The sequence below is a fragment of the Mustelus asterias genome, chromosome 24 (genome assembly GCF_964213995.1).
Source record: "Mustelus asterias chromosome 24, sMusAst1.hap1.1, whole genome shotgun sequence".
Taxonomy (NCBI): domain Eukaryota; kingdom Metazoa; phylum Chordata; class Chondrichthyes; order Carcharhiniformes; family Triakidae; genus Mustelus; species Mustelus asterias.
The window spans coordinates 11,952,207-12,096,385 of record NC_135824.1 but is presented as its reverse complement, the minus strand read 5'-3'; the positions used below and the strand labels follow the sequence as shown (position 1 = coordinate 12,096,385).

At 44.4% G+C, this 144,179-nt stretch overlaps 1 protein-coding gene across 1 annotated transcript; it reads right to left on the bottom strand.

The window, feature by feature from the left end:
• Positions 1-37,014: 37,014 nt before the first annotated feature.
• Positions 37,015-98,136, bottom strand: LOC144511515 (aggrecan core protein-like). The gene is made up of 20 exons (XM_078241900.1): positions 98,067-98,136; positions 96,794-97,180; positions 95,802-95,976; positions 93,145-93,272; positions 90,193-90,510; positions 87,745-88,455; positions 83,845-84,019; positions 81,283-81,410; positions 76,561-76,854; positions 73,542-73,777; positions 65,312-67,119; positions 64,594-65,180; positions 62,019-62,132; positions 54,845-54,958; positions 49,064-49,222; positions 47,245-47,327; positions 44,989-45,133; positions 43,872-44,054; positions 37,307-37,348; positions 37,015-37,118 (listed from the first exon to the last, which is right to left on the bottom strand). The coding sequence occupies exons 1-20, from the start codon at positions 98,134-98,136 to the stop codon at positions 37,015-37,017; spliced, it is 5,961 nt and encodes a 1,986-aa protein (XP_078098026.1).
• Positions 98,137-144,179: the final 46,043 nt, after the last annotated feature.

Here is a 144,179-nt window from a genome sequence, read left to right as displayed (position 1 = left end):
TTGGAAAATCTTTCTTAATTTGCATTAATTTGAAATTCTCCATACGCATCTATCTCTTTGATTTTCACCGTACATTTGCTTACATTCACTCCAGGGGGAATTCCATTCAATGGGAATGATAAATCCAGATTATACGAATTCACTTCCGGAAACCAACATTTCCTGCGATACTGTGAGACTCCATATTGTCACTTTTGCATTCAGAATCGCTCTTTCAAAGACTGACTCTTCCCTTCACCCCCTAGTTCCTTTAAGAGTCTGGAACAGTCCAAGCAGTGACCCCAGTCATGGCAACCAAGAATCTAAACAACTCTTTTAGAGGGAATAGCCTTAGGCGTGGGATATTGTGTTGCATTTTTGGGCACCAGTCTGGCACATGGTTGCCCAGCGCAGGGCAGTGAGTTTAAGATGTATCAAACGTGTCCAAGATATGATCTCTCAATGATGATCTATTATCCTATCTATATCATATGGCCCATATTGGGGAACTGAACTCAGTTCAAGCATTAATGCTTCACCAATTTCCAGAATAATTATAATCCAGTGTACAGTTCTGTAACATATCGGCATACCACCATGAAAAACTGCCACAGTCACAAGTAGATCCAGTCCTTGTGTGTCTAAGTTAAGCTAAACACAGAAAACAAATGACAACTTAAATCCACCATGTTATGGGTAATGTCTTTCCAAATTGTCTTTCTTGTGTACTTTGGATTCACAGTTGGTAAAACCAGGTGGGTTTATGATGCCAAAGCTACAAATCAATGGTAGGATGATATATGGATCGCTTCCAATGGAAAGTTCTCTTTATTAAGGTAGTTAGAGGCAGAGAGGGGCAATTTTCCCATTCTGCCCACCACGGGAATTGTAGCAGGCGAGGGACGGACGACGGAAAGGTCTGTTGACCTCGGGTGGACTTTTCTGGTTTTGGGGCGAGCGCGGCTGGAAAATAAAGGGTGGAAGTTTACATCACTGAGATTTTATGGTCCCACCGCAATTTATGGCCCTGCCCCCGCCCCGGTGGTACTGTAAAACTCCGCCCAGGGAACAAATTTAAATCTCTTCACCCCATTAGGGTTGCCAAGCCTCCAAGACTGGCCTGGAATCTCCAAGGATTGAAGATTCTCCAAGACATTGCTGTGTACAACCCTGGAGAATCATTGGCACGATAAAAAAGATTGCTTATTTCTTTGAAGATTTTGTTTTACCAGAAACATTGAAAGTGAGGAAAAAGGCTGTTTGGCTGCCAGTCAATCATCATCCAATTGGATAATGAGCCTTTCTGCTTTCCAGTTGGCGTAGGAAGGCAGTGTACCACAAGATGGATGTACTGGCAGATTAATGGCTGGAGCATGAGGGAAAGTCATGTAATGAAACCTCCAGGAATGTACATCATCACAGTTGGCAACCCCATATCCCATTAAGCTAACAAGGATCAGACTCAGATGGTCCCCTCTTCACCCAGCCCCATATCATCGCGCCCTCCACGGGGGAAAACAGTTATCTTCTCGTTCTGGCAGTCAACAAGGATGAGTAATCACGTATTCCATCATCAAACTACACACTTGTAGAGTGGTTAGCATTGCTGCCTCACAGCGCCAGGGCCCCGGGTTCAATTGGCCTTGGGTGACTATCTGTGCTTGTACATTCTCCCCGTGTCTGCATGGGTTTCCTCCAGGTGCTCTGGTTTCCTCCCAAGTCCAAAGATGTGCAGGTTTGGATGATTGGCCATGCTAAATTGCCCCTTCACGTCAGGGGGTTAGTTGGGTAAAAAAGTAGGATTATGGGGGCAAGGCCTGTGTGTGGAGGAGAGTATTTACCCCGATCACATGTACATTGATCCGTCCTGTCCAGTCCATCTCTAACCTTCAGTTGAGTCCACTTCAGGCTTATGATTCCTGGAACATTTTTCCGTCAGTTATTCCCTGCCGTAATTCTTTTACCTAGCGTCTGAAAAGAAAATATCTGATTTCACCTTTAGAGTGTGAGTACTTTGAACTACCGAGAACCAAATGGTTGCGTTTCACTTGTTTCCCTGGGAAGCAAAGGAAGGATTTTTAATGATTGGGATTGATGTTCAGCGCGTTTGCAGCAGATGCCTGCAGCAACATGCCAGATTAGGATGGGGTGAGGGGTTGGTTGGGGGGGGGGGGGGGGGGGGGGGGGGTGTGGTGGGAATGGGGGAATTATGAAATCTTTGCATTTTTCAAAGTTTTATGGATATTTTATAATGTTTTTATTGCTTTCAACTGGACATTATCATCATTTGTATCTGTTTCGAAACCTTAGCCCAACATGATGACATATTGCTGCCATCTCAGTTTCATATTGCTGTGGATTCTCACATTCACCCACTTTCCAGAGATGAACCAAAGTTGCCGTTTCCTCTTCTTCCCCTGTTCCTGGCCCAAAGTCGCCGAGACCAATGATTTTCCCGCTATCGGCAGAAAGTGGGGAGTTCTGCTTTCCCAGCACAAATTGGGAGGAGGCAGTTTTGCAAACATGTTTTTTCTATACCTACCATACCTTAATGAAGTTATGCACAGACTGGATGATGTACATATGTATAAAAAAATGGTTTGAAAATGCTTTCCATCCAAAAACATAAACCCTTCTTACGGTATTTATTCAATAGAGAATGTTTATCCCAAACCAAATATTCATTTACAAATTTTTTAAAAAATTCATTCGTGGGACATGGGTGTCACTGGCTGGCCAGCATTTATTGCCCATCCCAAGCTGTGGCTCTGGAGGCACATGTAGGCCAGGCCAGGTAAAGATGGCAGATTTCCTTTCCTAAAAGGACATTAATGAACAATTGAGAATGGTTTCATGGCTATCAGTAGATTCTTAATTCCAGATATTTTTTGTTGAATTTAAATACCACCATCTGTTTTGGTGGGATTTGAACCGAGGTCCCCAGAACATTAGCTGAGTTTCTGAATTAATTGGCAAGTGATAACACCACCAGGCCATCACCTCTTCCTATGGGCTGTGCTCAAATAGGGGCTATAATGGGCAGGAAAGGGCCTGTGTTTGAGAATGCACATTGGAGTGCCAGAGTGTTGCATATCTTGATGTGCTATTCTGATGACATGAGACTCAACATTTCTGCTGATTCGGGAAGTAAGTGAACAACCGGACATGCTAAACCAACAAGGGTTGGCCATTGAGTTGTATTTGATCAACCCTTTCCATGCCACAACATTCCACAGACAACCAGAGATAACACCTACAATCCTGACATGCTTCAAACCGTGTGGTGCTTGTGTCTTATCCTTCAACTTATGGGAAGAAAGTAGTTACTCTTTATTGGTGGTGGGTTTGAAAGTGAAATCAATTTGGACAGTCCCAACCCAGTCTTATGGTTGGGGTTTAGAATTGGAAGCTGCCAATCGTTAAACACAAATTGGCTCAAAATTGAATACTCAGCAAGGGGAGGCAGTGGCTTGGTGGTATTGTTATTAGACTAGAATCCAGTAGATTCTCTCGGAACCTGGGTTCGAATCTTCACCATTGCAGATGGTGAAATTTGAATTCGGTAAAAATCTGGAATTAAAAGTCCAATGATGACCATGAAACCATTGTTGTAAAAATCCATCTGGTTCACTAATGTCCTTCAGGGAAGGAAATCTGCTGTCCTTACTCTGTCTGGCCTACATGTGACTCCAGACCCACAGCAATGTGGTTGACTCTCAAATGCCCTCTAAAATGGAGGGCAATTAAGGCTGGGTCCAGCCTGCGACACCCACATCCCATAAAATGAATAACAAAAGAAATCTCATTCAGGAAAGTCACAAGAATAACTGATGTGGGAAACGGACTTTTTCACAATCGCGTTGCTGAAATTGCCTCGATGGTGAGGATTCCACAAATATTCCATTGTTATGACAGAGTCCTATGTCAAACACCTCATCCCTGCAATATCCAGGAGCTGAAATGGTTAAATATATATTTTATCAGGAGATTTTTACTGGTGCTGTGTTTATCTCCAATTTAGTTTTGCTCGGGAGCGGTAGAGCAATGGGCAGAGCATTAAGGTCCTCTGTAGCTTTAACATCAAGATGTGCATGAAGGTCACGTGTACTTACAGGTGACCATCTCTTGCCATCCTATGGTTTGCCTGGCAGAAGTGTTGTACTGGCATGTTGAATGAGTTGAGAACCAATAATCTGTACTGGGGTTCTGCCTGGTACTTAGTGGTTTAGACATTCAGGAATGACACCTAAACTGCTTCTTACGGGCTGCCAGATGCTCTTTCGACATTTGGTACTTTGACTTATATAGAGGTCCCACCTCTAATCTTTTCCAAACATGAAACTCATTGGAGAAGGTACATATAATCACATCAAATTTCTGTCAAAAGGTAGAATCTCAAGGTCACTCCAAAGAAAGTTGGATCTTTGAGTAGTGGGACATGATCTGCGTCCATTAATTCTCACACTCCTGATTTGAATGTGATGAGTTCCCTATACACTTTTGCCACGTTTGTGAGATACCTTGACTCCAAATAACATCCCTTTTTCCATATGGAGAGAAATAAGAAATAACAGTACTGATTGCCCACTCTGGCGATTATTCCAATGAGACCAACTGTGAACAGATCCAAGACGTGCGGAGCAGTAACTCTTACTGAGGCTCAGAGGAGGTGGTCAACAAAATGGCCAGTGAATGTATCATGAGTCCCCCTGGCATTGATTGGTGACCATACTGCTTCTCTTGAACGCAAGTCGCTCTGTGCAAACCAAATCAGCCTCAGACACAACTAAAGCACAGACGGAGCCAAAGCCATTGAGGTTTCTGGCTACTATCTTGTCTTGTAAGAAAGGCATGTTCTCGGTTTGAAGTCAGGAGGAGTAGCGGGGATCATCTGCCATTAAATGAATGGACACAAATTGAAATCTCAGTTTTCAATGCAGTAGCTGGTCAGAGATCTTTTGCATTGCGCCAATATTCTTTGCCACGATGTAAAAGAAATGCAACATGTTATTTAGTCAAAAATTTCAAAATAATTGGTCAATACCAGAAGACCTCCTTTATGATAATGTTACTTATTATTTAGATTCTTAGCTATTCATAGTCCTGACTCTTCTGTTACCTCACAATTAGTACATACTATTGCCCTAAGATGTCGCTTTTATATTGTATTAAATGACATTTTTACCATTTAGACTATGATTATGTATTGTGACTTGCTCATTACTGACATTCATTGCTCCGTTCTGATGAGAAAATCTGTTTAATTATGTAAACAAAATACACTTGGCAAAGCAACTTTGAGAGAGACAAACTTTGATATTGGAAAAGTATGTTTTTTTATATTGAATTTAACCTCTATTTACAATAAAATATTTTTAGACTGTATATATTTTCAAAAAATACAGGCACGGCCAATTTATAACACTGAGTTTCTGTAAGTATGTTCTGTTTAGTTGCTGCAGAATGCATGCCTTAATGGCCTAAATGTCAGACAAACTTGAATTTGTTTTAAGGTAACATTTTTATTCCCCTCCCTTGATGGGAAGACTTGTTTCCACCTTATCATTGATGTCTGATAGTTTGTGGAGAATTATCTTCCAGAAGAAGCATAAAGGTGTTTACATTGTTGGCTATATACCCATATTTTTTTCCACACATTGCTGACAATTGTACTTTGTAAAAATAAGTTCTTGTGGATGAATGTCTATATCAAAAATACTTTTCAAATAAATAAGTTGTAATGGTTCAAACATGGCCTGGATCTATTTACACAGTACAGATGAGATTGATTAAAAAAACAAGACCAGTTTACGTGGTGAGACAGGAATTTAGGAATAAGAGTTAAGAACTTGAGAAAGAGAATGAAATTAAAGTGAAACAACAGGTGGAATAACTTGTTCATGACAGTTGACCTCAATAACGTAGGCTACACAGGAATGGACCAAACATCATTGCAGTTATATTATTTAGGAATAACAGCGATCAAAAGGTTATTACATCAGAATGGTAAACTCTCTTAACAAAGCTTTTATAAACTATGGAACATATAAAGTACTATAAGCATCTACCACCACTAAACATGGGTTTATCTTCATATTTTGTACATATATTTTTTATATTTTGTGGGCAGCACAGTGGTTAGCACTGCTGCCTCACAGCACCAAGGACCCGGGCTCGATTCCCAGCTTGGGTCACTGTGTGGAGTTTGCACGTTCTCCCCATGTCTGCGTGGGTTTCCTCCAGGTGCTCCAGCTTCCTTCGACAGTCTGAAAGATGTGCGGATTAGATGGATTGACCTGAACAGGCGCCGGAGTGTGGCAACTAGGGGAATTTCACAGTAACTTCATTGCATTGTTAATGTGAGCCTTACTTGTGACTAATAAATAAACTAACTAATCTGTACAAGTTACTGAGGTTTCGTAAGGCCTGGATTTTTGGTGAGTCCGGATGACTCAGGAACTCTTTAAAAATGGTGGGTGAGTGCTGATTCCTGACTCCATTCTCGGTGTTTTAGATTTTCAGGGGCGCCTATTAAAGGTGCGGGTTGGTTCGGGTCAATAACCCGCACCCTGCATTCCCGACCTGGGATAGATATGTCTCAGTCCCCCACAAATTTCATGAAGATGGGCCAACATTTCAAAGAGGTATACTTCACAGGGCAGCATGGTGGCACGGTGGTTAGCACTACTCTCACACAGTACCAGGGACCCAGCTTCGATTCCTGGCTTGGGTCACTGTCAGTGCAGTGTTTGCACATTCTCCCCGTGTCTGTGTGGGTTTCCTCCGGGTGCTCTGCTTTCCTCCCCAAGTCCAAAAGACGTGCTGGTTAGGTGCATTGGCCATGCTAAATTCTCCCTCAGTGTATATTAATAGGTGCCGGAATGTGGCTACTAGGGGATTTTCACAGTAACTTCATTGCAGTGTTAATGTAAGCCTACTTGCGTCATTAATAAATAAACTTTAAACTTAAACACCTCAGAAGTGTTGTGAAGCATAGTCTGCGTGAGGGAACCTTTTGAAAGGCAAGTTCAAAAGGTCCTCCTCAGGTTCCCAATACCAATCTATGGCATTACATGCCCATTCACTCAGTGCACAGAAGCAATGAACTCTATAGTGATAGTAGGATGTGTTTAAAAAAAAGCTTTGAAAGAACAGTCATTCATTCATAAAAAAATAACTTTTACTACAGCCCAATAAAAGTGTCAATTATCCAGGCCGTTTAAAGTTTTAATTGCGGAAAGTGAAAGCACGTGAAACCAATTTATCTTGTATAAATAAACTTTGTGAAATTGACAGAAGAAATCATAGTCAGAGCTGTCAATCAAGCAATATTTTCTTGGGGATTAGGTGTTTTAACAGGTTAATGGATTTCTGGTGTTTCATCAAGCCTCATTATGTACTCTTGGCTGAGAGCCCAGACATCACTAAAACAAAATAGAAGAATAACATTTCTGCTGGTTCTAGGTGTTTTAATGTGAAAACATTTGGTTCCCCCTGAATGCAGACTATTTAGTTTAGTGGAGAGCGGCCCTCCACACTGACAAATACATACTTGTTAAAATGTGTGCCTAGTTTATCCCTGTTGACACCTCTGATACATCAGTACAGATTCCTTTTTTAAACCTTAGCTAAAGAATATTTATAAGCTTAAGGAGTTATGACACATGTAGTTAAGGAGTGTGGGGAGAACGATCTTAAATGTGAACTCGAATTGTATATTTGGACACTCCTCTCTAAACTGAGTTGTCCGTTTAAAATATCAGCATGGGCTCAATTTGATACTTAAAGTAAAATCTAATTTATTGCCCCATCTAATTTTCTTTATTTAATTCATTCATGAGGATGTGGGTCATAAGACCATAAAGCCATAAGACATAGGAGCAGAAGTAGGCCATTCGGCCCATCGAGTCTGCCCTTCCATTCAGTGAGATCATGAGTAATCTGATATGATAATCCTCAGTTCCACTTTCCCGCTTTACCCCATAACTCTCGATTCCCTAACTGATTAAAAAATCTGTCTGTCTCAGCCTTGAACATACTTAGCAACCCAGCCTCTACGGTAAAAAATTCCACATGTTCACTACCCTTAAGAGAAGAAATTCCTCCTCATCTTTGTGTCTTCAATGGGTGACATTTTGTTCACCCGCTGTAAGGATCTTCAGTTGCAAGAAATAAAAGAACTAACTTCAGAAAGTAAATCAAAGAAAGGGGTTTAATAAAGAAACTTCATTCCACCAACACTCAGCACACCCTGAGCCACACAAGTTTCCCATAAACCCCATCAGCTCTCTATATCTGGTCAGCTGGTCAGCTGACCATCACATCATTTTGCCATTGGCTACATTGTCTACAGGATCTGCTGATCAGCTGACCCTCACAGCATATTACCATTGGTTACATTACAACAGATTCCAGTGTTATCATTGCTTACATTAAAACGCATCTGACTCTGAGATTATGCCCCCTGATCCTAGTCTCCCCCACAAGGGGAATTAACCTCTTAGGATTCTCAGAGGGCTTGACAGGGTAGCTGCTTTGTCTCAATCATAGAAACCCTACAGTGCAGAAAGAAGCCATCTGGCCCATCGGGTCTGCACCGACCACAATCCCACCCAAGCCCTACCCCCATATCCCTACACATTTACCCACTAATCCCTCTAACCTGCGCATCTCAGGACACTAAGGGGCAATTTTTAGCATGGCCCTCTCATTCTTTGTGTTAGGTCACATCATTATTCTATTTATCCATCTATCTTTTGTTTGAAAATCAAAGGGCAGGATTTTTCAACCTCCCACAGAATGTTTTCTGCCTACGAAGAGGGCTCCTCATTGGCCACTGGCGGGATCCTTTGGTCCCACCAATTTCTACAGAGTTTTGCGTGGCTCCCCATCCTGCCACTGGGGGACCCGTTGCGGAGTGTCACCTTCGGCTGGACTGGAAGATGGGAAGGACTGGAAAATCCTACCCCCATAGTTTTTTAAACCAAAAGGTTTATGACTGGAACACATAGCGCAATCTGATTTGTAGGCAGATTTGAATAATTACCTCCACTACTGAAGGTGGGTGAAGATAATGTCCTCATCCCTGTCTGTTAGTCTTATAAAGAATAGATCTCAAAAGACTAAGGGACGGACTTCAACAAAACATGGTATACATGTAATTTATGGTCTAAGGAAGAACTGATTAGTTTTTGATGAAGATTCAAATCCAGATCCTGGAATTTTAAAGCATCCATTAACTTTGGGAGAGCGGGTAAATTTACATTTTTTATAGACCATTGTGGATTGTTTCGAATATTGCTTGTTTCAGAACGTTGTGGATCGTCTCAGTGATGGGATTTGTTGGAGCTGTCATTAGCTTGGGCAGAATTTTCAGAGCAGGTTGTTTTATTTGGATTGCCTTGAAGCCTCCATAGTGAGATGGATCAAGAACCTATCTATCTCTGTCTTAAAGACACTCAATGACCTGGCCTCCACAGCCTTCTGCGGCAGAGTTCCACAGATTCTCCACTCTCTTGCTGAAGAAATTCCTCCTCATCTCTGTTTTAAAGGATCGTCCCTTTAGTCTGAGGTTATGTTCTCTGGTTCTAGTTTTTCCTACTAGTGGAAACATCCTCTCCACGTCCACTCTAAAAATCTTTCTTTCTTCAGCTTTGTCGTTACAGAGACTCAACGAGGCATGGAAAATTCTCAAAGATGAGCAGTGTAATTTTAATAACATTGTGTTGACACAACGTGGTGGACGAATGCACTGTATTGAGTTGACTTTGCATTTAGAACACATACTCCAGATATATTTGATTTGATTTGATTTATTATTGTCACATGTATTGAGATTGGGCGGTACGGTAGCACAATGGTTAGCGCTGCTGCTTCACAGCTCCAGGGACCTGGATTCGATTCCCGGCTTGGGTCACTGTCTGTGTGGAGTTTGCACATTCTCCTTGTGTCTGAGTGGGTTTCCTCCGGGTGCTCCGGTTTCCTCCCACAGTCCAAAGATGCGCGGGTTAGGTTGATTGGCCATGCTAAAAATTGCCCTTTAGTGTCCTGAGATGCGTAGGTTAGAGGGATTAGCGGGTAAATGTGTAGGGATCTGGAGGTAGGGCCTGGGTGGGATTGTGGTCGGTGCAGACTCGATGGGCCAGATGGCCTCCTTCTGCACTGTAGGGTTTCTATGATTCTATACAGTGAAAAGTATTGTTTCTTGCGTGCTATACATACAAAGCGTACCGTTCATAGAAAAGGAAAAAAGAGATTGCAGAATATAGTGTTACAGTCATAGCTAGGGTGTAGAGAAAGATCAACTTAACAATTGAGGACTCTGGGTCTGTACTCGTTGGAGTTTAGAAGGATGAGGGGGGATCTTATTGAAACTTACAGGATACTGCGAGGCCTCGATAGAGTGGACGTGCAGAGGATGTTTCCACTAGTAGGAAAACCTAGAACCAGAGGGCACAACCTCAGGCTAAAGGGACGATCCTTTAAAACAGAGATGAAGAGGAATTTCTTCAGCCAGAGAGTGGTGAATCTGTGGAACTCTTTGCCGCAGAAGGCTGTGGAGGCCAGGTCATCGAATGTCTTTAAGATAGAGATAGATAGGTTCTTGATTGATAAGGGGATCAGGGGTTATGGGGAAAAGGCAGGAGAATGGGGGTGAGAAAAATATCAGCCATGATTGAAAGACGGAGCAGACTCAATGGGCCGAGTGGCCTAATTCTGCTCCTATGTCTTATGGTCTTATGGTCTAAGATAAGGTAGGTCCATTCAATAGTCTGATGGCAGCAGGGAAGAGGCTGTTTTTGAGTCGATTGATATGTGATCTCAGACTTTTGTATCTTTTTCCCAACAGAAGAAGGTGGAAGAGATTACATCTGAGGTATGTGGGGTCCATGATTATGCTGACTGTTTTTTCGAGGCAGCAGGAAGTGTAGACAGAGTCAATAGATGGGAGCTGGTTTGCGTGATGGGCTGGGCTTCGTTCACAACCCTTTGTAGTTTCTTGCGGTCTTGGTCAGAGCAGGAGCCATATCAAGTTGTGATATATCCAGAAAAGCTGCTTTCTATGGTGCATCTGTAAAAGTTGGTGAGAGTCGTAGTGGACATGCCAAATTTCCTTAGCCTCCTGAGAAAGTAGAGGCATTGGTGGGCTAACAACTATAGCATCAGCATGGGGGGACCAGGACAGGTTGTTGGTGATCTGGACACCTAGAAACTTGAAGCTCTTGACCATTTCCATTTCATCCCCGTTGACGTAGACAGAGTCACATCCTCCACTACCCTTCCTGAAGTCGATGACTATCTCCTTTGTTTTACTGACAATATATATATATAATCAATATAGAGAGACACTGTCCCTTTCCTTAATAACCATGAAGTACCATACTCTCCTAAAGGTAACGGGTGAACACTTGGTCACAATGTTAGCTGCCTGGCCTTCGAGCTCGCTATGAATAGTTTAATTTGGTGGACTTAGAGGCAGTGTTGAAGTGTTCCATTTTATTGACTCTTCTCAGACTAAGGCTTTGAGCGTCCACAAATATGAGAAAAATTAGAAGAGGCCATTCCGCCCATCTCTCTTGTACTGCTATTTCAATCTACATGGGGGATTGATGGTATTCATGTGATGCTCTGTTGATTGAGATAATGTGAAATGAGATAATGTAACCCCCACGACTTGCCTGGGCTTGCAAAATCTCACTAACTGTCTGATGCGCGTCAATTGAACTCGAGGCACGAAGCTTCGGTAACAGAAGGCTTTTATTGTCTAACAATGGAACTAATAGAACGTAAGTACACCATCCCAGACTGACGAGGTCTCGCCCGAGCAGGGGGTCTTATACCTCTCCCAGGAGGCGGAGCCCGACTGGGATGTGCCACAACAGTAACAACCACAGGTGTATTAATCCCACCCTAGCCCAACAACAACATTAGAACAATCCCACAGTGGGAACACCCTAGCCCAACAACAACATTAGAACAATCCCACAGTGGGAACCAACGATGGTTCACCACACTGTCCTGGCTGGAGACAATACACATCTCTTTAACCTGTGCTTAACCCTCTCTCCACTCACATTGTCTGTACCTTTAAGACTTGATTACCTGTAAAGACTCGCATTCCAACCATTATTTTGTAAATTGTGTTTGTGTCTTTATATGCCCTGTTTGTGAACTGAAATCCCACTCACCTGATGAACATAGAACATAGAAAAAATACAGCACAAACAGGCCCTTTGGCCCACAAGTTGCGCCGGTCATATCCCTACCTACCTAGGCTATATATAGGCTTACCTATAACCCTCAATCCTATTAAGTTCCATGTACTCATCCAGAAGTCACTTAAAAGACCCTATCGAGTTTGCCCTCACCACCACTGACAGCAGCCGATTCCACTCACCCACCACCCTCTGAGTGAAAGACTTACCCCTGACATCTCCTCTGTACCTACTCCCCAGCACCTTAAACCTGTGTCCTCTCGTAGCAGCTATTTCAGCCCTGGGAAAAAGCCTCTGAGAATCCACCCAATCTATACCTCTCAACATCTTGTACACCTCTATCAGGTCACCTCTCATCTTTCGTCTCTCCAAGGAGAAAAGACCGAGCTCCCTCAACCTATCCTCATAAGGCATGCCAATCAATCCAGGCAACATCCTTGTAAATCTTCTCTGAACCCTTTCAATCATTTCCACATCCCTCCCGTAATGAGGCGACCAGAACTGAGCACAGTACTCTAAGTGGGGTCTGACGAGGGTCTTATAAAGCTGCATCATTATCTCCCGACTCCTAAACTCAATCCCTCGATTGATGAAGGCCAGCACACCATACACCTTCTTAACCACCTCCTCTACCTGCAAGGCCGATTTAAGAGTCCTATGGACCCGGACCCCAAGGTCCTTTTGATCCTCTACACTGCTAAGAGTCTTACCCTTGATATTATACTCCTTCATCCCATTTGACCTGCCAAAATGGACCACTACACATTTATCCGGGTTGAAGTCCATCTGCCACTTCTCCGCCCAGTCTTGCATCCTATCTATGTCACGCTGCAGCTTCTGACATCCCTCCAAACTATCCACAACACCACCAACCAAGGGGGCAGCGCTCCGAAAGCTAGTGGCTTGTGCTACCAAATAAACCTGTTGGACTTTAACCTGGTGTTGTGAGACTGCTTACTGTGTTTACCCCAGTCCAACGCCGGCATCTCCACATCATAAACAAAAGAAGCAAGATATCTCTGTTCAGCCTTTCTTTTGATTCAATAATAAACATCTCAGTATTTCCCCATTAAGTATATGATGCAGTTGAGACCGCTGGAATGGAAGTTTCCCTCTTTCTGCTGACTTCGTGTTATATAGTTTCTTGGCCATTGTTTTTCTGGTATTTTTTTGAATGTTGATCAAGTTAACAATGCAAAAGGATGGAACATGTCTGTGCTATGTGACAAGTATGGTGAAAACACCCACATAAACAATGCACCTTAACTCCTATCCAAGGAAAAGCACTTCCTGATGGATTTATTTTGTTCTGTTTTGGCCATTCCAAGTGAGATTGTGCATTAAATGCTGAAGGAACAGTTTATGCTAATTGGCTTGTGCTCATTAGAAATGAGAGAGGCGTAACCTCACATTTATTTCACATAGAAAGTTGGACCTTATAGGAGGCCATTTGGCCCATCGAGCTTGCACTGACCACAATCCCACCCAGGCCCTATCTCCATAATCCCATGCATTTACCCTAGCTAGTCCCCCTGACACTAAGGGGCAATTAAGCATGGCCAATGTACCTAACCCACACATCTTTGGACTGTGAGAGGAAACCGGAGCACCCGGAGGAAACCCACGCAGACACGGGGAGAATGATATGGAGTTGCCGGCGTTGGACTGGGGTAGGCACAGTAAGTCATCTCACAACACCAGATTAAAGTCCAACAGGTTTATTTGGTAGTACGAGCTTTCAGAGCACCGAAAGCTCATGCTACCAAATAAACCTGTTGAACTTTAACCTGGTGATGTGAGACTACTTACGGGGAGAATGTGCAGACTCCGCACAGCCAGTGACCCAAGCCGGGAATCGAACACAGGTCCCTGGCACTGTGAGACAGCAGTGCTAACCACTGTGCCACCGTGAACTAATCTCTTTGATCGGTGAAATGTGAACTTCTGACTGAATTTAGTTTTCCCTTTATTATTGAGGTCAAATGACAAACAGTTGGCGACTCCAGTGGTTCAGGTTTGCTTTGTTCTGGAGAGCAGGTGGCTTCACTCATTCCAAGAGACAAGTTCCACTTTGAATGAACTTCCTACGTCTGGTCTTCGTGCTGGAGTCGGTCATCTTCTTTGTAAACATGGGGCACCTGGCCCTGTCCCTTGCTCTGCTCAGTGCAACTCAATTGCTGCCTGATAGATAATCTTTGCGGAGGGTCAGTTGTCCATACTGAATTCCACCCCTCCCTATCAGCATCACTTCCAGTCAATCACAATTTATTTGCTAGTTAACAGTACCCATGAAGAATGCTCCTATGTTAGAATAATGGGCAGCCTTGAGCTTCGAGACCAATGCCATCCCAATTATGCTATCATAAAACTTATCTTACGTTTACACCTCTGTAATTTAAAAAAAATGTCTTTGTGGGCAGTTTCTGTTTAACTGAGACATGGGTTGGGTCTTTGTGTGAACAGGTAATTGTGTGTCAAGAACCTGTTTGACATCTCCTGATGACTGCAATGGTAGTAAAGTTTGGCAGAGTTAAAAGGATGGTACGGTGGCACAGTGATTAGCATTGTTGCCTCACAGTGCCAGGGACCCGGGTTCAATTCTGGCCTTGGCTGGCTGTCTGTGTGAAGTTTGCACGTTTGCACAGATTAACCTAAAGCATCAGAGCTTCGAGGAGGAGAGAACTGGCTTTTTGGATGTGGCCTTTGCCAAGAAGGAATAAGTCGGAAGTATTTTTCAAATCTGTAAACTGCCTGACATGTTCAACGGGGCTGTAGCCATTGAATAACTGACAGGTCAATGCTGCTGAAAGTTTGATGAGTAACTGAATATGGAAGAAATGAAGGAAAAGGAATCTGACTCCCATTTTCTCTGACATTACCTAGAGATATTTGGTAAAAATTCACCTATTTTCATGTTTACTGGCATTGCTCTGACAAACAGTTGTACTTTATACACATGTAACTTAACAATCATTTTCTAAAGAAGAAATTTGCCTCTCCTCAAGTCCAAAGCTGCTTTGAACCAAGTTGTCCCAAATTACACAACCTTCTAATTTCTGATTTCAAATCAGATTAGTTACGAAAACCTTAAATTTGTGCAGTCAAGACAATGCTCAGCTGTTTTCAGATAATGATATCATGGATTGATCGTAGAAATAGAAAATTGACAAGCACTTAAGGAGGCTATTCAGCCCATCGTGACTGTGCTGGCCGTGAGAGGAGGAGCTATCCAGCCTAATCCGCTTTCCAGCTTTGGGTCCGTAGCCCATGGTTTGCGGCACATGCAAATTTTTTTTTATTTGGTTCATGGAAATCATAGAAATCCTACAGTACAGAAAGAGGCCATTTGGCCCATCGAGTCTGCACCGACCACAATCCCACCCAGGCCCTACCCCCATATCCCGACAAATTTTACCTACTAATCCCTCTAACCTACACATCTCAGGACACTAAGGGGCAATTTAAGCATGGCCAATCAACCTAACCCGCACATCTTTGGAGTGTGGGAGGAAACCGGAGCACCCGGAGGAAACCCACGCAGACATGAGGAGAATGTGCGAACTCCACACAGACAGTGACCTAAGCCGGGAATTGAACCCAGGTCCCTGGAGCTGTGAAGCAGCAGTGCTAACCACTGTGCTACCGTGCCGTTCTTTTGTAATACAGAATTTGAGCACTGCTGGGAGAAAGAGACATGCTCTCGAAACTTTCAATCTTGCACTCATCAGTGCACTTTGCAAGAGTATCAGATCTCGAATGCTTTATTCCTAGGGCAGCATGGTGGCACAATGGTTAGCACTACTACCTCACAGTGCCAGGGACCCGGGTTTGATTCCCAGCTTGGGTCACTGTCTGTGCGTTCTCCCCGTGTCTGCGTGGGTTTCCTCCGTCTGAAAGACGTGCTGGTTAGGTGGATTGGTCAATGCTACATTCTCCTTCAGTGTACCCAAACAGGCACCAGAGTGTGGTGGCTAGGGGATTTTCACAGTAACTTTATTGCAATGTTAATGTAAGCCTACTTGTGTCACTAATAAATACATTTTTTCCTTTGAGATTTGGTATTCTGGCATTTGACCTGATGAGTACGAGGCAAAAAGATTCGACAGCACGTCTCCTTTCTTCAGCAATAGTTTTTTAAGAGCCTTTATGGAACGGGTTCCAAGGGAACAGGCTGAGATTGGGGCTATAACATCATGAGTGGATCAGAGGTATCAAGGAGAGAGAGAAAAATACACATTGAAGTATGAAGCATGGAATTCCATCTCACTCTCTCAAACAATAGATGTAATGAGGGAGCATTAATTGTCAGAATTTAATGGGGTTTTCAATTTGGATTTTTAACAGTGTATATAGCTGGGTTTGATTGATAAGAACGGATAGTCCATATCCTGTGTGGTCAGCCATGAAATCAAACCAGTAAAGTTCTGAAAACTGGGTGCTTAGATTGCTTCACCACTCTGCAACTATTTATTAATCTGTTACTGTATAAATATGGAGAGAGAGATGTGAGGAGATGTTGTTTAGTTTAGGACTGGTAGAGTACAGGATGGAGAAGCAACATCCAAGATGAACATCTCCCGAAGCTGGGATGTTGGCAATGGGGTGTATTTATTTTAAAGTGCTTCTTTTTCCTCCATTGTTTTTCCCAATCTTTCCCTTCCTGTGTATAATTGTGAAAGATTTGTTATGTATGTTGGATTCCCAATGGGGAAGCAGTCACGGAAGTTAACCCCTCGTTTTCTGTTCGTTTGGACAAGCTGTTGACCCCACATTGGGGCACTGTTACCCAAACCTCTGACAGGGCCGAACATTTACCTGTACAGTCCCTCTGTGACGTGGCATTTTCAAGACTCAATCTACAAAAAGAGAGTTGTGAAAATTGGGTTGAGTAATTCTCCCAGGCTGATTATCTGTACTGGCTGCAGAATGTGGTAGGTAGAGATTGCATGCTCTTCCTGGATACTGCAAATGGTGAATGACCAACATTTTCATGGGGAAGCAGTGGCATAGGGGTATTATCACAGGGACTAGTAATCCAGACACCCAGGGTAATGCTCTGGGAACCTGGGTTCGAATCCCACCACGGCAGGTGGTGAAATTTGAATTCAATAAAAATCTGGAATTAAAAATCTAATGATGACTATTGCCATTGTCGTAAAAACCCATCCGGTTCACTGATGTCCTTTAGGGAAGGAAATCTGCTGTCCATACCTGGTCTGGCCTACATGTGATTCCAGGCTCTGTGGTTGACTCTTAAATGTCCTCAGAGATGGGCAATAAATGCTTCAGGGATGGGCAATAACTGCTGGCCCATTGCTGGGAATTAAAAAAAACACCTCTTTTCACATGCCAATGTTCCAGTTACATTACAGTGCAAATATCAATGTCAAAGTCAGAGCAGAACTAAATTCTTGACCTTTCTACAGTTATTCAATCTCGTAAAATTCCGCCCAATGCATCTGTATATTGATAATAATGCGAAAGTTCATTTGATGCCAGTTGATACAATGGGTGTCTGATAGCTTATCTATGGACATGGAACCCACTATTTTTTTAAACAATTAATGGTAGCATTACAATGGAAAAAGACATATTGCAAAACATCTTTGGTGAAATGAGCAGCCCAAAATGTCAACTGCAGCATTTACAAGTAGATTCCAGGATTCAGCGTATGAGTGTGATTACAAATTACAGATAAAGCATACATCATACAAGCAAACTATCGTGTGCTATACATAGACAGCATGATAAAGAAAGACTCACAATAAAGATGCTACAACTATGCATGCAATATTCAAGCCCATATGATTCCTATAACTGGCCTGAACTGAATACAATGCGGAAGCTTTTGTAAAACTGCTTCAACCACACAAAATAATTGAACACTGAATTTTCCAAACAAAAGAATGAATTTGAAATTAAATTTTTATATATTTTTTTAAATTTGAGCATTTTATCTACATATGTAACACAATAAAACCTATTATTTTGCCAACATTGAATTGGCTTATGATAACATTAGAACACGGAACAGATTTCAGAATAAAACCATACAATATTTTACAAAGAATCTAAATGTGCATGTGTTTATTCAGTTATAATAATTTTAAATCACATTGGTGCAGTAATTTCTTCCTATTACACTCTATCATATAATATACTCTGTGGTTTATCACCAAGTAAAGAGACCCTAAACCCCAGTAGCACATAATTCATCCTGCTCTCCATTTAAGTGCAGCAGAAGTGAGTGAACCTGAAGGCTCGAATGTGTATTGAACCACACAGACCCTAAATATCCCAATTCAGGATCGGGGCAGCATGGTGGCACAGTGGTTAGGGCTGCTGCCTCACAGCATCAGGGATCCAGGTTCAATTCTGGCCTTGGGTCACTGTGTGGAGTTTGCACTTTCTCTCCCTGTCTGTGTGGGTTTCCTCCGGGTGCTCCAGTTTACTCCCACAGTCCAACGATGTGTGGGTTAGATTGATTGGCCATGCTAAATTGCCCATTAGTGTCAGGGGGATTAGCAGGTTAAATATGTGGCATAGGGCAAGGGTGGGATTGTGGTACAGACATGATGGGCCGAATGGCCTCCTTCTGTACTGTCGGGATTTTATGATCTGTGTTTGGTTGGACCATCTCAGGCTGGACGATAGTTGAGGTGCGTCAATTGACCTGAATCATCTTGAGCTAGAAAATGAAAATAAAACACACCTTGTTTTCCCATTCCTGAGTACTATCCAACAATCTTAAGTGGAAAATGTTTGTTGGGTAGGGCTGGGATTGGGCTGCGATGTGTGCTGATTGAATTGTCTGATGACATTACTGCTCTCACTTCAAGATGGAGTAGCAGTGGTTTTCTGACGTAATACAACAATGAGGCATGTGTCTTCAGGAGGAGAAAGATATCACAAGGAAAGAAATACTGGGAAGGCTTCTTAGGAGGTCATTACTTATCAGATTGGTGACTCTGCTTTTGCTTCTCGGCCTTTTGACTAAGATCAAGCCCAAGATGGGGTTCAATGCTTTATCTTGTCAGCTTAGATCTTGTTTGTCTCCCTTGTGGGGACATGAATTGGATTCAATTAGATAGAACATAGAACAGTACAGCACAGAACAGGCCCTTCGGCCCACGATGTTGTGCCGAGCTTTATCTGAAACCAAGATCAAGCTATCCCACTCCCTATCATCCTGGTGTGCTCCATGTGCCTATCCAATAACCGCTTAAATGTTCCTAAAGTGTCTGACTCCACTATCACTGCAGGCAGTCCATTCCACACCCCAACCACTCTCTGCATAAAGAACCTACCTCTGATATCCTTCCTATATCTCCCACCATGAACCCTATAGTTATGCCCCCTTGTAATAGCTCCATCCACCCGAGGAAATAGTCTTTGAACATTCACTCTATCTATCCCCTTCATCATTTTATAAACCTCTATTAAGTCTCCCCTCAGCCTCCTCCGCTCCAGAGAGAACAGCCCTAGCTCCCTCAACCTTTCCTCATAAGACCGACCCTCCAAACCAGGCAGCATCCTGGTAAATTTTGAATTTGAGTTTTGGAACAAGCAAGGAATGGATTTGAGTTTGCCCATTCCACTCTGAGCATTTGTAACTTTAAGAATGGAGTAAAAAAAATCCTAACCAAAGGTGCACAAGAACTAAGAAGGAGACTTAAATTATTGGGATGGAGAGAAGAATGAGTTCACCTCTGCTGTTTAGTCCCCTTTATTAATATATGATCCATACAAAACACCATGACTATCGCAAGATTTTTACACTGCTCTGATAAATTCTATAGAAAAACCCGGCCATATACTCAGTCTGTTAAAAGACAAATTTATTTTCAGTGGAGAAGATGAACTGGGTCATAATCATGTAGAGGTACTAATGATGTATGTGGAACTAAAGTACTTGACATATTAGAAGATGCTTAAAAAACTTGTTAGAAGGTGCTGGCCAAATATCAGAAATGTTCTGTAAGAAGCAAGAGATTGGAAGAAATCTTTTTCTTTACCATTGTGTGTGGATGTAGGTCAGAATTGCGGAACACTTAATGGTGGTTTTTCTTTCCTAAAAGAATAACAGTTTCAGAAAAGAACTGATAAATATTTGGGAAGAGGATTGGAGGTTCTGGGAAAATTGAGATTGGAAACTCTGCTAGACTAGCTGCTGAGGCTTGCTTGGATGGTTAAATATGACTGAGAGATTTGGAGGTCAAATGATGAATGGTGGGTGGAGATGTGTGGATGGATGGGTGAATGAATCTTTTAAGTTTATTTATTAGTGTCACCGTTAGGCTTACATTAACACGGCAATGAAGTTACTGTGAAAATCCCCTAGTTGCCACACTCCGGCGCCTGTTCAGGTACACTGAGGGAGAATTTAGCATGGCCAATGCATCTAACCAGCACGTCTTTTGGACTGTGGGAGGAAACCGGAGCACCTGGAGGAAACCCACACAGACACGGGGAGAACGTGCAGACTCTGCACAGACAGTCACCCAAGCCAGGAATCGAACCCGAGTCCTTGGTGCTATGAGGCAGCAGTGCTAACCACTGTGCCACCCTTGATTATCTGTGGGGATCTGAGAGTGTTTACACAAAACTTTCCTTTTGGGGATTAATTCGGTGGTAAGCTACGTTGTACATGGGTTGTTGAAGTGTTTGATTATTCATCCTGTTCCTTTTCTCCATGTCTTATTGTGTTCTAATGTATTCTAATTGACAGAATCAATGTTATTATTCAATAGGGAAGAATGTCTCAGAATCAATTATTTATTTTTTGTTTGTGTTTCTTAATTTGGATCTATAAATTAGAACATCACTATTAAATTGCACAGGTCGACACATTCCCCAAACATTTTATTGAACTAAGCATCCTGATGTCTGATCTGTTTACATGCAACTGTTTTGTCCTCTTTATGCATAGCTCCTGTTACCCTTCCAACACCTTTCTGTAATAGAGTCCTATCCTGTTCTGAGGAAAGATCAACCACCATGTTAACCATGTTAACCACGTTAACTCTGTTTTTCTCTCCACCAATGCTGCCTCACTTGCTGAATATTCCTAGCATTTTCTGCTTTTATTTCAAAACCCATTTGCTGGTTCCTTCAGGGCAATTAAAAAATCCCCTCGCTTGCTGGTGGAGATGTTAGTTACAGTTATACTCTGAAGTCCAGTTTAAGACTTTGAAATGGGCTAAGACCCATAGAATCATAGAATTCCTTAAGTGCAGAAGGTGGCCGTTCGGCCCAGCAATTCTGCACTGACTCTCCAAAAGAGCATCTTACTCAGGTACATACCCCGCCACTCTAACCCTGTAACTCCACATATTTACCATGGTTAATCCACCTAATCTATACATCTTTGGACACTAAGGGGCAATTTAGCATGGCTAATCCACCTAACCTGCAATCTTTGGAGTGTGGGAGGAAACTGGAGCATTTGGAGAAATCCCACACTGACATGGGGAGAATGTGCAAACGCCACACAGACAGTCACCCAAGGCCAGAATCAAACCTTGGTCCTTGGCACTGTGAGACAACAATGCTAACTCCTGTGCCACTTTGGCACCTAGAAACCAATCAAAGGAAGTCAAAAGGAAAGTTGGAGCAGCCATTTTACTTGTCCAGGCTGAACAAGAGCTGCTGGATAATTCAACAACATTTTACATCTTCACTGTTGTTCAAATTTCTTTAGAACTATTTCCTATCTGCTGATTCCCACCAGAGTCCCAGTTCTCTGGGAAAAAGGAAAGTTTATTTATAAACTGCTCTGATTCCTGAAGAATTGTAATTTAAAGCAGTTTGGTTTTAAGACAGTTTAATCCTGCAGAATTATCAATGTGCTTTAGAGGCAAGTGCACAATAACTATGTGACCAGAAGGGAACATTTTGAATACCTTGGTGACAAATGGTCCATTTTTTCCCATTATATTGGGTGCCATTGTCAAATTTGCTTAGGCAGTGGGACAGTGATGTTTACCAGAGATGGGCGAGATATGGATTCAATTTAATTTCACTCATATTTTTGGAGGAAAACAATAAAAGAACAATAATAATAAACAGTAAATAAACAATGACAAAAACAATAAAAGAACAAAGGGCGGCACGGTGGCACAGTGGTTAGAACTGCTGCCTCACAGCGCCAGGGACCTGGGTTCGATTCCCACTTGGGTCACTGTCTGTGTGGAGTTTGCACGTTCTCCCAGTGTCTGCGTGGGTTTCCTCCGGGTGCTCCGGTTTCCTCCCACAGTCCAAAGATGTGTGGGTTAGGTTGATTGGCCATGCTAAATTGCCCCTTAGTGTCAGGGGGTTAGTAGGGCAAATAAGTAGGGTTATGAGGATAGGACCGGGGTGTGATTGTGCAGACTCGATGGGCCGAATGGCCTTCTTCTGCACTGTAGGGATTCTATGATTCTATGAAAGCCATGTAAGCATCTCCTTCAAGGAGAGAGTGGAGCACTGTGGTGTCTGGTTAAATTTGTAGAGCCATTGAGAAGGCCATGTGCTTTCTCAAATGCAGGGTGGCATCAGACTATGGAAAGACTATTGAAAGTTGGACACACAAAACAATGTTTTGTTTGATCCCAGGCGTGTTCCCTCAGATATGAAATTCCATCCTTCAGAAACAAGAAAGTCTTACCTGCGTTCTTAGGAAGATTTCAAAAAGACCATTCAAACGATGCTGGATTTACGACAACCACTAAGAGCAAAATAATTTTATTTGAATGCAATACAGTGCGGGTGTGGTCTATAATAAAAACTGGAGTGCTAACATCCACTCACACTGAGTAACAATGTGAATCAATACATGCATTGTATGAGAATTTACCTGGCTTCTCAAGACCATAAGAATATTGAAGAATATCCATGAACACTACCATTGATTACATACTGAAAGCTTCCAAACAACTATTACCCGAGATAAAAGCAAATTACTGCTGATGCTGGAATCTGAAACCAAAAGAGAAAATGCTGGAAAATCTCAGCAGGTCTGGCAGCATCTGTAAGGAGAGAAAAGAGCTGACGTTTCGAGTCCAGATGACCCTTTGTCAAAGTTCGAAGTAGATGGAATCTGATGACAGTTTGCCTCAAGATTTAAGTGTTTGAATTTCTAGTGACTAGACTAATGAAGGTGTTTCCAAAGAATGATTCTGGTCAATGAAGCTCGGGCAAGTCAATACTTTTTTTTATTCAATCGTGGGACACGGGCAGCACTGACTGGCCAGCATTTATTGCCCATCCCTCGTTGCCTGAGGGCAGCTGAGAGTCAACCACATTGCTGTGGCCCTGGAGTTACATGTAGGCCAGACCAGGTAAGGACGGCAGATTTCCTTCTCTAAAGGACATTCGTGAACCAGATGGGTTTTTTCGACAATCGTTTCATGGTCATCAGTAGATTCTTAATTCCAGATATTTGTTATTGAATTCAAATTCCATCATCTGCCGTGGCGGGATTTGAATCCAGACGCCCAGAGCTTTAGCTGAGTTTCTGGATTAATAGTCTAGCGACAATACCACTAGACCATTGCCTCCCCCTGACAAAGGGTCATCTGGACTCGAAACGTCAGCTCTTTTCTCTTCTCACAGCTATTACCCAAGGTTTTTTATTTTAAGCTGTGTGGTACCAGACTTTCCTTTATTTGCTGCACCCAGTTCTCTTACCCCAACAGCATTGTAGAACCACTGATGGCTTAATGATGCTTCAAGGATAAGTGAGTCAGTTTTGGTGATGAAAATGTGATGTGCCAGTCCAAAGTGCTTATTTCTGTGGAGCACAGCCTACTGACAGAGGTTGTCAACTATTCTCCAAACCAGAATGTATAAAGCAGGACATAGATGCACAGACATTGCTCTCCCAGAACCAACTGAAGTAATAAAAATAGAAAAGTGTCTTTGGTTGAGGAAGCTCCACTCCAATGAAAAGATACCAATGTCCAGGTTGGATTAGCGGTATAACCTTTAGGATGCCAGGTGGACAACTAGTAGTGCCAACACGGTAAGCACCAAATTTGGAACTGGAGCCTCTGGTTGGAATTCTATGATGTCGTAAACCCCACCCTGCTGCCAGTGAGAACAGAAAATTTTTGTGCAGCCACACCTCCACTCACTGCAGTGGGACTGGAGAATCCCAGCCACTGGCGAGGCTGGAGAATTTTGGCCTCTGTCTTTTCTCATTGCTTTATGAACAAACAATAAGTTACCATCAAAGATGTGACTGTGTGACTGAAGGCACACAGGACTGAGAGCATGCCGGCACTATAGTTAAGAAAGCCCACCAATGCCTTTACTTCCTCAGAAGACTAAGGAAATTTGGCATGTCAGCTACGACTCTCACCAACTTTTACAGATGCACCATAGAAAGCATTCTTTCTGGTTGTATCACAGCTTGGTCTGGCTCCTGCTCTGCCCAAGACCGCAAAAAACTGCAAAAGGTCATGAACAAAGCCCAGTCCATCACTCAAACCAGCCTCCCATCCACTGACATTCTCTACACTTCCTGCTGCCTCGGAAAAGCAGCCAGCACAATTATGGATCCCATGCACCCCGGACATACTCCCTTCCACCTTCTTCTGTCGGGAAAAAGATACAAAAGTCTGAGGACACGTACCACCGACTTAAGAACAGCTTCTTCCCTGCTGCCATCAAGATTTTGAATGGACCTATCTTGCATTAAGTTGATCTTTCTCTGCACCCTAACTATGACTGTAACACTACATTCTGCACTCTTTCCTTTCCTTCTTTATATACGGTACGCTTTGTCTGTATAGCGCGCAAGAAACAATACTTTTCACTGTATACTAATACATGTGACAATGATAAACCAAATCAAATGAGATCAAAATTAATACATTCAAGGGCTGATTAGCTCAGTTGGCTGGACGGCTGGCCCATGACACAGAGTGATGCCAACAGCGCAGGTTCAATTCCTGTCCAGCTGAGGTTATCTATGAAGGCTCCGCCTTCTCAACCTTGCCCCTCAACTGAGGTGTGAGATCCTCAGGTCAAATCACCACCGGTCAGCTCTCTCTCTCTCTCTCTCTCTCTCAAAAAGGGAGAAAACAGCCCATGGTCCTTTGGGTCTTTGGCAGCTTCCATATCATGCGATTAATTATTCTACAGTGAATTATTCTCTATCTCTCCATTTGAGAAGCCCATCGTCTGACATCTCTGTGAACCCATTGAATGACTCGTAATGCTTAATGATTACCATGATCTTACTTGAACAATCTATTTGTAGGCTGCCTTGACCTAAGCATGTTTTATAGAGATGGTGTTAAATAAGAAATATTGTTATGGATAGGTGAAGGGAATCTCTCATTGATCTTATTTCTCAAAGATCAGCCCAATCTATCTCCCAAGGATCCCATCTTAATCCTATTTACATGTCCTTCCCTGGTGACTAATTCCAGTAAGTATAAATCCGGATTTCCGGTTTATTTTCTTGGTGTCTGCATAGGTGTGAACAATGGAACTCTGGTATTCTGATTTCGTACTAGTGAGGAAATAACATTCGTAACAGTTTTTTTCCAAAACCCTAGACTCATAAAATTCAAACAGAACAATCTAATAGACAGGATATAAAACACAAAAGGTCACGGTTGTTTGGGAACCTTTGGATTATAGTTTGGACACATCTAGCATAATAAAAAAGGGAAGTAAAGTCAGATCGGGCTGGTTCAAGACACAATTCACAGTCATGAGCGTAGCCTGAACATATCACTCGCCAAGACTAAAGAGGGTATTAATATTGATTAGGCCAATCTACAAAATAGGCTAAGAAACCTATGGTGAGGATGGGGTATTTTACACTCCTCCCACTCCCCTAAGCCAAGCTGCCATATTTGCAGGTGTGAGGTACATAAAGTAGGCTGCGTGACTCGCCCGTTGTCTTCCTGCTCACCTCCAAGCTGCCCCAATAATAGGTGGGTGGGTGGATAAGGCAACTCCCAGCCCACCTTCTCTTGGGCCTATTCAAAGCCCTTTTTAAAAATTTGTTCATTGGATGTGGGTGTCACTGGCTAGGCCAGCACTTATTGCCCATCCCTGAGGGCATTTAAGAGTCAACCAAATTGCTGTGGGTCTGGAGTCACATGTAGGCCAGACCAGGTAAAGACGACAGATTTCCTTCCCTAAAGGACATTATTGAGCCAGATGGGTTTTTATGACAATCGACAATAGTTTCACGGTCATCATTAGGCTTTTAATTCCAAATTTTTTATTGAATTCAAATTTCGCCATCTGCCGTGGTGGGATTCAAACCCAGAGCATTACCCAGGGTCTCTGGATTACTAGTCCAGCAGCAATACCACTTCACCATTGCCTCCGCTGGCCAACTGGCCAACTAAGGGTCCATTTCCAATCTGGCTCTTGAAGACGGCAGGCTAAGGAGTCTAACCTGTTACTTCACCATCTTAGGTGAAAAGGTGGGAAGGTAAGGGACTACCTTCTTTGGGCCATGTGCCAGTTGGGTCACCCCAAGATGTCAGCCCCCATTTTGTGACATCCACCCTCCAGCTCCAAAACCTGAACCCCTACACTTACCCCACCCAGGGCCCTGATCTCTCCTGACCAAAACTCACAAACTCACCTTAGTCTGGTATCCATGTTGCCTTCCCTCTCAGGACTCCTTTCTAGTTCCTGTGTAAGTTCATAAATTCATACAATGTAGGAGTAGAATTAGGCCATTCGGTCCATTGAGTCTGCTCCACCATCCGATCATGGTTGATATGCTCCTCATCCTGCCTTCTCCCCATAACCCTTCAACCCATTACTAATTAAAAATCTATCTAACTTCTCCCTAAATTTACTCACTGTCCCAGCATCCACCGCCCTTTGGGGTAGCGAATTCCACAGATTCACAACCCTTTGGGAGAAGTAATTTCTTCTCAACTCTGTTTTAAATTTGCTACCCCTTATCCTAAGACTATGACCTCTCATCCTAGAATGTCCCACAAGCGAAAGCATCCGCTCCACGTCTACTTTATCCATATCTTTTATCATCTTATATACCTCAATTTGATCTCCCCTCATTCTTGTAAATTCCAGAGAGTATAGGCCTATACTGTTCAATCTCTCTTAAAGTGACCATTATTGAGGTTTGGCGCTGCTGGGTCTACTCAGTTGCTGTCAATTTGATTGGTCTGCAGCTCTCGAGGGCAGGAGTAAGGGGTGAAAGTCCCACAATCACCTCGTTAAGGTCACTCTCAGCATATTAACTCTGCACGTTAGTCTTCCCATTTCCTCACCAGCCCCCCCCCCCTTTAAAGTTCAACCCAAGGTGACTGAAACTCACAATATTTATCGGTACGCAGTATAACAAGAATGGGCCAGGACATTGATTAACAAATCATAAAGTATATAATTCACAAGAGATAGTGAGGAAATGATGTATTACCCCAGAGTTATTGAAGCAGAACTTTATTGTACAATTAGAAATGTTTCTAATTGAAGGATTATTATCCAGACACTGTCGTTAATGTTGTGTTGTCTTGCTCAAGTCATTCTCAAGTTATGCCAAAATATTGAATATATTCAAGAGGCGGCTGGATATAGCACTTGGGGCGAATGGGATCAAAGGTTATGGGGAGAAAGCAGGATTAGACTGTTGAGTTGGACGGTCAGCCATGATCATAATGAATGGCAGAGCAGGTGCGAAGGGCCAAATGGCCTCCTCCTGCTCCTGTCTTCTATGTTTCTATGTTTCTGAACAAAATGATATTAAGCAGTGGGGATTTGTTTTGGGACACACTAGTTTTTTAAACCAATTTCTTAAGGACAATTAGGGGTAGGCAATAAATGCTAGCCTAGCTACACCCCATTAATGAAAAAAATTAGTTTTCACCATGGTGGTCCAATGGAGATGCACCATTGGCAACTCTAAGGATCAGTCATGGTTCTTTTTCAAGGGGTTCAGATAACGTATGCTGTTAGCACACTCACCCTGAAGCATCTCAGAACCATAACCTAAGCTCTAAATTTCTGTATTTACCCGCTTGCCTGTGTAACTTTATAAAACAAAGAGAATGGCAGTACAAAGCAACTTTGAAATGTCAGAACACTTTTTTGTGTTGGAACAGATGAAACTGGAGCACCATCAACTGGATTTGCAAAGCTGTTTTGAGGTGCTTTTGTCCATATTTGCAATGTGTTGCCAAATGATATTTAGGAACCAAACAAGCCTATGCTCTTTTTCCCTCTATTCATTAAGCCAATGGATGTTAGTACCAACATCAAGCATGTCCACATTAGGTGTAGCCAGATACAAGATGAAGGTCCCTTGTTTGCCCAATAAGTGTCAATCTCAACTCCTTAAGAACACTTACCATGTTCATTCCCTTATGCCTCCTCGGAATGAGGCTGCCAATAATGTGGTGTGAGCTTGTTCCCCAAGAAGTGGATTGCAACTTTCCAAAATGATTTCATGAAACTACAGATTCATTGCAATGGTTTGCCGTTGAATCCTGTTTCCAGAAAACCCAACCTTAAGCTTTTTTAGAAAAACGAAACCTGCACTTGATGCCTGATCAACATCCTTAAGTTTCCACGTGGTTTCATTGAAAACGTAACTAATCTCAACAGTAGAAGGACAATTTTACATCAAATTTGTTTGTCTTTGTTGTAGAAGGGTAGCAAGAATAATCCAGGTAATTACAGGCCGGTGAGCCTTACATCAGTGGCAGGGAAATTATTGGAGAGGATTCTTCGAGACAGGATTTATTCTCACTTGGAAATAAGTGGACGTATTAGTGAGAGGCAACATGGTTTTGTGAAGGGGAGGTCGTGTCTCACTAACTTGATCGTGTTTTTTGAGGCATTTTATTCATACGTTAGGAACAAAAGGGTTGTTAGGGAAAAAATCGGACCTCTCAGGGACAAAAGTGGGGACTTATGCTTGGAGCCCAAAGAAGTAGGGGAGATCCTAAATGAATACTTTGCGTCGGTATTCACAAAGGAGAGGGATGTGTTGACTGGGAGTGTCTCGGAGGGGAGTGTTGAACCGTTGGAGAAAATCTCCATTACAAAGGAGGAAGTGTTAGGTTTGTTAGAGAATATAAAGACTGACAAATCCCCAGGGCCTGATGGAATCTATCCAAGGCTGCTCAGGGAGACGAGAGGTGAAATCGTTGGGCCTCTGACGCAAATCTTTGTCTCGTCACTGGACGCAGGTGAGGTCCCAGAGGATTGGAGGATAGCCAATGTGGTCCTGTTATTTAAGAAGGGTAGGAAGGATAACCCGGGTAATTATAGGCCGGTGAGCTTGACGTCCGTGGTGGGGAAGTTGTTGGAGAAGATTCTTAGAGATAGGATGTATGCGCATTTAGAAAGGAATAAACTCATTAACGATAGTCAGCATGGTTTTGTGAGAGGGAGGTCATGCCTCACTAACCTGGTGGTGTTTTTTGAAGAAGTGACCAAAATGGTTGACGAAGGAAGGGCCGTGGATGTTGTCTATATGGACTTTAGTAAAGCGTTTGACAAAGTCCCTCATGGTAGGCTAGTGAAAAAGGTTGGATCTCATGGGATAAAGGGGGAGGTGGCTAGATGGGTGGAGAACTGGCTTGGTCATAGAAGACAGAGGGTGGTAGTGGAAGGGTCTTTTTCCGGCTGGAGGCCTGTGACTAGTGGTGTACCGCAGGGCTCTGTATTGGGACCTCTGCTGTTTGTGATTTATATAAATGATCTGGAAGAAGGTGTAACTGGGGTGATCAGTAAGTTTGCGGACGACACAAAACTGGCAGGACTTGCAGATAGTGAGGAACATTGTCAGAGGCTACAGAAGGATATAGATAGGCTGGGAATTTGGGCAAGGAAATGGCAGATGGAGTTCAATCCTGATAAATGCGAAGTGATGCATTTTGGTGGGAATAATGTAGGGAGGAGCTACACGATAAATGGAAGAACCATAAAGGGTGTAGAGACGCAGAGGGACCTGGGTGTGCAAGTCCACAGATCTTTGAAGGTGACGTCACAGGTGGAGAAGGTGGTGAAGAAGGCATATGGCATGCTTGCCTTTATAGGACGGGGCATAGAGTATAAAAGTTGGGGTCTGATGTTGCAGATGTATAGAACGTTGGTTCGGCCGCATTTGGAATACTGCGTCCAGTTCTGGTCGCCACACTACCAGAAGGACGTGGAGGCTTTGGAGAGAGTACAGAGGAGGTTTACCAGGATGTTGCCTGGTATGGAGGGGCTTGGTTATGAGGAGAGATTGGGGAAACTGGGGCTGTTCTCCTTGGAAAGACGGAGGATGAGGGGAGACTTAATAGAGGTGTATAAAATTATGAAAGGCATAGATAGGGTGAACGGTGGGAAGCTTTTCCCCGGGTCGGTGGTGACGTTCACGAGGGGTCATAGGTTCAAGGTGAAGGGGGGGAGGTTTAACACAGATATCAGAAGGACATATTTTACACAGAGGGTCGTGGGGGCCTGGAATGTGTTGCCGGGCAAGGTGGTGGAGGCGGACACACTGGGAACGTTTAAGACTTATCTAGACAGCTATATGAACGGAGTGGGAATGGAGGGATACAAAAGAGTGGTCTAGTTTGGACCAGGGAGCGGCGCGGGCTAATTGTTCTTTGTTTCTCGTTTCAAGGCTTCATTCTATGATCATCTTGCTGGTGCCAGTACAGAGCGAGACTGCGGATAGTTGGGAACCTGTCTCGGGGGCAGGGAATTCAGATGGTGTTCGTAAAGCAGAAGTGGAAATGAATAGGGTTGGGAAGCATTTTCTGATCAGGGCCAGTGTGATCTCCTGGACTCGTTTTGATCGCCTCAGGGGGTCGGAGAGGAATTTCCCAGATTTTCTTTCCCCATATTGGCCCTGGGGTTTTCACTCTGGGTTTTCGCCTCTCCCTGGAGATCACATGGTCTGGAATGGGGGGGTGGGGGTGAGTTAATAGGTTGTGATGAACAAAGCATCGTAGCTGTGAGGGACAGCTCAGTGGATAGGATATTAGGATGTAGATAGGCTGGAAAATTGGGCGGGGATCCTGGATTCAGGATTCAATCCTGGACCGGGGAGCGGCGCGGGCTTGGAGGGCCGAAGGGCCTGTTCCTGTGCTGTATTGTTCTTTGTTGTTGTTCTTTGAAGTGACGAAGATGATTGATGAGGGTAGGGCAGTGGATGTTGATTACATGGACTTCAATAAGGCCTTTGACAAGGTCCCTCATGGCAGATTGGTGCAGAAGGTGAAGTCGCATGGGATCAGAGGTGGGCTGGCAAGGTAGATACAAAACTGGCTTGGTCAAAGAAGACAGAGGATAGCAGTAGAAGGGTGCGTTTCTGAATGGAGGGCTGTGACAAGTGGCATTCCTCAGGGAGCAGTGCTGCGACCTTTGCTGTTTGGAATATATATAAATGATTTGGAGGAAAATGTAAGGATTGATTAGTAAGTTTGCGAATGACACAAAGGTTGGTGGATTTGCAGATAGCGATGAGGACCATCAGAGGATACAGCAGGATATAGATCAGTTGGAGACTTGGGCAGAGAGGTGGCAGATGGAGTTTAATCCGGGCAAATATAAGGTAATGCATTTTGGAAGGTCTAATACAGATAGGAAATATACAATAAATGGCAGAACCCTTAAGAGTATTGATAGGCAGAGGGATGCGGGTGTATAGGTACACTGGTCACTGAAAGTGGCAATGCAGGTGGAGAAGGCAGTCAAGAAGGCATACGGCATGCTTGCCTTCAACGGCCGGGGCATTGAGTTTAAAAATTGGCAAGTCATGTTGACGCTTTATAGAACCTGAGTGAGGCCGCACTTGGAATATAGTGTTCAATTCTGGTCGCCACACTACCAGAAGGATGTGGAAGCTTTGGAGAAAGTACAGAAAAGATTTACCAGGATGTTGCCTGATATGGAGGGCATCAGCTATGAGGAGAAGTTGGAGACACTTGGTTTGTTTTCACTGGAACGATGGAGGTTGAGGGGTGACCTGATAGAAGTCTACAAGATTATGAGAGGCATGGACAGAGTGGATAGTCAGAAGCTTTTTCCCAGAATGGAAGAGTCAATTACTAGGGGGCACAGGTTTAAGGTGTGAGGGGCAAGGTTTAAAGGAGGTGTACGAGGCAGATTTTTTACACAGAGGGTGGTGGGTGCCTGGAACTTGCTGCCGGGGGAGGTAGTGGAAGCAGATAAGGGGCGTCTGGACAAATACATGAATAGGATGGGAATAGAGGGATATTATCCCCGGAAGGGTAGGGGGTTTTAGTTAAGTCGGGCAGCATGGTTGATGCAGGCTTGGAGGGCCGAAGGGCTTGTTCCTGCGCTGTAATTTTCTTTGTTCTTTAAATATGGTGAGAAAATTGGGCGGCACGGTGGCACAGTGGTTAGCGCTGCTGCCTCACAGCGCCAGGGACCCAGGTTCGATTCCCAGCTTGGGTCACCGTCTGTGCGGAGTCTGCACGTTCTCCCCGTGTCTACGTGGGTTTCTTCCAGGTGATCCGGTTTCCCCCTACAGTCCAAAGATGTGTGGGTTAGTCTGATTGGCTAAATAGCCCCTGAGTGTCAAGGGGTTAGTAGTGTAAATAAGTGGGGTTATGGGGATAGGGCCTGGGTGGGATTGTGATTAGTGCAGACTCGATGGAGCAAATGGCCTCTTTCTGTGCTGTGGGGATTCTATGAAAATGAAGAAGGGGTACAGAACAACTATTGTTTCACTGAATCGCAGAGGGGCCATATCTGCTCTTATTTCTTATGTTTTTTTAAAAAAGGACTTCTCCATCTCCTGCTGGTAAACACTTAGTTATTGAAGAATAGATTGGCACGGGGGCACAGTGATTAGCACTGCTGTCTCACAGCAACAGGGACCCGGGTTCAATTCCCGGCTTGAGTCACTGTCTGTGTGAAGTCTGCACGTTCTCTCCGTGTCCGTGTGGGTTTCCTCCGGGTGCTCCAGTTTCCTCCCACAGTCCGAAAGATGTGCTGGTTAGATGCATTGTCCATGCTAAATTCTCCCTCAGTGTACCCAAACAGGCACCGGGGTTTGGCGACTAGGGGATTTTCACGTTAACTTCATTGCAGTGTTAATGTAAGCCTACTTGTGAGACCAATAAACACATTTTAAATATTTAGTTATTGTGCAATCGCTGGTTAAAAAAAGGCAGTTTGTTTTGAATGACCAACAACCTGTGAAGATTTATTAATTTGATATTTATGTTCATATGCACAAAACGTGAAATTCAATGAGGATTTCCAAAGTGAAATATTTCAGAGAGATTCATAGTCACACATACTTAGTTCTTTTTGCACGAATCCCTGTTCGATGGCTCAGCTCCAAGACAGTCACACAGTTAGAAGCGGGGTCAGCAGTGCCACAAAGTTTAGGTTAACACATGGTGCAGGTAAATGGCACTCAGACCTTCCATCTCTGTGGCAGATTGAATTTATATACACGCTCACGCAACACTCCCCCCCACCCCCCCAGCCCTCCCCTATAGAAACCTTTTTCACTGTCCTGTGAAAATGCCACAGACAAAAGCTATTTGAATGTTGGGACACTCTCAACAACACATGCTCACAATACACACTCTCTCTCCTCAGTCAAGCTCCAAGAACGTTGTGAAGTCATTGGGTTAGTTGAGAGCAGGAATAACATGGGATACAGTTTATTGTATACAATTCAATTTATGCAGAAATAGATTGGTTTCCTCATATTATTACATAGCCGTGCTCAACTTAACACCTACATTTCTGGGCTTATGCATTTTTAAAAAAAAAACAAACATTACAAAATGGCAAAAACACAGAGTTTGGTACAAATCCTCTCAAGCAGGGTGTACAACCAAAATCCTCTTTCCGGCAAATACAATGCTCCAACTGTAAAGATTCTGAAGCGCTTAATCTTGGCTTGCTTAGAGTTCGCAGAAATAATTGATAATATTCTGCACTAACCCATTTCTCTCTCAGCATTTGTCGAAGAAAAGATCTAACTCATCATGAAAGCAACTTTTATGAATTTGTAATTGGAGCAATAAACCTTTAATAAATATCCATAAGATTGTTTGAGTACAGCTCCCTCCTTGCCACCAAACTGAAGGCGCTAAATGGACTGATGGAACCCGTTAGCACAATGTTAGATTAGGGTTTTATTCTATGGAAACAAAGTTAAAACATCCGACTAACTTACACTACCGGTGTTTGAGCAGGGGCTGGTAGTTGGTAACTTGAATGATTCCTATTTAAAAAAACATGCAAGTTCACATGCTTGACATGGAGTGCCAATAAGTGGGTTGGCCTAATACAAATGAAAGAACTGCCAAAGGGAAATTTCTCTCCATTTGGAGTACATTCTATTGCGCCTACTGACAGTGTAAACGATGGATCACATACATTGCAGGTTAGCATTGCTGGTGAGCCTTCGGCATCGTGATGTCAACCTCTGTAATCGCCAGAATGGACTCCAACTACATCTCTATGCTGTTCACCTGGGCTTTATTTTCCAGTGTTCGAGGTGATGTCAGAGATGGAGGCTGAACTGAGATTGAGGAGGAGTGTTACTCTGTATCGGGGGAAAGTAAAGTGTGGTAACCCCCATGACTTGCACGGGGAAATCACTGATTGACCTCCCTGTAGGACTCGTTGAATACGAGCTCCCTGGGGATTGGTAATTAACCAACCAATCAGAGCTCATATACCGAGCCCTGTATAAAGCAGGCCCCTGAGTGGGTCCATTATAACTTCTGTACCGGTTGTGTTCACCACAGGCTTGTGATTTTGTTTTACGTTATTTTGTGCAATAAAAGCACTGTTCCTGTACAGCCGACTATATAAAGTATATTTTAAAACTTCTAGGTAAAATTGGGGATGGAAGGGGAGTTGGAGAATGTATTTTTTTTTACAGAATGCAGGGTTAATGTAGATGCTTTAGTTTGCAAAAGAAAATAAAACTGCAGGGCAATAAATAGCTATCTCCCCATGATTGTGGTAATTCATTGATTTATCTTCATATCTTCCTCACCTTGTTTCTTGCTCTTCTCTCCTGAAGATGTTAACTCAATCAGGAATGAGCACCGACTGGCCTATGGTTCCTCGTTATCTATCTAATTTGAATCTGGCCTTGTCTGTACTGGTGAAGAGAGACTATTCTGCTGTGTGTCCAGTTGAACCAGCAACTGATCACAGCATCATGGGGCTTCCAGAGAAGAAGTCAGCTGTGGGTCTACCTCTAATATGAACGGGGATTAACTTTCTCCACTGATCTCTCGGGCTGTGTTTACAGTACATGTTGTGCACAGAGGGCATGAAATCCACCCCCTCACTAAGAAACTGTAGCATTAACCTGGAGTGAGAGCTCAACATCACAAACTGGAGTAAATCCCTCTGGGTTGCAGCTGGGAGAACCGCACTCCGACTCTGCATTTTGCACTGCTTTGAAGCTAAACCACTTAGCGCTGCTGCAGTTGCAGCAAAGAAATCTTGTAAGCAATCAGTCAGGGCTAAGGTGATATTCAGAGTGGTACATTGTGAGGAGGAAGCTACAGACTGTGAGACTTGCATACATATTATGGTCCATTAATTTTGTCTTTTTGTGTGATTATTAGGAAAGGGAACATCAGTGCTGTGATTCGGAATCTTGTCTTTCCTATTTCAGGCATTCTGTGCCAGTGTCAAGGTTAGGTGTAGCACAGTTCATTAATTTTACACTGCCCCACCATTATCTCCTTAGCTCAGAGCTGTGCCACTAGACTGCATCAGTCTGTTTCCCATGCCAGCTATCTCATGACCTCTCTCCGGTTGGAAAGTTAGGGCTAGTCCGGGTATTATGGAGCTCACGATGACAGGGACCTGGGTTGGCACTTCTCAAACTCATTTTGTACCAGGCATCTGGGGCTAGCTGGGAATCGAGTCAATCATCCCATTAGCCTGCGTTGGGATTCAAAAACAGATTTTTTAAAAAATAGGCAGTGTCTAACCAAACAACAAACACAATAATATTCTGTAGCTTAAAGGATAGTTTTCTTTCCAAAAATGGAGAGGGGGAAAACCCACAGTTTCACAGATGCTTTTGGAGGCTATTTCCCTTAAAACCAAAGAAATTCTCTGTGAGTTTAAGATTCAGAAGTAATTTATACAGTATGATGCAGGAAAAGAATGTCAATTATACAACTGGTTTTCACAAATTTTAAAATATGTTTACATATTCCAGTCCTCGCTTTATATTTAACTAAAATTTAACAATAGCAAAAGCTTCCTTTCTGTTACCTGTGCACACAGTTTATCTCTCAAACATTCACAGTTTACTTAAAATGAGCACACTCGCACATATACACACACCACACACACTCGCACTTCTGAAATATCCTCAAAGCTGTTATGTTTTACCTTGAGTAGAAGAAAGACATAACAGTTCATATTTTATTTTACATGTTCAGGGAGATATTTTGTCAAAGTAATTCCCCCCCCCCCCCCCACCACACACACACACTCAATTCTTTTTAAAAATAATCAAATCCATTTTTTTTTTTGCTCGTTTTCGAGTTCAACAGTTATGCGACTCAGGGTTAGCATACAACACGCTCTCCCTACCTGGAGAATGCAGCTTCAGCAGTTAATAATGGCTTAGCACTCCAATTTCTACTTTGCACCTCAACATATAAAAGACACCCAGTACACCATGCACTGCACGGCCCCAGTTGAATAGCATCAGGACTGTTGTTCCATCGCTTTTCAGTTCACAGAAAGAAACCCTTTCCCCCCTCAATTTAAAAAGAATCTGTGAATGTAATTGACTCTGTTTGCGTTGTGGATTACAACGTCGTTTTAAAACTACGCTACTGCATCATTCCCGGAACTATGTTAAGCTGATCTAATATTTCTTACGCAGTGCAGTTGTCTGAAAATCTTTTTTGGGATCTCCTCCCAGAGACATGGTGACGGGCTGGATGGTTCGACCTAAGTGATAACGCTTGACTTGAAATCGAGAAAAAAAAAAGACATTGGATCTAGGGCTGCTTTGGTGTTTTATATATTGGCTGGGAAAACAACTCTCTTAGCTGATAAAATTATTCTTATTATAAATGTTCTGGAATAGAATTATATCCTTTAATTTTCACTTAAGCTGTATGAGGCATTCGATTCAGATTGAGGATGCGGCCTACTTGTGTCAGCTCTCTTCAGAGGCCTGCGGTTATACGTGGCAGCTGTAAAAGGAAACAGAAAGGCAGTAAAGATTTTTGTAAGGATTTCATTCATTCCACACAAGTGTCGCATCCATTATGATTTGTCATTACAGTTTCGTCTGTAGGGCGGCACAGTGGCATAATGGTTAGCACTGCTGCTTCATAGTGCCAGGGACCTGGGTTTGATTCCTGGCTTGGGTCACCGTCTGTGTGGAGTTTGCACGTTCTCCCCGTGTCTGTGTGGGTGTACTCTGGGTGCTCCGGTTTCCTCCCACAGTCTGAAAGACGTGTTGGCTATGCTAAATTCTCCCTCAGTGTACCCAAACAGGCGCTGGAGTGTGGCGACTAGGGGATTTTCACAGTAACTTCATCGCAGTGTTAAGCCTACTTGTGACTAATAAATAAACTTTAATTTTATCTCCCAAATTGCACATTTTATCCTGAGATATTTCTGCTTGAGCACAATTTGCCTAAAATCAGTAAATCAGTGCCAAAAAGAATAATTTAAAGCATGATGGTGCCCGAACAAGTGGGGTTCATAAGATCCTTTGGGCAGGATTTTCCAGCCTCGTTCGCCACCAGAAATTCCCACCCGAGGTCAACAGGTCTTTGCATGGTCCGCCCCCACCCATGGGGTGGGAGCAGACCATGGCGGGCAGGACAGGAAAATTCCACCCTTTGTATTAGTTTACAAATATCCCGGTGGAAGCTGGCCCTGCCGACTAAACTAGTCACTCCATCAGATTGGACAATGACAATTGCCAACTTCTGCTAATTGTATCCATTGGCAAACCTTCATGTAGGACTTTAAAATTATGCATTTTTTGAGGCACAAGGTGACTATTAGGTATAGTTTAAAGCTTTTATCTTTCTATTTGTTCTTTGTTCTATTTTACTAAGAAACTGATTTTTTAAAAATACTTTTCCAATTCAATCAAATCAAATCCAATTCAGAGTCTCAACAAGTTGAGACATTTCAGATCCAGGCTGACAAGACAGGGCGAGCGACCAATCCACCCTGTCCTGGGCCTGATCTACATGAGCCAAGCTGATTGGAGAAGGGGGAGGATCCTCCTCCAAGACTTGAGCTCATTTGCATCTTAGCCAAAAGGCCGAGATGCCGCTTTTAAAAATTGCTTCATATGAAACATATGAAGCCTCAGCGTAACCTAATGACCTCGACCAAGTGCGGCCGACCATGGGCTGCCGTCCATACACTTGATCTTAGCCAAAAGGCCGAGAAGCGATACTTAGTAGTATTTTACTAAGAAACTGATCACCATGGTAACGCGCATGTTGGCCTACATGTAATGCTGTCTTCCAACTGCTGTCTCGCGTATAAGCTAGATATTTAGGTCCTTCATGTCATGCTTGCAAGCATCCTTGAAGTGGAGCCTTAGGCTGGTATTCTGGATATTTACCATCAAAGATCAGTAGCTGTTTGACAACAGACTCCAATGTCTAAACAACATATAAATGGCATCTCGGCCTTTTGGCTAAGATGCAAATGAGCTCAAGTCTTGGAGGAGGATCCTCCCCCTTCTCCAATCAGCTTGGCTCATGTAGATCAGGCCCAGGACAGGATGGTTTGGTCGCTCGCCCTGTCTTGTCAGCCTGGATCTGAAATGTCTCAACTTGTTGAGACTCTGAATTGGATTTGATTTGATTGAATTGGAAAAGTATAAAAAGAAACATATAAATGGCACCTGATAGCCAGCTCATGTGGCACTGACAGATTGGTTTCTTCAGACCTCAGTAAAGTGCACCGTATGAAGCTACCTTATTGCCAAGTTTGTTGCAAGTCCATCATCTCACGTAGATGGAAGGGTACCCTGGACAAATGCTTGCCTGCGTGAAGCAGACACAGCAGTGGGGAGATGGCCTGGCTCCTCTCAAAATGCTTAGTGTACACCATTGTACCTGGGTTTCTCGATCATTTTCAGCTATTTAAAATTGGGCTACTCAAAGGTGGTGAATTAGACACTCTGATTAAAACTGCTTGTTTTTTCTCTGATAAATCCATGTTCAGGCTAGGATGAATAAAGCTGCACCAATTTGCCAGTCTTGAATATACCAAAATAATAATTTAACGCAAAAGAATCAAGTCCAAAGCAGTGCCCAATTGTGCTTAGTTGTGGCAATTTTTATGTTTGTGATATGCAAAATAGCTTCAGCAGAAACACGAGAAAAACAAATGCTTCTCAAAACTATTGCCACTTAGGAATAATTTACACCCAGATGTTGTCTGCATCTAAATCAAAAATTTTTGGCTATTACGTTTGGGTTATTTATCGAGCTATATACATTTTGAGTTCAAGTATTAGTGTCAGAAGTAGGCTTACATTAACACTGCAATGAAGTTACTGTGGAAATCCCCTAGTTGCCACACTCTAGCGTCTGTTCGGGTACACTGAGGGAGAATTTAGCACGGCCAATGCGCCTAACCAGCACGTCTGTTGGACTGTGAGAGGAAACCAGAGCACCTGGAGGAAACCCATGCAGAATTGGGGAGAAAGTGCAGGCTGGCGCTGCGAGGCAGCAGTGCTAACCACCCTATATTTTTGGCCTCTGTGTTTTAGGCAATAGCCTTAGCTGCCTACATCCTTGGGATTATTACTTAGATATCTGTGCAAATGGACAAATATCACAATGCACCTGGAATAATGAAATGTTTGCTTTTAGGTTATTTCAGCCGATCATTTTTTTATTCCACCACAATCTTCTCAGCTCTGAAACTCAGAGTGACATGAAAAAATACATAGACTGGAATTCTCCAGTCTCACACGGCCTACTAGCGAGAACAGAGAATTAGGTGCTCAGCCAAATCTCTGTCCACAGCAGCAGGACAGGATAATTCCAGTCATGGGTGAGGTCGGAGAATTCTGATCATAACATAAAATTAAAACAGAAAATTCTGGATAAGCTCAGGAGGACATATGGGCTGGAAACATTAATGCTGTTTCTCTCTCCACAGATGCTGCCAGAACTGCTGAGTTTTTACAGCATTTTCTGTTTTCATTTCAGATTTCCAGCATCCGCAGTATTTATGAGAAGACTATTTTGAGCAAAACAACCAATTAATAATGGAACTTGTTAAACAGCAATTGTCAAACTTTGTTAACTTTTCGTAAAGCAGGAAATAAATTATTTCCAACTTTGCATGTTGTAATTTCTTTTTTTACATAGTGGATCGTTAATTCCACAGCAGTCAGCAGAGTTCAGCCATTTGTTAAATTCAAACAGTTGCAAAGCAGAGAGTATGTTTGTATTTGGATTCATTGACATGCCTGCTTCCTCATTGAGGCGGCACGGTAGCACAATGGTTAGCACTGCTGCTTCACAGCTCCAGGGACCTGGGTTTGATTCCCGGCTTGGGTCACTGTCTGTGTGGAGTTTGCACATTCTCCCTGTGTCTGCGTGGGTTTCCTCCGGGTGCTCCAGCTTCCTCCCACAGTCCAAAGATGTGCGGGTTAGGTTGATTGGCCATGCTAAAATTGCCCCTTAGTGTCCTGAGATGCGTAGACTAGAGGGATTAGCGCGTAAAATATGTCGGGATATGGGTGTAGGGCCTGGGTGGGATTGTGGTTGGTGCAGACTCGTTGGGCCAAATGGCCTCTTTCTGCACTGTAGGGTTTCTATGATTCTATGAAACCTGGCAAAATGCAATAAGAATGGTTATAACAGTGGTTAAACTGGACTGTGACTTCTGAGATTTATTTTTGTTGTTAACCTCTTGTAGGTGGCAAGTGGAACAGTGGTTAGCACTGCTGCCTCACAGCGCCAGGGACCCAGGTTCAATTCCCAGCTTGGGTCACTGTCTGTGTGGAGTCTGCACGTTCTCCCCGTGTCAGCGTGAGTTTCCTCCGGGTGCTCTGGCTTCCTCCAACAGTCCGAAAGACTTGCTGATTAGATACACTGGCCATGCTAAATTCACTCTCAGTGTACCTGACCAGGCGCCGGAGTGTGGTGACTAGAAGATTTTCACAGTAACGTCATTGCAGTGTTAATGTAAGCCGAGTTGTGACACTAATAAATAAACTTAAACTTTTGCAAACCATGACAGAATTAAGGAGGCCAAATTCAAGTTAAACCTTTGACAAAAATGTTCATTTTATGTTATAGATGTTGGAGGGAATTTTTCTGTCCTGTCCGCTATGGGAATTGACTACGCAAAGGTCCATTGATCTCGGGCAGGATTCTCTCGTTTCGGGGCGATCATGGCTGGAGAATCCCACCCATTACCTTAATATCAGGAAAAGGCATCTATTTTTAAAAGGAGAACGACTTGGTTATTAACTTACTCCAATTCCAATCTCATCCCTAACCCAGTGGTGCACTAAGGCAGACTTTCATCTGCCGTAATTCCCAGAACAGATCACTAGTCTGTTGTCAGAGGCTTATAACTAGGGAGGCGCAACTCCACATCAAGCGTGGCTGACCAGGAGTCTCTCCTGCTTTTACCGCCTGCCATTGGTATGTTGGCCGTGCTATGAATGCACTTTCCTTGGACATCAAGTGCTAGGGTGAGATTTGAACTCGAAGCTTCTGGCTCAGAGGCAGGGATGCTACTCACTGTACCACAAGACCAGTTTATTTATTCATTTTACGGGATATGGGCAGCGCTGGCTGGGCCCAGCATTTATTGCCCATCCCTAATTGTCCGCCACTTCAGAGGGCATTTGAGAGTCAACCACATTGCTGTGGCTCTGGAGTCACATGTAGGCCAGACCAGGTAAGGATGGCAGATTACCTTCTCTAAAGGACATTAGTGAACCAGATAGGTTTTTACAGCAATTGACAATGGTTTCATGGCCATTGTTAGACTTTTAATTCCAGATTTTTACTGATTCAAACTTTGCCATCTGCCATGGTGGGATTTGAACCTGGGTCCCCAGAGCATTACCCTGGGCCACTGGACTCTAGTCGAGTGACAATACCATTATGTCACTGCCTCCCCTAAATAAATGTATTTATTTAAACTTATAAATTTATATTTTTCATTACTGTTAGGATAACATTCCCAAATTTTTCTCTTCCTCTCTTGTGGCTTTAATCTGCGGCACATTGTGATTCCTGGCTGCCCTTCCCACTTCAACCAAGTGGCCGTGATAACATTGTGCTCGTGATTGCAAAGATGTGCGGGTTAGGTTGATTGGCCAGGTTAAAAATTGCCCCTTAGAGTCCTGTGATGCGTAGGTTAGTGGGATTAGCGGGTAAATATGTGGGGGTAGGGCCTGGGTGGGATTGTGGTCGGTGCAGACTCGATGGGCCGAATGGCCTCCTTCTGCACTGTAGGGTTTCTATGATTTCTATGATGATTGATTCTAGTCTGTTTATTTTAGGAAAACTGGGATCTTTTTCCTGTGATTGCCCACCTCATTCCGAAACTTGAGTAGTTTGGGCGGTCTACAACACTATGAGTGCACGCACAATGGGGGTTGGTTAGCTCAGTTGGCTGGACAACAGGCCATTGACCCGGACTAGCACCAACAGTGCGAGTTCAACTGCCAAACTGGCTGAGGTTATTGACCAATAACATTTTCAACCTTGCCCCTCGCCTGATGTGAAGGGGAGAGCAGCCTACGGTCATCTTGGACTGTGGCAGCTTCACCTTTTTATATGTAAAATCTATTGGAAAGGCCAGGTCAGGTCAGATTGGGGTTCTTGAGTGATCTTACATAACTCCTGAAACATGCACATCTCCATCTCATCACTTAATGATACAAAGTAGTAGAATTCAGCCAGTATTTTCTAGCTCCCTAGACGAAGGACCTTCGCAAGATCATTAGATCATGTCCAATGAAAGGAAGCCCCTTCAGGCCATTTGACCTCATCCTTCACGAAACACGAACCCTACAATCTTTGCATTCTAGCAGTGAACTGTTTCAACATGGATTTTGTCAGATTTCTTGTGATGGTGTGACCAGAAAAAAATGAAGGTATGTGGGAAGAGAAGAAACAAATTATATTTAACAAAGACCAGGATGAATTTCTATTTCAACAACACACACACACACAAAAAAATGCTGGAAAATCCCAGCAGGTCTGACAGTATCCGTGGAGAGAGATTGAGCCACGTTTCGAGTCTAGATGACCCTCATCAGAACTGAGAAGAAAGAGAGCCAGCAGAGATTTATACTATGAGGGTAGGGAGGGGTGGTGGAATGGGACAAAGGGAATTTAAAGAGCCTGCAGAAGGCGGAGAAAGAGTTGAAAGTGTCCATTAAGTGATCAGGATGCATGAATGGCAAAATAAGGTTACAGCTTGGTAAAGGACTGCCTGAGGAATGTGACAATTGGCCTGAAGAAGGGGATTGGGGAGGCTTGAAAAAATAAGAAGATAAAATGAAGAATGAAATAAAATGGAATGAAATAAAATAAATGGAAATGGGGTGAAGGTGGAGGGGAGTGTTCATGCTCTGAAGTGGTTGAACTCAATGTTGAGTCCGGAAGGCTGTAAAGTGCCCAATCGGAAGATGAGATACTGTCCCTCCAGTTTGCGTGGGGTTCGCTAGAACATCGGAAAAGGTCAAGGTCTACTTACTGTCTATGCACATTATCCTTGGCTGCTCCCACTGCCCATCTGGCTTACACTTGATGTTGGGAAAGTGGCGCTGTAAGTAGCCATTTTTACACTGATAACGCACCAAGGAGTTAATTTCAAAACGCTCCCTCTTTTTCCCGAAGGTTTTGGCGTTTTCTACCACTGGAGGTTGACCACAAGCAACTGCAGAAAAAAACAAAAGTAAACTGTCATTCGGAACAACACAAGTTGTTGATACTTTACTGGAATTTGGGTTATCTTAGCCCAATTTGACTTAGTTGGTGATTCAGCTTTGACGAAGGGTCATCCAGACTCAAACCCTTGGGGGGAATCTTACCAAAAAATGGCAGAGCGTTGTCTCTGGTGAGAAAACCAGCGGACAGGTCAGTTTTCTCTCCAGATCTTACAAGGGGCATGTTTCACACCATGGGGCGGTGGGGGGAAGGGGGGGGTTGGTCAACTCACTGGCAAAAGCCAGTTGCATGGAGATCGGGGTGCCAACTTTAAATATATTTTTGATTGACAACTGAGTCAAGGATTATTGGGGGGGGGGGGGGGGGAGCGGGGACAGGCAAAAAAAGTGGAATTGGGACCACAATCAGAGCAGCCAGGATCTCGAATGAGAGAACAGGCTTGAGGGGCTGAATGGCCGAACTCCTGCCCTTATTTCTCATGGGTCATTTCTATGGCAAGATGAGCTAAGTGACCAACTGGCTTCCCTTATAAGTGCACATGAATTATAAATCTGTTGGCCTTCTTGGGGTGGCATGATGGCACAGTGGTTAGCACTGCTGTCTCACAGCGCCAAGGAGCCAGGATCAATTCCCAGCTTGGGCCACTCTGTGTGGAGTTTGCACGTTCTCCCTGTGTCTGCGTGGGTTTCCTCTGGGTGCCCTGGTTTCCTCCCACAGTCTAAGGATGTGCAGGTCAGGTTGATTGACCATGCTAAATTGCCCTTTAGTGTCAGGGGGTCTAGCTAGGGTAAATGCATTGAGTTACAGGGATAGGGCCTGAGTGGGATTGTGGTCGGTGCGGACTCAATGGGCCGAATGGCCTCCTTCTGCACTGTAGGATTCTATGAATAGAAATGTCCCTGCACTATAATATCCAAGCTTACCTGTCCCCTTCTTGCATGTGTAAGGCAGATGGTAATTACACGGGACATCATTCCACTGACCGCTTTCATGCCATATCATGACAACACAATCTTCGCCAGTGTTGAAGAAACTGTCGGGTTGATTGGGTCGCCAATTCTCATACAACTATTTTAAGGGAGAAAAAAAAGAGACATCCCATCTTGAAAACCATTAACCCAAGATCAGCTTTTGTCTGCAGTGCAGTCCAGAGGCAAGAAGAAAACACAAACTACAAATGTGGGAAATTCAAAATAAAGAGGCAACACAGTGCAATGTTCTAATTATGTATAGAGTTGTGGGTTTAAACAGAATGAAAAGACTTGCTTTGCATACGTAGATTCAACTAACGCACAATAGATTTTATTGAAAGCTGCTCTGTGCTCTGCACCAGAATACAAAACTGAAAGTAAACCAGAAACCTCTGCCAAACCTCAATGACATCACCATCAAATCATGTGATCAACTCTTAAAGCAACCTGCAACCACTTCTAAATATAACAACACATGGAAATACAGCATGGGCCAGGATTTTTAAGATAATGGAGTTTCCCATCCCACCATCTGAAGATTCTATAGGGACCACATCCCCACCAAGACTGCCTGACCTCTCTACAATTTAGTCTGCCTCACAGACATGTCATTCTCCAATCAGCATTAATTGGCTGCGGGCGGGACTTCTGTTCCTCACTCAGGAGGAAGTCCTGCCTTAGAGAGACAATCTGATTGGCCAGCTGCTCTCTAAACACTACAGTGCCAAAAGCATGTCGTCCCCATAGGCCAAGGCCTGGCTTCGCAGGAACAGGCAAGTGCTGAGGGTTGGGGAGGCCTGGGGATGGGGTGGACAATGGGAGATTGTTGGGGGAGAGGTTCAGGGAGGGGAGGGAGGCCCTGGAATTACCGGACATTAAAGGGGTCTTCCTGAAGTTAAAAAGAGGCTTGTGATGGAGGCGACCCCTCCTTTCCTGCTCGAGGCCTGAGCCTGATTATTTTCTGGCTTCATCCATATCTGGGAACTACTCCTGCCAACCTCAAAATGGGTGGGAAACGGGCCTTAAGTGGTCAATAATTGACTACTCAAGGATCTCAACTGGGGCAAGGGCAGGCAGCCTGTCTGAGACCTCGCCAGCTCCAGTGTTAAATTGTAGAGAGGTCAGGGTGGGTGTGGAACCCAGCGGGAAGTCCATCCAAGGAATTTTACACTCAATGCCCTGCTGGCAAACCCGCCAGCGGGCAAGCATAAAATCCGGGGCCTTGGCCTTCCAGCATCTGAGAAGATGAACTAACATTTCAAGTACTTCAATTTTCCAGTCTAGATACCCTTGTGCAGGGTCTCTCCATCAGGCTGCTGTGGTGGTGGCGATTATGGGGAGCAACCTCCATGCATCCTGGGGAATCAAATGGACAAGGTGGGGGCAGAGAATGATTTCAAACCAATTTGAAAGTCACTCCTGCATGAGCTGACCTCAGAACATCAAGCAACGCATGGGGAAACGAGACTACGGAGTGGTTTGACGTTGCAACAGTTTCTGTAGAAGTTCCTTAGAAGATTCATCATTTGCATAATTGGAAAGTGAAAGCGTGGACAAGATTGTATTCAATGGTCCAGTGATAGCGATAATACAAAAAAAATCAGATAATATGGTTATCTTCCCATATCCAAAAAAGTGCAGCTTTTGAAACAAAAATTACTCCAAATGAATCCCAGTATATACTCAGAATTTTAGCAAAACTGTATTCCATGGGGAAGATTGAATGATAATCTCCTCTGCAATGCTGTTCCAAAGCTGCTTTGAAAAGGAGTGGTAGAGAATGGGGAAAAGACAGTGGTTAAAATATCTTTTCATGGAAACATAGAAAATGGAAGCAGGAGTAGGCCATTCGGCCCTTCGAGCCTTCTCCATCATTAATTTTGATCATGACTGATCATCAAATCCAATATCCTGATCTGCCTTTCCCCCATATCCCATGATTTCTTTAGCCCCAAGAACTATAACTAATATAGAAGCAGGAAAATAGAAGCAGGGTCTCCCCTCTCTGGTCGTTCATGGAGTTTGTTCACTAGACGAGCAATTAGTTTTTAATCATCCACAGTGCAAATTCTTGTTATTTATTCCCCCTTGATTTTACTGATGGGGTTTTGTGCTCTCTTGCACCATTTTCAGATAAACCACATTGGCTTTTGGAAAATAGAATGGTAACCATTGCAAAAAGAATGGGAGGCTTGGGCCAAAACTCACCAATGGGCTGTCATCAGACCAATGGAAATCACCCTCTATTGTCTTGTCATTCAGTCCAATCCATTGATAATCCTGGGCATGATCTGGGCATACAGAAATGGCAACAATCAGTTTCAGAGTTTGACAGAAGAGGAATTGTGGATTGACTTTCATTGCCAAATGAACGTGCACTGACATCTTGCGACAGTTTTAGAGGAACAGAACTTTAATCCTTACGAGGCCATAGTAGCTCTGGATTTATTTTTCTATTGAAAATCTGGGGGTGGGTTGGGTCCATTGAACAGGACACCACAAAAGTTCAAAAGAATAGGCGAGAAGAGGAGATAATATTGAACAACAGGCGTCAGGCGATGCTAAATTTTAAATGCCTGTAGATTGCAACACCAGGGGAAACCTGGGGAAGGGGGGGGGGGGGGGTGGGGTGGAGAGTTCCAACATTTGAGGGATTGAGAAAAATCAGTGAAAAGAGGATAAAGTGCAATGAGTCTCGAATTCACCGGAGGGAGGAGGAAGACTTTGTTGCGCAGAGTATTTGGGCATTAGGGGTGGAATTCTCCAATCTCGTTCATTGCCAGCCCACTGCCAGCGAGAATGGAGAATTTGGTGCTCAACCACAACTCCATTCACTGCGGTGGCATTGGAGAATCCCAGCTACGGAAAAGGTCAGAGGATTCCAGTCTAACAATGGAAATGGTAAAGGGAGAGGAACAGTATATGAATAGTTAGATGAGCAAATACCATGATCCATCTAATTTTCTTTTCTTTATTCTTTCATGGGATATGGGCAAGACCAGCATTTAATGCCCATTCCTAATTACTCTTGAACTGAACTGTTGGTCTTCTACTATCCTGGTAGTCACATGATGAATTTGCTGAGCAATTCTACCAGTCAATCTCTGCTGATGTACAATGGATCCAGACATGGCGGTGAGGAAAACACAATGGCGGAAAGCTTTGTCAGGGTATACATTTCAAGTAGGCAATACTTAGCAGGAAGAATACTGACCATCATAACATTGACAAAATTGGAGACAAAAAGATTATGGCAGATTCAGGCGGCACAGTGGCTGGCACTGCAGCCTCACAGCGCCAAGGGCCCAGGTTCGATTCCCAGCTTGGCTGTCTGTGTGGAGTCTGTACGTTCTCCCGGTGTCTGCGTGGGTTTCCTCCGGGTGCTCCGGTTTCCTCCCACAGTCCAAAGATGTGTGGGTTAGGTTGATTGGCCATGCTAAATTACCCCATAGTCAAGGGGTTTAGCAGGGTAAATAAGTGGGGTTATGGGGATAGGGCCTGGGTGGGATTGTGATCGTGCAGACCTGATGGGCCGAATAGCCTCTTTCTGCACTGGAGGAATTCTATGATTCTGTTCTATGACAGGATTGAAGCCTAAGAGGTGAGTGAATTTCTTTCCTTGTGTTGTGTCCAGGAATGAGAATCTATTTGAACAACCTGTATGTATATGGAAGATGATTTAAATCTTTTACGTTCCTATATTGGGAATTGTTAATGTAATTAAGTGATTTGTATGCAAGAGGATCCTGAGCTCCATGTTTCTGAATAAGGGAAATGTGAACATTCCATTTGAGGTCAGAGGTGAAAGGCCAGTGATGTCAATGGTTGCTGTGGATAACGAGTGCTGTCATCAAATATGAAGGGCAGGATTTTACGGCCTCGCTCATCCTGAAACCGTACAGTCTCACCTGAGGCCAATGGGCCTTCCCATTGCCTGTCCTTCGCCTGCTCCCATTCCCGTGGCAGGTGGGACGGTAAAATTCCGGCTGAAGTGACATAAATGGAATTTGAAGTAACAAACACTCACTGTTAACAAACTCTTGTTCCTCTGGAGTGATGATGCTGGCCAGGTGAGCTTTGTGTTCCCTGCATTGGTGCTCTGCGGCTTCCCATGTCTGTCGGTCAACAAAGTGTTTGTAGCAGTGACCCTGAAACTTAGCCCAACCGACTTCGCACTCTTCCACATCTACAGAAAATAAAGTTGGACCGTTAGAAATTGCATAACAATAGTTTCTTTCTGGAGCTCAATATCGCTCTGGAACATGGCTGGATAGGAATGTGGTTTTGTACTTCAGTCATAAACACGATTGCAATTTATTTAATATGGCAAGTGCGATCTCCAAAAGAAATCACCTCAAACCCCACAAACATTGAAAAAAATTAAGACCATAATATATAGGAACAGAATTAAGCCATTCAGCCCATTGTGTTTACTCTGCCATTTGATTATGGCTGATATGTTTCTCAACCCATTCTCCCGCCTTTTCCCAGTAACATTTGATCCCCTTACCAATCAAGAACCTATCTATCTTTGTCTTAAATACACTCAATGACTTGACCTCCACAGCCTTCTGTGGCAATAAATTCCACAGATTCACTACCCTCTGTAAAAACTGCTATGAACGTTAATGGACATCATTTTCTCCAAAGTCTCGCTTCTGGTAGTGTCCACTACACTGTGACTGCATGGCTGTTATGTTTAGACACTAGGCAATTCCGTTCCCTAACCGGAGGCCATGTTTTAGGTCATGCTAATTTGAGGTTTGGAGAATTTTCATTCACCCCTTTGAACTGTGTCAAATTGAGTTCTTTCCCGCCATGGTAACCACAACTCCGATTGGAAAAACCCTGCAGAAGCAATGCAGGCTTTTAATGCTGTCTATATATTGCCCAGATAATTATCCATATGTCTTATAATCAGTATACAAGCCAACACCCAATTAACCCAGAACAGAACAAGCAAAGTACCGAAAGAAGATAGCAGTGATGAAACCTATTGCGAAAACCAAATGTACAGAAGATACAAAATACTCAGTTAACTCACTGAAAATTGGCAATTACAAATTTGAGGCAAATCTGCAAAGAGCGTTAAGACTAGAGGCAGAATTTTCACCTTGACTTCGTCCCGGTTTAAAAGGATTTAAAAAGAGAGGGATTCATCGTCGCTCCTACAGTCCTCCAGCACCAGTTGCCGTTACCTGACATATTTTAACATAATAGTTGCACTAATGCTTTGTTTGGGTTGTACTTGCCATTTAGACCATGTGAAGACTCATAGTGAACTGATGGGATGGTGCACCGGATGTCTTGAAGAGAAATGTGACAAGGGCTGTCAGAGGGGAATTAGATCGTGTAGTGCCAGTTATGACTGACTAGGTATGTTGGAGTTGTTGTCATAGAGTCACAGAGGTCGACAGCACGGAAAAGGCTCTTTGACCTATTGTGTCTGTGCTGGTCAAAGACAAGCCATCCAACTATCCTAATCCAGCACTTGGTCCATAGCCTTGTATGCCCTGGCATTGCAAGTGCAAACTTAAATACTTGTACTGGAGGGTCTCTGCCTCCATCACCCTTTCAGGCAGTGAATTCCAGACTCCCATCCTCCTGCCATGTACCTTAAATCTGTGCCCCTGGTCATTGATCCCTCCACCAAGGGGCAAAGTTTCTTCCTATCTACTCTATCTATGCCCCTCATTATCTTATTCACTTCAATCAAGTCCCCCCCTCAGTCTCCTCTGATCCAAGGAAAACAACCCCAGTCTATCCAATCTCTCTCCATAACGAAAACTCTCCAGCCCAGGCAACATCCTGGTAAATCTCCCCTGCACTCTTTCAAGTCAGTGGGAATTAGATTGTTGAACAGAGAGTAAGGCCGGAATTCTTCGATCTCGTTGGCCCTGCCACTGCTGCCAGTGAGAATGGAGAATTTGACACTCAGTGAAAACTCCATTCATAGCAGCGGGACTGGAGAATCCCAGCCGCGGGTGAGGTTGGAGAATTCCGCCTAAGTTGTTGAAGCCTAATGCTTATAAACATTGTACTATTGTTGGCAAAGTGGGCATATAAAGACAAACCCCTTGCTCATCAAGATTCTTGACATAAATGGGATTGGTGTGCATTAATGTATTCAGGGGAGGTGATGGTCTAGTGGTATTATCGCTAGACTATTAATCCAGAAACTCAGCTAATGTACTGGAGACCTGGGTTCGAATCCCGCCACAGCAGATGGTGGAATTTGAATTCAATAAAAAATATCTGAAATTAAGAATCTACCATTGACCATGAAACCATTGTCGATTGTCAGAAAAACCCATCTGACTCACTAACGTCCTTTCGGGAAGGAAATCTGCCGTCCTTACCCGGTCTGGCCTACATGTGACTCCAGAGCCAAAGCAATGTGGTTGACTCTCAACAGCCTTCTGAAATGGTCATATAAATCTAATGGTCATATAAGTGGTCTAGCAAGCCACTCAGTTCAATGCTGACTATCATCGAATCATAGAAACTACATGCAGAAGGAGACCATTTAGCCCATCGAACTTGCACCGAAAGCAATCCCACCCAGGTCCTACCCCTGTAGCCCCACATGTTTACCCTCCTAATCCCCTAAGGGGCAATTTATCACGGTCAATCAACCTACTTGCACATCTTTGGACTGTGGGAGGAAACTGGGGCACCTGGAGGAAACCCACCCAGACACATGGAGAATGTACAAACTCCACACAGACAGTCACCCGAGGCCAGAATTGAACCTGGGTCTCTGGCGCTGTGAGGCAGCAGTGCTAACCACTGTGCCACCGTGCCACTAGGGTTGGGCAATAAATGTTGACCAGCCAGCAATGCCCATGTCCCACGAATGAATTTTTAAAAAAGTGGTTTGTCTTGTTGGCGTAAAAGCAAGGGAGGCAGTACATTAAAAAGCGACTAAGTCACAAATCTGACAACCTTGCTCCTACCTGCATAGCGAGAGTGCCCAGCATCTCTTTGCTCAGAAGGCTTTGGTCAAAAGCATTGTCTTGGTTTGTGCTGGAGGAGAAGGCAGGAGCCCAGGGCTTAAAATAACATTAATAGCGGTGAAACGGCATTAGTACCATTGGATCATGGTGAAAATTCTGCCAAGAGGTTCTACACAGAGTAGGAGAAAGGAAGTGAGAAAACTGTTACAAAGGTTTGACTTTTGAGTAGTTTTATAAAGATTTAGGTGATCCTCAATAGTTTGCTCACAACACAGCTTTTATGAAGTTGAAGAAGGGACCAAGTTGAATTGTTGACATTGAAAGAGGAAGGAGAATTTAAGCTCCCACCTCTTATCAGCATTACTCAATGTCAGTTTGTTGACTGCAAAAATGGCCCTTATAAAACTCACATATCTAACTGGACTACAAAATTTTGTGGCCAGTCGGATTCTTCCTTGCTAAAGCATTCACTCAGGGCTTAGGATGTTGAGTCAAGGGAAAAATAAAGATTCATCTTATGTATACATAAGATCAGAATTGCATTAATGGGGCATTGCCAGCAAGTTATCTCATCAAATGTCATTATTTCGTATATAGAAAAAGTATATAGAACATCAAAGTTGACAATGAACATGCAGCTGAGTACAATAATTAGACTAACATTTACTGGATCATTTCTATTGTTTTATCGATCCCTACCTCTTCCATGATAGTCAGGTGGTTATCCTTCATTATGTGAGCATTTGTAGGCCATTTGACTGAGGGGGTCATCACAGCTTTCATATAAAATGTTCTCCAATATAGGGCCACTGAGTAGTAATAAGTTGCATTTGTGGGAACATTTACTCTCTCCAGCACAAGGTTACAGAGGCCAAATGTCACACCCAGGTGTTTCCCTAGATGAGGCCCAACTTGTCTTTCATTGAATCATAATGGTAATCCAGCAAATGTTCATTGCTGGAGCCACTAAATCCCAGCAAGGCCTTCATAAACTTTCACCTGTCTTCAACCAGTGTTGTAGCTTCCCCAAGCTTTATTGGTTTGAAGATGAGATGTTCAAAGTGCTCGTGCCATCTTAGAAGGCAACTGACGAGACAATGACTGGTCAACTGTGCAGGAGAACACCCCTTCTGTTTATTAACCCTCAACCAAAACTCAGTATGGCTGCCATGACGTCAAGTTTCCTGATCAGAGTAAGCACTGATGAGTTAAATGAGGAAACCATCCCTTTCAAATAATTAAAAAATAGGAACCGGACCATACCCATCAAATCGTTGTTACCTCACAGCCACACTCCTTGTATTCCAACCAGTTTTACTGTAGCAATGTCTAAATAACATAATAAATCACAATAACCATTTAAGTTTTTACCTTATTTGAAGAGGATGAAGAATCTGGATCAGAAATTGAAGCAGTGATTAAACAATTATCCTTCTGAATTTAGAGACCAATGGAATATTGGACAATACATCATTAGTAGCCTATCAGCAATCTTAGCCATCCTTAAGGCAGATTGTTCTAGAGTTGCTGGACCTACTGAAAGATAATTCTAGGGGTGTCCAATCCAATGCTCTTGTGGGCATATATTGGGCCATCTATGGTTTTGTTCAGTAAAAATGAACAAAGACGTTTTTGTTCTAGGTAGATCAGAAATGCACAGTGACTTCCCTATGCTTTAGTAGGTGAATGCTGATGGAGTCTAATGCTGAGCCACAAATCATAGAATCCCTACTGTATGGAAGGAGGCCATTCGGCTCATCGAGTCTGTACCGACCACAATCCCACCCAAGCCCTATTCCCATAACCCCACACGTTTGCTCTGCTAATCCACCTGACACTAGGGTCAATTTAGCATGGCCAATCAACCTAACCAGCACATCTTTGGACTGAGAGAGGAAACTGGAGCACCTGGAGGAAATCCACGCATACACGGGGAGAACGTGTAAACTCCACACAGCCAGTGACCCGTGGCTGGAATTGAACCTAGGACCCTGGTGCTGTGAGGCTGCAGTGCTAACCACTGTGCCTCCCATGGGTTGATTTGCTGTTTTATGCTGTCTATGTTGATCTCATCTTGGACCCCACAGGGGACAACGGGTGTTACAATTGGTCCGAATGCCCCTGGGCAGGTTAGGAAAAAAAATGGCCACTTGAGGCAGCAGAAGGCTGGATGGACCTCTACGCCGGCATGATTCAGCATCGTCAGAGAGAAGGGGATGAATGAAGCATTGAACTAAGTAGGGAAGAGAAATGGGTCATATAATTGAATAAGCGATTTACCTCAGTCTGCCCAGAATTTTTAAACAGTCACGTGTTGGACCAGATTTATTGATAAGATTGCCACAATTTAGCTCACACATGAATCGGGAAGTGGGGGAGGGGTCAAACAAAATATCTCCACTAAATAACCTTGACTGAAGAATTAAGCAATCCTTGCGTTGTCCATATTTCTCATTGTGTGGGGTCCCATATTTTACAAATTTGCACCTTGAATGACAATCATTAGAGTGAAGTTTCCCAGTTGGATAGAATAAAGTTTCACTGCAAAATGGCTCAATTACTGGACTATCATTGTTTTTTTGTCTGGGCTGGATCTTCAGGATAGAGTGGACTTCTTCCACACAATAAATAGACCACCTGATCCTTCAAGAGTAGTAAATATTACCACTGTTGGTGCACAAACTATCAGAAAAAGAAAATCACCATTGAATCCCTAAGAATAAAGGAGAGGGTTAGTTAGGGAAATAAAAAAAACACAATGAAAGTCAAACCCAGAACAAGTTGCCCACCCCCAAAATTGGGCTAGTTTTTGTAAGCTGTTAGTAAAATTAGCTGAAGCCACTTTCTCGTACCAACTTCACAGAGGTCCCCTCCATAGCTGGGTAGGCACAAGCATTTGTAAGAGTTGATGCCATCGATACATGTAGCTCCATTCAGACAAGGGCTCGAGTGGCACTCGTCAATGTCTGCAAGAAATCAAGTTCTGCCATTAGGATTTCAAGCAGGGAATTGTTCGACAGGGTGGGGGAAGGAGAGAAAGAGGATTCCACTCTGCACTTATTCTGGATGCATCCATTTGCTGAGGTGTTTAGTTATGTAGCTGCGATTAACTTTGAGAAACCATGTTGAGCGATTGGAGGCTAATACCTGCTGGTTGCTTGAGGGAACCTTTGAACAAGGTGGCCATCGCTTTCATATCTAATTCATTTCTTCCATAGATCTTCCATTGCTATGTCTAAAGGTTCCTCAAAATCTTTTGTATCTCACCCTCTGTGAGGGGCGGGAAATTTGGTCAGTAGAGTAAAACCCTCTCAATAGTGCCTCAAAAATGTGCCTCATCATCAATCGTCGAGGACTCTCCTCTGCAGCACCACTTGGGCATTTTCCATTTCCCACCTCAGCCAACGGTGGTCTCTCTAAATTTCTACTAGGGGTCAGTACGGAAGAGAAACTTTCACTCTATCAGTCTGACAGACCCAGAACCTTTGTTGGATCATGAATAATGTGATATTAAAGAGGGAACTTTAGCTCCAGGAATACAGCCTTTTCAATTTCTTCTGTATCATGGCATAGAAGCAGCATAGAATCACTTCAGTACAGAAGGAGGCCTTTCTGACAGAGCATCTTACCCCTACCCGATCCCCCGTAAGCACCCCCCCCCAATCCCCATAACCCTATGTATTTACCATGGCCAGTCCACATCTTTGGACACTAAGAGCAATTTAGCATGGCCAATCCACCTAATCTGCACATCTTTGGATTGTGGGAGGAAACCGGAGCACCAGGAGGAAACCCAGGCAGACACTGGGGGAACATGCAAACTCCACACAGACAGTCACCCAAGGTTGGAATTGAACCTGGGTCCCAGGTACTGTGAGACAGCAGTGCTAACCGCCCTGTATCTGTTAAAGTTTTTGAATTTATTTTTACATAAACAGTGAATTGAATAAACTGTTGGAAACCAGTTACTGATTAATAGCACAAGATGGGACTGTGCTCAATTTCTGGCCATTATTGCAGTCACATAGCTAACTTGGGCAAAAAAACTATTCTGACCACTCTAGGTGGTGAGAATGCAAACAAGGGGGCAAATTTTCCCTTTCTGCCCGCCACGGGAATCGTAGCGGGAGAGGGGCAGACTATGGAAAGGTCCGTTGACCTCGGCTGGGATTTTTCGAAACTGCAAAATCCCGCCAGAAGTCAACGGACCTTCCGATGCTCCAGCTCTAGCCTGCTCCGATTCCTGTGGCAGGTGGGACGGTAAAATTCCGGCTAAAGTCTTTTTGAATAGTTTGATCTTTACAGTGAGGCATGGTAAGCCTGGGACTCTTCAAATGGCTCTGAAATAACATCCCGGCAATAACTGCCCAAATTCATTGGGAAAAAGTATCAGCTGACCTGTTTCCCAAAATTAGACTGGAGGGAGTCATTTCATAGAAGAAAAAAATCATTGAAAGTAATTTGGATTACTCATGTGGACATCTGCCTATGAATATGTTCCCCATTGCAAAATCTCACCTGGGGACTAAATAACTTTTAGCTCTTGGGTTGCCTAAATCCTTTGAAGCTACATACCCAGCATGCATCTCTTCAGCAGGGACATAACACGTGGTTCAAGATGGAGGCCGGAGGTAAAGTGTATGAGTGTTCCCCTTTCATTAGTATCTACTAAGAGCAGACTGTTACTGTTTTGCAAGAGAGTTTAGAAATAGAGGAGAATTGAGCTAAGAGCATATTTAGCAATCAAAATGGCAACCACCGTGCCCAGACTTTGAGGCTGATGGCACTTGGGGGGCGCGAGGTGAAATATGCAGCAGCTGACTTTAGCCTGTAGCATAGCAATATTTGTTTAAAACCAATTCACTTCACCAACATACTGTATATATACAGATCAACTTTCAGGATTGGATACAAAGGTTTTGGAAAGATGCATTGAAACAAAGGTAGCCGGTTAGGCAATGTAATTAAAACAAGTTATTTTCAAATGTATCACAATAACATGTTCATCTTCATTAATGGAACCAGGCGTGAGTCAAATTGCTCTACTTGTGACATACTTCTGGTTGTGTAACTGGAGTTCTATTCACCACGTTACATTAAGTTGACGGCATCATTGAACCCTAAGCCATTGTGTACTGTCGCAGTCTGAACCTGCATACCAACCCAAGTCAAAACCTTTGTTTCACATCCTGTAAATCAACACGTGGGGTGCAAACATTTAGATATTTTCATAACAAAATGCTAAGAAAATAACAGCAAAGTGGGAGACCCCAATTTTATCTGGAAACGGCCTTGAAGGGGTTACAACTCCAATCTTCAACCCAGACTCAGGAATGCAATGCACATGATGGTCCTTTTCCAAGCTGGCCTGCATTAAAGGGTCTTCACCTTCATAAAACATAGGGGTTGGCAAAAGAAAGAAAGTATTGCATTCATATAGCACCTTTTCCAGACTGCAGGATGTCCCAAAGCCCTTAACAGCCAATAATTATTTTTGAAGTATTGCTGAACAAAGAGACATGCTAATAAATATTTAATACGCATTTAACAAATACTTAATGCATCTACCAATCAGAGTCACTTGCCAACCAATCAGCACTCTTCATGTATTACAAGTTGATCTTCCCTTTACTATTGGTATTCTTGTGAACTGTCCTGATGAGTGGAAGATGAAAAGCTTTGTCAGGATGTCTCTTTTTTCAGCAATACTCTGTATGACCAAATGGCTATTTACTTTCAAAATGCAGACGTTGCTGTAACGTAGGAAACACAAGAAACTCAATTTGCACATATCACATCATTGCATTGCTTGCATTCACCCCATCAAGATGGAAAATGATGGATGGATTTGTTTGTTTGTTTGTACCCTCCCTCTGGAAATTATAGATTCACAAAATTGTAACAGCACAGAGGGAGGCCATTCAGCCCATCACATTGAACAAGAAATTGCGAAATGCAACATCACTAGGGTAACGGGATCATGAATCAACCATTTGCATCCATCAGGTAACCCAAAGACATTCCAAAAGTTATTTAAGTTCCTGGTATACGCAGGAGAGGTCAGCTAGCATTAAGGCCTTCGATGCAAGTCGTTCCATGACATGACGCCTCCACTGGCAGGTGAGTTGACATATCAATTTGCAACATTCTTTTTGTCAAAGAAAATTGTGAAGGCTGCAAGATTCAAATTCAAATATCATCGCTGAGCTTTGGATGGATCTGCAGAACAATTCAGCTGGAACGTGAACTGCAACACAGTGCATTGGTTACCAGACAGCACCGATACCACAAAAGCTGGAACAGTTCAGTCTGTTTAAAATGATGTGGAGATGCCGGCGTTGGATTGAGTTGGGCACAGTAAGAAGCCTCACAACACCAGGTTAAAGTACAACAGGTTTATTTGGTATCATGAACTTTCAGAGCGCTGCTCCTTCATCAGGTGACTCACCTGATGAAGGAGCAGCGCTCCGAAAGCTCGTGCTACCAAATAAACCTGTTGGACTTTAACCTGGTGTTGTGAGACTTCTTACTGTTTAAAAAGGTATTGCTTGAATAGGATAACATGTCCTGCATACATTTCTAAACTATTTTCCCTTTGCTTGTCTTAGATTTCATGACCAAAAACAACTTGCAAATATCATGGAAATAAATTGTTGGCGTTAGGTTTTCCCAACAGAGTTTTGTTCTGTTGTTTTAACCTGTTTTGGGATAGCAATTCCATTGCATTCCTAATCTCATTGCGGGGCGAGTTTCCATCAGTTTGGACTTGTTGTATACAATGGAGTGCTGCTGTATCTTTAGTGGGTTTGGCAAGGAGGGCAAGGTCCTTTTGGATCAGCATCCTTGCATACGTGCAACCTATTTGTAAATTCAAACTGGGAATTGAAATTTTGGGACCTCAGATCACATCTTTGGTGCCTTGTCACTCGAGATATCCAGTTCCCAATGGCCTACAATCAAAGTTACAGGATGGCACAGAAATGTTGTAATAGACCTTCCAGTTCTTCATGGAAATAAAATTGCTTTATCATTTGTAACTGGAATAACTTGTAAGAAACCCATCCTTCCCACCATTTAGCACTTAAAAAATAATTCTTGGTTATCAAATATTTCTGTAAAATCTACAGGATTAAATCCTGCCTTAATTGTGCAGCTCCTGATGAGTATTTGATATTGACATTTACAAAAAGATTCTGCAGTCCATCCAATCATAGAAACAGACTCCCTACAATGCAGGAGGAGGCCATTTGGCCCACCTGCACTGACAACAATCCCACCCAGGCCCTATCCCCGTAATCCCATGTATTTACTGTACTAATCCCCCTGACACCAAGGGGAAATTTAGCATGGCCAATCAACAAAATCTGCACATCTTTGGACTATGGGAGAAAATTGAAGCATGTGGGGGAAACCCACGAGGGAGAATGTGCAAGCTCCGCACAAACAGTGACCCAAGCCAGGAATCGAACCCTCGTCCCTGGCGCTGTGAGGCAGCAGTGCTAACCACTGTGTCAGTGCACCGACTGATGATGTGAATAGTATACTCGATGCATTGAACTGCACAATTAATTCATCCCTCATTTGCTTTAAGCCATGAGATGAGTACACGGTAAAACATTGGCAAATATTTCTTGATGAAAACACCATTAAATCCATCCAGATTGAAGCAAACGTGATGTATTTTTAGACACGTCAGTCAAAATGGTTCCCTCTTTGAACAGAAATACACAAACACAAATTAACAATTGACATATTTATTTTATTTTCATTTTCAATTGCTAACGATCATTTTACTCACTCCTGTCCTGTTTCCCCACTCTATATTTGTAACATAGGGAAAGATAGGGAACTGAACTAAAGGTTTAGAAATTGGGGTCAGGCTCATTCTCACTTGTGGCCAATATGCAGCATGCAATGCAAACACAGTGGGATGGGATTTTCCAGAAATTCTCACCTTTCAATGGTCTGCCAAATTTTCCGTGGCCTACGATTCTCGTGGTGGGCAGAACCAGAAACTTTGCTCCAGTGCCTCAAGTGTTCTCTCCTATATTTATATTTTCCGTGTGTGTTGATTTGTTGTTGCTTCTCTTCCTGCAGCTGGTACAGCGCAAGGCAGAATTTTATCTGATTCCATAGCAAGACTTTTCCTGGAACAGCGCGCAAGTCTGATGCCAGGGGCTTATAGCTCGAGGGAAGCCACTCCACATTAAGCACGGCTGACCAGGGGTCTCTCCCACTCTTACTGCCTTCCATTATCACGTGTTTGGAAGGATTTTGCAGGTTGATACCCAACCTGTTTGGCCACACTATGAACGCACCTTACTTGGCCATCAAATCCTGGTGGGGGACTCGAACCTGAAGCTTCTGGTTCAGAGGTAGGGAATGCCACCAACTGCGCCACAAGACCTCCATGTTTATTGATTTATTAGGCTCACAAATCTTGTTGCTATGCACTTTTGGAAAGAAAAGCATGTTCTTCAGTGACAACAGTTGGCTCTTGGGTAGTGGAAGCCCAGTCTCGTTTAGTTTAACAAAGGATGAGTACGGCAGTGTTTGCTGGACTTTCTTATAGTTTTTTGATAGTTGCTGAGGGTGTCCAGAACTATATCAGAAATTGTATGGGATTTGTAGGGGTGTGTTAGTATTTGAAATGTATGATTCCCTATGAATATGTCAATACTTTCAAGGGGGTTCTCATTCCCTCTAGAAGACGCAACATGAAATCTGAAACATTGACGTGAATCGCAACAAACTTGGAGTTCCTTGGTGTTGAATGATGGCCGATTGTACTGCACCACCATGTCATGGTCAAGAGGGGAACTGACAGTAATTCTTCATAGGAATTGAGGTGGGAACAAACGTCAATCCATTTGTGAGATAAATAGCAGATAGTTTATTTATTAGTGTCACAAGTAGGCTTACATTAACACTGCAATAAAGTTACTGTGAAAATCCCCTAGTCGCCACAGTCCGTTGCCTGTTCGGGTACACTGAGGGAGAATTTAGCACAGCCAATATACCTAACCAGCACGTCTTTCGGACTGTGGGAGGAAACCGGAGCGCCCGGAGGAAACCCACGCAGACAAGGGGAGAACGTGCAGACTCCGCGCAGACAGTGACCCAAGCCGGGAATTGAACCTGGGTCCCTGGCGCTCTGAGGCAGCAGAGCTAACCACTGTGCGAACCGTGCTTCCCCAATGGGGAGGACATTCAGCCTCTCCCCAGCTCCAGGAGGAACACAAAATCAAAGTACTCTGAAACAAGATTTCTAGGTTCTTGTCCCATTACCCTGCTCAGTGCGTGTAGAAAAATTGTTGCTCCTTCACTGTTTGAAACAATTTATCCCAGTCAGACAGTCATAGTTTCAAGTCATGTGTTTACCATTTCTACACCACTTCTACATCATAGGGCAGCACGGTGGCACAGTGATTAGCACTGCTGACTTACAGCGCCAGGGACCCGGGTTTGATTCCCGGCTTAGGTCACTGTCTGTGTGGAGTTTGCACGTTCTCCTTGTTTCTGTGTGGGTTTCCTCCCACAGTCTGAAAGATGTGCTGGTTAGGTGCATTGACCTGAACGAGCGCCGGAGCGTGGCGACGAGGGGAGTTTCACAGTAACTTCATTGCAGTGTTAATGTAAGCCTTACTTGTGACTAATAAATAAACTTTACTTTACCATTTGCTGTTGCAGTTCATCACCAAATTGCTCCCTTAGTCAGTCCTCCGAAACTACCAATCTACTTTGAACTGTGGCGCCAGGGTTGGAATATGCCTGTGTCTCGGTGACTGGAATAGAGACTGGTCTACCCGTGGTGTTGATGTGTTGATGGTACATGGCATTAACTGTTCTCCAGTCCCAAGATAAAGTGATTATTAAAGTTGAAGCAGCCACCATTACAAACCAAACATGAGACACTCACTACATTTGGAAAGAATGCAGGTTAAATCCAAAGATAATTAAGGCCCAGTCATTGAAGAAGCATCTCTCGTTACATCGGCCACATAAAATAATGACTGACTCACGTACCTATTTCGCAACGTTCTCCTGCCAATCCAACTGGGCATTCACAAACATAGCCGCCTCCACTCTGTACACACGTTCCACGGCCACAGAGATTATCTTCACATGGACCAGGAACAACTGTGGAAAGACCAGTAAAATCGTAGAATGATGCAGTTATTCAATGTCTGGCACCTAAAGAATTGGTCCAGTTCAAACACGCTGGTGACCAATTCCTTCATTGCGTATAAAAGCAAATTAGTGCGGATGCTGGAATCTGAAGCCAAAAGAGAAAATGCTGGAAAATCTCAGCAGGTCTGGCAGCATCTGTAAGGAGAGAAAAGAGCTGATCTTTTGAGTCCACATGATTCTTTGTCAAAGCTTTGTCTTGGGCTTTGACAAAGGGTCACCTGGACTTGAATCATCAGCTCTTTTCTCTCCTTACAGATGCTGCCAGACCTGCTGAGACTTTCCAGCATTTTCTCTTTTGGTCCTTTATTGGGTATGATTTAAACAGGTCACCCATAGCAATCTAGGCAGTGGTATTATCATTGGATTAGTAACCTACAGACTCAGGATAATGCTCTGGGGACCTGGGTTCGAATCCCACCACGGCAGATAGTGAAATATGAATTCAATATAAGATCTGGAATTTGAAGTGGTTAAAAACTCATCTGGTTCACTAATGCTCCCTTCAGGGAAGGAAATCTACTGTCCTTACCTGCTCTGGCCCACATGCAACTTCAGATTTACAGCCCCCTCAAGGGCAATTAGGGATGAGCAATAAATGCAGGCCCAGCCAGTGACACCCACATCCATAGAACCCCTTCAGTGCAGGGATCGAATCCATCGGGTCTGCACCCACTCGCCGAAAGAGCATCTTACCCGGGCCTACCCTCCCACCATATCCCTGTAACCCTGTGCATTTGTCCTATCCCCATAACACTGTGCATTTACCATGACTAATCTACCTAAACTGCGCATCTTTGGACTATGGGAGGAAACCGGAGCACCTGGAAGAAACCTGCACAGACACGGGGAGAACGGGCAAACTCCACACAGACAATCACCCAAGGCTGCAATCGAACCCGGGTCCCTGGAGCTGTGAGGCAGCAGTGCTAACCACTGTGCCAGCATGCTGCTCATGAAAGAATTTTAAAAAAATATATTTACTTAAATAACCTCTTGGCCCATATTTGTTATGAAACATTAAAAAGAAACTTGGAAGTATACTTTCTCACTGATATTCCTGCACATTTTGGAATTTTCTTCATTCAAATATTCATCATTTGCAGTCAACACAAAGCATTTCAGCACTTAGCTTCAGATCAACTTTTCACGTCCAAGTTGCAGGGCTAGATCTACAGTTTGATCCCTCTGAGGACCTGGGTTCGAATCCCACAATGGCAGATGGCGAAATTTGAATTCAATGTCTAATGATGATCCATTGTCGATTGTCATAAAAACCCATTTGGTTCACCAATGCCTTTTGGCAAAGAAAGTCTGCCTTTCTCACCTGGTCTAGCCTACAAGGAAATGCGGCATGTTCGCTACAACTCTCACCCATTTTTACAGATGCACCATAGAAAGCATCCTTTCCGGATATATCACAGCTTGGTATGGACCCTGCTCTGATCAAGACTGGAAGAAACTACAAAGGCTTGTGAATGTAGCCCAATCCATCACGTAAACCAACCTCCCATCCATTGACTCCATCTACACTTTCCACTGCCTTGAAAAAGCAGCTAGCATAATCAAGGACCCCACGCACCCTGGGACATTCTCTCTTCCACCTTCTTCGATCGGGAGAAAGATACAAAAGTCTGATAACACGTACCAACAAGAACAGCTTCTTCTCTGCTGCCATCAGACTTTTGAATGGACCTACCTCGCACTAAAGTTGATCTTTCTCTACACCCTAACTATGACTGTAACACTACATTCTGCACTCTCTTCTTTCCTTCTCGATGAATGGTATGCTTTATCTGTATAGCATGCAAGAAACAATACTTTTCACTGTATACTAATACACGTGACAATAATAAATCAAATCAAATTCTACTTTGGGTGGGAGTGTCAGCTTAAATTCTTATGAATGGACCTACCATATATTAAGCGGATCTTTCTCTACACCCTAGCTATGACTGTAACATTAAATTCTATACCCGCCCCTTTCCTTCTTCCCTACGTACTTTGGGAACGGTATGTTTTATCTGTATAGCGCGCAAGAAAGAATACTTTTCACATGTGACAGAATTAACCAATGTTGTTGGGCGGGTGAGGCGGTAAAATTCCAGCCATTAACTCTGTGATGGCCTGGCAAGCTACTCAGCTGAAGGGCAATAAAAACTGGCCCTCCATCCCTTGAATTAATAAAAATAAAACAATGCGCAGCAGCGCATTAGATGGCATAAGGCTCCAGTCATTGTAAAATTGCACCTGACTTACTGTGAGCGCTGCCACATGTCATCCGCTAGGAAGTGATAAATTATACAATTCCACTGGCTTTTGGCTACGGGTTTCCATTATGCTGCTGGAACAACGCTTATTACAGAACCTATCTCCAAGTGAGGAAGATAATTTGAATCAAAACATTTAGTACCTTCTGCTATCGTCGGTTCAGCAGCCACAATTGTCACAACTTTTGGTGAGATTTGAGGTGGAACGGTTGTAAGTACTACTGGGGCAGCAGGAGTAACCTTTAACACCCCTACAGTCTCGGGCCCAATTGATATTTCTGTTTGGCTGGATGTTGCACTGTCTACGGACACTGGAGAAACCTCATCATCTTCAGGTACTTTCAATTCCACCCAGGTTACCTCCAGATGCGTTGGTCCAGTGCTCACTACTACATCAGGTAACGAAACATCTCCAGAAACGTTCGGAATAAGAGGTAAAGGTGTCACAGGGAGTTCACCACTGATTTCAGGAGCACCAGGCAGTTCTTTGCTAATTTGATGCACTCCTGAAAGATCTCCGCTAACTTCATGAATTCCTGAAGGTTCTTCAGCAACTCCTGAAGATTCTCCACTACCTTCAGGAATGCCAGAAGGTTCCTTACTTGTGTCAATAATTCTGGAAGTTGCAATAACAATTTGAGGAACTCCTGAAGGTGCCCCACTGCCATCAAGAGCTCCAGAAGGTTCTCCACTAATGTCATATGATTTTCCATTGGCTTCCAAATCCCCGCTAAAAATTGGAATCCCCGATAATTGTTCCTCAATGGGTCCTTCACCTGCTTCCACAAAATTAGATGGAATGGTTGGATATTCTTTATCTTCTGGAGTGATCAGGATTACCTCTATTTTAGGTGGCTCCACACTGATTTTTGGTAATCCACTAATGTCCAGTGTTCCAGATGGTAATCCACTGAAATCAGGTTCTCCAGAAGGTTCTCCGCTGGAAACAGGTTCTCCAGAGGGCTCTCCGCTGGAAACAGGTTCTCCAAAGGGCTCTCCGCTGGAAACAGGTTCTCCAAAGGGCTCTCCACTGGAAACAGGTTCTCCAAAGGGCTCTCCGCTGGAAACAGGTTCCCCAGAGGGTTCTCCGCTGGAAACAGGTTCTCCAAAGGGCTCTCCGCTGGAAACAGGTTCCCCAGAGGGTTCTCCACTGGAAACAGGTTCTCCAGAGGGCTCGCCGCTGGAAACAGGTTCCCCAGAAGGTTCTCCGCTGGAAACAGGTTCTCCAGAAGGTTCTCCACTGGAAATAAGTTCTCCAGAAGGTCCTCCGCTGGAAACGGGTTCTCCAGAAGTTTCTCCACTGGAAACGGGTTCTTCAGAAGGTTCTCCGCTGGGAACGGGTTCTTCAGAAGGTTCTCCGCTGGGAACGGGTTCTCCAGAAGGTTCTCCGCTGGAAACGGGTTCTCCAGAAGGTTCTCCGCTGGAAACGTGTTCTCCAGAAGGTTCTCCGCTGGAGATGGGTTCTCCAGAGGGTTCTCCGCTGGGAAAGGGTTCTCCAGATGGTTCTCCGCTGGAAATAAGTTCTCCAGAAGGTTCCCCACTGGAAACAGGCTCTCCAGAAGGTTCTCCGCTGGAAACGGGTTCTCCAGAAGGTTCCCCACTTGGAACAGGCTCTCCAGATGGTTCCCCACTGGAAACAGGTTCTCCGGAAGGTTCTCCAGAAGGTTCCCCCAAAAGAACAGGATCTCCAGAAGGTTCTCCACTGGAAACAGGTTCTCCAGAAGGTTCTCCACTGGAAACAGGTTCTCCAGAAGGTTCCCCACTGGAAACAGGCTCTCCAGAAGGTTCCCCAGAAGGTTCCCCACTTGGAACAGGCTCTCCAGAAGGTTCCCCACTGGAAACAGGTTCTCCAGAAGGTTCTCCCAAAAGAACAGGTTCTCCAGAAGGTTCTCCACTGGGAACAAGTTCTCCAGAAGGTTCCCCACTGGGAACAGGTTCTCCAGAAGGTTCCCCACTAGGAACAGGTTCTCCAGAAGGTTCCCCACTGGGAACAGGTTCTCCAGAAGGTTCCCCACTGGGAACAGGCTCTCCAGAAGGTTCCCCACTGGGAACAGGCTCTCCAGAAGGTTCCCCACTGGGAACAGGCTCTCCAGAAGGTTCCCCACTGGGAACAGGCTCTCCAGAAGGTTCCCCACTGGGAACAGGCTCTCCAGAAGGTTCCCCACTGGGAACAGGCTCTCCAGAAGGTTCTCCACTGGGAACAGGTTCTCCAGAAGGTTCTCCAGAAGGAACAGGTTCTCCAGAAGGCTCTCCAGAAGGAACAGGTTCTCCAGAAGGCTCTCCAGAAGGAACAGGTTCTCCAGAAGGTTCTCCAGAAGGTTCCCCCAAAAGAACAGGTTCTCCAGAAGGTTCCCCACTGGAAACAGGCTCTCCAGAAGGTTCACCACTGGAAACAGGCTCTCCAGAAGGTTCTCCAGAAGGAACAGGTTCTCCAGAAGGTTCTCCAGAAGGTTCTCCAGAAGGAACAGGTTCTCCAGAAGGTTCTCCGGAAGGTTCCCCACTAGGAACAGGTTCTCCAGAAGGTTCTCCAGAAGGTTCCCCAGAAGGTTCCCCAGAAGGTTCTCCACTGGGAACAGGTTCTCCGGAAGGTTCCCCAGAAGGAACAGGTTCTCCAGAAGGTTCTCCACTGGGAACAGGTTCTCCAGAAGGTTCTGCACTTGTATCAATTGCTGGCAGAAGTGTTACGTCTGTAAATCCTGAGAGAAAATACAAACAACTCTTTTAATTCATTGCGGAAAAATGGGTTATACTACACAGAGAGCACCACATTCTCCTATGTTTGAAAATACACTAGAGGGTTCATATCTGAATTTGGACACGCTCATTCCTAATCTCTTTGACAAAGTATATTTTTCAAAATAAAGCTTTTTTTAAGATACTGTACGGTCTATTCATTGCTCTACTTTTCCTAGACATGGGACTTTATCTTTGCACTCTGAATGAATGTTCATGTGAATCAGCCATTCAGCTGATTGCCCTTGTTAAAAGCATATATGGAATTGTGTCTAATTGTTCTGAATCATCAAATCAAAAATCTATCCCAGTAGGTATTTACAACACAAAACCTCAGACATGATTATGAGTCACAGAGTCATAGAGGTTTACAGCCCATGGAAATAGGCCCTTCGGCCCAACTCGTCCATGCCGCCCTTTTTTTTAAAACCCCTAAGCTAATCCCAATTGCCCGCATTTGGCTCAGGGACGGGAGGGCGAGACTGTGAATGGGGACGATGGAGGGACCCAAGAGATAGCGGTGCAGGAGCTTCAGTCCCTTGTCCAGCAGGTTTGAGATTCTTGCTCCCTGTGTGGACAAAACTGGGGTCTGTAGGGAGGATGAGCAAACTGACTACGGCATTGTGGTTTAGGGAGCCGTTCAAGTGGGGGGAGAAAAGACAAATGCGGTCACGGTTAGGGATAGCATAGTCAGGAGAATAGACTGGTGCCAGGGTTCAAGACATCTGCTCTCGACTGGAGAGGAACTTGTGGTGAGGGGGGAGGATCCAGTCATCATGGTCCACGTAGGTACCAACTACATAGATAGGTAGAACAGGGATAGAGGTTCTGTGTAGGCAGTTTGTGGAGTTAGGAACCAAATTAAAAAACATAACCTCGAAGGATTATCAGCTGATACACATGCAAATTGGCAATGGGTACATAAAATCAGAGAGATGAATATGCGGCTCAAAGGCTGGTGTGGGAGAAATGGGTTTCAGTTCGTGGGACACTGGCACCAGTACTGGGGAATGTGAGGGCTGTACTGTTGGCACTGCCTACATTAGAACTGTGAGAGGGCTTGATTTTCAATCTGGATCGGAAACCCATCACACGGATCACCGCCGAGTTCCGGCACTGTACCACTGACAGAGAGGGCTTTAAACTAAATAGTGGGGCCGAGGGTTCAGTTACATGGAAAATTAGGAAGTCAAAGTTAAAGGAGGTAGGAGTACAGATTAGTGATGAGCCTGAGAATATAAAGACTGACAAATCCCCAGGGCCTGATGGAATCTTTCCAAGGCTGCTCAGGGAGACGAGAGGTGAAATCGTTGGGCCTCTGACGCAAATCTTTGTCTCGTCACTGGACACAGGTGAGGTCCCAGAGGATTGGAGGATAGCTAATGTGGTCCCGTTATTTAAGAAGGGTAGGAAGGATAACCCGGGTAATTATAGGCCGGTGAGCTTGACGTCCGTGGTGGGGAAGTTGTTGGAGAAGATTCTTAAAGATAGGATGTATGCGCATTTAGAAAGGAATAAACTCATTAACGATAGTCAACATGGTTTTGTGAGAGGGAGGTCATGCCTCACGAACCTGGTGGTGTTTTTTGAAGAAGTGACCAAAATGGTTGACGAAGGTAGGGCCGTGGATGTTGTCTATATGGACTTTAGTAAAGCGTTTGACAAAGTCCCTCATGGTAGGCTAGTGAAAAAGGTTGGATCCCATGGGATAAAGGGGGAGGTGGCTAGATGGGTGGAGAACTGGCTTGGTCATAGAAGACAGAGGGTGGTAGTGGAAGGGTCTTTTTCCGGCTGGAGGCCTGTGACTAGTGGTGTACCGCAGGGCTCTGTATTGGGACCTCTGCTGTTTGTGATTTATATAAATGATCTGGAAGAAGGAGTAACTGGGGTGATCAGTAAGTTTGCGGACGACACAAAACTGGCAGGACTTGCAGATAGTGAGGAACATTGTCAGAGGCTACAGAAGGATATAGATAGGCTGGAAATTTGGGCAAGGAAATGGCAGATGGAGTTCAATCCTGATAAATGCGAAGTGATGCATTTTGGTGGGAATAATGTAGGGAGGAGCTACACGATAAATGGAAGAACCATAAAGGGTGTAGAGACGCAGAGGGACCTGGGTGTGCAAGTCCACAGATCTTTGAAGGTGACGTCACAGGTGGAGAAGGTGGTGAAGAAGGCATATGGCATGCTTGCCTTTATAGGACGGGGCATAGAGTATAAAAGTTGGGGTCTGATGTTGCAGATGTATAGAACGTTGGTTCGGCCGCATTTGGAATACTGCGTCCAGTTCTGGTCGCCACACTACCAGAAGGACGTGGAGGCTTTGGAGAGAGTACAGAGGAGGTTTACCAGGATGTTGCCTGGTATGGAGGGGCTTGGTTATGAGGAGAGATTGGGGAAACTGGGGTTGTTCTCCTTGGAAAGACGGAGGATGAGGGGAGACTTAATAGAGGTGTATAAAATTATGAAAGGCATAGATAGGGTGCCTGGCAAGGTGGTGGAGGCGGACACACTGGGAACGTTTAAGACTTATCTAGACAGCTATATGAACGGAGTGGGAATGGAGGGATACAAAAGAGTGGTCTAGTTTGGACCAGGGAGCGGCGCGGGCTAATTGTTCCTGGTTTCTCGTTTCAAGGCTTCATTCTACGATCATCTTGCTGGTGCCAGTACAGAGTGAGACTGCGGATAGTTGGGAACCTGTCTCGGGGGCAGGGAATTCATATGGTGTTCGTGGAAGTGGAAATGACTAGGGTTGGGAAGCATTTTCCGATCGGGGCCATTGTGATCTCCTGGACTCGTTTCGATCGCCTCAGGGGGTCGGAGAGGAATTTCCCAGATTTTTTTTTTTTTTCCCCATATTGGCCCTGGGGTTTTTCACTCTGGGTTTTCGCCTCTCCCTGGAGATCACATGGTCTGGAATGGGGGGGTGGGGGTAAGTTAATGGGTGTAATGAACAAAGCATCATAGCTGTGAGGGACAGCTCGGTGGATAGGATATTGGTATGTAGATAGGCTGGAAAATTGGGCGGGGATCCTGGATTCAGGATTCAATCCTGGACCGGGGAGCGGCGCGGGCTTGGAGGGCCGAAGGGCCTGTTCCTGTGCTGTATTGTTCTTTGTTCTTTGAGTGTCAACAGAAAGCAAAAGACAGTGACAGATCATATGAAAGTCATATTGCACCAAGGACTCGTACAAGAGGTGAGAAATTGGGTAATAAAACAAACTTAAAGGCTTTGTGTCTGAACGCACAAAGCATCCAGAGTAAAATTAATGAGTTAACAGCGCAAACAGAGACAAATGGATATGAGTTAGTGATGATTACTGAGACGAGGTTGCATGGAAACTAGGTTTGGGAATTGAATGTTCCAGGGTATTCAGTATTTTGGAAGAATAGGCAGGAAGGAAAAGGAGGTGGTGTAGCTTTGTTGGTTAAGGAAGAGATCAATGCTGTAGTGAGAAATGTTACAGGCACTGGAGTCCAAAACATAGAATCAGCCTGGGTCGAAATAAGAAAAAGCAAGGTAAAGAAGTCCCTGATGGGAGTAATCTATAGGTCCTCAAACAGTAGTTCTACAGTGGGACACAGCATAAACTAAGAAATACTGAGGGCTTGTAAGAAAGGTAGAGCAATAATCACGGATGATTTTAACATGGATATTGGCTGGAATAATCAAATTGACAAGAGTAGCCCTCAGGGAGAGTTCATTGAATATATTATAGATTGTTTTGTGGAGCAATATGTTGTGGAACCAACCAGGAAGCAGCCTATTCTAGATTTGGTATTATGTAATGAGGGCAAATAAATGATGCCATAGTTAAGGATCCTCTAGGAAAGAGTGATCATAGCATGCAAGAATTTCAAATTCAGTTTGAGGGTGAGATTAGACCCGAGTGGACTGGGCAGAAAGATTACAGGGCAGGACAGTTGATGAACAGTGGCAGATATATAAGAAGATATTTAAGTCCTCCCAACTTAAATATATTCCATAGAGGAGGAAAGGTTGTAAGAGTGGTGGTAGTGGGGGGGATTTGGGGGGGGGGGGAGATACCACGGCTAAGCAAGGAAGTTAAGGATAACATAAAGACAAAAAAACTAAGGCACACTGGAAGATGGAGAAATTAACAAAGGTAAATTATGAAAGAAAACTAGCGGAAAATATTAAAATGGACAGGACAGCAAAAGCTTCTATATGTATGTAAAAAGGAAGACTTTAGGTAAAGTGAATGTTGGTTCCATGGAAGATGAGGCTGGGGAGTTAATAGTGGGGAATACCAGGTGGACAGATTTTTAATTAGTAAGGGTTTGAAGGGTTATCGTGAATGGGCTGGTAAGTGAAGTTGAGGTTGAGATGAGACCAGCCATGATTGTATTAAATGGCAAAGCAGGTTCAAGGGGCTGGTTTGCCTCCTTCTGCTCTTAGCTCTTATGATATGATTTCTGAATTTAGCATGGCCAATCCACCTAACCAGCACACCTTTTGAACTGTGGGAGGAACCCCGGAGCACCCGGAGGAAACCCACGCAGACACGGGGAGAATGTGCAAACTCCCAACAGACAGACAGTTACCAAAGGTCGGAATTGAATCCAGGTCCCAGGCACTGTGAGGTGGCAGTACTAACCCACTGTGCCACCGTGCTGGATCCTGGAAGCTAAGTGGGAAATAGATGAGATGAATTATCTTTTGAAGTGAATTGAATATATTGTTCTGTCTGATGCAATGAAAAAGTCCAAGGCCAATTTCACCACCTAACCTTCCCTTCTCATCATTCTGTAAGTTCTGTGAAGGATTGACTTTTAGGCTAAAGCTCTGAAGGCTCTCTGCCACTATCCTTAACACGGTAGAAATCAGCTTCTTCCAGAGTGAAGGGATAAGATTGGAAATATACAAGTCAAAGAGACCATTGACGGAAGGTTGGGCTCCTCTAATATACAGCACGAGTTTGCTGGCTGCAATAGTCCATCAATAGTAGCTTCCTGTTCGTTGCTTCCAAATAATTAAGTCTTGTACTTACCAGGCTCAGTTGTGGGTGTTACTGCCACGAAGAATTTCTCAGTCTGTTCAGTTGTGAGATATTTATCTGAGATGACTTCAGTGGGAGGCTCAGAAACCAGAGGTACTGTAGTCCATTCAGGTGACAATAAGAACAAAGAACAAAGAAAATTACAGCACAGGAACAGACCCTTCAGTCCTCCAAGCTTGCACCAACCGTGCTGCCCGACTGAACTAAAACCCCCTACCCTTCCCGAGACCATATCCCTCTATTCCCACCCTAATCATGTACTTGTCAGGACGCCCCTTAAAAGTCACTATCGTATCTGCTTCCACTACCTCCCATGGCAGCAAGTTCCAGGCACCCATCACCCTCTGTGTAAAAAACTTGCCTCGTACATCTCCTTTAAACCTTGCCCCTTGCACCTTAAACCGATGCCCCCTAGTAATTGACTCTTCCACCCTGGGTAAAAGCTTCTGACTATCCATGCCCCTCATTATCTTGTAGACTTCTATCAGGTTGCCCCTCAACCTCCGTTGTTCCAGTGAGAACAAGCCAAGTTTCTCCAGTATCTTCTCATAGCTAATGCCCTCCATACCAGGTAACATCCTGGTAAATCTTTTCTGTACCCTCTCCAAAGCCTTCACATCCTTCTGGTAGTGTGGCGACCAGAATTGAACACTATATTCTAAGTGCGGCCAAACTAAGGTTCTATAAAGCTGCAGCATGACTTGCCAATTTTTAAGCTCAATGCCCCGGCCGATGCCCCATGCCTTCTAGACTACCTTCTCCACCTGCATTGCCACTTTCAGTGACCTGTGTTCCTGTACACCCAGATCCCTCTGCCTATCAATACTCTTAAGGGTTCTGCCATTTACTGGATATTTCTTATCTGTATTAGATCTTCGAAAATGCATTATCTCACATTTGACCGGATTAAATTCCATCTGCCATCTCTCTGCCCAAACTGATCTCATCGCTATCCGCAACTCCACCAACCTTTGTGTTGTCCACAAACTTAATAATCAAACCAATTACATTTTCCTCCAAATCATTTATATATATTACAAACAGCAAAGGTCCCAGCACTGATCCCTGAGGAACGTCACTTGTCACAGCCCTCCATTCACCTTCTGTGTCAGTCCGCTATGAGGAACCTTGTCAAAGGCCTGACTGAAGTCCATGTAGACTGCATCCACTGCCCAGCTTCATCAGTCATCTTTGTCACTTCCTCGAAAAATTCGATCAAGTTAGTGAGACATGACCTCCCCTTCACAAAACCTCAGGTGAGTGAGACATGACCTCCTTTTCACAAAACCTCAGGTTAGTGAGACACAACCTCCCCTTCACAATATCTCCACTTTTGGTGCCACTTGCGTTGCTATAGTCTCCTCAATCAAACCAAATGTAATAGTGGGCTCCCCTGTAGTCTCCACAACAAAGGTCTCAGTCCTACCTTTTTCAGCTTCCTCTGGCCTCACTGTCTTTTTTACTTCAAGCTCAAAATCAGGGGTTGGTGAGACCCTATCCATTCGGATCACAGGCACTGTCCGTTTCTCAATCTCTGGCTCTTCAGTAACCACAGGAACGATGGCTTCTAAAAAATAGTTTAAAAAAAGAATTTAAAACATTCTTTCACTGATGTGAGCGTTGCTGGTAGGCCTTGCATTTGTTGCCCATCCCAGGTTGCCTTTGAGAAAATGGTGGTGAACTACCCTCTTGAACCGCTACCTACCATGTGGTGTAGGTACATCTGCAGTGCTGTTAGAGCAGGAGTTCCAAGATTTTGATCCAGCCACAGTGAAGGAACGGTGATATAGTTTCAAGTCAGGATGGCGTATGACTTGGAGGGGAAATTACAGGTGGTGATGTTCCCATGCATCTGCTGCCCTTGTCCTAAGTGTTAGAGTTTATAGGTTTGGAAGCTGTCATCAATGGAACCTTGATGAGTTGCTGCAGTGCATTGTGTAGATTGTATACACTGCTGCTACTGTGCATTGGTGGTTAGGGATTGAATGTTTAAGGAGGTGGAGGAAGTGCCAATCAAGCAGGCTGCTTTGTCCAGCATGGTGTCAAGCTTCTTGAGTGCTCTTGGAGCCTCACTCATCCAGTCAAGTGGAGAATATTCCATCACAAAGTGCATTTACCCCCCGGGAGTTGTCAATGAGTGCAATGTCCCCATGACTTTCGAAGAAAATGTTTGAGATTGCAGTGAAGAAATTCCATGAGCTTTTCACAATCTCAAACTCCAATTTCAGCAAAATTATGGAAGTGGTCGCTTAAAGCATTCTTCCACCAAAGTTACGTGTGAAGATTGGTCGAAAGCCAACAGAAATCCTAAAGTGGCAGGTGTAGCACTGAACATTGACATGAACATTCAATAAAGATTAACTGTAAAACCCCAACCTTGTTTCTTCCACAATGAAGAAACGTCCCTAACACCCTGACAACCATCAATGAATGCCAACCATGAGGCAAGCCACAGTTAGGCAAGGATTGTCCAGCCCAGGAGCGTGCGGAAAGCCAGCCAAAAGTCCACTGACTTCATCCCGCTGGCGGGCGGAGCTGGAAAATCCCATCCATTGGGTGGGATTTTACAGCCTCGCTCATCCTGAAACCGTAAAATCCTGCCCGAGGTCAATAGATCTTCCCACTGTCCGCCCCACGCCCGCTCCAAATCCTGTGATGGGTGGGCAGTAAAATAACGGCCCTAGCGTCTGACTAAACAAGTCTCAACAAATAATGAGGATTATGAATAAAGGAAATCCGCCGTGATGTGAAATATTTACAAGTGAAATTCAAGTTTGGACAACATCTGTGCCATCTTTGTCCTCTCAATGATGTTAATGGTAATGAGGTTGGGTGGGAAAGTTGTGACAATGAGTTTCCTTGTTTCTTTAGAAGGCTATCTTTTAGCCTGTTGGTGAAAAGCTTCTCCCACCGTGGGATTGGACTTGTCTCCTGTGGGCATGTTAAATTTTAAGTGTAATCACGTGGGCACTGGCAAAAAGCAAAAAAGTGGAATTGGCACTCAATTCCTGTTCCCCTGTCCAGAATGGGATGCCACAATTAAAATTCCGCCCACTATCTTCGGTCCCCGACACACTATTGTTGCAATTATCCATTTTCTACAGTAATAACCCTTGTAGGTTCTTTGGGCTCGATTTTCAGTTGCCTGAGCGGGTGGTGGAGTGGTGCCGAGGTCAGGTGTGGGTACACTTTAAAAATAGCGCTCCCGGAAGGCATGCCAATACTGTGAAACCTCCAGAACACGCTCAAAATGTGAGTGGTGGTTTGTGTGGGTTGGGGGGAGGTTGTGTAGAAGAGCTGGCAGCCCCCTGGCCTCCAATTAAGAGTCTAATAAGCTCCTGGAAGAGCTTGCGAACAGGCCGGAGAGGACCAGGAGACCAGGAAAAGCAAACAGTCTGGTCATGATAAGTGTTCAGCTGTCAGGAACAATCGGTGAGCCATTATATGATGTGGAAAATGAATAAATGCAATGAAAAATAGGGTGATTCAAACAGAGAGCGTTACATACCATACAACTGAACATTTGGCCACTTGTTTACACCACCCGCTCTCTAATTTCCCGCTTCCTCTATTCTGCAAGGCAATGGCAAGCCCTCTCATGGCTGCCGTCTACCTGGGAGTATTGCAATCTACAACCAGTTCCCGCTTCCATGCCAGATGAGCACCACTGGGTGTGCCATCAACCTCACTTCTTGCCTAAATAATGGCTTGCTATTTGAAAATAGCTTTGTGTCAGTGCCGGAACTCGGCAATGATCCGTGTGTTGGGTTCCCAATCCAGGATTGAAAATCAAGCTATTTGGATTATGCTACCAATTTGGTATGGTTAGGGTGGGGGGCTGCTTTATTTTGTGGAACTATATTCATTAAAATTGGGCTTATAATACTGGAACTAATTTTGGCTTGGATCATTGGAGACAGCAGCGAGGGGAAACATTCATTCAATTTTTCCACACGAGGTCCAAATGTACAAACTCTCTGCATTGCACAGTGGCACAATGGTTAGCACTGCTGCCTCACAGCGCCAGGGACCCGGGTTCGATTCCCGGCTTGAGTCGCTGTCTGTGCGGAGTCTGCACTTTTCTCCCGTGTCTGTGTGTGTTTCCTCCAGGTGCTCCGGTTTCCTCCCACACTACGAAAGACGTGTTGGTTAGGTGCATTGGCCATGCTAAGTTCTCCCTCAGTGTACCCGAACAGGAGCCGGAGTGTGGCAACTAGGGGATTTTCATGGTAATTTCATTGCAGTGTTAATGTAAGCCTATTTGTGACACTAATGAATAAACTTTAAAACTCTGTCGTTTTGTGTTGGGGGAGATCTCAAAAATATAAAAAGGAAAAGATGCTCGCTCACCTCTAAAGCAATAGACATCATAGCGTGACTCGGGATCGGGGTATCCAGTCTGATCCAAGCGCAGGTACACTGTTCTCACTCCAGCTCGCCCGCTACCACAGTATGGCCTGGGATTTTGGATAGGGTACCTAACGCTGCCATCTGATAGCCAGCCTGCTCGACACTTATCCATGCCCTGCTTCCAGGCTGCAAACAGCTGGCCAGTGGTGGCTATTTTAGCATTGTGGCTCAGACAATAGTCAACAGCTTCATCATAAGTAAATCTGTCTGCCACAGTTGCGTGGAATACCTTCCCTATAAGAGGACAGAAGTAAAGACAATGAAGCGAGATTGGCAATGTCATGTTCTGTGCTTAAAGTATGGACATTTTATCTAGTCTTTGAAAATTGTTACACGTTTATGAATAGTAGGCATAAAGACTTCAGGGTAATTGCTCAATGTAGAATTGTGCAGGTTAAATGTGGAAAATTACGGTATTGCTCTTTTTTTCATATCGTAAACTGTGATTTCCAACAAACTTCTTTATCATTTATTTCATAGAATCCCTACAGTGCAGGAGGAGGCCATTCGGCCCATCGCGTCTGTACCGACCACAATCCCACCCAAGCCCTATTCCCCCGACCCCGCACATTTACCCTGCTAATCCCCCTGACACTAGGGTTAATTTAGCATGGCCAATCAACCTAACCCGCACAATTTTGGGCTGTGGGAGGAAACAGGAGCACCCGGAGGAAACCCACACCGACACGGAGAGAACTGTGCAAACTCCACACAGACAGTCACCCGAGGCCGGGAATGGAACCTGGGTCCCTGGCGCTATGAGGCAGCAGTGCTAACCACTGTGCCGCCCCTAGAACCTGCACCGACAGCTATCCCACCCAGGCCGTATCCCCAGAACCCCATGTATTTACCCTGCAAATCCGCCTGACACATTAAGTCCTATATTTGCAAGAAGCATTGTAGCTATCCTTTCATATAATTAATGTATGGGCCCGTTTCTCAATCAGTCTGATGGTCCCACAATCACTGGCAATCGATAAGAATTGTCAAGTAGCTTTCCACAGAGAGATACTACAGCTCGTGCAGGAATTAACAATGAAACATTATCGGCTTCCTTTCTGCATCTCTAAGGCATCTGTGATTTCTCTATTAATCCATTTCCAGGCTCGGATGCAGGGATTTTCCGATACTCTCCAAGATTTGTAGCTTTTGCTTCAAATGTTTGGATCAATTTTAGTTTTTTGCATGACCAATCAACCTAACCCTCACATTTTTGGATATTTCATAGAGAATATTTTAAACTTTAGAACTTATGAGAAAAAGTTACAGCATCGTTGCTCAGCCTGCCTATTTATCTTTAAATGACCCTTTAAATTTGAAGACACTTTGGTGCCAATCACTTCACAGCTCCAGCATTCTGCCCTCTGATACAAGATTGCTATTACCAGTTCCCTTCGTTGTGAAAAACGTAATTCAATGCTTTGACATTTCAATTCGCCACCTTGCTCTCTCGTTCACATTTCTGTCCTCAGCCATGTTCCAGAGAAGCCCAACGCAACTTGAGGAACCCCATTGTCCAATTGGGCACTTTACAGCCTTCTGGACTCAACATTGAGTTCAACAACTTCAGATCATGAACTTTGTCTTCCATTTTGTCTTTTTCTCACCCTCAGTGCTAGCCTGAATCTTGTGCTCATGTTCTGCTTTCAGACAGCTGCCATTAATACCAATGCCTTGTTCCTTTAATATTACCATTACCACTGGGCAGGATTCTCTCTTCCCTCCGTGGCGTGTTTTTGCGGTGATGGAGGTGGCCCACCATTGGCCTGCGGCTGGATCTTCCAGTCCCACCGCTGTCCACTGGGTTTCCCGTTGTTTGCACCCACCACCCCCGGGGAATCGGGCCAGGAGCTGAACTGGATGATCCCACTGCTGGGAGCAGCTTGAAAATCCCACCCACTCTTTTGCTTCACGATATCTTTTTAGTTTAATCTCCTCCATCCTCTAACCTAGCTCTGACCTTCCCTCTTGCTCCACCTGACCCCATCCCCATTCTCAACAGCATAAAAGCCATTATATCTCCCGCGCCTCAATTCCGGAGAAGAGTGATATAGACTCAAAACATTAACTCTGCTTCTCTCTTGGCTGCCAGACCTGTGGAGCTTATTCAGTGCTTTCTGTTTTTTATTAACCCTTTGCTTGCTGAGGGTTACGTTGACGATACAGGCCGCAATTCTCCCATCCCACCGCGCTAATGTTTGGGCTGGGAGGTGGGGGTTAGAATTTAAATAGTACTTTGAATATTATTTAAATGCTATTAGCAGGCCTGGGACTGAATTCTCTATGCCGCTGGCCTCTCCCATCCTGCTAGAGAGTTTCACTGTGGCGGGGATTACAATAGCTCTCTGCTTTCGGGGAGCTAGCGGCCTGACCCCGCTGGAGTGAAGGGGGGGCAATCGGGGTCCCCGAAGGGGTTGAGTGGTGGGGGGGTGGGTAGTGCCCCCTGGGCATGGGCACCCTGGCACTGCCCAAGGGGCAAAGTGCCCATGCTCATGGGGCAACTTAGCACTGTCCATCGGGCACGGAGCAGTGCCAAGGGAGAGAGGCCTATGGGGACGTGGCCTAGGGGGCAGGGCCTGCTGGGGGCGATCGGTGGGGGTGGGGGATCCTGCTGCCACTCTGCCATTGAGATTGATGGAGGCAGGAGGTAGGCCAGCGACCGGGGCGGGCTTGTCTGTAGTGCAGGGGGGGTGGGGGGCTGGAGATCAGGGCAGGCCAGGACCGGCGGTGGGGGGGGGGGGGGGGGGGGGGGGTGGGGGGTGGGGAGGGTCAGGCCATGGAGGGGTTGTGGGGGCAGCACTGCGGGGGTCCTGGGTTGGCCAGCAAACGGGAGGCTGACTGCGCAGAGGTCCGCTGGTTTCAGCCTCTTGGGTGGGAATAGGCCCTGCCCCCTGAAATCTAATGATATTCACATTGGTGGCCTCTGCAGTGCACAGAGTGTGGGAGATTCTAGTGTGGAACTCCCACTGAACAAACCAGTGTTCAGTTTTCCCCACAAATTCAATACTTTGAATTTTTTGGGGAGAATTCCGGCCACAATGTTACTTCCTGCCAGCACTAGCCAACACCCAATGCTGTTAGACCTTGTCTCTATAGTTTAGTGATTAAAAACATGACTACTGGCATGTTAACTTTCCTCTTGTAAATATGCCATCCTGTAAGATTCTTCTCCTCTTTACATCCTCACTGAGTTCAAATGAAGACTTGTTAACCATCTTCCACTCTTACTCTTGTTCCACAGACCTCAAAACTTGTATCTCCTCACCTGCCTTAGCTCTTCCAATCTATGGCCTTTTTCAAATATAGGCCGCAATTCTCCGGCCGTTCATGCCAGCGGGATTCTCCAGTCCTGCCGGCAGCGCACTCCCGCCTGTGCGTTTCCCGCCGGCATGGGGTGACAATGGGAATTCCCATGGACAGCGGCGGGACCAGAGAATCCAGCCACTAGCAAATAACACGGCAACTCCCGCCGGCGGGAAACACACGGCTGGGAGCCTGGAGAATCTCACCCATAATTTTGGTGTTGTCTGAACCTATGTTGAGATATGCCTGATTTTGTCTATTCTTTTTTCAACCTTAGTGATTTCCTGGTACACAAAGGCAGGGAAACTATTCTTTATTCAATCATTCTTTCTGGTTGTATCACAGTTTGAATGGCTCCTGCTCTGCCCAAGACCGTAAGAAACTACAAAAGGTTGTGAATGTAGCCCAATCCATCATGCAAACCAGCCTCCCATCCATTGACTCTGTCTACACTTCCCGCTGCCTCAGCAAAGCAGCCAGCATAATTAAGGACCCCACGCACCCGACATACTCTCTTCCACCTTCTTCCGTTGGGAGGTCACGTACCAACCGACACAAGACTAGCTTCTTCAGATTTTTGAATGGACCTATCTTGCATTAAGTTGATCGTTTTCTACACCCTAGCTACGACTGTAACATTTTGTACTCTCTCCTTTCCTTCTCTATGAATGGTATGCTCTGTCTGTATGGCACACAAGAAACAATACTTTTCACTGTATGCTAATACATTTGACAATAATAAATCAAATCAATAAATCAATAGGAGAATGATCATCTAGCCCACTACAGCCTCTCCCTTCCATGGCTCATTGATGATTGCCTTGGCCACAGGATTCTTCCACACATGAAAGTAACAGACATCAGATGCACTTCCATTAGGAACAACTCCAATGTAAATGCTGCCACTCGACACTCCATCTTCAGCAACAAGGATCCCTGGCTCACTCCCTGTTTGGATTCCAACCTGACTGTACCTGCCACAAAATAATAGCTAAAATACAATGAAGTTGATGGAACGGATGGCCAGAATTTACCAGCCCCCCACCCCACTTCTGCCATGGATCACCTGTGGCAGGGCCAACGAGCCATCGAAATCTCCATTCACATCGGCGGGACCGGAAAATCCCACTGGTCTGGAGGGCTGGAAAATTCCACCCCCAGATTGGAGTTTGTCAAACTTCGCTGAACCATTGAGCTCCAGGGCAACTTATGTAACATCATTAATGTGGCAACGAGTCACAAGGCAGTTCACAGGAACATGAATCAATCTGAGACTAAAAGTCTTGTAATCAGGAAGAAAGAGAGTTCAAGAGGTAGAGAGACTTAGGGACAAAACTATGGTTCCTGCCCATACTGTACCATTGAGACAGTCAATGTAGCAGTAAACATCATAAGTTTCCTCAGGTTTGCGGACACCATAACTTCTTACACCAGGAAAGCCATCTTTGTCGCCAAAACAACGATCTCTAGGGTTCACCATTGGGTACCTAATCAAAAAGAAGTTTCAGATATGAAATATCTACAAAATTACATTTTTGCACTCCTTCAAATTATCAGCCAGGGCACCCGGGATAAGTTTCCTGATCTTTATCAAAATTATGCCATGGGCGACACGGAAGCACAGTGGTTAGCACTGCTGCTTCACAGCACCAGGGACCCAGTTTCGATTCCCGGCTTGGGTCACTGTCTGTGTGGAGTTTGCACGTTTCCCCCGTGTCTGCGTGGGTTTCCTTCGGGTGCTCCGGCTTCCTCTCACAGTCCAAAGATGTGCAGGTTAGGTACATTGGCCATGCTAAATTGCCCCTTGGTGTCAGGGGGACTAACTAGGGTAAATACGTGGGTTTATGGGGACAGGGTCTGGGTAGGATTGTGGTTGGTGCAGACTCGATGGGATGAATGGCTTCCTTCTGCACTGTAGAGATTCTATGATTCTAAGAATCGCTCATGTCCATCTGAGAGGGCAGAACAAGACCTCCAGTTAGCATCTCATCTGGAAGACAATGTCACAGCCTACCCTGTGACAGTGATGAATCACAGTTTTTGAATCACAGTTTCCTTTCTACCCATTCAGGAGTGGAGCCAAGAAACACATCTTCACACAAAGGGTAGCAGAGATTCGGAACCCTCTCACAAAAGGAAGCTACCACAATGGAAGCTTGCAAGGTAGAGACTGATAGATTGTCAGTCAAGAGTAACAATTGATATTAGAGCCATGGTGGGGGAATGGTGCTAAGTTGCAGATCAGCCATCATTAAATTAAATAGAGGAGTCAATCGAGGGGCTGAATGACCTCCACCTTCAAGACCATTATAAGCATTTGATGCTATTTGTGAACTGTTTAATGGCACATGGATTAATATTGCTATTAAACAAATGGATTCTGACCAATGTTCATTGGTCAGAACATTGAATACAGGAGTTGGGACGTCTTGTTGAAGTTGTACAAGACATTACTGAGGCCACACTTGGAATACTGTATAAAGTTCTGGTCATCCTATTATAGAAAGGATATTATTAAACTAGAAAGAGTGCGGAAAAGATTTACTAGGATGCTACCGGGACTTGATGGTTTGTGTTATAAGGAGAGGCTGGATAGACTGAGACTTTTTTCTCTGGAGCATAGGAGGCTGAGGGATGATCTTATAGAGGTCTATAAAATAATGAGGGGCATAGATCAGCTAGATAGTCAATATCTTTTCCCAATGGTAGCGGAATCTAAAACTAGAGGGCATAGGTTTAAGGTGAAGGGGGAGAGATACAAAACGGTCCAGAGGGGCAATTTTTTCACACAGAGGATGGTGAGTGTCTGGAACAAGCTGCCAGAGATATAGTAGGGGCGGGTACAATTTTGTCTTTTAAAAAGTGTTTAGACAGTTACATGGGTAAGATGGCTATAGAATGACATGGGCCAAATGCGGGCAATTGGGACTAGCTTCGGGGTTAAAAAAGGGGCGGCATGGACAAGTTGGGCCGAAGGGCCTGTTTCCATGCTGTAAACCTCTATGACTCTATAAGGGAAGGACATTAAATAGTATTCACTGTATAGGTTATAATTTTCAGATATTGCCATTTCTGAGAGGCCAGAATCACAGAGCATAAATACAAGATAGTCACTGATAAATCCATGAGGGAAGTCAGGAGAAACGTCCTTACCCAGTGAGTGGTTAGATTATGGAACCCTCCCCTCCCCCCCAGGCTAGTTGACATGAATGGGATAGAAACATTTAAGGGGAAGGTGGATAAGCAGATGAAGGACAAGAAACTGAAGGAGATTCTGATTGGGTTTTTTGTGTATTCGGCCACTGGGGTGTATCCTGAGAACTGACTTCACAGACAGACGTCGGGAAACACAGGTATTTTAAAGATTTTTATTTATTATTAGTGTCATGAGTAGGCTTACATTAACCCTGCAATGAAGTTACTGTGAAAATCCCCAAGTCGCCACACTCCGGCGCATGTTCGGGTACACTGAGGGAGAATTTAGCATGGCCAATGCACCTAACCGGCACGTCTTTCTGACTGTGGGAGGAAACTAGAGCACACGGAGGAAACCCACGCAGACATGGGGAGAACGTGCAGACTCTGCACGGACAGTGACCCAAGCCAGGAATCGAACCCAAGTCCCTGGCGCTGTGAGACAGCAGTGCTAACCACTGTGCCAGTGTGCCGCCCACTTTTCAGGTCTCACTCGCTCCACTCTCCAACTCCTAATACCCACCCAGGGCGATCCACGCCAGATCTCCAGACCCCCAGGGTCACATGACCCATTCCCTTAAAGGGGCTATGCCCCCATAATACATAAGAGAGTTAGATGGAGGAGGCACATGCCCTAGCATGGACCTCTTGGGTCATAGTTTTGTGCTGTAAATAATCTGTAGATAACGTATTGTTTGTAACAAAGGGATTTAGTGTACATTTTACCTGACAGTTTGGTCAGAGAGCCAGCCAGCATCGCACTGGTTGTATCCTTGCTCATAGGCTGCTTGAAGCTGCTGGGGGGTGGCAATGACGCCGTTATTTTCCAAACAGGCAATTTGAGCCTCGGTGAAGTTCAGAGAATACCTGCTCGAACGAGCTCGGTAATGGAAAACAATCCCTGTTGGAGGAACACATATGCAGGTGAATGAGCCGAGTCAAATAAAACACGCTACATACAATGGATGCAACCTCACTGACATACCATTGCCCCTACCATATAGCACATAGTGGGATTTTGGTAGCATAGAGATAAACCATGGTACCCAATGAAAGAAGTCCTTTTGCCATGCACCCTTTGCCATGATACCTGACTCCCAGGGACAGAACCATAAAGAAAGCTTTGCTGCGTTTTGTATAGGAAGGGTGTTAAATAACTTGGACATTCCACTCTGATCGTTTGGCCTCTCGAACGTCAAGCAGTTATAGAGTAGAACAGAGCACAATGAGAAGCAACCAAAAACGTACTTGGTTAAAAGAAATTCATGCACCTTCTGAGATGTGACAATGAGCCACAAATTGGATTCTTCTAGGATCTAAATGTGTCTGGGATCCCCAGGATTAAATTTATCCTTTCTGAATAAATAAACTCCAGATCCCTCAATTTGATCTTATCATCACCCTGACCTTGTCTGACTAGATGCTGGGACATGGCTGGATTCCAGGCTCAAACACTTTTTGAGCCGGCACTCACCTGATGAAGGAACGGCGCTCTGAAAGCTCGAGCTACCAAATAAACCCGTTGGACTTTAACCTGGTGTTGTGAGATTACTTACGTTTTCAGCAGTATTTGAGTGTTTGATTAGCAAGTTTGAAGCCTAATCCTTTAATTATCCAGCCCATCGTATCTGTAGCTGGCTTGGCAGAGTGGATATCTGCTCCACTGTCAAGATTCTTTACTCTTGTGGTGTTTGCTTTACCAATACTGTGGGGAAGTGATGGCCTAGTGGTATTATCCCTAGACTATTAATCTAGAAACTCAGTTGAAGTTCTGGAGACCTGAGTTCGATTCCTGCCACCCCAGATGGTGGAATTTGAATTCAATAAAAAGAAAATCTGGAATTAAGAATCTATTGATGACCATGAAACCATTGTCGATTGTTGGAAAAATCCATCTGGTTCACTAATGTCCTTTAGGGACGGAAATCTGCCATCCTTACCTGATCTACATGAGACTCTAGATCAACAGCAATGTGGTTAACTCTCAACTGCCCTCTGAACAAGGGCAACTAGGGATGGGCAATAAATGCCGGCCCAGCCAGCGATGCCCATGTCCCATGAATGACTAAACATAAGGGGCAAAGCAGGGCTGAGCTTTGAACTGGGGCTGTACTGACTGGAGATGGGAACGTTAGAGAATAACCCCACAGTCTCTTCAGAATTCTGCAAGAACTTGACGGGGAAACTCACTAGTCAGTGAAGTGGTAACAAGAATTGGCAGCATAAATTCAGGGTTAACACTATGGCTAGGATTTTCCAGCCCCGTCGTGATGGGAGGAGATTCAACAGACCAGATCCATTAACCTTTGGGGGGAATGGATGATCCTGGTGGTGGGCGGGGCCGGAGAATCCCACGCTAAGATTTCTTTACCCTTTCATGCTCCAGAGCTTTTTATTAGATTATTGGCTGCGTTGCAACAAGCACTTGTCGAAGTCCAGTCAATCACAATATTTAACAGGAACTTAGATGAACACTCGTTAAAGAAAATACTATAGAGTGCCAGGAAAGAACAGAGAAGTGGAATTAGAGAAGATACTTCCAATGTAGGGCTAGCATTAACCCATGGGCTGAATGGTCACCTTCCATTCTGAAAGTTTAATGACATATCTTTTCTAATCAATAAAATGAGGAAATCTCCTGATAGAATCATAGAATCCCTACAGTGCAGAAGGAGGCCATTTGGTCCATCAAGTCTGCATTGATCACAATCCCACCCAGGCTCTATCCCCATAACCCCATGCATTTAACTTAGCTAGTCCACCTGACACTCAGGGGCAATTTAGCACGGCTAATCCAGCTAACCCACACATCTTTGGGCTATGGGTGGAAACCGGAGCACCCGGAGGAAACCTATGCAGACACGGGGAGAACGTGCAAACTCCACACAGACAGTGACCCAAGACAGGAATCGAACATGGTTCACTGGTGCTGTGTGGCAGCAGTGCTAACCACTGTGCCGCCCTACAGAATAGGATCAGAGAATCCCTACAGTGCAGGAGGCCATTCAGCCCATTGAGTCTGCACCGACAACCATCCCACCCAGGCCCTATCCCCGTAACCCCATGTACTTACCCAGATAATTCCCCTGACACTAAGAGCAATTTAGCATGGCCAGTCAACCTAACCTGCACATCTTTGGACTGTGGGACGAAACTGGAGCTCCTGGAGGAAACCCACGCAGACATGGGGAGAATATGTAAACCCACACAAAGGGTCATCATCGGACGGAATTGAACCTGGGTCTCAGGCACTGTGAGGCAGCAGTGCTGCCTCACTGTGCCACCCTTAAATGATATATAGGATTGTTTTTATTGAAGGGGAAAGCTATATAGTGAAGCATATCACCAAGCAAAAAGATAGGAGGGCAGTTGAGATGTAATTAAAAATGGCCTAAAATTCCATTTAAAAGGATATAGATGGCAAGCGGAAATTATGATTAATTCCGGTTTGAGTCCCTGGGAAAGTGTGAGTGACAACAGATGATATCCCAGAATTACCCAAGGCTTTATTTCAGCATAGTAAAGGATAGAAGGTAAGTGAGTAGAACAAATATATATATTTACAATTGAAGAAGGAAAAAGAGGAAATTCTGAGGGAGCTGTAAACATCAAAAGAATGACTATAATTTCAGAGAAAATAGAAGGAAAGGGTGTGAGGAAAAATAAGATCGAGCAATTATCTTTTTTATTCATTTATGGGACGTGGGTGTCGCTGGCTGGACCAGCATTTATTGCCCATCCCTAACTGCCCTCCATTTTAGAAAGCATTTGAGAGTCAACCACATCACTGTGGGTCTGGAGTCACATGTAGGCCAGACCAGGTAAGGACGGCAGATTTCCTTCCCTAAAGGACATTAGTGAACTAGATGGGTTTTTGTGACAATCGTTCAATGGTTTCATGGTCATCATTAGACTTTTAATTCCAGATTTCTTTGGATGCCTTTTTATATTCTAACAGAAAACTCAAAAAAAATTGTAAGTACATATATTATTACAGACTAAAAAGATAATGTTCCAGGGAGTGACTCAGTAGATTGTCTCTTTACACATGATCAGGAAGGTTAAAAAGGTCCTTAAAATGAGTGTGGCAATGGCAAGGCAATAGTTATTGCCAATTCCTAGCTCTTCAAGAGTAAAGATCTTGCTCTAAGAGCAAACCACCTCATGTGGGACTGGAGTCACTTGTGTTGGTCAAATAGATGTGGAAGCTTCCTTTCCCTGAATGACCTTAATGAATCCCTTAAGTTCCTTAAGATCAAGTGTCAGCTCAAGTCCGAGATGGGGATGCAATGCCTCATCTTGTCAGCTTGGATCTTGTTTGTCTCTCTTGAGGGGACCTTGAATTGGATTCAATTGGATTTTGAATTTGGCTGTTGGAGCAACCAAGGAACGGATTTGGGTCAATTCTGAACATTGACTTTGTAACTTTAAGGATAGAGTAAAAAAAAAATTAAAAATTCATAACTTCCCAGCAGGACTTGAACTCAACCTCCAAGTGGCTATTCCGGTATCACAGCCACTAGGTTTCCATAGCCTTTTCTGTTACTTATTGTCCCCTATCAAATACCGCCATCTGGATAGCAAATTTGCTCTTGTATCCTTACTGTGGTAACGATATTAACTTACCAGTTGGAGTGATTGGTCTGATAGGAAATAATGGTTCTAATGTTGTACTTCCCTCCTCTTCAATCAAGGTTTGGGTAATGGCCTCTGTGACTGGTGTGCCTGTTTCCTGTAGAGCTGTTGTTATCTCCCCAGGCATCGTTGCAAGGACACCGGGAACTGCTGTGACCGCAGCAACAACCTCCTCAATGGTGGCTGGAGTCTCCTGTGGAGTTGCTGTGACTGCAAGCCTTGCAGTTGCTGTCCATTCTTCAACAGGCACAGACACTTCAACAGTTGCTACCTCCGAAACCGTGACTTCTGCTTGGGAGATTGCTGCAGTAACTGCCGATATGAATCCAGGGGTGGTTAATTCCTCACCAACTGTCATGTTTTCAGGCAAGTCTGTAATTTTGGGGACAATAATTTCCTGGCTAATGGATGGAACAGGCTCCTCAGAAGTCGGAATGCTGCCTGTCTCCGGAGTGCGGACCTCTGGAAAACCGGTCACCTCTGCTGCTTCCTCAGTGAATGGAAGAGAAACTGCAGTAAAAGGACTAAGTGTAATGATGTCAGCCTTTGCTTCTTCCTCTATGGTGATTTTTGTGAAGAATTTCTCTACCCTATCAGTAATAGTTTGAACAGTAAAGGCACTTCCTTCATCAGTAAACAGCTCTTCTGGTTCTGTGGCTGGGTAGGTTAATGGTGTTTCTGTGAATGCTTCTATATCAGCACCTGCAGTTGAAAAAGAAACACATTGAATAGATTACCAGTGAAGGTAACATTTTAGACAGGAGCCCTATTCTACTTCATTTGGTCAAAACGTCCACTAAGTCTAAAAGACTGTCTGGCTAGAAAAAGTAGAGGCTGTGGCCTAGGCTAAGTAAGCAAATTAGTATCTCAATTCATAGAATTCCTACAGTGCAGAAAGTGGCCATTCAGCCCATTGAGCCTGCACCGACAATGATCCCACCCAGGCCCTACTCCTGTAACCCCACATATTTACCCTGCTAATATCCCTCATACTAAGGGACAATTTAGCGTGGCCAATCCACCTAACCTGCACATCTTTGGACTGTGGGAGGAAACCGCAGCACCCGGAGGAAACCCACACAGACACAGGGAGAATGTGCAAACTCCACACAGACAGTGACCCATGCCAGGAATCGAATCTGGGTCCCTGGCGCTGTGAGGCAGCAGTGTTAACCACTGCGCTACAATGGCGCCCTAAATTGAACAGATTGTGATCTGTATCACAATCTGTTCAAGCTCTCATTAGTAGGGGCTTGTGAGCACCAATTTTTGGGCGTAGACATTGGGTTTGGCTCAGTTTTGAGTTCATATTTGGTGGTGTACACTGGGAGGTCTGGGGTTTGTCCTTAACTGTGTTGTGGATTTGAACCATTGGCTCCACAAAGCCGAAGGAGGCTGTTTGGCCCATCGAGTCTGCACCAACTCGCTGAAACAGCTCCAGATCCACACCTTCCGCCCTATCCCCTTAACCCCGTGTATTTATCACGCCCAATCCACCTAAACTGCACATCTTTGGCCTGTGGGAGGAAACCCACGCAGACACGGGGAGAACATGCAAACTCCACACAGACAGGCTGGAATCGAACTCGGGTCCCCGGTGCTGTGAGCAACAGGAGACTGCCTTTGTTTAGGTTTGGGTTCAAACCCAGAGATACACAAAATGAAATTGGCAGCAAAAATAATTTCAAAATACTTCCAAAAGAACCTGCTTCTCATTATCATCTGTGTTTAAATTATTGTATTGCGAAAATGATTGAAAACACTTTTCTACATTGTGGTTTGTGCTACTAATCAGAACTAAGGAAACATTATTTTTAGTTAAAGTGAGTCTAGTCACTAAGTAATACAGTTAAGGCCTCCAAGCCTGTCATAGAATCACTACAGTGCAAAAGGAAGCCGTTTGGCCCATTGAGTCTGCACCAACTCTCTGAAAGTGCATCCCACCCAAGCCTATCCCTGTAACCCCATGTATTTACCCCACTAATCCTCTAAGCTACACATCTTGGGATACTAAGGGGCAATTTAGCATGGCCAATCCACCTAACCTGCGTATCTTTTGACTGTGGGAGGAAACCCACGCAGACATGGGGAGAATGTGCAAACTCCACACACACAGTCACCCGAGGCTGGAATCAAACCTGGGTCCCTGGCGCTGTGGGGCAGCAGTGGTGCCCACTGTGGCACCTTGCCATGTCATATCCAACACACATCTCTCCAGATTCATCGATTGCTTTATATTGTCTATTTCAATTACTTTCTCGGTATCTTAATACTCAATGAGTTAAACTATTTCTTTGGCTTCCTCTCTTGCCACTGCTACTTGAAAAAAAAATTGTATCCTTCAGAATTTGAACTCTTCACCAGAATTAACAATTTATTTGTATCAGATTCTGAACCCCCTCATTGCAATAATAATAACCAACATTTATAAGTCCAAGCAAACCTGAATTCTTGATTGCTTACCACTGAAGCAGTAGGCATCGTGTCGAGTGATAGGATCAGGGTAACCGGTTTGGTTGGGGTACCGGTACACAGTTCTTACTCCTAGTAGGTTGCCACCACAGTTGGGTCTTCGCTTTGAGATTGGGTATCTGACACTGGCATCAGCTAGCCAGCCAGTATTGCACTGATCCATGCCATCTTTCCATGCCATGTATAACTGTCCAGTGGTGGCTAACTGGGCACCCTTGTCATAGCAAGCTTCCATTGCTTCCTTAAATGCATATCTTCCAGTGGTAGTAATGTAGAAGACGTTACCTACAGACAAGCACAATTAAGTTGATCAATTGAATTAAGTAAGTCCATCTCAAATTCGAACAAAATCTTTCCAGAAAATGTTTACACTTGAAAAATCACAACAGAGCAAGAAAACCCATTGGTCCCCAAACCCTAAACTTTTTCCCTTTCTAGAATCTAACAGCCTCCTAAATACATGTCCTTTTCTGAAATCCATTGGGTAAAAATCTTTTCCTGACTGTCCTTATTCTTTATTACCTAATGTTAAACTGGTGACTTCTGAATCTGAAAAGCGGGGTTATCAAGAGTTTTGAATTGTAATCGAGTTTGGTTATAATTGGTAATGGCGCAATCTGACTGTTACAATCCAACTACATAGACATTGAATGGGTCCACTCTGCTGTGGTATTGTGACTTTAAGAATGGAGTTAAAATTTAAAAAAAGTATCCAACACTAATATGTTGGGTGGAGGCAATGGCCTCGTGGTATTATCGCTAGACTATTAATCCAGAAACTCAGCTAATGTTCTGGGGGCCTGGGTTCGAAATCCGCCACAGCAGATGGTGGAATTTGAATTCAATAAAAAATATCTGGAATTAAGAATCTACTGACGATCATGAAACCATTGTCGATTGTTGGAAAAACCCATCTGGTTCACTAATGTCCTTTAGGGTAGGAAATTTGCTATCCTTATCTGGTCTGGCCTACATGTGACTCCAGAGTCACAGCAATGTGGTTGACTCTCAACTACCCTCTGGCAACTAGGGATGGGCAATAAATGCTGACCTTGCCAGTGACGCCCATGTTCTATGAATGAATAAAAAAATCACGCCGGTGGGATTTTCTGGTCCCGTTGCAGTGAACGGAGATTTGGCTGGAAGCCTAATTGTCTGTCTTCACTTGTAGAGCCAATGGGCGTGAACGGCCAGAAAATTCCAGCCGTTAAATCCAACCCATTCTTGCTCACAATGCTACTTTTCCCCGAGATGAGAGGATTGGGAATGAAACACGCTATAATTATAATATCGTATGTATATTATACAGGATAGTACCAGGGACCCGGGTTCAACTCCGGCCTCGGGTCACTGTCTGTGTGGAGTTTGCACGTTCTCCTTGGGTCTGTGTGGGTTTCCTCCGGGCGCTCTGGTTTCCTCCCACAGTCCAAAGATGTGCGGGTTAGGTGGATTGGCCATGCTAAATTGACCCTAGTGTCAGGGGGATTAGCAGGGTAAATATGTGGGGTTATGGGGATAGGGCCTGGGTGGGATTGTGGTCGGTGCAGACTCGATGGGCCGAATGGCCTCCTTATGCACTGTTGGGATTCTGTGGATTCTATTTTATGGATAATACCATTTTGCTCTTCCATTGAGCTGTAATGCTAAATGGATTCCTCTTCATTACTGAGGAGGTACTCACTATGCTTCCCTTCTGTTGTTAGGTGGAGAAGATGATTAGTCCATAAAGTGTGCCCATCCCGTTATCCATCACCTTCTATCAATATTTATTTAGAAAATGCAATGACCGTGAAACCTTTCAGATGTCCAGCACTTATCCATTTCCTCTCTGAAAGCTTTTAAAACATCCCAGTTCTCCTGTCTGCACATTAGTTGTGTGTGTGTGTGTGTGTATGTCTGTGTCTGTGTGTGTGTGTGTGTGTGTGTGTGTGTGTGTGTATGTCTGTGTCTGTGTGTGTGTGACAAATCTCCGTTCACTGCAGTGGGAACCCTGCCAGCGTGAATGGCTGGAAAATTCCAGCCATGGTCTTTTGTTTAATTTGTTCATTGCTGCAAAGTCTGACATTCATTGTCCATCCCTAATGAGAGGCACGGTTGACAATCAGAATCTTTTTCCCAGAGTTGAAATGTCTAAAACTAGGAGAATACGCACTTAAGGTGAGAGGGGGAAATTTCAAAGGAGACGTGAGGGGTAAGTTTTTTTTTACACAGAGGATGGTAGGTGTCTGGAACGCACTGCCAGGGGTAGTGGAAGCAGATATGATAGGGGCGTTTAAGGGGCTCTTAGATAAGCACTTGAATATGCAAGGAATAGAGGGAATTGGACCAAGGGCAGAAGTAGGAATTAGTTTAATTTGGCATCATATTTGGCACAACATCGTGGGCTGAAGAGCCTCTTCCTGTGCTGTACTGTTCTATGTTCTAATTGCTCTTGGGAAGGACTTATCTGCTTGCGGTTACTAATGTACGACTATAACAATGAGTTTTGAAGAGACATATTCGACTCTGTTTTTCTCTCTACAGTTTGCCAGACTGGCTGAGCATTTCATGTTCTTTTTACTTTATATTATATATACTATATATTATATCTGAACATAGATACCAGTAATATCATTGGAAGAAACATTGTTTCCAAACCCACTCTACATAGATTCTAACAAAAACAATGTCTTCAGATGATGTGTTATGACCTGACACTCCAATTGTGCTAACACCTCTGGCTTTATGGGGTCGACTTCATTGAGATGTAGGTAGGTCATTGGTCCACGTTGGAGTTGACACCGGAGAATCATTGGAGGAGGTTGAACCTGGGCATCAGCTGGCCACATTGAGCTTAAGTTCTCTCGTATTCTTGTCAACTTTATATCCTATATTTTGGACCTCAATCTGAATTTCTCCAGGAAAGAACACATCTCTTACCTTGCAATTCCTTTGCAAAACAATAAACATCATAGGTTTCATTTGTGTCTCGGACACCATACGATCTGACACCTGGGTATTCATCCAAATTACCATAGCATCCCACTCGCGGTTTGTGAATTGGATACCTAAGAATAGAATTCCGGAAGCATTTGTCAGGAATAATGTTAGCAGTGTATGTTTTTTTTATGTTCACTATAAATACTGGGATTTACTGTTGAAGTTAAAAACAGGAACTGTCTGGGCCCAGACCAACATCCTCAATCTTCTGGCTCGTTTTGTGTTTTGGACTTGCATTAAGTTCGTACAGCCAACCTGTGGGATAGGCCATCACCTACCACTGTAAACATTGGCTCTGTCAAACATTTAAAAGGGGATTACCAGGATTCTCAGTTCACCTAGAGACTGTCTCATCCCGTTTCAGACAGAAGCCATACAGTCAACAGACAAATGGTATTGGTGCCTCCTCAATGATAGCTGGATTTCAACCAAGGTTGCAGAAATGGAAAAAAACTGGATAAAGGCAAATTACTGCGGATGCTGGAATCTGAAACCAAAAGAGAAAATGCTGGAAAATTTCAGCAGGTCTGGCAACATCTGTAAGGAGAGAAAAGAGCTGACGTTTCGAGTCCAGATGACCCTTTGTCAAAGCTTTGCCAATGGGTCATCTGGACTCAAAACGTCAGCTCTTTTCTCGCCTTACAGATGCTGCCAGATCTGCTGAGATTTTGCAGCATTTTCTCTTTTGGTTTCAGAAATAAAAACCTGATGTCCTTAGTGCATTGTACCAGGCAGACACCATTTGAGTGAATTTTCGCTTTAACATTGGATGCCAGTTGGCAGAGGAGTTTGCTGTGTTACTTCCACTAATAGCATATGGTGGAGGGATGATACAGAAGCTTGTCTATATCTTTAGAAAATTTATTCTTCAAACACTATGTCTTTAGAAAGTTTATTCTTCAAACAGCTCACTACCACTTCCTTATATTTCCCCACAACTGTTGCAGCTGTCTCTATTTATACTCCTATTTTGGGGTCAAACAGATAACCAATTAAACAAAATCAGATAAACTGAGGGACAAATTAAAGGGTGGCTCCTTAAAAGGACACTGCCTTAAACAAAAAGAAATTACAAGTGAAACTTGAAACATCAAATCAAAATATTTAAGAGAGTCGATAAGGCAGCCCAGTCCCCACGGTGCGCACCAGGCACAGAAGTCTCTATTTATATTCTTGATCCAATGCAGATTACCTGTCCTTAGCAATTCAATTGGCTTAACAATGTAATTGTCAAAGGAAACAATTGCTAAGACATTGACATGCTGTTGCTGAGAGGCCCAGTGAACTGCACATATTTCGTTTCAGCAGTAAGTTTCTACACAAATTTTTAAGCGGTATTTCCACACTGAAAATTCCCATTGCTTTTGGAGCCCTGATGGCTCAATGTGATTGCCCCAAACACCATACAGATGGTGGCACATTTGTTAGCACTGTTGCCTCACAGCACCCGGGTTCGATTCCGGCTTGGGTCACTGTCTGTGTGGAGTCTGCACATTCTCCCCGTGTCTGCATGGGTTTCCTCCCACACTCAAAGACGTGCTGGTTAGGTGCATTGACCTGAACAGGCACCGTGACAGGATTGTAACACGGACAGTTTTGAGGACAATGATACCCTAACTAATGGGTGACACGGTAGCACAGTGGTTAGCACTGCTGCCTCACAGCACCAGGGACCTGGGTTCGATTCCCGGCTTGGGTCACCGTCTATGTGGAATTTGCGCATCCTCCCCGTTTCTGCGTGGGTTTCCTCCGGGTACTCTGGTTTCCTCCCACAGTCCAAAGACATGCTGGTTACATGCTTTGGCCATGCTAAATTCTCCTTTTGTGTACCCGAATAGGTGTCAGAGTGTGGCGACTCGGGGATTTTCACAGTAACTTCATTGCAGTGTTAATGTAAGCCTACTTGTGACACTAATAAATAAACTTAATACTGAAAATTCCCATTGCTCTTAGAGCTCTGATGGCTCAATTGTAATTTCCCCCAAACACCAGACAGACCAGAAAAGTTCGACATTTGATACCCAACTTTTGCCGAGTTAACCAACATTTGTGTGGGAAACAAAGCAGGACTGGGCGACAGGAAATCAGTTCCTGCACTCAATCGCCATCCAGTGACCCCTGCTGGAAAGTCCACTTGCGTTGATGTGCAAGAGGATGGAATCAGGCCCATCTGTGATGCCCTGTCATGAATTATCTGCCAGGTTCAAGTGGAAAGTCTATTTCAGCGAGGTCTATAAAAGCTATTGATGCCTATGGAAGCAGCCTAACTATTAGCCATTTTCTTTTAGGGACAGGAGAAAATAGGAAAATTGTTCTGGCATATGTAAGATCATCTCTTAAATGCTGCAATGTCAAATAATTTCTACACAGCATTATTTCTACAAAATAATGTAAATACATCTGGGGGTAATGTGTGCAAGTCCCTGTGCTGCTTGTAGGGCCTCGCTGTAGCTGATGGCAGTTTAGTAATTTATGGGTTAAGTGAGACCTGGCAAAATTTGTTCTCTTATCTTGTTCGTTCTGGGACCTGACACTCCCACGGTCCCAAAATGGGACGCCATGCACGTTTGTGGGCAAAAAATAGAATTGGTCCAGACCTTACTGTTTGATCAGCCAACCATCCAGCATCACATTGATCAAATCCATCATCATAAGCGGCCTGCAGTTGTTCTGGGGTGGCAATGGTGGCAGTGTTGTCAATACAAGCCTGCTGGGCTTTGTAGAAGTTGAGGGTGTATCTGCTGGAAATCGCACGGTAATGGAAGACAATGCCTGGAATCAGAAAAGAAAATGCATCTAACATACTTGCAGTATTTATAGCGGGTTGTAAATCGTTCATTGGAAGGGTGTTGAGAGCTCAGTCTGCTGTGGCTCGATAACTATTTTTTATTGCGCCGACCCTGCATGTGAAATGAAAGTCTAGTTGGCTCATTGTAATCAGGAGTTACCATAAGATGGCACAAGACTTTGCCATTGCTACTGCTGATCCAAGGGCCATTATCGGCTTGTGTATGGACTTAGATTCGGCCTCCCCATCTGGTCTTTAACATATGTCCTTCGTTTTGCACAGCCATGTCAGGGGAGTGGACTTGAATGATTTGTAGTCTCAATCATGGCAAAAGGCCAACATTGCCACAACAAATCTCTTTGGAAGAAGGACCACCACTCTTGGATATTCAGATTGGCGATCCCTAGTTGTCCTTGATGGTGAGCTGCCTTCTTGAATTGCTGCAGTCCACCTTGCTGTGGGTTAACCCACAATGCTGTTGGCAGGAAATTCCAGGGTTTTGACCCAGTGACTGCGAAGGAACAACAAAATATTTCCAAACCGGAATGGTGAGCGGCTTGGAGGGGAACTTGCAGATGGTGGTGTTCCCGTGTATCTGCTGCCCTTGTCCGACTATGTTTGGGAGTCGGGCGGGGGGGATGAACTTTGGGAGTCAATTTGGCAAGTACTGGAGTATGTCAACGTAGTTCAAATGATAAAAGGAAAGTTTTTTGTTTGCAACAAGCATACCAAGTCAACCTATTCCTGGCGACCCTGTAAAAAAATTACTCTCCCAGAAACAAAATAAAGCATAATATATACCTTTGACAACCAACTCTATAATATCCTGGCTGTCCTCAATGCCATGCATCACCTCACAGCGGTATATTCCTGAATCACTCGATTGTAGTTTCTCCAACTCCAAGGTGGCATCACTTGGGATTTCTTGATAGCTTGGGAGCTTGACTCGACCTTGGTACTCATGGCTGATCTTCACTTTTCCAGAAGTGGCAACCAAGATGACCGTCTCTTTCCCCCCTTCAGTGATCTTGGTCCATTTGATTCTTGGGGCCAGCAGTGTTGCTAAGGGAGTGTCCGGTGAGAGTGGTGTGGAGTTGATGAAGTAGCAGGGGATAGTCACAGAGCTGGCAAGAACAGCCTTCACTGGAGACTGCACGGCGATCTTCACGCTCAGTGCCTTGGCATTATCTATTATACAGGAAATAATAAATCTTGTTACACCAGTAATAGACCAGATTCTGTAGGCTGATTGAATATCCCAATTTTTGACTAAATCATGAATTTTTCAATAACTGGGTACAGAAATAACAAGTTGCTCAGGCTGTCATTATACCACTGATTCTAGTTTAACACAAGCTCCTTCTTAGGATGTCACAAAGCTTACAGATGCAAGTTATACTGCTGGCTCGACAGCTAGAGAATGTGGAAATCTGATGCACAGAGAGACCAGTTAAATCTGAATGGCAGCTCAAAGCTGATGGGACACTAATCTCCTTGCTAGCATTAAATAATCAAGGATGCAATTTGACAAATCTCCAGGAGAATCAGCTAATGTTCTGGGGACCCGGGTTCGAATCCCACCACGGCAGATGGTGGAATTTGAATTCAACAAAAAATTTCTGGAATTAAGAATCTATCGATGACCATGAAACCACTGGTGAACCAAGGGGTTCACCGACAATCGACAATGTCTTTAGGGAAGGAAATCTGCCATCCTTACTGGGTCTGGCCTACATGTGACTCCAGAGTCACAGCAATGTGGTTGACTCTCAACTGCCCTCTAAAATGGCCTGGCAAGCCACTCAGTTTCAAGGGCAACTAGGGATGGGCGATAAATGCTGCCCAGCCAGTGACACCTATGTCCCATGAATGAATAAAGAACTCATTGCTTTTGAGATCCATAGTCCGACTGCATTGCTAGTCCTGTGTGATCTCACATTCGTGACCAGCTAGCTCCCATAAGCTTTTCAGCCCTATTGCCACAGGCGTGTGTGTTACAAACTTAGTCAAGACAATAATCTGACCATTGATATTGTAATATATAATTGTAACTTTATTTTGAAAATTTGCTTACCAGAAACTTCGACAGAAATAGCCGCTGCGATCACTCGCAAACATACAAACACTAAAAGTAAAGTGGTCATTGTTTACCTATGAGGAAAAAAGTTAAAGTCAGTTAGTATTATTCCGGTAGAAGAAACATCAATGAATATCAAAGGACGAGGTCTTTGTTGGCCTGAGGAATTATTGAGGGGGTTTACCGGTGTGAGAGAGTCTCAACTTGTGTATGAGCTGAGAAGCCTTCCTCATCAACAATTTGCACATAGATAGAGATTTATTTTCATGATCGAGCGTTTTGAGTATTTAACAAGGAGAATGTGTGCTCTAGTTTTCTCCCATAGGCCAAAGATGTGCAGGTCAGGTGGATTGGCCATGCTAAATTGCTGCTTAGTGTCCAAAGATGTGTAGTTTAGGGGGATTAGTCATGATAAACGCATGAGGTTACGGGGATAGGGTCTGGGTGGGATGGAGCACTGAGGAGCAAGTGGAATTTAAGAGATCATAGTTTACGGAGAAATGAGTTTGAAGGAAGATCCTGAAGACTGAGAAAAATAACCACGTGAAATGGTTTTGAAAGAGGTAATCACATTTTTTATTCTCATTATCCAGCAGTAATCTAAATTTACCAAAGCTGTTGAAAGAATTGCCAGCTTCTGATTCAAGTCACCTTGCTTGGAAAATCCCAGGGCTCAGTGACAAAATTGTTATTGAGTTAACTGATCATTGCTGGGTTAGAATGGAAGTTCTCCAACTGGATTCAGAGACTCTAGGCTAGAAAGGGTGTTTTGCTTACTGCTATGAGCCAGCAGGACAGGACTCAGGAATGGACTTTGGGTTGAGACAAAGTCCTATTTCCTCAAAATACCCTGCTGAAGCTGACGGGACAAGCATATTTATTCTGTATTTTATATATTATAGAATCCCTACACTGCAGAAGGAGGCCCTTTGGCTCATTGGGTCTGCACCGACTCTCTGACAGAACATCCCACCCAGGCCCTATCCCTGCAACCTCATGGATTTAACCTGCTAATCCCCCTAACCTACACAGCTTGGGACACTGAGGGGCAATTTAGCATGGCCAATCTACCTAGAACTTCCATTCTAACCCAGCAATGATCAGTTAACTCAATAACAATTTTGTCACTGAGCCCTGGGATTTTCCAAGCAAGGTGACTTGAATCAGAAGCTGGCAATTCTTTCAACAGCTTTGGTAAATTTAGATTACTGCTGGATAATGAGAATAAAAAATGTGATTACCTCTTTCAAAACCATTTCACGTGGTTATTTTTCTCAGTTTTCAGGATCTTCCTTCAAACTCATTTCTACGTAAACTATGATCTCTTTGGACATCTTTGGACTGTGGGAAGAAACTGGAGCACCCGAAGGAAACCCATGCAGACATGTGGAGAACGTGCAAGCTCCACACAGACAAGACACCCAAAGCTGACATTGAACCCGGGTCCCTGGCGCTGTGAGGCAACAGTGCTAACCACTACGCCACCATGCCATCCAGAGCAATACAGAGATAACACTAGTTTCTAAGTATGCAACAAGTTTATTTACAAGAATTTAAAAATATCTCTCCAATCACAAAGGCTGGAATTCTCCCATCCTGCCAGCCACTGGAATTTTAGCGGGCGGGTTGTGGAGAATGTGAAACCCCATTGACTGTCGGGCGGGAATTTCCAGATTTTAGACCAGCGCGGCTGGAGAATTCCGCCCAAAATGTCTGCAGTCATGCTTACGGCTCAGCTTCTAGTTGATTCTATGTCTTTTTTGGCTCTGAGTCCACAACCAAGCTTAACAATCAAGCACATTGAGCATAGATCAGTTACCAGACTCCCATAATTAAGCACAGAACTATTGAATACTACAATACACATGAAAAGTTACCACCTAGCCAAGGGTACCAGCTGGTTGCCGGTGTAATTATATCCCTAGCAATACCTTCAAGGCAGTAGGGAAAATATGGCGGACATTTAGCAGGTCTGGCAGCATCTGTGGAGAGAGAAACAGTCACCATTTTGAGTCCGTATGACTCTTCTTCATGCGGATTCAAAACGCTAGCTCGGTTGTTTTCTCCACAGATGCTGCCAGACCTGCTGAGTTTTGTCAGCATTTTCTGTTTTTATTTCAGATTCCCAGCATCTGCAGTATTTTGTATTATGGCAGCCATTTATCTGTTAACCTACTCCCTGAAACAAGTTAACTATTTTAGCCATGAATAATCTACTCACAAAATGGGGATCTTAAAGAAAACTTTTAAGCACCGATGTTCTGAACACCACATTGGGCAGGGGAGACCGTAAGACCAAGGAGCAGAATTAGGCCACTCAGCCCATTGAGTCTGCTCCGCCATTCAATCAGGGTTGATAAGTTTCTCAATCCCATTCTCCCACCTTTCCCCCGTAACTTTTGACCCCTTTATCAATCAAGAACCTATCTATCTCTGTCTTAAATACACTAAATGACCTGGCCTCCACAGCCTTCTGTGGTAATGAATTCTATATATTCACACCCTCTGGCTGAAGAAATTCCTCCTCATCTCGATTCTAAAGGGTCATCCCTTTACTCTGAGTCTGTGCCCTCGGGTCCTAGTCTCTCCTATTAATGGAAACATCTTCCCCACGTCCACTCTATCCAGACCTTTCATTATTCTGTAAATTTCAATGAGATCCCTCACTCATCCTTCTAAACTCCACCGAGTACTGACCCAGAGTCCTCATACGTCAAGCTTTTCATTATCGGGGTCATTCTGGTGAACCTCCTCTGGACCTTCTCCAAGGCCAGCGCATCCTTCCTTAGATACAGAGGCTGCGCGACCCAATGACGGGGAGAAATTAAGCAGCTGTTAAGCAACTCTTTCACTCAACTGATTGTGACGGAATACAGTTAAATTGGGAATCAATTATACTGATTATGTAGGTTTCAAACCAAATCAATGGGTGTATTCAGGATTCACTGTTGCCTTTACATAGGCGAAATTCCTCCAGTTCGTTTTTGTCCAAAAAGTTGTTATAAGTACAAAATGGGGGTTCAATTCCTGCTTTGGTTGGCTCAACTAACTCTGGACTCCACTTCCACAGGAATAGTGGTTAGCACTGTTGCTTCACTTCACCAGAGACCAAGGTTCAATTCCAGCCTCAGGTCACTGTCTGTGTGGAGTTTGCACATTCTCCCCGTGTCTGTGTGGGTTTCCTCCGGATGCTCCGGTTTCCTCCTACAGTCCCAGGTTGTGCGAGTCAGGTTGATTGGCCATGATAAATTGACCCTAGTGTCAGGGGATTAGCAGAGTAAATATGTGGGATTGCGGGAATAAGGCCTGGGTCGGATTATGGTCGGTGGGGACTCTTTTAAAGTTTATTTATTAGTCACAAGTAAGGCTTACATTAACACTGCAATGAAGTTACTGTGAAATTCCCCTAGTCACCGCAGTCTGGCACCTGTACGGGTGAATGCACCTAACCAGCATGTCTTTCAGAATGTGGGAGGAAACCGGAGCACCGGGAGGAAACCCATGCAGACACGGGAAGAACGTGCAAACTCCTCAACAACAGTGATCCAAGCTGGGAATTGAACCCAGGTCCCTGGCAGCAGTGCGACCACTGTGCTCCCGTGCCGTCCTACTCGATGGGCTGAATGGCCTCCTTCTGCACTGTAGGGATTCTATGAATGCCACCTTGATCAATTTGAATGTCCGGCTACACTGTCAACTCCAAGTCACTGAATGGTGCAAGGAATGTTTTAAAGATTCATACTTTTCCAGAGAAAACAGCCTGAACAAGGATATATCCTGGGATAAATAGGGTAAGTATTTCACAGGAGACTCTTTCAGGATCCGTGAGGATGTTTGTTCCTCCCAAGGTATGTCTGGCTCCCTCCAAACTACATAGCAAAGTCTAACAATTTCCAGAAAAATCTCAATAACGCCTTTCACAGCAGGGAGAATGTCTCCCGTTTGCAGCAGTTTTGAGCACAGAATGAGGAAGAAAGGAGCCTTGTTATTCCTGGAACCCACAGCCAATTCATTTGGGCTGCATCCCTCAAATATGTCCTCAAAATGTCAGGTGCAAGCTGGCAATGAGTGCAGGTTCAACCTCGACCCAAATTCCGACCAAGGATCGGTTCACTGAATTTGGTGTTCTGAATGGTAGAGACAGCCTAAGGGGCAGGGTTGATTTGTAGACTTGTACCTAATTGTGTAAGCAACCACTATTTCATCACTGAATCAGCTCTATTTGCCTCCGGTGTGTAGAGAAAGGTGACATTCTTCAAATCTATGTCCACATGTGCCTCCATTATTAAATCCTAGAATCATAGAATTCTACAGTGCTGAAGGAGGCCATTTGACCCATCGAGTCTGCACCGACCACAATCCCATCCAGGTCCTATCCCCATAACCTCATGCATTTACCCTAGCTAGTCCCCCTGACACTAAGGGACAATTTAGCACGGCCAATCCACCTAACCCTCACATCTTTGGACTGTGGGAGGAAACTGGAGCACCTGGAGGAAACCCACGCAGACACGGAGAGAATGTGCAACTCCACATGGACAATGACCCAAGCTGGGAATCGAGCTCGGATCCCTGGCGCTGGGAGGCAGCAGCGCTAACCACTGTGCTGCCTTGTTGGGTGGTAAATTTTGGGTGTGTATCTAGTAATGAGGTGTCACCCTTGTGGGTTTAAGTCGAATAGATGCACATTTATTGAGGAGATGTTGCTTGTTCCTGGTCTCAAAGTGCCTCAAAAGCCCATGAATCCCTCTGCTTATGTCACTACAAGTCAAGTGACATTATATCAGGAGAGATGCAACTACTTTAAATACATAACATCCCTCCCCCTTTATTCCTTTAGTCCCCAAATGACAAATTAAATGTTTCAAAAACAGACCCATTTAAACAGTAGATACAATATTTTGCATCTTTATTTCCCATTTATACAATTATTAAGACAGTTTCCCAGGTAAGTGTCTGTTTCCTTTGGGTTGTGCTCAAAGCTCTTGTATTTGGCTGCTTGAAACCTTTGAAGTGTCCTCTTTTTCTTCTGTTGGTAATTCTTCATGCAAAACTATTTCAGTGTCATTGGTGTTGAAGATTCTTCAGGAACAGAATCTGGATTGATCTTTGTGGTTAGCCTCTGTTCAGAGGTATCACTACTTGGCATTTCCGATGGAAGTACTTCTTGTGATTTCACTTGGTAAGGCTAGTGTCTGGTCAATATGATATTGTCAACCTCTCTCATCATCCATCATAGGAGCAGCATGGTGGCACAATGGTTAGCACTGCTACCTCACAGCGCCAGGGACCAAGGTTCGATTCCTGGCTTGGGTCACTGTCTGTGTGGAGTTTGCACATTCTCCCCGTGTCTGCATGGGTTTCTCCGGGTGCTCCAGTTTCCTCCCACAGTCTGAAAGACGTGCTGGTGAGGTGCATTGACCCGAACAGGCACCAGAGTGTGGCGACTAGGGAAATTTCACAGTTACTTCATTGCAGTGTTAATGTTACTTGTGACTAATAAATTAACTTTAACTTTTTTACTTCAGTTTGTGTGGTGTAAGATATTGCACCAGCTTTTGCTAGGATTACGACAGGTACACATTTTTCATTGGTAGTGTAACTTCTTGCTAATACTCATCCTCCGAGTAAACACTCTCCTTTTAGTGTTCTGTTCCCTTCTAGCAATCTAGGCTTTTTATTATCGTTCGACAATCCCTGAAGTATCAGGTGATATCAAAAATTCAAAGTTGTTCTTAGCTTTCTTTTTATGTCTCTCTGCATGTGCGATGTTCCTGTATGATATGAAGATTATGGGGCTGGATTCTCCGACCTCGCCCGCGGCTGGGATTCTCCGATCCCGCTGCTGTGAATGGGGTTTGGCTGGGCACCAATTTCTCCATCCTCGCTGGCAATGGTGGTGGGACATGTGAGACTGGAGAATTCTGGCCATGATATATTTATTCATCTTGACAATGTACCTTGGTCCTTTGATGCCTTGAATGAGTGTTTGAGTGACTGTGTGAATCGTTTGGCCAATCCATTTATAGATGGATTGTACAGAGCAGACTTGAAGTGTTGGATACTATTTCATAGAATCATAGAATCCCTACAGTGCAGAAGGAGGAGGCCATTTGACCAATTGAGTCTGCACCGACTCTCTGACAGACCATCTTGCCCAGGCCTTTCCCCCCTCGCCCACGTCCTATCCCCTAACCCCAAGCATTTACCCCACTAATCCCCCTAAACGACACAAAGAGGCAATTAGCATGGTCAATCCACCTAATCCTCACATTGTTGGACTGTGGGAGGAAACAGGAGCACCCGATGGAAACCCACACAGACACTGGGGGAACATGCAAACTCCACACAGGCAGTCACCCAAGGCCAGAATTGAACACAGGACCCTGGTGTTGTGAAGCAGCTGTGCTAACCACTGTGTCACCATGTCGCCTTCAAACTCCTTGAAACTGAACTATGTCCCATCCTCATCGCCAGTTTCTTCTTTGTTATGTATTGACTGGAAATTACAACAAAGCGAGATCTATTGAGATTGCACACTTGTGGGTTTAAGTCGAACACAATGCAGGTTTATGTGGGAGATGTGGCCTGTTCCAGGCCTTTGAGGCTCTTCTTATGTCACTACAGGTCACGTGACATCATACCAGCTGAGATACAGCCACTTTAACCACATCACTTCTCTGCAGTTTCGCTTCCCAAGCCATGAGCAGCTGATCCTTGTGCAAGTATTACGCAAACTTGACCTTTGAGTTTTATCTGGCTGTTCTCCCCTCTTTCTTTTCAGTCAGCCCTTTAGAAAGAGCTTGGCTCCCACCCCTTGATGAAGGGTCTAAGCCCCGCACACTAGTCGGGTCCTTTCCCTCTTCAGATGCTAATAGAGCCGTTGCATATTTTCGCTAATCCCTGTTTTTATTTCATATTTTCAACATTTGCTGTTTTTCTTTTCATCCCTTACTGTTTATTTGCAGCAGTTCAACTCAATCCACCTGAGTGGGTTCTCTTCATATAGGCTAAAACACTAATGTGAACAACAACTTGCATTTATGTAGTGCCTAATGTAGTGAAACGTCCCAAAACACTTCAATTATCAAATAAAGTTCAACACCAAGCAACATAAGGAGATATTCGGACAGGCCTAGTTGTATTATCACTAGGCTATTAATCCAGAAACTCAGCTAATGTTCTGGGGATCCAGGTTCGAATCTCGCCCCGGCAGCTGATGGAATTTAAATTCCAGACATTTTTTTATTGAATTTAGAGTCTACTGATGACCATGAAACCATTGTTGATTGTCAGAAAAACCCATCTGGTTCACTAATGTCCTTTAGGAAAGGAAATCTGCCATCCTTATCTGGTCTGGCCTACGTGACTCCATAGCTACAACAACGTGGCTGACTCTAATTGCCCTCAGGCAACTAAGGATGGCAATAAATGCTGGCCAACCAGCGATGCCCATGTCCCACGAAGGAATAAATAAAACAAAGGAGATCAAATGAGATAGGTTTTATGGAGGGCTTAAAAGGTGGAGAGGGGCGAGAGAAGGCCCATTTTAAATGGCCCTTACATAATCCATTCAAAATGTCCACTCACATTTCCATAAGGCACGTTTAGGCTTTAAAATATCATAATATAATTATGTAAACTTCATCTTCATAAATGACCATGTTTCAGCCTTCGGGCTGAATGCTACAGCTGCTGACTGAATTCAGAATGTGGAGCTCCCGGCGTTGGACTGGGGTAAACACAGTAAGAAGTCTCACAACACCAGGTTAAAGTCCAACAGGTTTATTTGGTAGCTAAAAAGAAAGCTAGTGGCTTTTGCTACCAAATAAACCTGTTGGACTTTAACCTGGTGTTGTGAGACTCCTTACTGTGAATTCAGAATGCCATGCTATAGCTCCCTCCAGTGGTTGGGTATTTGTGACCCAGATCATGGTGTGCTGGATTAGTAGATCTCGGTTAGTACAGCAATAGGAATTTCACAGGCGCAAGGTGATAAATATTTAGGTGTAAAATTTGATCCCTGCTTTGGCACAAAGAACAACGCTTGGGAAGGTTTGCTTGTTACATGAATAGATAATCTTAGGTCAGCCCACTTAAACCGACACAAAATTTTACTATGTTAAAAAGGTACTTTATTCTCGTTTTTACTACTATTTAATTTTAAACAAGGTATCCCAAAATAAACTTATTCAATTGGATAATATTAAAAAAGCTGTTAAAGACATAATTCATTTACCTAAGCATATTGCGGATTTATTCTGAAACAAAAGATGGTGATTTAGCTCTCCCTAAACTTGAATCCAAAATTCCAAGAACAGTTTTAAAGAAATTTTAGAAAGAGTGAGGACCCAGTGATCTTAGCCTCCTTCCAGTACAATGGAATTAATTTAGATTTTAAACGCAGCCAGTTGAGGAGCCTCTGGGTCGTCGACAAAGTAGAACCCCTGGATTCTCGCTATGCCCTTTCTAGGGTCAAAGGAATTGACTGGGATCTTTCCCAAAATTGGCGCAGATAGGAAGTGAACATGTAGGGGAACATGTGGCACATGTGGAACATGTGGCAAATAGTGACCACAACTCTGTTAACTTTAGGATAGTAATGGACAAGGATGAGTGCCGTCCTACGGGCAGGGTGCTAAATTGGGGGAAGGCTAACTATAGCCGGATTAGGCAGGAATTGGTAGATGTTGATTGGGAGAGGATGTTCGAGGGTAAGTCCGCGTCTGGCATGTGGGAGTCTTTTAAGGAACTATTGATAAGGCTGCAGGATAGGCATGTGCCTGTAAAAAGGAAAGATAGGAAAGGTAGGATTCGAGAGCCGTGGATAACCAGGGAAATTGAGGATCTGATTAAAATGAAAAGGGAGGCGTACGTTAAGTCCAGGCAACTGAAAACAGATGGAGCACTGGAGGAATACAGAGAGAGAAGGAAAGAACTCAAACGGGGAGTTAGAAGGGCAAAATGAGGTCACGAGATGTTCTTGGCAGGCAGGATTAAGGAGAATCCTAAGGCATTCTATTCATACGTTAGGAACAAAAGAGTTACCATAGAACCATAGAAAATTACAGCTCAGAAACTGGCCTTTTGGCCCTTCTTGTCTGTGCCGAGCCATTTTATGCCTAGTCCCACTGACCTGCACTTGGACCATATCCCTCCACACCCCTCTCATCCATGAACCCGTCCAAGTTTTTCTTAAATGTTAAAAGTGACCCCGCATTTACCACTTTATCCGGCAGCTCATTCCACACTCCCACCACTCTCTGCGTGAAGAAGCCCCCCCTAATATTCCCTTTAAACTTTTCTCCTTTCACCCTTAACCCATGCCCTCTGGTTTTTTTCTCCCCTAGCCTCAGCGGAAAAAGCCTGCTTGCATTCACTCTATCTATACCCATCAAAATCTTATACACCTCTATCAAATCTCCCCTCAATCTTCTACGCTCCAGGGAATAAAGTCCCAACCTATTCAATCTCTCTCTGTAACTCAGCTTCTCAAGTCCCGGCAACATCCTTGTGAACCTTCTCTGCACTCTTTCAATCTTATTTACATCCTTCCTGTAACTCGGTGACCAAAACTGTACACAATACTCTAAATTCGGCCTCACCAATGCCTTATATAACCTTACCATAACACTCCAACTTTTATACTCGATACTCCAATTTATAAAGGCCAATGTACCAAAGGCACTCTTTACGACCCTATCCACCTGTGACGTCACTTTTAGGGAATTCTGTACCTGTATTCCCAGATCCCTCTGTTCAACTGCACTCTTCAGAGTCCTACCATTTACCCTGTACGTTCTTCTTTGGTTTGTCCCTCCAAAGTGCAATATCTCACACTTGTCCGCGTTAAACTCCATTTGCCATTTTTCAGTCCATTTTTCTAGTTGGTCCAAATCCCTCTGCAAGCTTTGAAAACCTTCCTCACTGTCCACTACACCTCCAATCTTTGTATCATCAGCAAACTTGCTGATCCAATTTACCACATTATCATCCAGATCATTGATATAGATGACAAACAACAATGGACCCAACACCGATCCCTGCAGCACACCACTAGTCACAGGCCTCCACTCAGAGAAGCAATCCTCCACAACCACTCTCTGGCTTCTTCCATTGAGCCAGTGTCTTATCCAATTTACTACCTCCCCATGTATACCTAGCGACTGAACCTTCCTAACTAACCTCCCATGAGGGACCTTGTCAAAGGCCTTGCTGAAATCCAGGTAGACAACATCCACCGCCTTCCCTTCATCCACTTTCCTGGTAACCTCCTCGAAAAACTCTAATAGATTGGTCAAACATGACCTACCACACACAAAGCCATGTTGACTCTCCCTAATAAGTCCTTGTCTATCCAAATATTTGTAGATCCTATCCCTTATCACACCTTCCAATAACTTGCCCACCACCGACGTCAAACTTACTGGCCGATAATTTCCCGGATTTCTTTTGGAACCTTTTTTAAACAACGGAACAACATGAGCCACCCTCCAATCATCCGGCACCTCCCCCGTGAATACTGACATTTTAAATATGTCTGCCAGGGCCCCTGCAAGTTCAACACTAGCTTCCCTCAAGGTCCGTGGGAATACCCTGTCCGGTCCTGGGGATTTATCCACTCTTATTTGCCTCAAGACAGCGAGCACCCCCTCCCCTTTAATCTGTAAAGCTTCCATGGCCTCCCTACCAGTTTGCCCTATTTCCGTAGACTCCATGCCCGTTTCCTCAGTAAATATGGATGCAAAAAAACCATTTAGTATCTCCCCCATCTCTTTTGGTTCCATACACAGTCTACCACTCTGGTCTTCAAGAGGACCAATTTTATCCCTCACTATCCTTTTGCTCCTAACATACCTATAGGAGCTCTTTGGATTTTCCTTCACTCTGTCTGTCAAAGCAACCTCATGTCTTCTTTTAGCCCTCCTGATTTCCCTCTTAAGTAGCTTCTTGCACTTTTTATACTCCTCGAGCATCTGATCTGTTCCTTGCTGCCTGTACATTTCATACAACTCTCTCTTCCTCTTAATCAGTGTTACAATCTCCCTCGAGAACCAAGGTTCCTTATTCCTATTTACTTTGCCTTTTATCCTGACAGGAACATACAAACTCTGCACTCTCAAAATTTCTCCTTTGAAGGCCTCCCACTTTCCATTTACATCCTTACCAGAGAACAGCCTGTGCCAATCCACACTTCCCAGATCCCTTCTCATTTCATCAAATTTGGCCTTTTTCCAGTTCAAAACTTCAACCCGAGGACCAGATCTATCCTTATCCACGATCAGGTTGAAACTAATGGCATTATGATCACTGGATCCAAAGTGTTCCCTCACACTCACATCCATCACCTGCCCTAACTCATTTCCCAATAGGAGATCCAATATCGCATCCTCTCTAGTTGGCACCTCTATATACTGATGTAGAAAATTCTCCTGAACACATTTTACAAACTCTACCCCGTCTAAACCTTTAACAGTATGCGAGTCCCATACAACTGTATAGGGGTATAGAGTATAAAAGCTGGAGTCTGATGATGCAGCTGTATAGAACGCTGGTTAGGCCACATTTGGAGTACTGCGTCCAGTTCTGGTCGCCGCACTACCAGAAGGACGTGGAGCCGTTAGAGAGAGTGCAGAGAAGGTTTACCAGCATGTTGCCTGGTATGGAGGGTCTTAGCTATGAGGAGAGATTGGGTAAACTGGGGTTGTTCTCCCTGGAAAGACGGAGAATGAGGGGAGATCTAATAGAGGTGTACAAGATCATGAAGGGGATAGATAGGGTGAACAGTGGGAAGCTTTTTCCCAGGTCGGAGGTGATGATCACGAGGGGTCACGGGCTCAAGGTGAGAGGGGCGAAGTATAACTCAGATATCAGAGGGATGTTTTTTACACAGAGGGTGGTGGGGGCCTGGAATGCGCTGCCAAGTAGGGTGGTGGAGGCAGGCATGCTGATATCGTTTAAGACTTACATGGATAGTCACATGAGCAGCCTGGGAATGGAGGGATACAAACGATTGGTCTAGTTGGAGCAAGGAGCGGCACAGGCTTGGAGGGCTGAAGGGCCTGTTTCCTGTGCTGTACTGTTCTTTGTTCTTTGAATAATTGGATAAAACTAAATTGTTAGAATGTAACCGGTGATAACATTGGATCTTTTGTAATGTGACCAATGGTAACAAGACGTAAGGGTCAGCTGACCCAATGAATCATGTAACCAATGACAGAATGATGTGATGATCAGCTGACCAGCTGACTCAGTATAAATAAGAACCTGTTGGGAATTGTTAAGTTATTTGGAATGGCCCGGGGTGAGGCCTCATGTTTGGAGTAATGAAGTTTCTTTATTAAACCTTTTCTTTGATTTATAAGTCGGAGTTAGTTTTGTTATATTTTCATTGTCTGCACTGGAAGGGTTCCTTCTGGATGAACATAAATTACCATGGCATTGGTGCTTCCTACTTCCTGGATGACCCAGTGTTGAACCACTGGGTGCGATTCAGCTGTTTTAAGGAATCAAATTTTATTAATGCTGTTTTATTAAGAGGCAATGTGTATCCGACTCGGAATTTCCTAATTATGGGAAGATCAGCTGGTAACACACTTTGTAGATGATGCAACACAGTCGATGAAAGGGAAGGACAATATCCTGAGATACGACCTAGTGTTAAAACAGCTAGAATCTTTAGGCACAACAAAATAATTACATCTATTGAAAGATTTTGTTTTAAGACACCATTTTAAGGTTTTCATGGAACCTTACATAAGAACAAAGAACCAGCAAATTTCCAACCAGTTATTTTAATCTGTAAGGAAAATAAAGTGGCAGTGGTTGATGTGACCATCCGCTTTGAAGACAACACGCGGCATGGTGGCACAGTGGTTAGCACTGCTGTCTCATAGTGCCAGGGACCTGGGTTCAACTCTGGCCTTGGGTCACTGCCTGGGTGGAGTTTGCACATTCTCCCGTGTCTGTGTGGGTTTCCTCCCACAGTCCAAAGATGTGCGGGTTAGGTTGATTGACCATATTAAATTGACTCTCGTGTTAGGGGGATTAGCAGGTTAAATATGTGGGGTTACAGGGATAGGGCCTGGTGGGATTGTGGTCAGTGGAGACTCGATAGACTGAATGACCTCCGTCTGCACTGTAGGGATTCTGTGGATTCCATGAACAATGAATCCCTGGCAAGAGCTTGGGAAGAGAAAGTGGAAAAATATCACCATCTTTCAGAAAAAATTGCAGATTTCACCAGGTGTACAGGTATAAAGTTCTTTGGATTCGTCATTGGTTCAAGAAGCAAGTGGCCTAAACAAAATGATCAATTAATGAAGTCCCTCAAGATCAAAAATTCACAGAACGAACCATTCAATTGCTAATTCTACAAGCCATAAAAAGTTTACAAATATTTATGGATAACTGATTTTTGCTCTATGTTTAAAACCACTTTTAATTATGTGCATGTTTTATCACAATTTTAAATATATTTTGTTTTATATATTCATATTTATAGTTTTAATGAGACTCAAACCAATGTTGAGAGACAGTTATAACATCCCCACTCTCATCCTCCTGGATTAGGGAGGAGGGAGAGATACTATTTTGTCCCAGTTGTTGCTTCCGTTTTTCTGCATCAATTCTGCTGGAAAACCTGCCAGGGTAATTGAAGTTTCCAAGATAGACCAGGCGACATTGGGTCAAATGAACATCATCACATAACAAAGGATTTTTCTATCTGATAACTTCAATAAGGAGACAAGTTGGCCAGGATGTCCAATAAGCTATCAGTCTGATATGGCCTGTTTCATGTCATTGCCCAAATTTGACATGATCCCCTCTGTGTTTGGTATCTGAGTAGGTCCTAGTCAAGACTATGGCATGGTGGCACAGTGGTGAGCACTGCTGCCTCACAGCACCAGGGACCTGAGTTCGATTCCTGGCTTGCGTGACTGTGTGGAGTTTTCACATTCTACTCGTGTCTACATGGGTTTCCTCCCACAGTCTGAAAGACATGCTGGTTAGGTGCATTGGCCACGCTAAATTCCCCCTCAGTGTACCCGAACAAGTGCCGGAGAGTGACAACTAGGGGATTTCTACAGTAACTTCATTGCAGTATTAATGTAAGCCTACTTGTGATACTAATAAATAAACTAAAAAACTTCATGATATCCTCCAGAAAGAAGAAATAACTTGTATTTCTGTAGCAGCTTTCATGACCACAGGACATCCCAAAGTGTTTTACAGTCAATGTAGCACTTTTTGAAGTGTAGTCAGTAATGTAATAATCATAATGTTGGAGATGTGGCAACCAATTTGCACACAGAAAACTCTTACAAGTGGCAATGAGATAATGAATACTAGATAAATCTGTTCTTGTGATGTGAACGGAGGGAGTAATATTGTCCAAGACCTGGGAACACCCCCTGCTCTTCTCCAAAATTGGATCATGGGATCATTTCTATTTGCTGGAGAGAGCAGCCAGAGCCTTATTTTATCACCTCCAAAGCTTTGCCTGTAAGGCCCTCGAAATTCAGTCAAGCTGAATTTTTGTATAACCAACATGCTTTGGGACAGTGAACATTCGATTTAATTATGTTGAAACTAGTGGTAAAATCCAACTGTAGTTAATTAATATTAGGAAAGGAAAATGGGACTGTGTAATCGTAGAATCCCAAGAAGGAGGCCATTCAGCTCATCAAATCTGCATCGACTCTCCGATAGAGCAGCTTACCCAGGCCCTATCCCCGTAACCTCATATTTATCCCAGTGATCCCCCTAACATCTTGGGACACTAAGGGACAATTTAGCATGGCCAATCCATCTAACCAGAACATCTTTGGATTGCGGGAGGAAACCAGAGCATCTGGGGGAAACCCACGCAGACACAGAGGGAACGTGCAAACTCCACATAGTCACCTGAGGCCGGAATTGAACCCGGGTCCCTGGCGCTGTGAGGCAGCAGTGCTAACCACTGCACCACCCTTTGTGTTCCACTTGCACATCCTTTATTTTCACTGCACTACTATTGGCTGTTAGCTGTCAAAGCCCCAAAGAATGAGATTCACTCTCTGAACCTCTCAGCTTTTTGTCATCTGTCCTATTATCTCCTTGTGTGGTTCAGTGTCAAGTGTTGTTGGATAATGCTCCTGTGAGGTACCCTGGGATGTTTTGCTATGATAAAAGGTACCAGATAAATGCAAGTTGTTGTTGTCTTAGTGACTGCGATATCCATGGCTCGTGGAAGAAATATAATGACGAATAGTTGTCACGCTTTTAGATACAGCAAACCTTGAATTATTACTGATCAAGCCCCTTGGAATTTTATTTCCAATGCAAACTGAAATTGCCTTCAGTTTGCATTGCTGGCAATTGTACATTTCATGAACTAATTATTAATTGGGGGGAGGGGGGAATCAAAGAACGTCAGGAAGTACCAACTCTGGCTTCACGGGCATTTGGCCTCTGATATTCAGGTAAGCATCCTCCAAGGTGGCCTTCACAACACACGACAGCGCAGAGTCACTGAGCAGAGACTGATAGCCAAGTTCCGCACACATGAGGACGGCCTCAACTGGGATCTTGAGTTCATGTCACACTATCTGTAACTCCCACAACTTGCCTGGACTTGCAAAGTCTCACTGGCTGTCCTGTCTGGAGACAATACACATCTCTTTAACCTGTGCTTAATGCTCTCTCCACTCACATTGTCTGTGTTTTGACCCACTGTAATTACATGTTGTATGCCTGGACACACCCCTGCTGCACCTGACCCGAGACTCCTCCCTTTCCACCTGAACGAGGTATAAAGGTGACGCTTCCTCCCCCCTGTCTCAGTCTGGGCCAGGTTAGCTACAAGAATGTGTTTCAGTTCTTTGCGATTAAAAGCCTGTTATTTTCACTCACTTGCTGGAGTCCTCGTAAATTGATGGTGCATCAGTCTGTACCTTTGAGACTTGATTAGCTGTAAAGACTCGCATTCCAATCATTATTCATTATTCTATAAATTGAGTTTGTGTCTTTATATGCCCTGTTTGTGAACAGAACTCCCACTCACCTGACAAAGGAGCAGCGCTCCGAAAGCTAGTGGCTTTTGCTACCAAATAAACCTGTTGGACTTTAACCTGGTGTTGTTAGACTCCTTACTGTATTCTGAATGAATATTCAGAGTTGATCGTGCTGACAGACTGGCTGCAAACCAATGTAAACCTTGTTAAATGCAACAATATGTTGAAAACGTGCCCCACCCACCCTCCCTCCCAAAAAATTGGAATTCCTATTCCTGGTACTGAGTATATCGTAGAGTAACTGAAATTTTCTGGTCTCTGGACTTGCTATTTATGTTGGCCATCGCTTCAAGTTTACTGCAAGTGTTGGAGCTGACAGTATTGGACGTAGTTACCATTGGTACTCTTGGGGTGACGTCACCACTTGGTGTGGTACTGAGTGGCATAGAAACGCCATCGTTCAAATCCCAGTTTGTGCTATGTTAGCTGATCTCCACTGCCAGGAGGGGAAGAAAACAGCTAGCATTCCTTGTTCCATCATTTTCCAGTGATTCCCATTGGAAAGCATGTGTTAATCCGCTGATCCCCAGTCAAGGGGGCAATTGGGGTGTTAGAATTACCCTGGCACCACCAACCCAACAGCTCAACCAACATTCACAATGCCTTCGCTGCCTTGTGATTCCTGTTTGAACTGTCACATGTGTGGTGGGGGTTGCTTTGAGTTCAGTGATGATGCCCTCCAAAAATAACTCGACAACACTTGAGGCTCAGGAGACCTTTCAACCCTTTGAGAGTTACAGCTTAGCCCAAACCAGTATTCCCTCACCATTTGTACAAGCACAAATTGGGCGGCACGGTGGCACAGTGGTTAGCACTGTTGCCTCACAGCTCCCAGGACCTGGGTTCGATTCCCGGCTTGGGTCACTGTCTGTGTGGAGTTTGCACATTCTCCCCGTGTCTGCGTGGGCTTCCTCCGGGTGATCCGATTTCCTCCCACAGTCCAAAGATGTGCGGGTTAGGTTGATTGGCCATGCAAAATCGCCCCTTAGTGTCCTGGGATGTGTAGGTTAGATGGATTAGTTGGGGTAAATGTGTGGGGTAGTGGGGGTAAGGCCTCGGTGGGATTGTTGTCGGTGCAGAACCGATGGGCCGAATGGCCTCCTTCGGCACTGTAGGGTTTCTATGATTCACATGCTCCAGCCAGCATTCGCTGCGTTGTAATCAGGAGCAAGATCCAAGCAGCAGTCCCATCTCTGAGCCACCAGGTTCTGAGGTTTAAACCCCAGCCCGGGGCTTGAGCACAGAAATCAAGGCCGACCTTCTAATGCAGTACTGAGGGAGTGCTGCACTATCGGATGAGACACTAAAGCAAGGCTTCACCTGTCTGCTCTGCTGGATGTAAAATATTCCATGGCGCTGTTTGGAAGAGCGGGTGAGTTATCCAATATTGATCCCTTGGTCAGCATGTTTTTAAGGCAAGGATAGATAAATTTTTGAACAGTAAAGGAATTAAGGGTTATGGTGAGCGGGCGGGTAAGTGGAGCTGAGTCCACAAAAAGATCAGCCATGATCTTATTGAATGACGGAGCAGGCTCGAGGGGCCAGGTGGCCTCCTCCTGCTCCTAGTTCTTATGTTTTTCTGACAAAAATCAGATAATCTGGTCATTATCATATTGCTGTTTGTGGAAGCTTGCTGCATGGGTATTGGCTGCTGCATTCCCTACGTCACAACAATGAGTATACTGGGAAAATCACTGACCCAAAGGGCTTTGAGATTTCCAACGATCCTGAAACAAGCTGGAGAAAATACAAATCTTCCTTGTTACCCAACGCCTGAGTGTCAGGGACAATTGCTGCGCGTTCCCACTCCTGGATCCTACGATCAATGCCAGCCAGCTCAATGCTGAATCAGGATTGACCCGGAGACTGTCAAAGCTCTGACAAAGAGTCACCCCGACTCGAAACGTTGGCTCCATTCACTCTCCACTGATACTGCCTGAACTGCTGAGTTTCTCCAGCACTTTGTTTTTTGTTGTGCTGTTGACCCTGAGACTATCCTGTTCAATACAATTCCAGTTCCATACTGAACAGAAAAGACTTGTATTTACTGAGCTTATCATGACCAAAGGTCTGTACATTCAGTTAAGTAGTTTTAAAGTGTCGCCATTATTCTCCTGTTGGAAAGATGACAACCAATTTGCACATGACAAGCTCTCAAACAGGCTTGAGGTATTGAGAGAGATAATCAGCTTTAGTGATGCTGGCTGGGAGGTAAATTTTGGAGAAGGTTTTAGGAAGAAATCCCCTGCTCTTTGTTGGAATGAATGGCATGGGATTTTTTTTATTTGCAAAAATATACTTTATTCATTGCAAAGTATTTCAAAAAAGCTATCACAGAAAGTGCAATGATATTCAGATATCTACAGATAGATCATACATGTTTATAATTTACATATGATTTGGAGCTGGGAACCAAGTGTAATGTGTCAAAATTCACAGATCACACTAAGGTGAATGGCAGAGCAAAGTGTGCGGGGACACAAAGTTTGCAAAGGGATATAGATAGTCTAAGTGAGTGGTCAAGGGTCTGGCAGATGAAGTACAATATTGGTAGGAACAGCAGCAAAATGGACTATTAATTAAATGGTAAAAAATTGCAGCATGTTACTGTGCAGAGGGACCTGGATGTCCTTGTGCATGAATCACAAAAATTTGGTTTGCATGTGCAGCAGGTAATTAAGGCAGCAAATGGAATTTTGTCCTTCATTGCTAGTGGGGGGGAATTTAAAAACAGGGAGGTTATGTTGCAGATGTATAAGGTGCTGGTGAGGCCATACCTGCAATACTGTGTACAGCTTTGGTCTACTTACTTGAGAAAGGATATACTGGCAGTGGAAGGGGTGCAGAGGAGATTCACTAGGTTGATTCCAGAGTTGAGAGGGTTGGTTTATGAGGAGAGACCGAGTAGGCTGGGACTATATTCACTGGAATTCAGAAGAATGAGGGGAGATCTTATGGAAACATACAAGATTATGAAGGGAATAGATAAGATAGAAGCAGGGAGGCTGTTTCCACTGGCAGGTGAAATTAAAACTAAGGGGCATGGCCTCAAAATAAAGGGGATCAGATTTAGGACTGAGTTGAGGAGGAACTTCTTCACACAAAGGGTTGTGAATCTATGGAATTCCCAGCCCAGCAGTTGAGGCTAGCCTCACTGAATGTTTTTAAGGCAAGGATAAATAAATTTTTGAACAGTAAAGGAATTAAGGGCTATGGTGAGCGGGCGGGTAAGTGGAGTTGAGTCCACGAAAAGATCAGCCTTGATCTTGTTGCATGGCGGAACAGGCTTGAAGGGCCAAATGGCTTATTCCTGCTCCTAGTTCTTATGTTCTTATGGTACACTCTGTGGCACTTCAATACAACTGTGGTATACATAATATTTGATATTCAACGAGGGTGAAACTTCTGGAGGGGGTGGTTCCATACAATTTCCAATCCCTATTGCTGAAACTTTATTTTATTTCTTATGATTTTTAAGATTTATTTTTCCCCCATTCTTAAAGTTACAAAGTCAATGGACCGCACAAACCCAAATCCATCTCCTTGCTTGCTCCAAAAACCAAATTCAAATTGAATCCAATTCATAGTTCCCACAAGAGGGACAGACAAGGTCCAAGCAGACAAGATAAGGCATTGATCTTAGCCAAATGGCTGACGTCTTATGACATTTTATATCCATCAGAGATGGCCTCAGTTTCAATCTTGCCTGAAAGACGGCACCTCCAACAATGCAGCACTTCCTCAATACTGCAATGAAATGTCAGCCGGGACGTGGTGCTCAAGTCCCTGGAGTGGGGCTTGAACCAAAATCTTCCGTTCTGGAGTCCAAATTCAGTGCATGGCTGGTGCGGGAGTGGGAGTGGCTGGCCATGCACAATAATGTACTGTTTAATTCATTAAATATGCAATCACAAGGAACTCACCGATTCCTTCTGCAGGGGCAGGCAGTGGGTCGCTGTCTCTCACCCCCCTCCCCCCACCTACCTCATGGGATTGAAGGCCAAGGGACCGTATTTAAAGAGCACATGGACAGCCTGCGCTAACCCCTTCCATCTTTGCCCAGCCACTCATAGAAACCATAGAATCATAGAAACCCTACAGTGCAGAAAGAGGCCATCTGGCCCATCGGGTCTGCACCGACCACAATCCCACCCAGGCCCTACCCCCATATCCCTACACATTTACCCACTAATCCCTCTAACCTACGCATCTCAGGACACTAAGGGGCAATTTTCTTTTAGCATGGCCAATCAACCTAACCTGCACATCTTTGGACTGTGGGAAGAAACCGGAGCACCCGGAGGAAACCCACCCAGACACGGGGAGAATGTGCAAACTCCACACAGACAGTGACCCAAGCCGGGAATCGAACCCAGGTCCCTGGAGCTGTGAAGCAGCAGTGCTAACCACTGTGCCACCGTGCCACTCCTCCACCCTTCCCAGTTAACCCTTCCTCCCGCCCTTGATTATCCGCCACACAACTTGCACTACCACCACCCGGTTTCAAGCAAAGGCTGGCATCGACAGACACTCCCAAAGAGAACAATGCAGCGGCAACTCACCGTTAATCAAGGAAGAAATCCCTACAGTGCAGGAGGAGGCCATTCAGCTCATGGACTCTGCACCGACTCTCCGACAGAGCATTTTACCCATGCCACATCTCCATCCTATCCCCACAATCCTGTGCATTTCCTGTGGCTAATCCCCCTAATTTATACATCTTGGGACACTAAGGAGCAATTTAGCATGGCCAATCCACCTAACCTTCACATCTTTAGACCGTGGGAGGAAACCGCAGCGCCCTGATTGCTAGGTGCACGCCAGTTACGTATGATTGTGAATGTTCTAACTTCCCGCTGGCTGAGAACTTAATTTGGAGTGGGGGCTTAAATCCGGCGAGCTAATGCACGCACCAAGGCTTCCTGGGAAACTCAACCTGCCTTTAACCCGTCTTTAAAGTCCCAAGAATTTAAATGTCAGAATACATCCCGCCATCGGGAAACTGATTCTTGGCCTCACGCCAAATTACTTTGCCCACCAAAGGTGACTGCCACAGGCGGGACTGGATGGTTTCGCTGTCAAGAGGGCAACAAAATAAGCCATGGGTTGACACCGTATTGGTGGGAAGCGGATCACCCAACCCAGCGTGGCAGCAGAGTTTTAAAAGAAAAATATTCACACTTGGGTTCCTTCACCCTGTTGTGCCCGCCTGCAGGCTAGAGGCTCACAAGGCAGAGCCTCTCTTGTCCGACAGGTACTGTCTTCATGGGAAGCTGATGGACTAGAAAATAAAACAGAGACGCACTATGACTGTGGAGTAGGAGAAAGTATCTGGAGTGAACTTGCACCTCCCTTTAGAATCTTGCATCCACATAAGAAGTCCTTATATACGGAGCCTAAGCTGTGCGAGCATGGCAGTCCCAGTTGTAAAGTAAATATTTGATGGAGTTACTGTCAGCACAGTTTCCGCTCTTTGGTGCCCTGAAGTGGCGACACGCTGTAGCGAGGCGAGAGAGGAGTCTCAGGCTGGTGGGACGAAGGCTTGGCATCGCAGGAATCGAAATAAATACTTCTGTGTACTGTGTGTTTTTCCAGCTGTTTTAGGTGAAAAATTCAACTGACTCCTTATTCATTTTCAGCCTCATTTTAAATACTGGCCCTTTATGCAATTTGTTTATTGTTCAAAGCTCCTGCCAGAAGCATAAAATAAGAGTCTAATGGTAAATGGATGGCATTTAACGGGGAATAAGGAAACAGTATCGTTCATTCAACCTTGTAAAATCGAACAGTGATTCACTGATGCCTCATCTTCCTAATGGAGCGCATGTAAAGTTGCCTTTATCTTTTTTTTCTTTTGGCCAGTTTTCTCCCCACCTCATCTGAATGTACTGAGGCCTGGTGCCAATGGGGCGGCACGGTGGCACTGGTTAGTTAGTACTGCTGCCTCACAGCGTCAGAGACCCGGGTTTGAGTCTTGGCTTGGGTCACTGTTTGTGCAGAGTCTGCATGTTCTCCCCGTATCTGCATGGGTTTCCTTCGGGTGCTCCAGTTTCCTCCCAAAGTCCAAAAGATGTGCTGGTTAGGTGCATTGGCCATGCTAAATTCTCCCTCAGGTGTACCCGAACAGGCGCCGCAGTGTGGCAACTAGGGGATTGTCACAGGAACTCCATTGCAGGGTTAATGTAAGCCTACTTGTGACACTAATAAAATAAACTTTAAACAATGCTTGGTTGCCCAAGCTTCATGATAGTCCACGGGCTATTTAGCCAGGAAGGTCTGTCTTTAATGCCCCTGTCCTTGTCCTCACTTCCCAAGATGTGTCTCAGAGTAGTGGTTATGAGCAGGATTGTTGGCAGATTATCCCCTCCCCCCCACACTTCACCCCCCTTCTGGCTCGCTGAAAGGCCATTGAGGCATGTTCTAGCATCTCAAATGCTTCTGTCGGCAGCGCTAGCTATCGCGAGAATTGAAGGTGGGGCATTTTGCTCTGTGCAGGTCAGGGATATACTGGGCGATATTTTTCTGATGAGCCTTGGTTCTTTTCCAATGTGGTGGATCGGAATTCCTTCAAGCAAGAGTTGGACCGGTTTCAGGCAGGGCTAGAAATCACCACGGACAAAAAGGTGAAGGGAATTCATGGCCACACTAATCTCCTGCCCTAGTTACGATCAGCTTGATGCGCCAGGGAGGAATTCCCAGATCCCTTTTCTAGTTTTGCATTTTTACCTTTCCGAGAAGACCAGTGTTTTTTGGGGTGGGGTGGCGAGTGTATATCTTATGAAGGTATCGCAATGGTCGTGTTACTAGCAGGCTAGACTTGAAGGTCTTTACCCCTCATCAGAAGCGGGAAACTTGGGACACTGAGTGCAGCTTTAAATGCTTCCTCAAATATAACACAACTTTTACGGTCAATCTAATAGAATCATTATTTCCTCCCCTACAACACCTAAACAAAACTAATTCGTACTTTTTTTTCTGTTAATGTGATATTGGGCTAAATCTTACCACAAAATGAGTGTTGTTTCTGGCGAGAGAACCAGGATGTTTCTCTCCAGAGAAACTGGTCGGTTTTCTCTCCAGGTTCCATCGCACTCAGCCAAAAAAAACACGGGGCTGTCATACTGGGGGTGCAGGACCTCAACATGCTGGCACAGCCCGGCTGCTCAGAGATCGAGGCGCCATCTTTAAATGGCGCCCCAATCAGAACTGCAATGAACCTCCCACCACCGAGGCCTCAGTGGCATCCCTTCTGATCGGAGTCAGTATTCAATCTGTCGACCACCCCCCTCACACCCCGTCTCCCCCCAACCCTGATCATTGGCCCCTTCCTCCCCCACAAAGTCAGAGCCGGTGCCCCAACCATCACTGGCATCCTTAGCTTTTCTTTGCGCTCCCGACCCACGACCACATCTGCATGAACCCCCCCCCCCCCAATGAGGCTCCTCATGAGGCCCGTCCCTTTGCACAGGTTGGCGCTTTCAGGTTGGCACTGCCAGAGTGGCATAGACATGGTGCCAACCTGTGCCAGGGGTCATTGCCAAGCCACTGCCGAGCCATGTCCCTCTCTCCCATGGGCTATACTTATTGTTACGTCCCTGGGGAGATGCCCACGTCAGGATGATGTCTACGTGAACCTGTTGTAAACCGCGCCGATGTAATATCACGTTGGCATGGTTTGAAGATATGGTGAGGGGTCAAGATACAGCGAGGGGGCGTGTTAATTATATTAAAATTCATGGAAATATATGTAAATCAGGTTCACTCCCATTGTAGGCGTGAACTGATGACATTGTCAGCGAGGGATGGGGGAGATGCGAAGTTGTGTTCTCGCTGGTAAGAACTGAGACTTCCGGATCTCGAGCACTCGCGGGTAACTCACAGATGGCAAACGCGGGCTCTAGGTACTGCCCATTGTTCTCAACTTGCAGGAAGCTTACTTAAATATTCGAATGTACAAACATCCTGTTGCATCATTTGGATGACAAATAAAACAATCCTTCTGGCTCTCTTAACTGTTTACATTAAAGTAAAAAAAGTATCTCACTCTGTATTTGCAAACAGATAGAAAAAAGTGAAGTAAATCCCAATGAAAATGGTCAGATAACAAACAGCCTTTGTCCCACCCAAAATGTTTGCCCTCAAGATATCCAACAGGATTATTCTTCATGGGACCAAACTCTCAATTTTTTAAGTATGAAACTCTTCCATTTGTTGTCCTGCAACAACTGTTAAGTGAGCTATTTGACATGATACCATGTCCTCTACCACCTAGAAGGACGAGGGCAGCAGAAACCTGGGGACACCGCCACTTGTAAATTCCCCCCAAAGTCACACATTATCTTGATTTGGATGACGAAAAGTGGAGAGGTTTCAGAAAGTGAGTTTCAGAGTTTAGCAAACAGCCAATAGTGGCGCAATGAAAAATAAGGGATGTGCAAGTGGAACACAGAGTGGCACAGTGGTTAGCACTGATGCCTCACAGTGACAGGGACATGGGTTCAATTCCAGCCTCGGGTAACTGTCTGTGTAGAGGCTGCATGCTCTCCCCGTGTCTGCGTGGATTTCCCCCGGGTGCTCCAATTTCCTCCCACAGTCCAAAGATGAGCAGGTTAGGTTGATTGGCCACGGGAAATGTGTGGGTTTATGGGGATAGGGCAGGGGAGAGAGCCTGGGTAAGATACTCTCTGTCAGAGAGTCAGTGCAGACTTGATGGGCCGAGTGGTCTCTTCTGCACTGTTGGGATTCTATTCTCCTACTGGGGTCAAAATCCAGGAAATGCTATATGCGGAATACTCATTTAATAAAGCAAGCAAGTAACATATCAAAACCAGAGAGTAAAGTCGGGGATTTTAAAAAATATGTGCGGACTTTCCAAAGACCGCAAAAATATTTTATAGCCCTGTTAATGTTCTGTTCTTTGAATGTTGCGATTAATGTACCTTAAATGCAAGTGAAATTGACTGTACAATTCTGAAGCATAGAATCAAACCAAGGAGCAGAATAAATGCCTACTTGCATTTTTGAATCACTACAGTGCAGAAGGGGGTCTTTCGGTCCATTGAGCCTGTACCAACAACAAACCCACCTTATCCCTATAACCCCACACATTTTGATTGGTATACCATGCTTAGATGCACCACAAGGCTAGCCACCATAATAGATTGCCAAGGAACACATCAGGATTGGCTACTCTCCTGCGCATCAGATATCGAGGCTTTGGATACATGTGGCAACATTGCATGATTGTGGCCCTTTTCCTTACTGGATTTCCCAAAATGTTGACATGCACAGAAAAGGGAAATGGAGAGGGATCTCTAGAGAATGAGAGAGAGATACACAAGTGATGAGACAGGGAGGGTCTGCACAAAAGGAAACTCAGTAAGAATAAGAGCTATAGACAATCAAGTATAGATACAAAAGGAAATAGTGAGGACATGGAACAATAACAACATAGAATCATAGAAACCCTACAGTACAGAAAGAGGCCATTCAGCCCATCGAGTCTGCACCGACCACAATCCCACCCAGGCCCTACCCCCATATCCCTACATATTTTACCCACTTACCCCTCTAACCTACGCATCTCAGGACACTAAAGGGCAATTTTAGCATGGCCAATCAACCTAACCCGCACATCTTTGGACTGTGGGAGGAAACCGGAGCACCCGGAGGAAACCCACGCAGACACGAGGAGAATGTGCAACTCCACACAGACAGTGACCCAAGTCGGGAATCGAACCCAGGTCCCTGGAGCTGTGAAGCAGCAGTGCTAACCATTGTGCTACCGTACCGCCCATGGAGATGGTCAGTTGGATGTTCCCCATTGGAAATCTTTTGGCATGGGCTTTCTTCCCCTGCCACCCCTCTCCCAACTCTAATTCCTGGAATTATCATTGAGAGAGAAAAGGCATCTTTTGTTGAGGGAACACAAGCATTGTGAAGCAAGAATCTGCCATTTTTGTTACCCATTCAACTAAAGAACAACACATTCAGTGCCACTATGGAGCCTCTTCTTCCTCTCCTCTGTCCCACATGTTCAAATCCCAGTGGGCAATACTGGTTTTTGCCATTTGTGGAAGATTGTATTGAGAAGAACCAGGAGTTGAACCTGACCCTGTGCGGCCCGAGGTCACCCAGGGGTGCAATTATCCACTTCAATGAAGGAGGGCAGCAAAGAAGCCAGATTCTACAAGAATTAAAAGCAAAATATTGCAGGTGCTGGAGATCTGAAATAAAAACAGAAAATGCTGGAAAAACTCATGAAGTCTGGCAGCGTCTGTGGAGAGAGAAACAGTGATAATGTTTTGAGTCGGATATGATACTTATTCCACTCGAGATGTTAACACTATTTCACCCTCCACAGCGGCTGACAGACTTGATGGGCATTTCCAGCACTTTCTGTACAAGAATTAATCCCCCCACTCAGACAGTCTCAGAGTGGAGTTCAAAGGTTGAATGGCTTTTGCTCCGGATAGCTATGAACCTGACTGCTACATTCTAGTGTTGTCAGAACCTCTGGCGAATCTCAGAATGTTACATTATGGAAAATGTTTGTGCAAAATTATTCTCTGGCGACCCGGGTTCGTGGCATCACTTCACAGAATTGTTATGGCACAGGAGGAGGCCATTTGGCCCATCGTTTCTGCATCAGCTCTCCAAATGAGCATCATGATTTAGTGCCATTCCCCTGTCTTTTCCCCGTAATCCTGCATGTGATTAGAGTTTCCACTTCAGTTTCAAGTGTTGTGAACTTTCTAAAACAGTGACCTCAATGAGGCAATGCTGTGCATTGGAGCATGACTGCACTGTAGACTATAGGGAGCCCAGATTGGCATTCATACCTGCCCGTGTCCTGGATAACGCAATCTCATTTATGGTGGAGTTCAGAGTAAGAGCTGAATCTTTGGCTGCACAAGTGAGGGGCTCGAGAACAAGCATATCATAGAATCATACAGAAGGATCCATTCAGCCCATCAAGTCTGCACTGACTCTCTGACAGAACATCGTACAAAGGCCCTCCATCCGTCCCAACCCCATAGCCCCATGCATTTACCCCACTAATCCCCCTAACCTACACATCTTGGGATACTAAGTACATCACATCTATAGATCATAGAATCCGTACAATGCAGGGGGCCATTCGGCCCATTGAGTCTGCACCAACTCTCCGACAGAGTATCCTACCAGGCCCTATCCCTGTAACCCCAATTATTTACCTCATTAATTCCCCTAACCTATACATCTTGGGACACTAAGGGGCAATTTAGCATGGCCAATCCACCTAACTTGTACATCTTTGGACTGTGGGAGGAAACCGGAGCACCCGGAGGAAACCCATGCAAACACGGGGAGAACGTGCAAACTCCACACAGTCATCCAAGGCTGGAATTCAGCCTAGGCCCCTGGCGTTGTGAGGCAGCAGTGATTGGTGCTGTGCCGCCGTGCAGAGCACCCCAAAACTTAAAAACCATTGCACCAATGTAATGACCATTTTAAAATGTCTGTGATGTTTTTTGGATTGTATTGAAGCACCTCAGGAGTGCAAGATGATCTATGTAGAAAACCCGAGTGTTATTGTACTGTATGTGATGGCCATTCTGAAATGTTTGTAACGCTCTTTCAGATATTTTACGAGCAAAGTAGATTCCTTGCAAAAAAAAAGGATGAGCTGAAGATGATGTTGGCCTGAAAGAATTCCGTATCTCACATTTTCACTATCATATGTATGAAAGTTGGAAGAGGACACTTGACACATTCTCCTGGGAGTTCACTATCTAATGGCTATTTCATACCCCGTCAGTTCTTTGCCTTATGTCATCAATCATACATCACTCCACCGTTAGTGGCCCTGACTTCTGTTGCCTCGGCCCTACACCCTAGATTATCCTCCCTACACCTCACTGCCTCCTCACGTTCCTCCTTTTTGTTTTTACAATGCTCCTGCAAAGCTATATAAATGCAAGTTGTTGTTGTTCGAAATTTTATTTTGTCTTAGAAGTGAGGATAAGGAATAATTGTGATGATCGACATCTTGGAGGTTCCTTCATTGATACTCTGCTAATGTTGTAGGAGATTGAGGACCCTGAAGTGTACACTGGGAGTTTTACTTTGTTTCCTGTTAGGACCCTTCACAAGTACTATGTGACTGCCCATTTCAACTACAAGACAATAAATTATCAATAAAGGGGGTGATTTTCTAACCCCATTCGCAGCAGATGCAAATCTCAGAATGAGATCTTCCCCTGTCTCCACAAATAGAGACCAGTTGTGATGGCCGTGCTGGGGGGCTCGGAGGCCATTGAAGCCCCTGGGTAATCAGGGAAATGGCTGAGTAGTGCACAGCTATCTGGCAGTGTTAGTCTGGCAGTGCCAACGGTTGGTGCTCCTGAAGGGGAGGGGCAGAGCATCCTACCAGGCCCTATCCCTGTAACCCCAATTATTTACCTCATTAATTCCCCTAACCGATATATCTTGGGACACAAAGGGACAATTTAGCATGGCCAATTCACCTAACATATAAAGACCATAAAAACCATAATCTGCACATCTTTGGACTGTGGGAGGAAACCAGAGCATCCAGAGGAAACCCATACAGACACGGGGAGAATGTGCAAACTTAAAAACCATTGCATCATTTGTAATGACCATTTTACAATGTCTGCAATGTTTCTTGGATTGTATTGAAGCATCTCAGGAGTGCAAGATGATCTATGCAAAAACCCTGAGTGTGACGGCCATTTTGAAATGTTTGTAACGTTCTTCGGTGACCCCATGGCAGAGTGCCTCTCATTTTGGGGGGGATGGGGAGGCGGTGCTAGTACCAGTGAGTGGGGGGTGTGGCAAATGCTAGCAAGTGGTGCGGGGAGGGTTTTAGCCAGTGAATGGTGGGGTGAATGGGGGAGGGGATTGCAGGGTTGTCTGGAGATCGGGCACCCTTTAAAAATGTCGCCCTGATCTCTGAGGAACTGGCCTTGGTGGTGTCTTTGGGTCCCCACTCCAAACCAATTTCTAAGTGTGGATGAATTGTGAACTGAATCACATCAAGCCACACAACGGGAACCTCCTGGTTTTCCAGCTGGGAACAACACTTAGGCCAGAATTCTCCGACCTCGCCTGCAGCTGGGATTCTCCGGTCCCGCTGCAGTGAATGCAGACTTGGTTGAGCGCTAGATTTTCCGTTCTCCCTGGAAGCGGTGGTGAGGCGTGTCACGTCGGAAAATTCCGACTTTAGAAATACATTGGGAGAATGCCACCCGATATCACGTTCTCGCCCAGCCAGGATGTGAACCTGTTTTCCATGGATTAACATACATTTAAATATTCAAAAACGGCTTCACGCAGCTGCTTCCAGTTTCATGCAAACGCCTGGACTAATGACCCGGTGACACGAATTCAAATCCCACCACGGCTTCTGGGGAATTTAAATTTAGTTAATTAAATAAATCTGGATTTTAAAAAGGTAACATCTGTAGTGGTGACCTTGTAACTGGTGCGTTGCATTAAAAAAAATCTGTCTGATTCACCAATGCCCTTCAGGGAAGGAACTTGATTTGCTGTCTTTACCTGGATAAAAGCAAAATAGTGCAGATTCAGATGCTCTTAGCATCATTCTCAGCCTTTATCATTACCATTTATTTCCCTTTGTCTTTTTGTCTATGCCATCCCTATCAATTACAACATTCCCTCCCTCAACCCCCACAGTACAAATCTTATCCCACTTTCCTTGACTTCAGCTCCAGCTCTGACAAAGGGTCATCCTGACTCGAAACATTGGCTCTATTCTCTCTCCACAGATGCTGTCAGACCTGCTGAGATTTTCCAGCACTTTATCGCTGTCTTTACTTGGTCTGGCCTGAGTATGACTCCAATCATATGGTCCCGCTGATAAAGGCTGAGAATGATGCTAAGAGCATCTGCATCCGCACTATTTTGCTTTTATTCAGGAAAAGACAGCAATTCAAGTTCCTTCCCTGAAGGGCATTGGTGAATCAGACAGATTTTATAAATGCAACGCACCAGTTACAAGGTCACCACTACAGATGTTACCTTGTTTCAATCCAGATTTAATTAACTAAATTTAAATTCCACAGAAGCCGTGGTGGGGGTTTGAATTCGGGCAGAAATACAACATGGTTTTTGGGGCGGCACAGTAGTTAGCACTGCTGCCTCACAGCGCCAGTGACCCAGGTTCAATTCCAACCTTGGGTCACTGTCCGTATGGAGTTTGCACGTTCTCCCCGTGTCTGCGTGGGTTTCCTCCGGGTGCTCCGGTTTCCTCCGGGTGCTCCGGTTTCCTCCCACACTCCAAAGATGTGCGGGTTAGGTTGATTAGCCATGCTAAATTGCCCCTTAGTATCAGGGTGTTGGCAGGGATAGGGCCTGGATGGCATTGTGGTTGGTGTAGACTCGATGGGCAAATGGCCTCCTTCTGCACTGTAGGGATTTTATGTCTATGTCAGTCCCGTGCAATGTAGCTGGATCTTAACTGTCCTCTGAATTGACCCAGCGAACTGGTCATTTAAGAGGAGAGGACAATAAATACAGCCCTTGCCAGCGATGCCCCCGTCTCTTAAATGAATAATAAAAAGGTCCATTCCGTTTCTGTACATCTAAACTAGGCTGACTGCATACTTCAAACCATTCCTAAAGTCTGCAATGCACCTTCTTTCTATTTGTTGCTGCACACTGCTTACCTGGTGAATGGTGTGTGGGATGGTTCGGAATCTCAGACACAAATTATTTCCATTGTTCTCTTTCAAGTTCTATGATCACATGCACAGCTGCAGATGAAATGCATTGTGCTCAGTGACCCCCCTCCCAGAGTTTGGAAGGGAGAGGTCAGGTGGGAAAATTACTCCTGATTCTTACTCCTGATCCTTATCTAAGTACTCCTCCTGGAAGACATGAGTGTTTAAGACATGACTGATGTCCCCCACGGTCAAACAGCCTGCCAACATTGTAACACATGATGAATGGCCACCGTCCTTGCTTTGATGTACATAATAATTCACCAAGAACCTTAGATGTGGTGCATGAGGCAACTATAATGAGAAATCCATCCCCTTTAGGCTCCTTGGCCCACTCTGATTTGGAACTGTGCAGATGCAGGGCCCGATAAGGTAGTGGTTATGTTATTGGACTGATTATTCAGACTCATTATTTCAACTCCCACTATGGCAATTTAAAAAGTTGCACTCTGTTCAAATAAAAGACTGGCAAAAGTGATTCTAAAAGCTGGCATTTGTTTGTAACAATCTAACGAGTTCATTGTGTCCTAGACCCACTGCACTTACCCAGCATGACATGATTCCAGTCCCATTCTTGTGATGTCTACATCCTGAGAATGAATTAAAAAGAGATATTTCAAAATATCCACTCCCTATTAACACAATGCGATGTATATAGGCGAATTCCTGGGAATGAGAGGGCTCTCCCTTGAGGAGGAATTGAGTTGAAAGTGGCAAAAGCAGCAAGGGTGATATGAGGAGAATATTGGGATCTGGAATACGCTGCCTGGGAGCATGGTGGAGGGGGGTTCTGCCAGGACGTTCAAAGGGGGTGTTGGATCATTTTGGAGCGGCACGGTGGCACAGTGGTTAGCACTGCTTGCCTCACAGCGCCAGGGACGTGGGTTCGATTCCCGGCTTGGGTCACTGTCTGTGTGGAGTTTGTACGTTCTCTCCGTGTCTGCATGGGTTTCCTCCGGGTGCTCCGGTTTCCTCCCACAGTCTGAAAGAGATGCGGGTTAGGTGGATTAGCTATGCTAAATTGCCCGTAATGTCAGGGGGACTAGCTTGGGTAAAATGCATGGGGGTTATGGGGATAGGGCCTGGGTGGGATTGTGGTCAGTGTTGATAAGTTCATAAGAAATAAGAGCAGAATTAGGCCATTCGGCCCATCGCTCCACCATTCGATCATGGCTGTTATGCTCCTCATCCTCATTTTCCTGCCTTCTCTCCATAACCTTTCAACTCATTACCAATTAAAAATCTGTCTAACTCCTCCTTAAATTTACTCATTGTCCCAGCATCCACCGCACTTTGGGGGAGCGAATTCCACAGATTCACAACCTTTTGGGAGAAGTAGTTTCTCCTCCACTCTGTTTTAAATTGGCTACCCCTTATCCGAAGACTATGACCGCTTATCATAAGTATATGACCGTGCAGACTCAATGGGCCGAATGGCTTCCTTCTGCACTGTAGGATTCTGTGATTATCTGAAAAGGGAGTGTACAGCTTTACAGGAAGGAGATGGAGAATGACATTGGGTGATTTGCTCATTTGGAGAGCTGGTGCAGCCTTGACGGGCCAAATGGCCTCATTCTGCACTGTAACCATTCTGTGGAGTTCAGGAAAATGAGAGCTCAGCTCATGAAATGGATGAAATATTTTTAGAGCAATTGATGTCAAAAGACTGCTTCCTCTGGCTGTACGTCCGTGAACCGGGCGTTACGGAGAAGTAATTGGCCATTTAGGATTGAGAGATGAGAGAAACGTCTTCATTCAGAGGGGACATTGTGGTATGGTGGGAATTTTTTATTTATTTATTAGTCACAAGTAAGGCTTACATTAACACTGCAATGAAATTACTGTGAAATTCCCCTAGTCGCCACACTCCAGCGCCTGTTTGGGTCAATGCATCTAACCCGCACATGTTTCAGATTGTGGGAGGAAACCAGAGCACCCGGAGGAAACCCAAGCAGACATGGGGAGAACGTGCAAACTCCACACAGACAATGACCCAAGCCGGGAATCGAACCCGGGTCCCTGGCACTGTGAGGCAGCAGTGCTAACCACTGTGCCACTCTATCACTGGACTAGTAATACAAAGACCCAGTTTCAAACTCTTATTAATCAATTAATAATCTGGAATTGAAAATATAGTCTCAGGAAGGGTGACCATGAATGGATTATTGTAAAAGCCCATCTGTTTCACTGATGCCCTTAAGGGAAGGAAATCTGCCATCCTTACCTGGTCTGACCTACAATGTGACTCCAGATCCTCAGCAATGTGGTTCATGGCCCTCTGTCCGAGAGTAATTAGGAATGGGGAACAAGTACTGGCCTTACAAGTGATGCCCACATCCCATGAAAGAGTAAATAAAAATTCAGAGGGTTGTGACTCCTTCGAATTCTCTACCTCAGAGTTGTGCATACTCATTCGATGAGCATATTCAGGACTGAGTTCAGTAGATTTTTGGGGACCAAAGGGGTATGGGATAGAGTGGGAATGTGCAATGGCGTAGCAGACTTGATGGGCTGCAGGACCTACTCATGCTCCTATTTCTTGTGTTCTTATGTTGGCTGCCATGGGATACAGATGTGGTGGTTGCTCTCAACTAGACACAAAAGACTACCATCAGGGAAACATCACAAGGAATGTGTTTGCTTTGTCAAACGCAAAAACATTTTATATCATTTGATGATTAAACATGCCAATTTTTGAAACAAAATCATAGAATTCCTACAGTGTAGAAAGAGGCCATTTGGCCCATCAAGCCTGCACTGACAACAATCCCACCCAGGCCCTATCCCTGAAATCGCACGCATTTAGAATGCTAATCTCCCTAACACAAAGGGGCCAAGCAACCTAAGCCGCACATCTTTGGACTGTGGGAGGAAACTGGAGCACCCGGAGGAAACCCATGCAGACACGGGGAGAATGTGCAAAGTCCACACAGACAGACAGTCACCTGAGGCCAGAATTGAACACGGGTCTCAGGCGCTGTGAGGCGTAACCACTATGCCACTCAGAACATCTCAGTAAAGAACTATCAGAATGCACACATGTTAACATTTTCGAAGGGTCATGGTGTGATATTGGATATGTGACCTTACACGGAGCCAAAAAGACTTGTTCACCTGGAACTTTGACAAGGTTCTCCTGATTTCCCTATAGCGAGTTTCCACCAGTTTTCCACCAATGGGGCAACAGAAGTGTTGCTGAAATTCTATCCCATATACGTTTTATTTAAAATAATGGTGAAATTGCACCATGCAGCAGCTTACAAATCAGTGGCCTAGAAGTACTTTGATTTTGCATCAAGATAGCGTATGAGAATATGATTAACAAATGCTGTTTTTAGAAACAGGAACAAATGACTCTAAAACAAGTTCTCTCATTATTGAATCAACCCATTTCTTCATGCTCTAAGACGTTGGCTGGAATTCGCCTTCCCCCCCCCGTTGGGTTTTCCAGCAGCAGAGGTGGATCTTCCAGTCCTGCCGAAGTCAATGAGCATTTGTGTTGTCGGGAACCTACTAGAGGGCCATTGGTGGGTCTGGAAGATCCCACCCATGGGAAGGGCTGGATAATCTCAGCTGTCATGTGTAGTTTGTAGCATTGTTTATTGACTAGTAACTATACATAGTATAAGGTTTAAGCAAAGAACTAAGTTTAAAAAAAAAGTTTATTAGTGTCACAACTAGGCTTACATTAACACCTCAGTGAAGTTACTGTGAAAATCCCCTAGTCGCCACACTCCAGCGCCTGTTCGGGTACACTGAGGGAGAATTTAGCATGGTCAATGCACCTAACCAGCACGTCTTTCAGACTGTGGGAGGAAACCGGAGCACCCGGAGGAAACTTATGCAGATACTGGAAGAACGTGCAAACTCCGCACGGGCAGTGACCCAAGCCGGGAATCGAACCCGGGTCCCTGGCGCTGTGAGGCAGCCGTGCTAACCACTGTGCCGCCCCCATAGAGCTGTGTCTATGCTTGCTTCTACACTCGTTTCTCTCCGGGCCCAGACTGCCCTCTAGATTCATGTCAGATGTTTCTTTACATCACATTATGGATGGTATTGTACTCAGTCCCAGATTAACCCTTTCCATGCCAGACACTTAACATAGAACATAGAACATAGAACATTACAGCGCAGAACAGGCCCTTCGGCCCACGATGTTGCACCGACCAGTTATAAAAAAAAAAACTGTGACCCTCCAACCTAAACCAATTTCTTTTCGTCCATGAACCTATCTACGGATCTCTTAAACGCCCCCAAACTAGGCGCATTTACTACTGATGCTGGCAGGGCATTCCAATCCCTCACCACCCTCTGGGTAAAGAACCTACCCCTGACATCGGTTCTATAACTACCCCCCCTCAATTTAAAGCCATGCCCCCTCGTGCTGGATTTCTCCATCAGAGGAAAAAGGCTATCACTATCCACCCTATCTAAACCTCTAATCATCTTATATGTTTCAATAAGATCCCCTCTTAGCCGCCGCCTTTCCAGCGAAAACAATCCCAAATCCCTCAGCCTCTCCTCATAGGATCTCCCCTCCATACCAGGCAACATCCTGGTAAACCTCCTCTGCACCCTCTCCAAAGCCTCCACATCCTTCCTGTAATGTGGGGACCAGAACTGCACACAGTACTCCAAGTGCGGCCGCACCAGAGTTGTGTACAGTTGCAACATAACGCTACGACTCCTAAATTCAATCCCCCTACCAATAAACGCCAAGACACCATATGCCTTCTTAACAACCTTATCTACTTGATTCCCAACTTTCAGGGATCTATGCACACATACACCTAGATCCCTCTGCTCCTCCACACTATTCAAAGTCCTCCCGTTAGCCCTATACTCAACACATCTGTTATTCCTACCAAAGTGAATTACCTCACACTTCTCCGCATTAAACTCCATCCGCCACCTCTCGGCCCAACTTTGCAACCTGTCTAAGTCTTCCTGCAAACTACGACACCCTTCCTCACTGTCTACCACACCACCGACTTTGGTGTCATCAGCAAATTTGCTAATCCACCCAACTATACCCTCATCCAGATCATTAATAAATATTACAAACAGCAGTGGCCCCAAAACAGATCCCTGAGGTACACCACTTGTAACCGCATTCCATGATGAATATTTACTATCAACCACCACCCTCTGTTTCCTATCCGCTAGCCAATTCCTGATCCAATTTCCTAGATCACCCCCAATCCCATACATCTGCATTTTCTGCAGAAGCCTACCATGGTGAACCTTATCAAACGCCTTACTAAAATCCATATATACCACGTCCACTGCCTTGCCCCCATCCACCTCCTTGGTCACTTTCTCAAAAAACTCAATAAGGTTAGTAAGGCACGACCTACCTGCCACAAAACCATGCTGACTATCACCTATCAATTCATTACTCTCCAAATAACTATAAATCCTATCCCTTATAATTTTTTCCAACATCTTGCCGACAACAGAAGTGAGACTCACCGGTCTATAATTCCCGGGGAAGTCTCTGTTCCCCTTCTTAAACAATGGGACAACATTCGCTAACCTCCAATCTTCTGGTACTATACCAGAGGCCAACGACGACCTGAAGATCAGAGCCAGAGGCTCTGCAATCACTTCTCTTGCCTCCCAGAGAATCCTTGGATAAATCCCATCCGGACCAGGGGATTTATCTATTTTCAGACCCTCCAGAATATCCTGCACATCCTCCTTATCAACTGTAATACTGTCTATTCTACTCCCTTGCAACCCAGTGTCCTCCTCAGCTATATTCATGTCCCCTTGCGTGAACACCGAAGAGAAATATTGGTTCAATGCTTCACCAATCTCCTCCGGTTCCACACATAACTTCCCTCTGCCATCTATAACTGGCCCTAAACTTGCCCTAACCAACCTTCTGTTCTTGACATACCTATAGAACGCCTTAGGATTCTCTTTAACCCTATCCGCCAAAGTCTTCTCATGTCCCCTTTTAGCCCTTCTAAGCTCGCTCTTCAACTCCCACTTATCTACACTTCACTTCCCAAGCAGAGCCCTCAACTCCTCTCCCCACAATACTTCATCCCCGTAAACATATCTAATGGCTTCCTGTACCCATGATATCTGTTTCAATGTTCTTCCTTTGTAAGATGTTCTTTGGGTTAATAATACTGACTTCATACTGCTAAGTTCTTCATTTCTATTTCAAGTCATCTGGCAATTGCAGTCAATGGAATTAGATATCAGGTGCTGGAAATCTCAAATAAAATCCGAAAATTCTGCAAACACTAAACAGGCCCAGGGGCATCAAGGGGAAACAGAAGCAGGGCTAAAGTTTCAGATCAAGCGACCTTTCAACAGAACAGTTTCTCTCTCCACAGATGCTGCCAGGCCTGTTGAGTGTTTCTAGTTAGCCCACTTTTCCACAGACACTGTGCAATAAAAGGAAAAGAAAGAATTGGGATTGATTCAATGGAAGGTGTTTTTAAACTTGCACAGTAAATACAAATGAAAGATCATGGGTCAGACAATGCTTTTTGGTCCAGGAATACGCAATCGTACTGTCACCTAATTCAAAAAACTGGACGATTTATCCAACAAGAAAAAAAAATCAATCTCCAGCAGTAGACTGTCCTGTAAACAATGCCACATTCTCAGGATCGATTTAGCTTCTTTTCAGATGTCTAAACGATATACTTCTCCTTTATCTCTCCTTCAGCTTTTTCTGAAGACTCTCAGTGAGCCAGACAACCTCACAGTATCTTGCTCAGGTTGTCACTCAGCCAGTGTGATTGTGGAGAGTGCAGCAGGTTATTTGATGCCCACTGTTTATCATGCTGTAGGTTTTTGCGGGGGGTGGAGAGGGCAGAGGGTATCACTGAATAGCAAACACAGATGGGAACTATGGCCGATTATTATTATCTCCTTATCAGATGCTCCCCCAATTACACCTCTGTTTGAGATCAGCTCACGAATCATTTTGAGTTGATTTGATTTATTTTTCTCATACATATTGTATACAGTGAACAGTTTTGTTTCTTGCGCGCTATACAGACAAAGTATACCATTCATAGAGAAGGAAAGAAGGGCAGAATGTAGTGTTACAGTCATAGCTAAGGTGTAGGGAAAGATCAACTTAATATAGGGTACGTCCATTCAAAAGTCTGATAGCAGCAGGGAAGAAGTTGTTCTTGAGTCGGTCGGTACATGACCTCAGACTTTTTTATCTTTTTCCCGATGCCAGAAGGTGGAAGAGAGTATATCCAGAGTGTGTGGGGTGCTTGATTATGCTGGCTGCTTTGCTGAGGCAGCGGGAAGTGTAGACAGAGCCAATGGATGGGAGGCTGATTTGTGGGATGGACTAGGCTCCATTCACAACCCTTTGTAATTTCTTGTGGTCTTGGTCAGAGCAGGATCCATACCAAACTGTGATACATCCGGAAAGGATGCTTCCTATGGTGCATCTGTAAACGTTGGAGAGAGTCGTAGTGGACATAGAGATCCAACCTGACATTTTCTGGTTTGTACAGGCCCATAGAACACTGCCTTTGTCTGTGAGGTATATTTCTATTTTATTTAACATTTTAGATTCAACAGTAACTTTCAAAAGGGAATTCAGAATTTAAAAAAAGTACGGGGCTTTGGGAAAAGAGAAGGGATATAGGACTAATTGATAGCTCTTTCAAAGGGCTAGCACAGGCATGATGGGCTGAATGGTTCCCCTCTACATTCTATTGGTGGAATTTTACAGCCCCTCCCACTGGCAGGATTTTCCGGTCCCACAAAAGTCAATGGACTTTTGAACATTTTCCTGCCCTGCCCCACTGTAACAGGGCTGTATAACGTCACTGTATGATTCTAGTTCGTAAGAATATAAATGAGAATCACAATATTTTAAGCCTCCTGATTATGGCATTATTAGTGAGCATAAATGAGGCATGGCACATGGCAAAATAAATTCAAAAGTTTATGGTATTTCACGCATATTCTGACATTCTGGAAATTACTAAAATCGAGAGGCCTTGGTATCTCAGCCCTTGTCTCTGGCCTTGCTGGCATCTAGGATTCTCCAGTCCTGCTTGCGTAAACAGAGTTTTGGCTGAGCGCCAAATTCTCCATTCTCACTGACAGTGGTGGAGGGATGAACGAGACCAGAGAATTCCGGCCAACAACCTGCAGCTGATAATTCCAGGATTGAAAACCCGAGGAAGGCAACGGCAGAGGCAAAGGAAAACAGGTGATTGTAAATGTTGTGTTTAACACATTGCATGTTGCATCAGCCATGCCACGAGAATAAAAGAAATATAGTTCCTTTAAGACCTCAAGACATTCCAAGGTTCTTTACAGCTTATAAAGTACTATTAGAAGTGTAGCCACTGCTGTAATGTAGGAAGCATGGTAGACAATTTGCACACAGCAAACTCCCACAAACAGCACTGTGATAATGACCCGATAATCTGCTTTAGTGATATTGAAATATTGGTCAGGACACGGGGAACAATTCCAATTTTATTTCAATGTAGTGCCAGGGGATTTTTAACATCAACCCAAGAGAGAAAATTGAACTTTTCCTTCTCATCCAAAGATGGATAAAGAATCTCACAATACTAGGTTAAAATCCAACATGTTTATTTGGAATAACGAGCTTTCAGAGCATTGCTCCTTCATCAGGTGAGTCTGAAAGCTCGTGATTCCAAATAAACCTGTTGGACTTTAACCTGGTGTTGAGAGACTTCTTACTGTGCCCACCCCAGTCCAACGCCGGTATCTCCACATCAAGGATGGATAGAATAGTATCAAAGGGGAAGTGTGGGAGAAGGGAAATACTTTCCAAGGAAATTGGTCACAATCTTGCGAGTTCAAAGATTTGAATCCAACACGTGACTCGAGTACAACTGGCACTCTGGTGGAGTGGAAGGGGGCTGCTTCGTCAGAGGTGAAATATTAAACTGATAATGAAGATTAAAAAGTTTTAAAGTTAAAGTTTATTTTTTAGTATCACAACTAGGCTTACATTAACAATGCAATGAAGTTACTGTGAAAATCCCCTGGTCGCCACACTCCGGCACTGTTCGGGTACACTGAGGGAGAATTTAGCATGGTCAATGCACCTAACTAGCACGTCTTTTGGACAGTGGGAGGAAACCGGAGCACCCGGAGGAAACGCACGCAGACACGGGGTGAACATGCAGACTCCACACAGACAGTGACCCAAGCCGGGAATTGAACCTGTGTCTCCGGTGCTGTGAGGCAGCAGTGCTAACCACTCCGCTACCGTGAAGATTCTCAAGAAATAAAGGTTCCCGCCCATGGCTGGGATTCTCCGGTCTCGCCACAGTGAATGGAGATTTGGCTGAGTGCCAAATTCTCCGTTCTCACTGGCAGCGGTGGCGGGGCGAACGAGATTGAAGAATCCCGGTCAAAATCTCCAAGGGAATTATGGAGACACACCCGCTCTGCCGGCGTAACTTCACTGGAAACTCTACTCGCGGCAAAGTCACTGCGTTTTTAAAATTCATTGCATGGGATGTGGGCGTCGCTGGCTGGCCCAGAATTTATTGCCCATCCCTAACTGCCCTCCGTTTCGGAGAGCATTTGAGAGTTAACCATATTGCTGTGGATCTGGAGACACAGCAGTGCCACTACACTCCTTCTTAAACCCAATTTTAATTTGTATCCCGCTGACACAAGACATGAACCAAGTGAAATAATATCCTGTGTTAATACCTTAGGCACTATTCCCTTTCGTCTCTCTATTCCACAGTAAGAGCTGACATTCTTTTCTCAACCAGTACCAGCTGAATAATGTTCTCCTTTCAATTTCTCAGGTAATTCCAGGCAAGCTTTTGACAGCCTGTTAAGTATCCATTACTCAGCATTCAGTTTATCCCCTCACTGTGAATACGCACACATTGGTGTAATTCCATCGATTCTGACTGTGCTACACCCATGTGTCCTAACTGCCAAATTACATTTACAGACACGTGTAACCAAACTGTCGCTCATCCTCACAACATCTATACATCTGCCTATTTCACAAACTGTGTTAGTCGGCCTGTGTCCCACTAATAATTCTAAACTGCAGCGGATTGAGGAATCAGCTAAAATTCAACTCATTGAAGCAAGAATCACATCAGTGGATCAAAATGATTTGTAAAACTAAACTCCTTTTAACAGAGACTTACTGAGATTTACTGGGATGCTACCGGGACTTGATGGTTTGAGTTATAAGAAGAGGCTGGATAGAGTGAGCCTTTTTTCCCTGGAGCATAGGAGGCTTATAGGTGATCTTATAAAAGGTTTATAAAATAATGAGGGGCATAGATCAGCTAGATAGTCAACAGCTTTTCCCAAAGGTAGGAGAGTGTAAATCTAGAGGGCATAGGTTTAAGGTGAAAGGGGAGAGATACAGAAGGGTCCAGAGGGGCAATTTTTTCACACAGAGGGTGGTGAGTGTCTGGAACAAGCTGCCAGAGGTAGTAGTGGAGGCAGGTACAATTTTGCCTTTTAAAAAGCATTTAGGCAGTTGATGCGCGGTATAACTCACGAGGCTAGAGGTACTCGGGGAAATAAAGGCTTTTATTGACTACAACAATAGAGCTACCATATATAATACACGATCCCAGACTAAAGGGTCCCAGACAGAGCAGTGACCTTTATACCTCTCCCAGGAGGCGGAGCCCGACTGGGATGTACCATAAGAACTATATTACAGGTAGAACAGCCCAACCCTAACCCCAACAGTAACATGTAGAACAGCCCAACCCTAACCCCAACAGTAACATATATACAGACTCATAGTACTGGCCAGACCCTGGCTCAGCACTACCTGGTGGGAACCAACAATGGTTCACCACAGCAGTTACATGGGTAAAATGGGTATAGAGGGATATGGGCCAAATGCGGGCAACTGGGACTAGCATGGTGGTTTAAAAAAAAGGACGGTATGAACAAGTTGGGCCAAAGGGCATGTTTCCATGCTGTAAACCTCTATGACTCTAAATAAATCATCCTAACATCACAAATTTATGTTAAATAAGTTGGAATTATCAAGAAGGTACCAGTTAACACATTCTCTCCCCTCTTTTAATGGTGCTGATTCCTACTGGGGGGTGAAGTTTTGCAAGAACCCTCGAGAACTTCACTCAATTCTTTATCCATAACATTAAGGCCGGAATTTTCCGACCATTCCCACCAACGGGATTTTCCCATCCCGCTGCAGTGAACGGAGATTTGGCTTGTCGCCAAAATCTCCGTCTTTGCTGCAGCAGGAGGCAAGGTCACGCCCTAGATCTCGGTATGTCATTTTGCCACGAAAGACATCACGGCCAAGAATAATCCACTCCCAGATCATGGTTTGTGTCGACAATTTTTTTTAAAAAGGAATCCAAAGACATGCAGGTTAGGTGGATTAGCCATGATAAATTGCTCCTTAGTGTCCAAAGATGTGTAGGTTAGGTGGATTAGCCATGGTAAATGCATGGGTTTACAGGGATAGTGTGGGGAAGTGGGCCTAGGTAAGATGCTCTTTTGGAAAGTCAGTGCAAATTTGATGGGCCAAATGGCCATTTTATGCACTGTAGGGATTCTATGGAGTCACTGGATCACGAGCTAGAACAGGAAACCTGGCTGATAATTCTGCTCCCTGCATAGGGATGCTACCTGGATACAAGCAATACAAATAAATTCAAAACTAGGGCTAATGTTGAATTAAAAATTCAGAAAAAATGCTTTATCCAGGGAATTAAATTGCTGTCATATTTAGTAGCTGAGCCAAATAGAATATTAAACGATATAATGCACGAGGGGGAAAGGAATAAAAATATATGTTCATTGGGGTAGATGATTGGGATGGGAGGAAGTTCGTGTGGAGTATGAAACTGACGTGGAACGTTTGCAACAAGTGGCCTGTTTCTGTGCTGCAAGTTCTTTGCAATAAAAATAAATACTAATAATATGTAGATAAATATTTCTCCAAAGAAGTTTTAAATTAGAATTGTGCTGTTGGTTTCCACCGGATAATAAAACTGATTAACAGCAGTGCTGAGAACCGGGGGACACTGATTTAAGGTGAATGGCAAAAAGACTGGAGACACACAAGGAAAGATGTTGTTACTCAGTGAGCAGCTCGCGTCTGGAATGCACTGTCTGAAAGTCTCAATCGTGGCTTTCAAAAAGGAATTGAATAATTATCTGAGGAAAGAAGATTTGCTGGGTTAACTGTTTTGCTAAGAGAGAGGGAACCACACCTAAAGTATCCGATTTAAATTCCGGAGGGTTCCAGGCGCAGTGTAGTTTCCCAATGGAAGCTTAAAGTACCATGACAATCCTTTTGTGGGGACTCCTGGGCTGGGGGTGGGGGTGTTCCCAAGGACATCATGTGGGGCATTTCCTGTGTATGACCTCTCAAGGGAGTATGGTCCCTCAGGGAACGGGAGTCCTAAGTCAGTGTAGTACATCTCAGTGCCTCATACACCATGGATATTATTTCTGTGAGGGAAGAAATGTTGTACAGCAAGATCCCACTAGCAGAAATGAATGCTCAGCTTTTTATTGAGGTGGAAATGCTAGGCCGAGCTAGCTCGATATTCTTTCAATACGGGCATTGAATCCTGAGCATCAATCAAAAGCAGACAGAGTCAATCTTTAGCTTCTCATCTGAAGAAACTGTGGCAGTCCTGTAGGACTGCAGTGAAGTATCAGTCTACATTCTGATTCAAAGCCAACAGTGTTACCCCTAATGGAGTCAAGGTGATATTCGAGTTGTCTCTGGCTTCTTCCTAAAAACTCATTCTGTTTGGGGAAGAAGTCACATGTCATTTTACACCCTGATAGCTTGAGTTAAATGCTAAGATGATAAATTTCACCTGCTTAGCACGGTGGCACAGTGGTTAGCACTGCTGCCTCACAGTGCCAGGGACCCAGGTTCATGTTCCATCCTTGGCTCACTGTCTGTGTGGAGTTTACATGTTCTCCCCGTGTCTGCGTGGGTTTCCTCCGGGTGCTCCAGTTTACTCCCACAGTTCGAAAGATGTGCAGGTTAGGTGGATTGGCCATGCTAAATTGGCGCTTAGTATCCCATGATGTCTAGGTTAGGTGGATTGGGTAAATGTGTGAGGTTACGGGGATAGGGAGGGAGCCTGAGTAAAATACTCCGTCAGAGAGCCGTGCAGACTCGATGGACCGAATGGCTTCCTTCTGCACTGTAGACATTCTATGATTCTATGTACGCAAGTAAAACTTGTTTCCTGCGAATTCTTCAGAGAGGTGAAAGACCAATAATTGTAGCCACTTCCAGCAATATTTAAAACATGGTTTATTTTTGAAAACTTTGGTTTTAAAGTTGCCAGAGGACGTGCTGTTAAAGTGCCCCTTCGTCTGTGAGACCGACCATACAACCACAACTGAAATTATCCTTACCTCTAATTAGCAGCAAGCTCCTAACCACTGATCTTTCCACTGCTATTGCTTAGATTGATTCTATTGTTGCCAATGCCACCCCGGCTAATATCAATTCGCTCAGCACTGATAAGGGATTGAATTGGGGTCTGCGTACATTGCACAGTTCACTGCTCTACTTTGCAAGGCTTCTATTTCTCCAGGAGACATATCAATCTGCACCCTATTAAGTGACTCCTTGCATCACTGTAATCCAGTCACTGTCCTGCAATCACAGGAACCAACCATCTAACATCCATATAATATAATGAAGAAGAAAAATGGGATTGGGAATTAAACTTTATGCGTGTACGTATTAAAGTCATCGAGTGATAGAGAGTCATAGAGGTTTACAGCATGGAAACAGGCCCTTCGGCCCAACTTATCCATGCCGCCCTTCTTTTTAACCACTAAACTAGTCCCCACACATTTACCACGGCTAATCCACCTAACCTTCACTTCTTTGGACTCCTTTTAAAAAAAGATTGTCGTCACAAACCATGATCTGGGAGTGCATTATTCTCGCTGTGATGTCCATGGTAAAATGACGTACCGAGACCTAGGGCGTGATCTTGCCACCCGCTCACGTCATGCCAAATCTCCATTCACTGCAGCAGGATGGGAAAACCCTTCTGGCGGGAATGGTTGGAAAATTCTGGCCTTAATATTATGGATAACGAATGAGTGAGGTTCTCGAGGGTTCCTGCAAAACTTCGCCCCCTCCTCCCCCCAGTAGGAATCAGCACCATTAAAAGAGGGAAGCAAATACGTTGATTGGTATCTTCTTGATAATTTCAACTTACTTAACATTAAATAAATCATCCGAACATCACAAATTTGAGTCATGGAGGTTTGCAGCATGGAAACAGGCCCTTCAACCCAACTTGTCCATGCCGCCCTGTTTTTAACCACCATGCTAGTTCCAATTGCCCCCGTTTGGCCCATATCCCTCTATACCCATCTTATCCATGTAACTGTTTAAATGCTTTTTTAAAAGACAAAATGGTACCCGCCTCTGCTACTACCTCTGGCAGCTCGTTCCATACACTCACCACTCTCTGTGTGAACAATGTTTCCCTCTGGACCCTTTTGTATCTCTCTCCTCTCACCTTAAACCTATGCCCTTTAGTTTTAGACTCCCCTATCTTTGGGAAAAGATGTTGACTATCTGGATGATCTATGCCCCTGATTATTTTATAGACCTCTATAAGATCACCCCTAAGTCTTCTGTGTTCCAGGGAAAAAAATCCCAGTCTATCCAGCCTCTCCTTATAACTCAAACCATCAAGTCCTGGTAGCATCCTAGTAAATCTTTTCTGCACTTTTTGTAGTTTAATATTATCCTTTCAATAATAGGGTGACCAGAACTGTACACAGTATTCCAAGCGTGGCCTTACCAATGTCTTGTATTACAAAGAATAAAGGACAAGCTCATACGTTTTCTGGTAGCGGTAACACCTCTAGGCTTGACCTTTGCCCTTGGGATTATGTAAATCCTCAAACAGTAACAATTTTGATGGGCTTACTGAAGAAATTGTCCCACTGATTCCTGATATCATTGAACACCTTACAAAGGAAAATCCTTTTCCTTCCCAGGTTTATTGGATATATAAAAATGTGTTCCTAGTTGATTTCCCATGTCAGTAGTGACATATTTAATCACCTGAAGAATAGTTGTGATGAATAACTATTAAAAAGGATTGATGCTTGATCCTCTATTTCCCTTTAAGGTCAGTGAGGCAGCACTCAGTGTGGGAAAAAGGTTAGATTGTGACAATCATAAATTTTTGGCTCCAGGCCAGAAATGCTCATTCATTATCCAGCTTCCTTTATTTAAGTTGTCACATGTCTGAAATGTAACATCCACATGCTAGGTGTCAAATATATATATATGTTATATT

What these genes read in the sequence shown, in the direction of transcription:
- LOC144511515 (XM_078241900.1), bottom strand. Translation starts at nt 98,136, where the DNA reads ATGACCACTTTACTTTTAGTGTTTGTATGTTTGCGAGTGATCGCAGCG. An exon ending in TGAACCGACGATAGCAGAAG is followed by an intron (nt 62,133 to 64,593) that starts GTACTAAATGTT and finishes GTCTTTCCACAG; the next exon opens with TTGTTCCTGGTCCATGTGAA. An exon ending in AGGGGACCTCTGTGAAGTTG is followed by an intron (nt 49,223 to 54,844) that starts GTACGAGAAAGT and finishes TATTTTCTGTAG; the next exon opens with ATGTGGAAGAGTGCGAAGTC.